At 35.4% G+C, this 121896-nt stretch overlaps 4 protein-coding genes across 10 annotated transcripts; 3 read left to right on the top strand and 1 right to left on the bottom strand.

The window, feature by feature from the left end:
• The first annotated feature begins 292 nt into the window (after positions 1-292).
• LOC149065826 (N-acyl-phosphatidylethanolamine-hydrolyzing phospholipase D-like) lies at positions 293-23253 on the top strand. Its single transcript, XM_089254103.1, has 8 exons — positions 293-343; positions 2178-2690; positions 3170-3471; positions 4685-4871; positions 5640-5788; positions 5898-6012; positions 10822-13133; positions 13176-23253. The coding sequence occupies exons 2-7, from the start codon at positions 2196-2198 to the stop codon at positions 10975-10977; spliced, it is 1404 nt and encodes a 467-aa protein (XP_089110229.1). The 5' UTR covers positions 293-343; positions 2178-2195; the 3' UTR covers positions 10978-13133; positions 13176-23253.
• Positions 23254-25883: 2630 nt separating this feature from the next.
• Positions 25884-40439, top strand: LOC149065825 (DNA polymerase epsilon subunit 3-like). Of its 4 annotated transcripts, none has more exons than XM_089253887.1 (5): positions 25884-26001; positions 30787-30864; positions 36546-36631; positions 37188-37306; positions 38912-40439. In XM_089253887.1, the coding sequence occupies exons 2-5, from the start codon at positions 30799-30801 to the stop codon at positions 39049-39051; spliced, it is 411 nt and encodes a 136-aa protein (XP_089110013.1). In that variant the 5' UTR covers positions 25884-26001; positions 30787-30798; the 3' UTR covers positions 39052-40439. The 4 variants fall into 4 exon arrangements, with proteins under 4 accessions (XP_089110013.1, XP_089110015.1, XP_089110014.1 ...); XM_089253889.1 differs by having other exon boundaries at positions 25938-26057; XM_089253888.1 differs by having other exon boundaries at positions 25938-27099.
• Positions 39582-86827, bottom strand: LOC149065824 (uncharacterized). The gene is made up of 9 exons (XM_089253886.1): positions 86675-86827; positions 76283-76406; positions 73777-74117; positions 71666-71952; positions 69934-70420; positions 65009-65144; positions 60785-60964; positions 58020-58171; positions 39582-39821 (listed from the first exon to the last, which is right to left on the bottom strand). The coding sequence occupies exons 2-9, from the start codon at positions 76294-76296 to the stop codon at positions 39625-39627; spliced, it is 1794 nt and encodes a 597-aa protein (XP_089110012.1). The 5' UTR covers positions 76297-76406; positions 86675-86827; the 3' UTR covers positions 39582-39624.
• A 5151-nt stretch (positions 86828-91978) lies between these two features.
• LOC149065823 (esterase OVCA2) lies at positions 91979-107406 on the top strand. Of its 4 annotated transcripts, XM_089253883.1 has the most exons (9): positions 92045-92272; positions 95532-95554; positions 97470-97648; positions 98413-98479; positions 99386-99448; positions 100569-100684; positions 104545-104623; positions 105784-105924; positions 106087-107406. In XM_089253883.1, the coding sequence occupies exons 3-9, from the start codon at positions 97643-97645 to the stop codon at positions 106227-106229; spliced, it is 615 nt and encodes a 204-aa protein (XP_089110009.1). In that variant the 5' UTR covers positions 92045-92272; positions 95532-95554; positions 97470-97642; the 3' UTR covers positions 106230-107406. The 4 variants fall into 4 exon arrangements, with proteins under 4 accessions (XP_089110011.1, XP_089110008.1, XP_089110009.1 ...); XM_089253885.1 differs by lacking the exon at positions 97470-97648 and having other exon boundaries at positions 91979-92272; positions 98409-98479; positions 106091-106927; XM_089253882.1 differs by lacking the exon at positions 97470-97648 and having other exon boundaries at positions 92007-92272; positions 98409-98479.
• The last annotated feature ends 14490 nt before the right edge of the window (positions 107407-121896 follow it).

Here is a 121896-nt window from a genome sequence, read left to right as displayed (position 1 = left end):
GTGATGTGGCTCTGCCTAGAAAAGGTTTTAGCAATTTTTCCTACAGTTCCAAGATATATTTTCCTGTACGTAATTGACATTCTCGATAATGTATTCCGTATTTTTGTCTCAAAAAATTATGGTCACATCCTATCCTGCAGACTTGGATAGAAAAAGCTGACTGTTGCATTACGGTCATAGTATGGGACACACGCATTCCCACGAATCTGAAAGTTACCCCTCGACTCAGACGGAAAGACTAATTTACATTAAAGGCTCCGAAATATGAATTAGAAGGGGAATGTTTGTGAAAAGTAAGTTCAATTGGCCAAACTTGGAATCGTGTTTTAATGTGGAATTTCGGGTGAGAAAATATAATGAAATCCACCAAAAGTTTTCGTTTGAATTGTTATTGGCTGAGTGAAAATTTAATGCAAAATCTTTTTGTTATGTCTCTCAACATCGATTTCCAAATTACATTTTATATCAGTAGTTGATGTGAAGTCATTCTCAGATTACAGTTTATGAAATTGATTTCTTTATTTTCTGTTAATATTGTCTCATAGTTTGATCCTCTTTCGTATTTGAAGATCATTCTACAAAGTCCATTTACTATTCGTTATTGGTATGTAAATTTTCTCTGATATAGGGTTATTTTTAGAATGTTGTTTGCACTCGTGTTCATGCTAACTTGGGGGAAGTCATCGATATGAGAAAAATTGTGAAATTTTTCCAACATCACACTGCTAAAAGAAATTCTATGTGTGGGATGTAGTTTAGACCCCTTCAGAAAGCCAAAATTGGCATACAGGCTGGAGTGTATCCATGATTTACAATATCAATATAAAATTCTTAAACAATGACTTGAAAATGCTTGAAAGAATGCTCACCGTCCATATGTTTAATATTTCTGTTGAATTATGATATAATTTAAAAATTAACAATGATTTATTATAAAATTTATAGGAGTACAGTCAAACCTTATAGCACCTCCTGATCCAGAACTTTTCAATGAAGAAATCTTTCACATACAGGAGTTACAAGGGTTAAACCGTGATTTAACATCAAACTCATTATAGTGCCAGAATTCTGCTAAATAAATTGTGGCGTTAAATTGATGTCTAACTGTATTTAAAGACTGATGAAGAGCCAGTATAATACTAAATAACACTAAAGACCATCAGATGTATAATTTTTCTCTTTTACTTTCTATCTTATATATTAAACATTTCACTTACAAGAGCAAAGAGTTCGAAGGTGTCATCCTTAAAATTTATGAAAAAATTAAAGTGCATTCACATCTCGCCCAGAAACACTTAAAAACAAAGAATTAGCTGCAGAATGCAATTATTAAAGCCACAAAAAAATTATTAAAAATGACAGCATTTGGCTACTCATCAGCTCTCATGCTTCTTGGCAATATCTAGAAAAAAAACTTATTTTCCCTCTTTCCTCAGAAGTGGCCTTTTGTTCTCCAGCTTTTTTTCCCAGAAACTCGCTAGTTATTTTTCTTTTTTTCCCTTTCGTTCACTGTCTGTGCTCTACTTAATCATGTGTTTGAATATCGTCGCTCTAAGATTAGGGTTTGCTGAGATTTTTTAAAATTCATACCTGGTGTCCATTGGCATTCGAAATATTAATATTTACTTTTTTTAAGTGACCCATGATAATTCCGTCAGATATTTTTACACTTTTCTGGGTATTTTAATGAGTAGAATCAATGGTAATTTTTTCGAAACTTTTTCAAGATGACACCTTTTTATCCTTTTTCTTGTAAGAGTTTCCATTTTTGTTTACGTTTAGCTGTTCGATGGAAATTTTGTTAATGCAATTTTTATATCAAACATACTTCAGTATTGCCATGTTTATTACAGCCAAACTGATCAAAATCAGTGAAATATTTTATTAGGCCAAGCCAAATACAAGGACAAAAATAATCAAGTGACCTATCGCAAAGAACATGCCAAGCAAACTGAATAAAACAAAAAAAAATAATAAAAAGAGTAAGCTAAAAACTAACAAAGTAACCATAGCAACCAAAAATCAAAATTGAGAAGGATAAGACGGTTCTTTGTAAAGGCTTATAGTTCCATACATTGTGCATTATTTTTAACTATTTAGTTTAGTTACTCTTTCATAGTTTGTTTTTCACATGTTTTTCCAAGAATGACATATAATTTTTTTCTTTTCTTTTCCAGAAAATACAGTCTCATATTATGGGAACAAAACAAAAAAGAGTGACAATAAATACTTCACCAAAATTGTTTCACTCAAACACTTTAGCTAGTGATAAAAATGTTAGCAATAATATTAATGCAAATAAACTAGACACTCCTAATAGTCGCAAGCTTATGCGGCGCAGCTCTATGATATGTTCTGAAGGTTTCGACAAATACACTTACGATTGTCATGCAGATGATATTCCTCACAGATCTGCTGGTTTAGAGTTGGATGTTAACAACACATTTTTGCATTCTCGTGATAACTCAATCATCAGTGATAAAGTTTTATTTGCTGAAAATGATGACAATCAGAAATTTTCTTTAATCAAAAGAGACTCTGTAGTTCATCCTGGTAAACTTGATGTGCAAAGATCAGTTTGTGTTAATAATAGATTCCAGAACCCTTGGCCAACGTGGCATCCTCCTACTGTTACAAATATATTGAAGTTTGGACTTAGCAAAGATAAGAGCAATGTTCCTTCCAAGCAGGTAACCTTATGTGTACTTCTTTTAAATTTTTGTAACTAATGTATATTCTTTGTTTTATATCAGAGTAAAAATATCATTCGTGTGATTAAAAAAAAATTATTTGCAGTTTGTCAAATTTTTAAAGTTGACAGGGCTTATGTGATATGATTAATTGAAGGGAAATATAACCAACTTTTTTATCAATTAGTCAAATCAAACTAACATTTTTAATCTATCCAAAAAGATTGATTTTCAAAAGTATTTTTGTGCATGAAATATTTAATGGTGTTCTTATCTGTGTTTAAAAAAACAGTGTATATATTACAAAGTCTTACAGGTCTTACAGCAATGCCATACCTTTAATGTCATTAACATTTGAACGTGAGTCAAAATATAAGCATCATGATTTCATGGAAAATCTGATTATTAATGTTTTTTATTATTCTTTGATTTTTTTTGTCTTGTAAATTCTTGTGAGGTTTTGCTTTGTATATTTTCAGGTATTGGATTTAGCCTTGCCTCTTGTTAAACCAAATTTTCATAAATATGCCAAACCACCTGATGATGGAATTAGAGTAACATGGATTGGCCATTCAACAGTGTTTGTACAGATGCATGGTCTTAATGTTCTGACTGATCCTATATTCAGTGATAGAGCTTCACCTAGTCAAGTTGTTGGGCCAAAACGTTATAGAGATCCACCTTGTTCCATTCATGATCTACCTCATATTGATGCTGTTCTTATAAGTCATTCCCATTATGATCATCTAGACTTCAATACTGTAAGACTCCTTAATGCGCGGTTAGTAAATTTTATTTTATGATATGTATATAATTTATACACTAATTGAAAAAAAATGCTAATGTAAAATAGTCGTTGATATAAGTCCCTTACTTACTGTGATGTTTGCACTAAATTTTGACAATACACCTTCAACTAACTCTTTAAATGTCCCATTGTCTTTTCATAATCAGCATTACAGACAGCTACCATCGTTTGTAATCATGAGGTTTAAGAGGACCCATGCCGTAGTGTTAAATATTGAAAATTTTTAAAAATAATTAAATATATGTGAGTGATTCTCATGAAATTGGCTTAAATTATGTCCCCAGAAGTTTGTATTAAATATGTTTAACACAGAACTATTTTTTTATCACTTTCTACTTATATTCCAGTTCCTATATACAGAGTGATTATAAAAAAACTATCCCAACATATGGGCCCCTAACTATCATACCATTCACAGAAACTGAATGAAATTTTGGCATAAGGTATTTTGGTGTAAGAATGATATGGAAAACAACAGTGTCACTCTAACAGTTACGGTTACAGTGAGAAAATTTTGAAAATATCAAATGGCAACACCAAGTTTTTGTATTGGAATGTGATCTCCATTGTGAAAAACCCCTAAATAGCGTTCGAACGGCAACTGTAGCATGAAAATCACCGGCGGTAGATAGGCTAAAAGTGAGGACAACCAATAAGGACAGAGAAGCAGCATAAAATAAAGCATTTTATTGTGTTTCACAAATTTTCTACATGACCTTGTGGAGGACTAATCAGGCTGGGATCTCAGCCGAAGAAACGGTGTGACGAATGAAACGAACATTAATGCTCTGGTGCACGGCAAAGTCCCTTTTACTTTTTCCTTGCCTAGCTCCAGGGATTTTCGTGCTACAGGTGCCATTCCAACGCTATTTAGTGTTTTTCAGTATGGAGATCGCATTCCAATACAAAAAACTTGGTGTTGCCATTTGATATTTTCGAAATTTTCTCACTGTAACCGTAACTGTTAGAGTGACACTGTTGTTTTCCATATCATTCTTGAGCGCATATCTCAAAATACCTTATGCCAAAATTTCATTCAGTTTCTGTGAATGGTATGATAGTTAGGGGCCCATATGTCGGGATAGTTTTTTTATAATCACCCCGTATATAGTATATTGCTCATATATACTTTATACTGCTCATATAATTTTGATGAATTCAGTGTATGCTGTAATGATTATTTCAGGTTTGATACAGATATACGTTGGTTTGTTCCTTTGGGATTGCTAGATTGGATGCATCAAGTTGGGTGTGAAAATGTTGTGGAACTGGATTGGTGGGAAGAAAATTGTGTACCAGAGCATAGCGACACATTTTTTATTTTCACACCTGCTCAACACTGGAGTAAGCGCACCATTACTGATGATAACAAGGTACACCCACACTCTGAATTTATTTACTTTGTTTCCAATGCATTTATAATTTTTTATTACTAAGGATAATATTAAATTATCAATATATACCACCCAAAAGGTAATTATATAATGTATAAGAAAACATTTTCCAATGAATTATTATATTATTTGCACCAGTCAGTTTATGCGCATAGGTAGGGCTAATTTTTTCTGGGACTTACAGTTTAGGGGCAATTTTTTTAAAAAGCTCCTAATATATGCTTCCACGCTCAAGTTAGAATTTGAACCTAACCCTTCAAACAGAAGGTTGATGTTCTAACCACATGGCTGTTAGTCAGCAAGAATTATCAAAATGTAACAAGTTACCATAATTTCTGGTAAATTATTCGCACCAAAAAAAAAAAAAAAGACTGAAAATGGTTTTTTTTATAGAAACATTTTAGCTTTTTACATGGTACAGCTTCTTATAAGCCACACATAATTTTTATTCGAGAACTGAAAAAAAAATTAAATTAAACGTATATTTTTCTTACGTTCGAGTTTTCTTTGAGAATTTTATATTATGTAACATTGTTCTAGAGTGAAAACATTTTTTTTCATCAAAAAAGATGCAATTAAAAAAAATTTCAACAAATTTCATCAAACTCCCTTATAGTCAGAATGTCAGGAAGAAAGTTATTGGAGAGGCTGCATCTTTTTAAATTAGCTGCTAGAGATAAAAATTAGCTTTAAAAGGTGTACATGCCTGGAATTGTAGTACAATAGGTTTCTTTTTTTATCATGCAGGTGCTGTGGGGAAGTTGGTGTATTGTTGGCTCAAAGTATAGATTCTTTTTTGCTGGTGATACTGGATATTGTGAAGCTTTTAAACAAATTGGAAAAGTTTATGGACCTTTTGATTTATCAGCAATTCCAATTGGAGCTTATGAACCCAGGTAAATGTTAAAATGCATTTTAATGAAATTAAAACTTCATGAATGCAACTTTATTTTTACTTCATCTATATATAATTAAAACATGTTAACATATTTTACATTCTATTAGGTGGTTTATGAAATATCAACATGTAAACCCAGAAGAGTCCGTAAAAATACACATGGATGTTCGAAGCAAATATAGCTTGGCAGTGCATTGGGGAACATTTTGTTTGGCTAATGAGGTAATTAAAAATATTTCCAAATGATCTATATTTTACTTCCCAGGTAATGACAGAGCTGTTAATTCCATTCCCACAAAAGAAACCACAATTTTCAATGATATCTCAAATTACATTATTTTTCAGCACATCCTAAGTACATTTATTACTTTTCATGGTTTGATTCAATGTTTTTCATTAGCAGTTGCCAATTCATGTCCAAATTTTACTGCGCATCATTTCTGAAAGAACTCTGTTTTCCATTTATTTGCTAATTTTTCACTCATGGAATACAGTATAATCTCACTTATCCACCCTCCCTTTTATACATTTCTCTCAGTTATAAAACTATTTTCTGCACTCCTGGCAGAAGATAAATAAGAATGGTATTTCTTATTCATTTATATACAACTTTCTCATTTATGTGACTAATTTTGCGACATACCACTCAGTTATGAGTCTGAGAAAATTTTGATTTTTTTTAATTTTTTTTCCTTTCAAAAAGGTTTTTACAAAGAGTCTAAAATGATTTTCATTGAAATAGCTATTATGGCTAACTATATTTGTTATGTTTGTGTCAAATAATGTATTTTCTTTCCTTGGACTACATCACTGTTTATGGCTGAGATTGATCTGAGCGGGTTATTCTCTTTGGAATCCTTTTTTGGACATTATTTTGTACTCCATGCACCTTTAGGTGAGATTCTGGTATCCATCATCACTTTGTTCACAGTGAGGGTTATTAGTATCAATAAACTATGCCTTCCTCCATGGATGCTCCATGGGAATTCCAACTGATGGGGGTCAGTTGAATTGCTGTGGTGAGCGAATGGTGATAGGAATAAAAAGTTGCTAATGCAAATGGCAAGTTATTTAGAAAGGTGGCACATTTTTATTTTTGTTAAAGACTGTATTTCGAGTTTGTCTAGTCATTCCAGCCTGAATTAGCATTGCTACGTTACAGAATGAGTAAATGAAAGCATGAAAGTTTGATGATAAACAAGTTATGAGAATTACAAGAACTACATACAGGCCCACAACTAGAAACGAAAATTGACTTTGCCACCCACTGCAAGAATTAGGACTGGGCGATGTATCGATTTATTATAAACCACCAATGTAAGGTCCCACATCGATATCCTGATTTCACGATTTTGAACGACGTGACGTATCATTAATTTCAATGTCTAGCATCACAATGTATCAGGTAAATCTGGTATCCGTACATCGAGTTGAAACTAGCGATAATGATTTATGCGAACGTGCCTGCGCGATATATTAGAAAATCCGATGTTACAGTGAGTGGTGTTGCCAATGTTGATTTAGTGAATACGCATGGTGATTTTTGTTATTCAATGTAGATATCAACAGGCATGGTAGAACGGATTTTTAGTGCAAGTACACATTTGTGAATGCCAACATCTCTTTCTGTCAATGAACAAGAAGAAAAATATGATCTATTTATGGATAGCTCCATGGTCAGTGGAGCTGGATAAGCAATTTTCTAGCCACTATTTCGAAAACAGTGACATCACCTGATTCCTCACGTGACCATCTGGCGTTGCATGAAATTTTTTTTTTGCACTATTTTAATCCGCAAAACTTTATCTTTTTTTTCCGAGCAGATATCAGTTACTATTGAAATATTTTTTATTTTTCTGAAATTTATTTAACTTAGGACTAATTTTTTTCTTCAACTCATGTTCCTAACTATCAATGCGCAGTAGCTACACTCAGAAAATATATGGAAAAAGAATTATTAAAAATTTTCCTTTCTGCGGAGGGGAGTGGAATTAGAGAATAAACCCTTCAATGTTTCATGTTCACCAGGTATGAATTAATTTGAAAAAGTTATAATTTCATCCTTTTCTTCATTACTCAACCTCACATTACTTGTTACATGGCTTGTATATCCTAGATCAGGCCGGTAACTAGTCTGGAGCAACTGGGGCACTGCCTCAGGGTCCTAAGTTGTGTGAATGGGGGGCTCCTACAAAAATGTACATTTATTTTGCATAATAACAACAACCCTTTCAGAGGGGGCCAAAGAGAAAAGTCTGCTCTGGGAAGGCCTGCTATTGCCCTGGCATCAATGGATTAAAGAGAGGGGCAGAGGGGTGACTGCTCCCTAAAGCAAAAACATAAAATAAAATATTCTCTTTGGGTATCTGATACCCCCAGGCTTGTTGCATCTTCCAACCAACTGCCCCACCCACAATATTGCATTAATCTGTCGCTGGATCAGGGACCCTAGGTGGGCCTTCAAGCCAGACTTTTCACGGGTCCTCCCATAGTAAATTTATAGCAAAGAAATGGAAAAGCAACATTATGGTAATTGCCCCAGAGCTAGAACCCTGGTGGTCAGTCTCACCTTTGTGGGGGCATGACTTGTTAAACATAGATCAGGCCCTGATTTCTGCATGGGAAAGTGGGAGTGTTTGTCCAGGGCCCCAACATTTAAAAACATATATTCACAGACTGATTTTAGTTGCAACTCCCCTTCAAGTCAAAGTCGCCCCTGACCATAAGCAGGTTTAGAGTAAGTGATCACCCCCATTGCCCATTAAAAAATTTTATGGCCAGGAGAGTGAAGGTTGAAATTATCCCCCATTCACTATACATGCTCAGTGATTTCCCGCCCCCTCCCACACAGGGAACCTTTATTTGCTTATGGTCGAGACAAGATGGCAACTGCAGGGCTCCCACTTGTTCTACTTTTTGGTAAAATGACCTACTTTTATCCTATTTTCTAGGTTTTATTCAACTTTTTACTTAATCTTGTCAACAAAATTCTTGTAACTTTTTTTTTAATGAAAAAGGAATCATTGAAATATTGCCAAATAATACAAATGTAGTAGATTGTAATTAATGATTCTGTCAAAGCAGAAGTTGCATTGTTTTTTCAGGTTGTTCGGGAAGTGTACATGGGCGGTGGTTTATATATATATACTTTTTTGCTTATTTTGAGGGTTCAAAAACTCATTTTGTGTCAATGTTTTGAGTAATTAAAAACTTCTATCTGGATACAAAAAATAATTTTGTATTGAATATTTCGTGGTCTTGGACTATTCATCGGACAGTAACTAACATTCATCATTCAAAATTATGGTGCACATTTTGAGTATAGGTCTTGAGTGTGGTTTTGGACATGCAGAAGCATAAACAATGTTTACAAAGCTCTGCAAAGAGCTACAGATGAAAATGCTTCATTTCGCAAAAATGATGATGCTGGCATTGAACAGCAAAATATAAACACATCCCTTCAAGAAGGGATGGATAGTGCAGTAAAACCATCCAGTTAACCTTGACTTATTTACATTGGACCTTGTAATTTACAAATTTTGCACTATTCTTAAAAAGCCCCATTCTTAAAAAACTTACGTCTTCATAAGACAGACTGGACTTAGAAAAACTCCTTGAAAAAAAGAATGCAATATACAGGTATATTGTGAAGAGACAGAAAAGAATTATCTGTGGTTGTTAGTACACTGTTTTGGTCCACAATTATTTTCCTTGCCAAGTCATTATGCTTTGGTTGGATTCAATCTTATAGGAAACTGAAATAGTGCTATGAAAAAAAAAATTAAAATAATTTTTTTGCATAAGCTATGATTATGTTGTCTTGTGGAAGTACCCTCCACACCTTCCTATTTTTTTCTACTTTTTTGAGTGGGAGCCCTGCATATCGATATATCATATATCAATTTAAGGTTGACAATGTATCACCAAGTAAAATTTTCAATATTTTCCCAATACTAGCAGGAATCTGTTTTGGCAGTCCCTTTCTCATAATTTTTAAAGAGTAAACTTGTGGCCTTCCTGGTCAAGCACCTGGGGCATGAGACATCCTGAGACTGATGAGACCCTTGCCCTTACCTAGTTGCAGACCTGACTACAGAATAATACTCAAAGGAAATGGACGATGACGAGATCGATGCAGAAGATAATTTAAATTTAAATCCCCAAAAAAGCCTTAGATCTGTTGGAAACTGTTTGTAATAACGTACAATTTCAGAAACCTGTGTGACCTTCTTCCAGTTGAACGAATTTGAAAAATGGTTTTTGAGATAGACTCTGTGTCGTCTTAATGCATGGGTCTATCTGGGCCTCAAGAGAAGAGGGCGTCACAAAAATTAAAACTAGTTGGAAATTCTCCAGAGTTTGCCAGGTAGGTCCTGAGAAAAATCAGTTGGCTCGGGGGCCCAAGATATTCTTAAGATGGACCTAGATAGACTAACAAGAGTGGTCTTCGATTTCAAGTTACTTTAAAAACTTAAAACATAATAAACTAATATTTTAATCACATGGCATATCGATTTTGATCTAGAAATTTTATTTTCTTGCTTTTAAGAAAAAAGCCTATACTTCTTCTTTGGTACTTGGATGTATCAATTTTCATGTTATAAATTTTTTAAGTGTGTTTTTTCCTTTTTTTCACTTATATGCCTATCTCACTAAAACTTTTTTTTCTTATTCCCTTGTACTGATGCATAAGTGAGCAATCACTAATTTTTTCCACCTGGCATTTTCAGATGTGAATTTTTGTGTGCTTGCAATCGGTGGCTATTAACATAATTATGTTGAAATGTGCAAATCATGCCATGCAAAAGTTAAAACATTCTTATAATTAAATTGTTTGGCTAAATATTAATCTTAAATTATCTTGATAAAAAGTTCTTACTTAAAGAATATGTATGTGTGTGTAAATAAATCAAATATCGGCATGAAGTAATTTTTGCTTAGTATTTGTGATCTTAATATCCAACGTTAAGTTTATTTCTCATTAAGTTTGCTTGCCTTCACATGGTTTCTTTCTTTCTTTATTTTTTTCAGTATTATCTGGATCCTCCTCTTAAATTAAGGGACAGTCTAGAATATTACAATATCCCAGTTGAACGTTTCTTCACTATGAAACATGGTGAGACTAGGCTTATCAAGAATGATTGCCCCATGAGAGAGAAGGCTACCCCAGTGTTCGGGAAAACATGAGCTAAGTGTTATTGATTGTATTCTGTTGTTGATTTGATGACTCCGTGTTGGATAAGAATGGATTAAGAGTATTTCTCAGTCCATTCAAAAGTGCCATATATTTGTGTGAAAGTGGAAATGTTTTCAATGTCTGATTTTGGAATTCATGGTTGTTTCCATGAGAAATTGTATGAAGGGCTATTTTCAAACACCTTAAAATTCATCCCTGTGATATTTACAACAATTTGAATGTTACTCCCTTCGTGAATTTTTTTTTTTTTTTGCCAAGAGTGCTAAAAAAAGAGAAATTGAGTATTTTGATGAAAACCAAATTTATATATGTACATATATATATATATATTATTTTTGTTGAAAGTACCTGTTCACACATCAACTTCATTGTGTCTTAAAGTTTTATCGCACTAAGAAAAATGTATTTATTTATTTATTTTTTTTTTTTTTGGAAATTCTGAATTTTATCTCCTGACTTGAGTATCCTATTTGTATTATACAGTGAAACCTCACTACAATGATACTAGATATGATAAATTTCTCTTACAAAAATATTTTTTCTTGGTCCACAGAGTATTGTTATATCGAAGTTTCACTGTACATTGTGTGTTGTCATCTAAACGTTAATAGTTGGAGAAAAATTCATACTTACTTTTTGAAAGTGCCTAAAGATCAAAATATTTTTTTAAAAACAAAACGTGAATGCTTACAATGTTTTTACCTGCAAAGCTAAAGATATTTTCTGGTTTTATGTGTTTCTTTAAAGAAATTAAATATTTTTATTTACAAAACTTAAAATTTGTACTTTTAGAGAACTGAAATCAAACATTTTCATCTGAACTTACAAACTAATTTTATTAGAAAATGTTTCTTGCTTCAATAAAATTTTACTTCACAGTACAAGAGACATGAGGAAAAATGAAAAGAGGACCATATGAAAAATATATCTTAATGACATGTTTTTTTAAGCACTATATACAGGGTGCATAGGAAAGTATCTTTATCCTGAAATAATTCATGAACTGTTGATCTTAGACACATACTTTTGAATGGAAAAGTATGCGAACAACATGTCATCCTCAGATACATCATTCATATTTCAAGGAGTTGTATAGTTATTTAAACAAAAAATAAACTTTTTATTTGGTAACCCTGTTCTAGAAAACTTTATTAGAAAGTTGTTGCTGTGTAGTTATTATTTTAAGTGCAATATATATTAACCATTTAAAGGCCAAAATAAGAATAAAGTCACTTATTGTTTTGGAATTTGAGGTCTTTTTACATGCCTATACATAGATCAACTTTGAAATTTGACGAAAAAAAATTTCTTTGTTTTTCACGATGTTCCATAAATATAACATTGGCACTTGGGTAGAGGTGAAAATGGAAACTGGTATCACCTATATTCCGACGATTATTTATTTCTGGAGTGCAGTTATCACACAAAATTTTCTACCACAAATTCACAGCACATGCCGGTTTTTTTATCACAAAATGTGTGCAGAAAATTCAATTTTTTCTCTAATGTCCATGATGAAAGAAGGAAAACATCTTTGATGACCCGTTTGTTGCATTGATAGCATTTATACATAGTGTTTTTTTTTTTTTTTTTTGGCACACTGATTACCATCCTTGCGTTGTAGAAAGATAACCTGGCATCTTTTTTTTCAGTTGACATCATGGACCTGGATGAATGGTTAACCCCTCCTTCATTCATAGAGTGTTCATTGTTACTCCTCGTTGAATTCCAAATGGGAAATACAATCTGCTTCTTGCAACTCTGAATGAATTATCCAACATGTTATAATAGTCATATATGGTCTATAATAGTCACATGGCAAATCGTTTTCCAATGGAATCCACAACTGTGGTTTCGATTGGGTTCTTGAAAGAATTTTTTTTATCCCATGTAATAGGTTTTTTTTTTTTTTGGATTGCTCAAAACCTTCTTTCCTTTTCTTGAAATTTTCAATGGAGTGTTGCACTAATGTTTTGTTCCTGTTTTCTGCCTTAAATCTTTTGTAGAATATGCTTCTGGAATTTCTAATGTCTTATCCTCATTGTTGTGAAATATGTCTACCATTCCCCATCAGTTAGAACTGTTGTCATAACATCATTTTCAACAATATCCTCTTCATCTGTGATGCTCCCAGGTTCATCAGCAGGTAATTGATATATATCTGTGATGCTCCCAGGTTCATCAGCAGGTAATTGATATATATCTAAATCTTCCAATTTGGAATCTGAAAGAGTTTCTAAATATCCTACAGCTTCTTCTAATGTGAGATATCTTTTTGACATGGTTACATACAGCTGAACATTAACAAGACTGTGATTGCCGATCTCAGTTTGATTAGTCTGTGGTTCACAAAAACATGAATTTTTAAGAATGCAAGAATAAAAAAGTACTCACCCAATATAAACAATCTACCCCAGAAAGCGCATTCCTTTCTGTCATATTACCCAGAATTCGCCCCTATATACATGTCGAATGATGACAACTCCCTTTAGTTTGAATGGGAAAATCTGAGCAGCGCACTGCACATTAGATATCTCACTAGAATCCCGCTCTCTTGAAAGGCCAATGTTCCATAAATGAAACATGCATTTTTGAACACACATAGCTCGTTCACATGTAACTGCATAAAGAAACTAATTGATAACAAAAAATTTATTTCCAATTAAAAACACTAATTTTATTTATAATTGTGATGAATTTTTAAGAAAATTTATATTTGGCCGCCGAATATTCGGCATTCTGCCAAAACATTGACCAAATATTCAGTATTCGGCTATATCACCATTCGTCCCATCCCTACTGATAATCTCGTAATGAGAAAAAGAAAGGGAAAATTAATTTACAAATTTGAAAATAATTAGTTTTTGTCTGAACTTCATGGGGATTTCAAGAAACAAAAGTTATAGCAGTGTTTAAATACCTGAATACATTGCCACTTGGCAACTAATATTTACAACTTCACAAGATTGAGTTTGAACCCTTGCATGAATGTATTTTCATAACTGTAAAACTTCAGCATTGTGCAGTTTTTCCCTTTTTTCGACTAAATATATTAAAACTTTCTGTCAGAACAATTCACCAAACATAGAATCTGTTAGCATTAACCACTTCCCTTATGAAAGTGAGATATCCTCTGCTGCAGTAGCTGGGAGAAATACTTTAGCACTCTCTCTCTTTTTCCTCTCATCACCCCAATATTTTGTTCATAACCCAATGAATAAAATTCAATTTTTTTTCTGTCTATCTCAGCATTATTTTTCTTTTTTCCCTCACTGCTCTGTTTAGTGTTAGCAATATGCAAATCAGTTTCCTGAAGAGAAGAAAAGAAATATAGTATTACATACATAGAAGAAGAGTGGCATATACATATATAGTTGATATAAAAAAGAGAAAACCTGCTTCACTCAGTTTTTTTTCCCCTTCATTTCCTAAATGTTAACAAATTTAGCAGTTTCAGAGATAAGGTATTTATTTCCATCCAGCTTAATTTGCTTCATCATTCAAATTTGTTGCCAAAAACCTGTTCTTAAATGGGTTAACGAAAGCATGAAGAAGATTTTAGTTTTAAAAACTTTTTTTTATTGTGACCTGTTTTCATGATTCTAAAAGCTGTCAATCACAAAAGTTATGAAAATTTTTTTCACATAAAAGAAGAGGGATATCTGTGCTTACATATTCACCCTAATATTTTCTTGAACTGTGTGGGCTGAATTTTTTTCCTGGTAGTTTCCTTTATTGAAAATATTTTTCAATATATTATTTCAAAAAACTGAATTGTTTCATTGTAACATCTTATAATGGTCTAACGTTGTAATGTAACTAAATTAACATTTAACGAAATGTCATTTTTAACTGAGACTATCAGGATTCCATATTATATATCTTTCAAAGAAAGATGTGCTGTGTAAGTAAAATAACTCTTGCTGTTCCTGATATCAGTAACATCGAAGTCTGGTTGCTGCAAGGGCTCGAGCAACCGCAATATTTTGTGGCATATACATTTTGAACGAATTCGTAATGGAATATGAAAAACATGTTACAAGTAATATTTGTTTCATGTTAGAAATTGAATATGATTTCTATTCAAGGTATCGCACATAGAAGAGGAGGATGCATATATGTCATGACATTTCTAGTCTTCCTCCAATCAAATTTATTTTAATAAAAATCGTTCTAGACAGAGAGGAGAAAACTAAGTGAACAAGTCCCACCCCACCAATACTATACAAAAGATTCAAAAGGTCAGCACACACATTCCAATATAGACACAGATAGTAATGACAAGTACTTTTTCTTCCATAACCACTTCAGACATATCCTGTACGTCAGCGATCAACCAGTAGATTGCATGTCCTTTTTTAGTTGATCACGAGACTATTTTTTCAAAGGATTTTTATTTGAAAATCCTTACAGTGAAGAGGATAAAAGAAACCAATGAATGATAATTGCAGAAACCACTGCAAATATCTTATAATTAAAATTATGAGATATTTGTAGTGATGTTTGAAATGTTGGTTATATTCTCACAAAAGACAAAATTGTAATTTTTGTGTAGATTTAAGGAAGATGGGTTGACAGGAGCTTGTATTATACATAGGAGTCAATCTTTGGTATGTGAAAAAGGTCATCTTGCTTTCCAGTTGGCAAAAAAAGATAGCTTGTCAGATGAGTTTGGTTGCTGACCCCTGCTATATGTGATGCCACGCTGAAAAGAGTCAATTCTGTTCACACACATTCATATAAATTAAAGCCATAACAGAGTGTACGTGCCAGAACAGTATTCTAATGGCTGTTTAAGATTTTAATACAAGATCATGTGTAAAATTCTTTTTTAGTCTTTTCATGTTTTTTCTGAAATTTGAAGTTTGGTTTGTGAGATTTACGCGACAGTACAAAGATAAATTATCTATAATGAACTCGAAACATTTTTTAAAAAATGCTATAATTTTCTTTTCTTTCACCTCCAAACACATGGTTGGAAACATATGTCTCATAATAGTCTAGTCAAACTAATGTCTCGTATTGTTGTAAAGGAACATTTTTGTTTTCATTTGTGAGTATGAATTTCTTTTCTTGTACTTTTTTTTTGTTTCAATACTCTTTGAAAAATTAACATTTGTGTTGCTTTACATTATTTGATAAATTTCTGAAATTATGTATTCTGATGATAAATCAGTAATTTAAATTAGTTGATACAAACTTTATTCACTTATTATAAAGTCCTTACTCTCTCTTGGTTCTTTGCTATTGTATGTAGGTAACCTTTAGCTGATATTGCTCCATTATTTAAAATGCTGTAATTTCCTGCATATAATCAGCAGTTAATATGTTGCAAAACATTTGATTTTATTTAGTATGGATTACAGTACAATGCATAATTATAAGACTCTTAAATTTTAGTGAAATCACAAGGAGCGAATTAAAAAATATCAAAAATTCAAAGCTGTTTTATGCAAAGTAACTTTATACCAAATATTGGGAAATTGAAAAAAGATTTTCACATTATTTTATGGAAAAACAAAAAAACATAGTATAGATAAAATTATAAGACATCTACTGATTTTTGAGTGAAAAGTAAAATAAAATTCAAACAAATTTATATATAAATGTATGAAAATCAATATTTTGTACAACCATCTCTGTTGGTAATCAAAGCAAAAATGGGATTTGGCATGGATTCAACCAAATCAGTGAGTGCCTTAAGAGACATCATTCTAAGCCTGTGATATGGCAGCTTTTAGATGTTCAGTGAAAGAAAATTACCTCTTATACTTGCATATACTGATGTGCAAAGAATGCTGTTTTCTATTCGCTCAGGGGAATGAGCCGGCCTTGAAAGGACATTAGTTTCTTGCTTCAACCACTGCTTTCTGTGAACAGACACATGAATTGACGCATTATCTTGTAGGAATATGCAATCTTCGCCACAAAAGGACTTCCTTATATATACCAAGTTGCTCCTATAAAAGTTCTACTTAGCTTTTTCAGTTCATCCCTGAAGGTAGAAAAACTACGTCAGTCTTTCCTTGGGCAGAAAATGCTCCCCAAACCATCACTGAACCACCACCCATTTGACGGCTCATTAATTGTGACGTTGCATATCTCAAATCATGCCAATATGAATGAAACCATCTGAACCATCAAGATTGAATTATTTTTTTTCATCTGAGAAAAGAGCAGAATACTAATGATGAGTAAAAGGCCTAGTACGTTTTGTGAGAGTCAAATGATCCTGTTTGTTTTTCAAAGTTAATGAAAGTTTTTTCTTCATTTTTATGACTTTGATGTTACTTGTACAACTTAAAACTCTTGAAGTTGTTCCCTACTAGCACTTCAGTTATAAGGCAGATTTTATATTTCTGGATGACATTTTGCTCCTTACTGTAGGAGCACGAACAGTGCATTTTGATCGGGCAGACAAGCATGAGGTGCACCCATATCGTTGTTTTGCAAAGTCACATATTACATGGCCTAAAAACTTTGTGATAGCTCATTGATAACATCCAATTTTATTTTCTATATACGTTTTAGAAACACTGGTGCCATGCAATAGCCAAATTTCACGAATTTCACTTTCTTGCAGCTTTGTACCCCTTGGCATTTTTTCTACTGATGAGGTAGTTGTAAGACTGGAATATTTTTATTCGTTTGTTATCCAGTGACGTAAAAAAATGATTTGCATAAAGTAATGCAGTGTTACACTACTGTAAAAGGGTGGAAATGAAAATGTCTTTTATATCTGTCCTTCTAATTTTTTACTGGAATTCCCAAAAATATTAAAATATCAAAAACTATTTCTCGGCTGACCTTGTAATTTCATTCACAATTGTAAATAAAACATGACCGATACATATATTTAAGTTTCGTTATTGTGAAAATATTCTTTGTTTTTTTTCGTGAATATTTGTGGTGTCTTATAATTATGTCTTGCAAAACTGTATAAACAGCTTTGTACTATATGCAAGGTTGGAATGAAAATGTTTTGAAAAAAATCCAAAAAAAGTTTTTTAAAGATAATAGGTGGCTTACGGGGTCCCATTGAAGGATAAACATTTGTTCTAAAGAAACATGGCCAACAATCCCTTTTATTCCTTGAACTATAATTCATGGTGACACACACACAGATCGTTACCTGAAATTTGTGCATGATTATGGGATGAAAGTTTTTCCCTCTACATAACAAAAATTCTTGTGTGGATTATATGTTGCTGTGGATATTGGCAGGAAATTATGGTAATTGGAATGTTCTAAGCTATGTATTTTCTCAATGTGAAATTTATGTTTAATTTTTGGATTTTATTGGTGTCATTTATGTTTAATAATATAGAATTTCAACCCAAAAAATGCTCATTGGCAATATTATAACTTTGTAATACAGATCCCACTTAGAATGTTTTCCAGCTTATTACAACATATTTTCAAGTTCAAATTTTTGCTATTTCTTTCTTACAAAATTTGGAAAATTCAGCTCAGGCTTTTGTTCCTCCTTGAAATCAGCACACATTTTCACTTTTTCTCCTGCACAGAAACTGAAATGATTACTTATGCTCTAGTGATTTACAATTATGTGAGAACTAGAGATGGGGCAGGGGTGCAAGAGCTGCGGCAATTGCGCCGAAACGGTTCTCTTGCTACATGGTGCGCCAAGACGCCAAATCCCTGCGCATTTGCGCCAATTCTTGTTTCTGGTTCGTGTAGGTACCGCTAATGCACTGTAGTGCGTCGAGTACCGGGAATTTAGGAAAAAGAAGCATGAAAATTTTGTTCACGGGACGTGTTCTTTCCGAGACACAGAAAAAAATACGGAGGGAGAAACTTTAATTTTTTTTTCACTTCCCACCATCTACCACAATCGCGTTATGTCGTGACCTTGGAAAGTAGTTCTACTACCTTGAAGTATAAAGTCCTATACTGTTATTGGTTAACCGGCGGGCTATCAAAGTCCCTGAATGAATATGCCGAATTTTCCGATTTCGGAGACCGTTTTTTCTCCTGCAGGTTATATACTGAAAATTACGGTAATTTCGCGGCTGCCAACATGCGTTCTAAGACCGCATACATCGAAAAGAGGATTAGTTTACTCGTTAATTTACCGACATTTTTCGAAGATCATTGGAAAAAAATAGGATCTGTTAAAACTCCAGCTAAAATATTCATAGTTTTGTCATCTAGTCACTATGCGGTCGTGTGATTATCGTCAGCAGTTGCCGATCGTGGCAATTTCACATTGCAAAAATCCGGATTTGGTGAACACAGGGGCAGCTCGAGGAAAACAATTTCTACCCATGTGGAATCTGTTTTTGGCGCTACTGACGGCGGTTTTTTTTTTGGTAAACAAAGCTTTTTTCACCCTTTCAATTCCATTCAGCACCCCTCCTAGAGCGGCGCCCAATATGGCCGCACGGTCCGCCACTGCATTGGTGGGGGAGGGGCATGCTCTTAACAATAGTCAAAGGAAGGAATTTGTACTAGGAGCATGTGCTCATTTTACATAACTTCTGTGAGATACCTTTTTTATATTAATGTCCTACCTTTCCCAAACATATTGTTGGAGAGAATGAAACGTTTGCACTCCCTCTCGTGCATTGCTGGGATGGTACATTACTCCCTCACGTATTGCTGGGATGTTGCTCAACATTGTATCACCAACTGAACTATTAATTATGTGTGATGAATGGGTTGCACTACAATGCAAATAATTACAGGAAGTGAAATCAGTTCAGAGAATAGATAGATATTGGGCAGACATATTCAAACTTTATAACCTAGAAAGCAGCCCAAAGTTCAAAATTTTGCCAGTTTTGGTGAAGGCTTTTTTATCTTTAGCACATGGTAACGCAGACAGTGAAAGAGAGTTCATTGTTAACAAATAAATAAAAGTCTGTTGTAACATTGAAATATCTGTCCATCTAATGCTTTAATGGAATAAGACATAAAATCTTATGTTCAAGTGCATGAAAAATTTGAAAAAAATTGTCATTGAGATGCTGAACTTCTGAAAGCAACTCGTGATTCGTAATCTATTAACATGCTATTAGGTTGAGAAATTGTTTAAGTAAATAAGGTATTTATATTTTTCTCGTTTTTTGCATTTTGCTTTTAAATTTAATAATTTCTTTAAATTTTGTGAGAAGCTAATTTTTTTTTCACGAAAACCCTTATTATATTCTGCACGCACTTTTTTTGCTATATCAGGATGAATAAGATTTTGGTGTTCAAGCAGCAGAAATTCTTGTTGCCTAGGTTTTTAGTATGCATGTTGCTTAATTTGAAAAGAGTCTCATAATTTTTATTCGTCATTACAGTAATGCATGTTTTAGTAATGACAGATAAGATAATTCAGAAAAAATTTAAATGGATTTTAATTTGTGAAGGAAATTTATTTAGAATTATTTGTTTCAACCATTTTTGGCAAAACTTTTTTGGCATTTCACAGAAAAATTACTCCTTATATTGCAGATATAGTTTGTTTTTAGTTCTGCTCCATTTTCAAAATTTCTGCTCCAAAAATGAAATTTGCTGCTCCGAAATAGATGAGGGGCACTTGCACCCCTGATGGGGCTTTCCTTTGATGGCCAGTATTTTTCTGAAAGACTGAACAGAAAACTGGATTACTTTTTTTATAGGTCAGACACTAGAATAATGTGAACATTTTTTTTACTTGTTTAATTTTGTCCAATAATTGTGTGCAGAGATTTATCTTTTCCCCTATCCAGTCAGCTTTCTTTTTTTTAATTTAATTTTTTTCCTGTATAAAAATACACATAAGAGCATAGAAAAATGTGTAATTTTGAAATCATTGAAACAAAGAATTCAATTGTGAAAATACAAATACTATGCCACAACAGGCAAAATGCCCAACAAGGTGGCTGAGAAATAAAGCAGTACCTGCATTCGATTTTGCTGAGAAAAATTTAAGGCAAAATGACAGAACCAATGGAAAAGAAAAACTCTACATTTAGAAGAAAAATAAAAACTCTCCCAAATTTGTGGACAGAAATCCTTAGTTTTCAAGAGTAGCAGCAACTAAATATTTCAACTTGCCGTAAGCTCTTCAAACACCATCATTTCAAAGCGAGATGCCATGCTCAGAGTTCCAAATTGCAAAAGTATTTTGATTTTCTGATCAAGAAACCTCAGTTCAAAGATGCAAATATGAAAGGAATCATAAAAAAAACTTATTTCTTTTAATTTTTTCTTGTATAAAACTTATAGGATATAAATAATTCCTTCTTAGTAAATCTATATGTCATAATGTGTTTGTAAATAATTTCCAAGATTTCCCATTTAAAGCGTTTTCTTGCTTAGGTTTTGAAATGATGATTTGTAAAAACATTATAAGTGGTATCCACTGTATTGCTGTAAATTTTGATGTGATGAAAATCAAAGCTGCTGTATCAAGAAAAGTAGATGTAGTCTAAATATAAAAATCTCTGAATACAATTCTATTTTTCTCACCAGTTTAGTTATGTTACCTCAATTTGGATTCAGAAGTCTTGCTCCTAGAATAAAATGAATGTTGAAGAAATCTTTCTCTTTTTTTGAAATAGGTTGACCACGTCTATTTAGAAAAACAGGAAATTTCAGTAATGAAAAAGGATGGATTTTCAGCATTCATCCAATTGTGCACTTTATAGTTGGCCATCTTTATGAACTTAGTAGAAGGAACAGTTCATTTTAATACACAATCAGCCAATTTACTAGTGTTCTTTCTAAGCTGTGCATACATGAAAAATCTAAAAATTTACCTTTGATGAATATGACAGAATATGCCTTGCTGCACATAGAAAAATCAGGTCTGCCCATGTTAAAAATAAATTAAAGATAATGTTGCATTATACCGTTATAGAGAATTTCACTTAAGAATGAATATAGCATCTACAATGAATGTACTACCTCCTGTCACGACTAAAATGCATATAAGAAATTTTAAACTTAAATATAACATTAGCACATGTGCTAACAAATTTGGCATTTTTGACATCAAATACAATGATTACTGATATTTTTTAGAAGCATTATATTGCCACTGGCCAATCAGAAACTAACACTGATATGCAAGTAAAAAGTTCTAATTCAAAGACTAATGCCTAATTGTGAGATGGGGGGTTTTTCCTTTTGTTTTTAAATGAAACTTTATCAGTTGGACAAAAAAAGTCATTTTCAGTCACTAATTTGAACCTTATGACGACAGAGAGAGGAGATCATATCTTTTTTCAGAATCATCTGAATATGCTTACTGTACAATTATCGCTCTGGCGCTCTTCTCTAAAAAAACAATTCTCTATTGCTCTGAAAAAATAAGGCTATATAGATTAGTTTTGACTGCCCAAATTTTTAAATTTCCATGTACTGCAATTTCCTGTAATGAAGATTTTTATAAAACTTTTAAAGTTAATTTTCAGTTCTCTGATTCAAAGCTGTGACCTGTCCAATAACGTTTTTCCTGGCATTTCATATCTGAGGGGATTATAATTAATTTTTATGAATATATTTACTCCAAGGATGATGTTTAATCATTAATATTATAAAATTCTGAAAGAAAATAAGTTTAGTTGAGTTATATTCAAATTTTTGGTATTTTTCTTGTTGAATGAAAATAATGTGCAGCTTATACAAAACTTTGGCATTTCTACAAAAATGGTTTTTTCTGTGGTAATTTTTCTGGATGTGGCTGCTGATGTCCTATGTAAAATGAAATAGAAAATGAAACTTTTTAAAATGGCAGAAAAATTATAAATTTTTGTTCACATTGAAAGATTGTGATCGGCACTGTGCATGAACATGTTAATTTCTTTGAATTTTTTTTTTTTTTTCACAATAAATTGATTGGTTTTACATAAACTGGATGGTTGTCCACAAATTAGAACAGTACTGCAAAGAAATTGTTTCGCATGCTTTTTATCATTAAAGAAGTGAATGTTTGTGTTTGAAGATAATATTGTATTTATTAATAAATATTTTGGTGGTTTTTTAAGCAGGCTTAACTGAATGCTCATAATATGTATGTGTGTGATGTAGTATATGAAGTACTAAATATACCATGTAATGTACTTTTGTGTAATCAGACGTGACTACATTTTTTTAACATCTCATTACGTGATACACAAACATAATCCTGCTGGACTTTTTTTGGGTTGATAAAAATTTTTATTTGTGAACCAAAGAAGTCTGATATTTCTTGTAACCATTAACTGCTAGTCACTGAAATCATGTTTTTGTTTTTTTTTCTGGAATATCATCCAAGTTTGAATAAATTGAGTACAAAAGAATTACTAGTATTGCATTTTATTGGTCTCAATTTCTTTATTATTAGGATAAGAAACGTTGTTGAATTAAAATATTTGACTTTTCTTTTTGAAAGCTGTGTTCTTCAATAATATCAGTTTTGCTGAAGTTATGTTTATTAAACATAGGTATTCTCTCTCGATTATACTGAACCCAGTAGAAAAAGACTGACAAATGTTAAATTGAATTTTTTTTCCCAACTCGGTATACTGAGGGACGGACTTGAGCAGGTGAAGCCGTTTTTTACATTATGTGTCCAATGATATAACGGAAATTGTAGAAGCTTAAGCCAAAAATTTGGTCGTAAGAACACGAAATCGTGTAACCAAACAACCGGAGACAACATCTGAAGGCGATGAAAATCTCCGGAATTTCAGATGTCACTTGGTATTGTAAAAAAGTCGACAAGAAACCGTTGAAAATAGGGATTGAGGCTTGTGTAACCATTGATCACATATTCTTTTCTTGTACTGGTTAAATTATACACCCTGAAGTTCAATTGAATTAGAGACAGCTGGCGATATGTAAAAAACAGCGTTGCGGGCTGCCTGTGACCGACACGGACATGAAGCAGCGCTCTGGGAGTGCTGCTCACGGTAAAGTCATAGTTGAACGCATTATGGGCAAGACAAAAGATCTAATTGCATTTGATCATGGACAAATTGTTGGGGACCGACGCACAGTGGTGCGTTTTGCGAAAATCTCGTGGCCAAAACCCCAAAAAAAAGTTTTGCCGTTCGACCCCGATTTTTTCACAGATGAAGAGTGAATAACCCCCGGCTTCTCGACGTACGTTTTTTTTTCTTTCATCACCTCTTGGTTTTCGCTCAGAAGGAGCTCCAATGTGGTGATTCAAGTAGCAGTATACCGCTCATCAATATAAACCTTTTACAAAGCCGCTCTCGTTAATTATTATTAGCAACGCTACGTTTGCTACTAATGAATAGCATTATAGTTGCTATACTACTTATAGTAGTAAAGTTATTTGACGTGAATAGCATTCGATTTAAATTAGATTAATCGATTAAAATTTTTTGATTTACCGGTTAAAAATTGTAATCGATTCCCAGCTTACTTATTATGATGCTGGAATCACTTATAATGTTCTTTAATTTCCTTAACGTTCATTGATTTCATTAACCCCCTTCTAAGGGGTTCATAAGGGAGTTCAAAGGTTGTATGGAGAACCGCTGAAGCTATAAATATGAAATTTATTTAGTCGTTTTATTTCATGACGTAAAGACTCACTAAGAAGGGTTTTTTCGAAATTCGACCCCTAAGGGGGGGGGGGTCATGTGGAGGTTCAAAGGTTATATAGAGAAATCATGCCGAGATGAAACCGCTGAAAATATAAATATGAAATTTATTTAGTAGTTTTATTTCATGTCGTAAAAACTTACTAAGAAGGAGGTTTCTGAAAACTCGACCCATGGGGGGGGGGGGGGGTTCAAACGCTATAGGAGGAAATCATTGCTGAGCCGAAACCGCAGATAGCTATAAATATGAAATTGGTGTGAATAGTTTCATTTTATCATGTAAAGACTCCGTAAGAGGGTTTTTTTTTAATCCTACTCCCAAGGGTGTCATGGGAGATGGGGTGGGCAAAAGTTATAAAGTGAAAATTATAAAGTCAAAAGTTAAAGATACTTTATCCCGGCCTGGCGAATATGATTCGTCACACGGGGAGTATGGAGAAATCATGACTAGCCGAAACCACTGAAGCTAAAAAATATGAAATTTGTCAGTCATATATTTTATAATATAGAGGCTCACTAAGACGGGATTTCTGGAAATTCAACTCCCAAAGGGCACATGAGGGGTTCAAATGTTATATGGATAAATATCGTCGAGCAATTTTCAGATTACGAAATCCACTCGACCGAAGCCGCGGGTAACAGTTAGTATGAATATATGACATGAATGTCGCTCTCCACTTGTTAATACAAGATATACGGAAGACTGGATGTTGTGAAGATATTTATTATTTCAGATGTTAATTTTTTAAGGAAGGAAAAAAGCGCTATCTCCTCTGTAGCTTAGTGGTCAGAGCACTCGTCCGGCAATCGAGGGACCCGGGTTCGACTCCCGGTAGAGGCAGAGATGAGTTTTTTCCTTCCTTAAAAAATTAACCTCCTGAAATAATAAATATCTTCACAACATCCAGTCTTCCGTATATCTTGTAGTATGAATATATTTTTGCTACAGAAAAAATTTTTCCTCCGGTGAATTCAATTCAGGTCTAAAAGGGATAGTAAGTAATTCCAAAATGATTTGGATTCCGTAATCATTATATGTGATTCTAGTATCATTATAAGTGATTTCAGAATATCAATACAAGTGATTTCAGAATATCAATACAAGTGATTTCAGAATATCAATACAAGTGATTTCAGAATATCAATACAAGTGATTTCAGAATATCAATACAAGTGATTTCAGAATATCAATCCAAGTGATTTCAGAATATCAATACAAGTGGACGTCAAAAACATTCAACTTGCTAAGAAAAGCGATTACTTGTATTTTCCCAAGATAAAATATGGTCAGAAAATCTTTTTTTGTATTTTTTGCTTGAACAAATATAGTCATAGAAGAGAACTAGAACTGGAAAAAACGGGCTGTGTCCAGTCGGTATAAAGGCATCTTGTACTGAACGCGCGCGCTGATTTTATTGTAATTTATTGTATTAAAATCAGCGCTGAAAACTGTTTGTTGCTGAAAGCCCTGTATGATTATTATTGTATTGTGTTGTAAATGTAATTCTTGTGTTGCGAGTACGATGGTAAAATCACATTATTGCATTGTGTTGTGAATCTGCTGTTGAGTCCACTCGATTTTTGTAAATTTCTTTTCAAAGGAACCTTTTCTTAACTACTTCCACACAACACATCGGCGACGGAACCTAGGGGCTAAAGCAATTCGAGCCCCCACCCCGAATAAATTTTGTAATTCAATAATTTCTGAAAAAAAAAAATCGCACACAATGCGCCCTTCATCTCTTGCGTGCGTACGTGCTTGAGTCCCGTATATGCGAGATGACCAGCAACTTTCAGCCCCTCCTCCAATGTTTTCTTCATGTTGGCGCCTCTGCCTTCACACCATGCATTCACTGTTTGGATTTGGTTTTACGTAATGGCAATACGGTAAATGTCCGTTATAACCAGGGTCGCAACTAGATGCTTGGTCAGCCGGGGCAAGCAAGCATTTTGGCACCCCTTTGTAATGTTGGAGAGATAAAAGGATGAAATTTTCGCCCCCTCTGGTCCGGGGCACAAGACCCGCCTGCTCCCCCCTAGTTGCGGCCCTGGTTATAACGAGTTCGGCTTGTACGAGAATCTTGCTATTACAAGTAATTCACAAGTGTTAAAGAGGAAGGTTTATGAGCTTCAACTGCATTATTTTTTCTAGCATGTCTAGCTTCTGCAAGTGTTGGAGTAGGGTAGGGACCTTTGTTGTTTTCTGACCATTTTTGTCCTCTTTATGAAAAGATTCATCATGACTTGTCCTTAAAGTTAACAAGCGTATGAGCTTTGGTTAGACGGCGAAAATGTTGCAAAGCTACATGGATATTCAAAAATAAACAATTGTGTTAGAGATACATGAATTTCTCCAACACATTTTACCAGACAACTGATTAGTGTTTCAGCTTTCCAGCTTTTAAACATTCTCTCTGTGTGGAGGTTGTCACTCACACACTCAAACTTTCGTATTTCCTGAATAGCAGCACTTGCATCTGCTCTTGGTGCATGCTCTAATAAAGTCATGAAAGAACTGATAAAACTCAAGTTGCCCTCTGAAAGACAAAAGCTAGCATGTTGTAACTGGTAACAAAACATTACTTCTTATTGCTTAGAGCTATAACAGAAATTTAAATTTTGTGGATTGTAAATTTTTTTCAATGTTGGCTACATGTTATATTCTGGGAAACACTAAACCACAGAATAAAAAAAAGGATGACCAAAATGTAACCTTAAAATCAGAGAAAATAGACATTTTGCAAATGACATATATCTGAATTGAATTTCGAATCATCCAAACATGTGAAAAAGATTAAATTATACAGAAATTTGAATTAACCAAGTTCACCTGTATATGTGAAGACTGGCAACACTTTCAGCCCTTCAATATTTCATGTCAGTACCTCTGCATAGAAATATAGTAGAATTTCTCTTATTCTGGAGTCAGTCTGTAAAGCGATAATCCAGATAAATGAAGACTTGAACCAGTATGAAATTAATTTTGTATGTATTGTCTATTGAATCTTTTATGTACTTTGTAAGAAAAGATCTGGGTAAAGGAAAGGTTTTATTGAAATGACTACAAAAGGATTATTAATTTAACATTATTACAGTGACAATTGGTTACAGGTTCGTAACCGAAAATTTATTTTAGAGAGGGACAACTTCTGGGGGAAGGGGGAAACCAAAGTGATAGAAAAATAGACTTAACCAAGTTCCATATGTATCAGCCCTTTTCTCACATTCTTTGGGGGGGGGGGGGGACCCGATCCTACTTAGCTCAAAAGATGTTATCTACTCTATAATTTTTCTGAAGTTGATATAAACTTTACTCTCATATTTATTTTTCTATGTAATTTGTCTATCATTTTCTAATTCAAAAGGATGATACACAGATGCGATTTTCAAAGTTTTAGTAATGGCATTTAAACAATCATCATTTATGGTTAAATCCTAATTAATATTAATTTTTCAATACAATAAAACCATTTTTTTTATTTTTATTCATTAAATAATCTTTATGCCTTAAATAACACTGTAGAACATTCTCATATTGGGTGGTTTAAAACGGGGTTGGCAGGTTTTTGACACATGGCAGTTTTTAACGGTTTAAACCGCAGTTTAAACTGTCACATCAAAAACCTTTGTCAAAAACTGTCAAAAACCTCAAATATTGCTTTTCAGTATAAAAATTCCCATTGGAAATGCACACATTAACTGCATGTAATGTTTAAAGTGACTATGTTATACAAAGAATAAATATTTAATATTATTCTAAAATAATTTTCTCTCGACAGAATTATTTTGGACAATAAATTTTTTTTCTTATAAAATTTGAATAAACCATAACATGAACATTGAAGGGAAAACTGTGGAACGATTTGACATTCTTTGATTCAAGATGATTCTTGACCTCCAAAATTTCTTCAACTGCTTAGGCCTATATATGTTTGTATTGATATAAAGTGTCTGCTGTCCTCATATTACAACAGATAAGTGTTTAAAAAAGTTTATTACATCATATATGTAATGATGATTTCTGTTATTAATAAATTATCTAGATAACCACTAATACTTAAAATGATACTCTCATTGCACATAACATTGAAATATATCTAGCGATCAAAATACTAAATTGTAGGACTAAAATGCCATTTAATTTGGCAACGCTAGCTTGTATGTCGAACTTAGTTATTCTTACTTTTGCACTATGATATGGTACATTTACTAATTTAGTAAGAAATTTTTAGGTGAAAATAAATGAGTTTAATTAGTGCATTAACAGATGCTGCGTGAGAATTTTTATATGGAATAAAATTTTGGGCGGATCAGAAAATTTAAAATATCAAAATAGATATTTTTCCTCAGTAATTGTCATTCATAATATAATACCCTCTAATCTAAATAAAAGTAAGTGTTTTGTTATTTAACATATCTATCAAGTTAACAAAAATTATTTGACATCATTGACAGTAAGATTTTGATAGTTTTAATACAGAGTTAGTTTCTGGGCTCAAAAACCTAACCCTGATGCCCTATCATACATATTTTGAATAAGCAGCTTTATTCCACTTAGCAAATTGAACACAGGTAATGAGTAGCTTAGATAAATAAACCATAAAATTATATTTTATATGTTCTAGGCTCTTATGTTGAAGAATTCAAAATTGCAAATTATAATTAATATTTTGTTTTAATTATTGTAATAATTAATGTTTAAAAATAAAACATTGTAATATGCAAAAAAGTAAGTTTTTCATCATGTTGTGTACCTATTGTGTTCAAAACATTATCAAAAGGCATTCATTTAGGTTTTGACAGTTTAAACCAGTTTTTGACAGTTAAACCAGTTTTTGACGCCTGTCAAAAACCCAACCTTGGTTTAAAACCATCCTAAATATCTTAAAGCTATCATAAGTCATTAGAATTTAAAAAATACAAGTTTTTTTCATGTAATTTTTGAAGAAAAAGTCATTTAAATTTTTGTAGGGCTAGTCTAATTAATTGATCAATTGTTAGTCACAGTTAAAAATTTTGGTTGAGTTAATGAATTTGATCAAATCTGATTAGAATTTGATAAAAAAATTTTATTAACAGTTTGTAAATTAACTTGATTCATTTAACAGAACCGATTAGATATCATAAAAAATTATGTTCCCATACACATAGCATTTTAGATAACTGACCATATTTGAATCAATAATATTTATATTTCAATTAATAATTTGGTATTTGTACATGCAATGAAACTGGTGATTACTTCAGTTTCAAATTGAGTTTGATAAGAGTTTTAAAAGACAAGACTAAGGCTCTATTTATGGTCTGCAAACAACAGTTTTTGTATTCCAGAAGCAACAGCTTCATCCCAGTACCATTTAGGAACGAAACCCACTATTAAATATTTCTTAAAATTTCTAAGGGAAACAAGCAACAGTTTTGAAATCAGTGGCTAACATAAAATAACTGATTTTTTGAAGGGGAAAAAAAAACCCAACAAGACCCAAGGTCAAAAATTTCAGTATTTGAGATATACGTGCCAGAACCTAGGAGGCTGAGGCTATTTGAACCCCCCCCCCCCAATTGAGGGGGGGCTTTCCTTCAAACTGAGCACAACTAAGGTCTATCGCTATGGGCAATTTACTACCGAGTGAGTTGTGTTGGAAGTGTAAATGTGTGTACCTAACAGTTTGAGTGTGTATCTAGTGTTGGCTGATTTTTCAGTGCTGCCATCTATATTTTGGGAGTGAAGTGTAATGATTCAATATTTGTACTATTTGAAGGCCTGTTGCTCCCTGTGCCAAGACTTTTTAAAGAGGATATCAGTTGGGCCTCGAAGTTGGGAACCACAGGAAACCAACTTCAGCCAACCACCCTGTGGCAACGGTGAGGTTCAAGCCCCCCCCCCCTCTCAATAATTAATGAATATACACTGCACCACGCTCTTCCTCCTCCTGAGTACGCATTTGAATCTTGTATATACAGGATGACTGGCAACTTTCAGAGGTTCTCCCCAATGTTTCAATGTTTTTTTTCATGTCAGCGCCTCTGGTTCAGCATATTAGATTGCTTCAAGTGCTTCGATTTCTTAATCTACTTTTATATTTGTTTACATCTAGTGAATATGTGTGTGAAATGAATGAAAATATTTTTATAGTTAAATACTACACATTTGTTGTAGATGGTAGCATTTAAGATATTCGATTGATCAGTCTGTTAATCAGTTCAAAATTTTAATAGATTCCTAGTCCTAATTTTTTTTTCATGTCCATTCAGATTTAACATACAATGACTGAGAAGCATGATGATTTCAATTTGCCTAATGCCATCATAATGAGACTTTTGAAAGAATCTGTAAGTATTCAAAGAGAACTTAAAATTTCTGTATTTTTTATGGTGATGACATTCATTATTTAAAAGTAATTGTAGAGATTCCACAATACCCAACGTTATGGAATGGGTAAAGCAGATAACTGTGTAAATCGGGGATATGATTTTCCATACCTGCATAAAAATATTAGTTAATTGGTATCAAAATTTGGCCAAAACATGTCTCTTTTTTAACAATATATTTCATTTTTCAAGAAAACAATATTATGAAAGAAACGGGGAAAAATTGCCAAGTTTTGACTTGGCTCATACTGACGATCACAGCATTATAGAGTCGATATTTTCAGAAAATTCAGTACAATTTAACAAATAATGATATATATAATAAATGAAAGAGGAGTGCAGAACAGAAACTACTGTGCATATAGTTGATGTTGGCAGTTGTGGTGGGAGCAATATCTCAATGGATTATATGAATTCTTAATATAAATTTTTACAAGAATGAAAAAGAAGGTAATTTTAAATATAAATTATAACAAAAGCTTAAAGAATTAAAAATGAATTTGTTACAAAGGTGATTAGAATTAACTTGACAAGAAGGGCCTGTGAATTTCGGACAAAGAAAAAAAAAATTCAAATGAGGGGAGTAATGAGGTGAATCATGGGCAGAGATACTGGGGTGCCCCCTCCCCTCAAGCATCAAAGGTGAAGCCCACTGATCTAATGTATATGCATATATATGAACTGACATCATCCTGTCCCCCCAGACTTTCCAGTCTATCTCTGCCTATTAGGTAAATATTCTGATAGAATTGTTCTATATCAGTGATATTAAAGAGGTATTTTTTAAAGATTTTCTTAAAGGTCGGTATAGAAGCAGAGTTCTAATTAATGTCATTGGGTAAATTATTATAGAAATTTTCAACGAGATTGGTGAAGTGTTTTTTCGATTGTTTCATTAATTTTTGGAATTGGGTAAATGTTATATCTTGGGGATGATCCGAAGGTGTTAATAGGTAAGTATTTTTTTTTTTTCAAAATTAGGATATACTTGAAAAAGTAAAGGTGTCATAAGGGAAGGATATTTAGTGAACGATAAAGCTCATGAATTGATTATCTAGTCATAAGCGATTAATCGGATTACTTTTTTTTTGAAGGTAAATCAATGGGTATAAATTTAATATAGTCGGAACCCTAAAATGGTAATCCATATAGCAGATGAGAATGAAAAAATTAGTAATACAAGACCAATAGAAACGATGAGCTGATGATAAGGTTTGAGAAGTCTGTAAATTATATATTGGAGTTTAGAATGAATATGGTTTATGTGTGATTTCCATTTTAGATTCGAATCAATGAAAACTCCTAGGTATTTGATGGTATTAACCTCTTTGAGATGAGCACAGTTACAGGGAGTGCCGGTACAGTCAAAATTATGAAAGATAATATTAATACTTCGTTGGAGATCAGATTGCCAGAAAAAATTAATGTATTTAGTTTTAGTAACATTTAGTTCAACACAGTTGGCAGAAAACCAATTTCTAATTTTTATTAAATCATTGTTAATAATATTAATCAGTGATTGGTAATCTTTTGCTGAATAAATTAAAAACACATCAACAAAGATTATAATTTTACCAGCAAAATTCAGCTTATAGAGATAATTGATGAATATAATGAAAATTAAAGGACCAAGAATCGATCCCTAAGGAACACCTTTATTAATTTTCATTAGGTTACTGATTTTATCACCACATTTTACAATCTGCTAATTGTTAGGCAAGCTTTTTAAAGGTTGAGAGGAGTTCCTTTCACTCCACTGAAGTTAAGTTTTTGAAGAGTATATTATGGGACCAACTGTCAAAAGCTTTTCTGATGTCAAGAAAAATAGTTTTTGTTTTATAAGTATTATCAATATTTTTAAAAACTGTAGAGGAGAATTACAAAAGGACCGATTCTGTATTTTTGATAGGAGGAAATCCATATTGATTATCTGAGAAAAAGTTGAATTGATGAAGGAAAGAATAAAGTCTACTTTTGATTAATGTTTCAAAGATTTTAGAAACAGAGTTCAAAACTGAAATAGGTCTATAATTATTGAAGTTATCAGGGTCACCCGACTTGTAAACAACAATGGTTTCTGCCGAATGCATAGCGATAGAATCAAGTTATGTGAATTGATGAATTTGTTTTGTGTAGGCAAATATACCCCTCCTGAATTTTTATATAATATCCACAACACAAAAAAACAGATCGAAACCAGGAGTTTTATAATAGTCTATTTCATCATCATAAGTCCAAACCTCAGAAAGAGTACATCAATCATGTTAATAGAAGAATTCAAATAGGTTAAAAGGGTATCGAAGTTTGATCATGCTCTACGGATATTAAAATGAGCGATGTTAATTTTCGTCGAATTCTGCATGTGGCCACAACAATTTCGAGAATGCAAAAATTTATCAAAATTCTCTAGGGTGTTGAAAAAACTGGTTTGTATTAGTATATAGGCATTGCTTGAGAGTTTTATTTAATATTGAGAAGTACACCCCAGAGGATTGAATAAAAAGCAGTGTGGGAAAATTTACAAATATGATTAAAACAGTCATTACTGGCTGTTTTAGATTAATGGTTCTATCTCAAAACTTACGCAATATGTGATATCGTATAGTGGTAAATATAATATATATATTAAGTTCGGAAAAATGCATTGCGTGTGGATCGAAATCGTAAATAATAACAGAAATAAAATACAAATGTATTAAATAGTAAAAGCCATCAATTTGAGTTATACTAATAATAGTGATGAATATATAATGCCTAATAACATTAATTATAGCATTTTTATACGATCAGAATAAAATTTAAAGCATGCATACAGTGTGCCAATAAAGTGTGAACCAGATTTAAAATATTTAATATCGACTAAGAATCGAGAATGAGTGTTGAATTTAGTTAGCAAAACAGTTGATACTGAGAGAGGGAGATAACTTAAGTATATAAATTGTAAATTTTCCAGGGTACAGATTTTTATTAGCTTTCAAATTAACTAGATAAATAATTCAAATCGCCTATATGTCCAATTCTATGAACCCTAAAATCTTTATATTTTCGTAAATATTCTTGCCCCTCTGGAGTCTAACAGAAACTAGTCATTCTCTGTCTTAAATTTTTTGCAATGGAAAAATACCTGTTTAGTGTAGGGAGTGAGATGTTCATTGATGAAGAATATTTTGCTTGACTGCAGGCAGGAGTCTGTATCTGTCAAATTGAGTCTTGCTTTCCTCACTTTAACTAGAAAGGTGTCACGATTTTGTTTTGTATTGAAATGAACTATAACTGGTTTTATTTTGTTGCGTCAAGTGGTTGGAACATGATGCATGACAGTAATGGCACTTGAAAGATCATCCAGTTTCATGTTAGTTAGAAAGAGTTCTCTATAACATCCATGCTCTCATTTTCTGTTTCAGGGAGGCCACTTGAATTTCAATGTTGCACCACCTTGTGTATTGTTGGAGGTCAGTTACCTCACAACGTATATAGGTGATTGATCTCCGGCCTCAATACATTGTTTTTTTCACACAATTGCATCTGTTTTTCTTTTGACTCGTTGAGTGCAATCCGTTGTTGATCTAGCATCAATTTCATCAAAGCCAGGTTGATGGAGTATGCTGTAAACTGTTGAGTTATGAATGACATTAAGGACTTCATATGATTATTGATCATTGAAGCTATAGGCAACACTACTTTGGCTGATTCTGGTTGAAGTGCGTTAGCCCATTCAGTTATCATATTTAAGAGATCGTTGTCACTTGATAGAGAACTCTGATTAATTGACATAGGATCAGGTGGATTAGCGTTAGAAACTCTGCTTAAAGGCATGGTTGGAGCTGAAACACTTTTTTTTCTAGTGTTAGTATTGGCGCTGCACTTGACGCAATTCCAGTTGTCTTTACGAGATTGTATTCTTAAGGTTCTTTCGGTAGTGGATAATTTACTTGCGTTCATTAAGATGAATGGTAATTCACAAAATTTAAATCAACATTTCACTTATAGAAGTACTTAAAAACCATAAAACCTAGATATGAATTAAAAAAAGAAAAACCAAGCTTTTCAGGAGCATAATAAATGCATCCCTCTCTGCCACAGATTTTTTCCTTATTATGGTGAGTGTCCCAACGTGGTACTTTCCTATGACTTCATAAAATTTAACTAGCCCTGTGAGAATCCTTAAGAAAGGCTGCATTCCCTAAAAACTGTTAATATGAAAGTCACATGTTAAATGCTTTGAATAATTTGCAGAGATGCCGCTCCACTCTGATTTATTGGCAAAATCTGAGTCCTTTTTGAATGAAAGTGGCTCCCTCTTGAAGGATAAAGTTGGGTTTCTCTTCCCCCACCCCCATCATTTACAGGTACCCCTGTGTATCAAACAAATAATTTATTTTAAAAAAATGCTCAATCTAAAGATTCACTAACGAAAAAATTGAATGTACTAGTATAACTAGGTTTAGCTATATTCATCCCTCTAAGTATGCTATTGGTAAAGTAAAGTTGTAAAGAACCCAATTGATACTGAAAATTAATGTGTAATAAATTTAAAACAAATATAAGTTAGGCACATTATATAGTTACTAATAAATCAGTCTATAAATTCTCTTCTGATTAATTTTTTATTTCAGAAACCGTAGCTTTTTCAATAATATCTTCTGCATAAAGTTAAAGCAAATGATTCTGATTGTCTTCCGATTCATATAAATCTTTTTTGAGCAATTTAAGCTGGAATGATCGATATCCTGATTTCTTGATCTTTAACACAATGTTCAAAATCATGCACTGTCGTTAATTCTGATGTCTAACATTGAAATGCTGATTTATTGAACATGCTTGCATAATGTTTAGTATCGGTGGAACCTGATGTGATAACATCAGAGTAGAAATGACGATGCCGATATAGCGAATGTGCTTGTGCGATGTTACATTGGATTTTGCTTAGTCAATGCACTTGCACAATGCTGTTACATCAGATTCTGTCGATATAGTGAATTCACTTGTGCGATGCTGTCACATCAGATTTCACCGATATTAAGCATTGGAGTTGAAATGACCATGTCGGTTTAGTGAATACACAAGCATAGTATGTATTGCTTTTTCATTGAAAAATAGAGTTGACAGACTGGACTTAGGAAGAATGCAATATACAAGTACAGTAAAACCCCTCTTAATGGACACCCCTCAGATACGGAGTCATGCTAGAGTCACACAGTACTCTAGTTTCTGTAATTTTGTTTGGTGAAGTTTCCCACAACATGCCGTCACTGACTTGCAAAGACTACTAACTTTAACCGCAAAGCGTTAAAGTGTTACAAAACTGATAAATGCTGCTACAAAAATCAAATTTCAATTTTCCACCCTTGCTGATGTCAGTTAGGCTATGTGTGTTCTGTCTTCCATATTGGAAATGAAAGTGGCAGATACCTGAATTTTTGTGCCCATGTAAGTATTGTGTTGAAGATATGCCTATACTTTTTGTGGAGAAGAGTGACTACAATGAAGAACATTTTCAGACTGCAAATCACGATAAATATGTATCTTTAATTTTTCATGTACTATATATACATGATACCTTTTTGCAATTTATTTCAAATTTTTGTGACTAAATGTTCTAAACTTGTGTGATTTTAATAAGGAAAAAAATTCTCATGTAGATTCCTGATGGAATAAATGTTTCCAAAGAAGCTAGATCAGCATTTTCAAAAGCTGCTGCAATATTCGCTGTATTTTTAGCATCAAGGTAAGTCAGCAGATTCTTTGAGGATAATAGTTTTATTTTTAACATAACTGGAAATATAAAATGATCCTAAGAAGTCAAACATTACCAACTGTCATAAAAAGTCATTTCCTAAAAAAAATATGTATGGTACATAGGTTTGCAGTGGAAACCCTTTGTATTACAGGATTGTCCCTATTTTCAGATTCTAAATTGAACTCTTGTACCTCAACTCATATTTCACTCATGTCTAATTTGGAAGTAGTATGATCAAAATTATCACAGAAAACATCATTAATTTGAAGACGGTACAGATAACTAGAGATACCTGATGTACATGATAAAAATTTTAGTATTTCATATTATTTTATGTTTGTCTCAGTGATTTTTTTCTTTGGTTAGACAAAGCTTATCAGGTGATTATGAAAAACTGAATATACTTTCTCATCTATTAAAATTTCTTTTAAATATTGAAATGGCCCTAATTTTTTCTTGAATTAATGATTAATTTCATTATTGCTAATGCATTATGTGTTTATATGCATATTAAAATCATTTTTAAGGGCTTTTTCTTTTCTAGTGCAAATTTTCATGCCATGAGTGCAAAACGTAAAACATTAACTGCATCTGATATTTTTGAAGCACTTTCTGATATTGAGTTGGAAGGATTTGTTGAGCCACTTAAAAAAACATTTGAAAGTAATTATGATTTATAGTTATTAAAAAATTTTCATTATAACTGTCTATGGTTTTTTTCCATATTTTTCATACGCTACTTACCCATTCTAATAAATTTTCATGTATTATGTATACATTCATAGTTGATACTTAATGTTTTTCTGTTGCAATTGCTCTTATACTTATTGAGAGATAAACAAATCAGACTTTTGGCTCTTAAATTAAAAAATGAATATTAAATTTTCAAGTTCTAATTCAAAAGTTCCCCCCTAAAAAGCCAATATAAGCATAAAAAGTTGAGTATTCATGATTTTAGATCTGGTAGTGTTTGTATGTGGTAATCCTGCTAATAATTTTACAGGCTCTAGTCAAAAACTACCATGAATATATACTATACGTAAGGTGAGAAAAAGTTTAAGGACAGCCAAAAAATTATATCTTGAAAACTTGCGGATTCAAATATATGAACATTTTAGAGCGATAATTATAACTGGAACTAAACATTTTTCAGTGAAAATAATTTTGAGTGCTTCACTGCTCCAGAAAAAAAATTGTTGAAATTATAGTAAAGGTCAAAACCTGGAAAAAGTGTAAGGAGAATTGAAAATTATTGTGCAAAAATTTTGTTTCAGCAAGAGAAAGACACTTTTTTTTCTTCATCTTTATCATTCAGAATGTCATTGATAGAGATTTAAGCTATAAATAACTAGTTGTGTAACAGTCTTTAAAGCTTGTTTCATAACTGCAATAATATGTTTTTGTACTGTGTACCATTTCCATACCCTTCATGAATCAAAATGCACCATAAGTGCTCAACAGGATTAAGAAAAGGGCCTCTCAATGACTAGAGAGGTTCCATTTGAATTGGCTTCAAACCAACACCTTTTAGACTTTGAAATGTGCAGTAGTATTGTCTTGTTGGAACAAAAACTGTCAAAGTTATGAAACCTTCAAGGTGTTTCAGAAAATAGAAATTCTCTGCTGAAACACTTAATATGCCTATATTTCAAAAATGTGGCTCTGCCATTGCATAGCCACAGCATTGGCATATGCAAAGGGGGGTTTTGGGGTTCTAACCCCCTCTTGAGCCAAGATTATAGTGTTATTTTGCAGGGAAAAAAAGTAAACTCCTCAGAAGGAAAAACATTTGAACTCCCCCCCCCCCCTGAGAAAATTCTGCGTTCGGCCATGTAGGTTAGTAATATATAAAACCTTCGAGTGTCCATCTAAATTGCTTCTCATCAGAGAAAACATCCTCTTCCCACCTGGCACCAAAAGAAAGATACATACTGTTTGGTACTTTGTTTTGCATACCAGACATTTGAATTTTTTAATCACATTAGGCAGAGTTACTGATGGGATAAAAAAAATTCAATTGTCTGGTATGTAAAACCAGTGATTGCAAAAATGTTATGTGAAGATTAAATCCTTTGTTGAAACTTTGGCCAAATTAACACCTAGAATCAGTATAAATGTAATTTCAGTAACAAAATTTTTGCTTTGAAAATAGAATACATAAGTGAAAATAATTAATTCTATCATAGGAATTCATTAATTCACTTGGTGGGCTTTAGTTATGAGTAAATCATGATTATTCCTATTTAATTGGTTCATTTTCTTTTCCAGTTTACCAACTTGGAAAAACTCGTAAAGAATTTGGTAGTGGAAAGAATAAAAAGCGGAAAATAGATATGTTCAAGTTGAATCAACAAGTAAATGTCAGAAACTTATTGGTTCAAAATAACTCTGCTACAAAATTTCTTTAATTTTGGCTATGATATTAATTTTGGTTTTTTAAGGAATTTCAAAAATTCTCCCCATCCCTTTATTATAATGCATACATATTGTATGGAATGTCTTACAATAGACATGGTGTCATGGTAGTTTCATTCAGAGTTGACTTTGTACTGCAAGTATGGATTTGAGTGTATAATAAAACTGTAGGGACACCAATGAAAAGGAGACACATTATAACTTCAAACACGAATAACTATGATTAGCACAATATGCTCCTTAATAATGAAGGAAACCTTAAAGATATGTTTTTTTGCTTTATTGTACTGCTCATGCACCATTTATGAACTTTTTAGTTGCTCACGTAATCTCGCTCAGACAAAGTCTGTGATTGGATTATTATGAAGTCCAGATGTTCACTCAAAATTACACAATATTCACAGTTTGTGGAGGAGAAATGAGTGCAGTGATATTCTTTTTTAATGCATAACTCATTGTTTCGTTGGGCTGTGGTAAGAAAAAAACTAGTATAACACGTTAATCATTTAGAAATGATTCAGCTTATTTATATATTTGCTTTTATTTACATAACGTACTGACATCGTTCAGTTGCTACTTCTGCTTGTGTAAGGAAGTATTGTAAGGCAAAAGCTTGCTTTTGAAGATAGCAGAGCATTCAATTCAGTTATTTCTATACCTTCTACAGATTTTCCATCCATTTGTACTATTTCATCTCCAATTTCAATAAGTCCAGAAAGAATAGAACGTATCTTTGTATTTGACATGCGGCATACAAATAAACCTGCAAAGAATCCAGTGAGTGTGAAAGATATGAAAACATTAATCCATGCCATGTTTCTGATTTTTTCTTTCATAAAAATATACAAATACAAAGGCTGAAACAGGCAAAACGTCCACCAAGGTGACAATGAATGCCAGAACTTTGCCACTGGACTTATCCTGTTGCCGAGACCTCTTCCAGCCCAGCTTTGTGGCAGAGTCCAGAACACTTTAACCACAGAGGTGACTGAAAAAAGATTCCCACAAAAAATATAGATGTCTAATATAACCAAAATACAGCAACCTTAAATAAGAGCAGTTATCATGAAGAACTATGATAATATATAATGCACTACCCATAAAAAATTATGGTTATGTTATTTAAGTATGGATAGCTTCTCGACTCATCCCAATATGAATATTCGATTTATTTTTAAACATGTCAATTGTGGTAGAATTCCCAGGGTATAGAAATGAATTACCTTTTGGGTTTGATAATACAATGGAATAATCAACGTTAGATTAACCCAAAATTCCAAAAAAGAACCCAGGGTATACCATTCCGGAGGTAAGCTATTCCATTTATTCACAACCCTGTTAGAGAAAAAATTCTCTGCGACACCACAACCTGGGGGGGGGGGGGGAGGAGGAGAAAGTTGTTCCTTATTAATCTATACTGCTGTCCCCTTGTCGAAGTACTGAATTGATGGTGTATTAATAAAATGTAAATATATATATATTGTGTATGAAATGTAAATACAAAATTCATGCATTTTTGTTCATATTAAATACAATATACTGTGTATCACCCAGGTTAACAAAAAAATTTTTATGGTGTAAAATATTTATATTTTTACTATTTGAAACCAGAAGATTTTTAAAATATGTTATATTGCTATAATCTATTTTTTGTCTTTTTGTGTGAACTCATTGAGTACATCAAACACTAATTCATTTACTGTGAGAAACACCCATAAAAATAAACTTGTATATTCAAATAAAATAGGGTTTTTTTTTTTTGGTTTCATGATTGAAATGGTTTCAATGATTTCATCATTGATGGTTGACATCAATGTCAACACATTATATACAAAAAAACATTCACAAAAAAAATGGACATGAATTATAATTTTAGTTTCACTTTTATACAATAAAGTTCAGTGATGATATCTGCCAGTTAGATTTGTTCTAATGTTGACTACTTTAGAATGTGCAGACTTTTCTAACCTGTTCCCTGCCTCTGACAAAATTTCTTTCCTTGCCTTTCACAAGAGCCTTTAAACCAGTGTTTCACCAAAATGTGCAATATCACCCCCTGGTGGGTGATGGAATGGTCCATAGGGTGATAAAAGCTAATGGTTTAACATAGGATCCTATAGGTTCACTTGAGTAAGAGGCGATGAGAGAAAAAAATTTCTGGAGAAGGGGCGAGGGAACAAAAAGTTTGGAAACTGCTCTAAACACACGCATATTCCCCAGCTAGGTCATCTTTGAATATTGCTGTCTGAATAATAGATAGTAAAAGCCAGGCTTTGGGGCTGCAGAAGTCTTCTCCCCCACTTTGTAAATAATGCATGAAAACTTTTTTTAATCATTTGATTTTATATCAATGTACAGGTATGTGTCTAAAGCTACACATTGAATACAAATATTATAGAAGGATGCAAAATTTTTAATCCTTATATGCACGCACAGAGGCCACAACAGGCAAATTGCCCAATGAGGTGGCCCATAAAAAATATGGATGCTAAATATAACTAAAATACAGTAACCCCCAATATTAGAGCATATATATCATTAAAAAAAGTAATATATAATACACTGCCCAAAAAAATAAGGTTGTAAGTATGAATAGCTTCTCAATTTATTGTTATACTGTAAAGAAATTAGCAAAGTTAAATAATCGTATCGGTCGAGGAATAATGGTATGAAAGGATGGACTTTGAAATTATGTATTTCAAAGCCATACCAGCCAGGTGTTATCCAGGTGTTAGGAGTTAGAGTCCCAAAGAATATGGATCATGAAAGAAACCTATAAATTTGGCGCTTAGCACGTAAGGAATACAGAATCGAAGAAGTAGTATAAAAAGTAGCGATAAGCAGATCTATAAATATGGGGACTGAAATGAATCGCATAAAGGGTGCAGGACACTATGAAAGAAATCGGTATAAGTTGTATAAAAAGAATATGGTAATAAAATTCAGCGGCCGCGCTCATATTTCAATGATATTTGCAGCTGGTCAGAATTTTGTATACATGTAAAAGCGTGAGAAAGTCCAGGGTTAGAGCAGATGGTATTAGGTGAAAGGAGATTTGCGAATTCCGGGAATAGTTCCCACAGGAACGTCAACCGAACCAAAGGGATAGCAGTAGCCAATGAAACGCATGTCCATAGGAAAATGTTATCCAATAATGTAAAGTGAAGAGAAGTTCGGTAAAGAAAATTTAGAAAAGAAAATCGGAATTAGCGAATGAAATGAAGTTTATGGAATATAGGTAGGAGTAGGCGGATAGCCAAAGAAAAATATATATATGAAGTTTGAGGGACATAAACGGGGGAGATACTAAAAGAGAGATTGAGAGAGACTGAGTGAGTGAGATAGAGAGAGGTTGTGGAAGTCCACAAGATAAGTGTGAGATGGGCAGCTACGCCGTAGTGAAGTTGATCTTCACCGGATTTGGGGTAAGTCACACTTTATCACTCTCCATGTAAATTGAAATTATGTAATGCACTATCCTAGCTTCTATTTGTAAATCGTATATTTAATGCCCTTATTTATAGTAGCCTAATAATTAAAGATTAATTAACTGTTATCTTTGTTTCCTTGGACTTGTCATTTACACGGGCCTGTGGTTATTGACTTAGATTCACTGCGCAATGAATATCTATGGAGCACAAAATTCGTAAGATTATGAATAAAATTCGATCACGGCATTTTGGGATGTTTACATTAGTGGGATGATTAGAATCAATGTTGCAGTAGGGTCACACCCGTTACAATATAAACAAGGCCACTCGTTGACAATGGTGCCTCAGACCAGTACCGTGTCAATGTGAGTCCAAGGTTGCATTAATATATAACGTAATTTCATATTAATATTCAATAACTTTTCGTAAGCGGTATATTACAATGCCTAATCACGGTGGAAGTAGTGTGGTGCATTCATCGGGTGAAGCACCCCAAGTAAAGGTTAACACAATCACTGGCTATTTAGGGCTAATCGCAAATTTTTCCGGTTCAGAACCGTCGTTTTCGGCCGAATATTTCATTGAATCCCTAGAGGATACGGCAAAATTAGCAGACTGGCAGGATAATGAAAAATTAATTGTCCTGAAATCAAAATTGAAAGGGCGCGCTGCCGAATTTGTTGCCACCAGTCCGGAACTGAGATCCGGCAAATTATGAATGTTTCAAAACTGAATTTGTGAAGTTTTTCCACAACGAATTTCCCTTAACATATCATTTGCAAAATTTCACGGGTTGTAAACAGAAGGCAAATGAGAACGTCAAAGAATTCGCTTCACGAATCAAGAATGCGGCTTTCGGTTTCCTTGAGGGGGCAAATTTTTCTAGCCCGGAAGTGGAGCGTCTCGCCGACCGCACAAAATTATCCCAATTTCTAGCGGGACTTAATCCCCGAATTCAAAAAAGTGTGTTAAACCAGGATCCCCAAGATCTAGCAACGGCGATTAAAATCGCCACGTTAATAGAAAACAATGAAGGTCTTTGCCGTTCATTCGGGACAGTTAATGTAGCCTCGAGTCAACAGCCGCAGTCAAATTTCGATTTCGCATCTTTGCAATCAATGATGGCCGAAATTATGAATGAGTCGGTACAACAGCGTACTAAACTTGAGGAACTCTCCAAGGAGATGAGAGAGGTAAAAGGGTCTCACAATAGGAGCAGTTTCGCTCCCATTCATAATCAACAATCCCACACTCGTAACTTTCCCCAACGATACAATAACCCACCACGGCCTTTAGCTAGAGCGCCCCAACAAGGCAACCGCGCCTGTTTTCAATGTGGATCAAGCGCACACTTCATTCGACATTGTCCGAATGTCAGCGTTTTTCCGAGGAGGCCTACTCCAATGAATAGAGCAAACTTTTCCTCCCGAAGAGGGAATTATAGAAGTCAGAGCAGGAACGGTCAGCAAACGGAGAGGCAGTGACAATTTTTGGGTAGGGGAGGCCAACTACACAAAAACTGCGTATCCTTCCTTAACCAACCGGAAATTTTAGGCCATAACCTACCTATTATAATAGTACGAGTGGGTTCACTCGAATTCCCCGCTCTCGTGGATTCCGGGGCTTGTATAAGTGTCATTGATCCCATTCTCATGCAAAGAATTGTAAATAATGCGCAATGTCAAGAGATACTAAATGATAAGATTGAAATTCGTGGTGTCACGGGACAAACACTGCCCCATAATTCATGTTTTAGTGTACCTATAGAAGTTGGATCTTTTACAATTAATCAGAAAGTATATGTTTCCGACTATGAGCTCAGTAAAGAGTATAAGGTCATTTTAGGTTTTCACTTTATAAAATCGGGAAAGTTTATTTTGGATGTAGGAAGTGGATGTTTGCGTAATCAGTCTACGAATATCCCCTTATTAGTAGGTACACCAGGTGCGACTCCTAATGGCAGTAGTAGTGTAAATATCACATTGAGCGAAAAACTGTGGTTACCGGCGCGATCGTCTAAAATTATATCAGTGAAGGTTCCACAACTTCAATGTGGAAATGAGGTAGAAGTTTCACCAAGAAATAGGAATATGACAAATTCAGTATGGGTGGCCCATTCAGTGGGAAAGGTCGATGAGCATGGGAAAATTAATGTGTTAATTGCCAATGTGTCACAACATCATAAACATGTAAGTAAAGGTACGAAGCTGGGAAGAGTTTCAGTAATCGATTGTGACGAAATAGGTGAACCTCCAATACCATTGGAGAATAAGAAATTAAATAAATTAACAGAACAGGACTTTGACTTAGGTGACTTGCCACCAGGGATCAAAAGGAAACTAACCCTTTTGCTTTTGAGCTATGCCCATGTTTTCGCCCGCGATATCAGTGAAATTGGGCGCACGTCTCTTGGCAAATATAAAATCTCGTGGTCAGATCAGGAAATAAAAAAGTCACCGATATATCGGACACCTTATCACTTACGAGGAGAGATGAGGAAACAAATTAACGACATGTTGCAGAGTAAAATAATTGAGCCTTGTGTCAGTTCTCACCCCGCACCGACAATCATGGTGAGAAAACGAGAACAAAATACCTACCGCATGGTTGTCGATCTTAGACGGACAAATGAAGCAATCAAATCGGATGAGTATGCATTACCTTTAATCCAGGACATTTTGGCACAACTAAAGGGAGCCAAATATTTTAGCAGCCTGGATCTTTGTAGTGCATATTATCAGCTTGAACTCGCCGAAGAGGATAGACCCCTAGTTTCCTTCCGTAATGAGGAGGGTTGTTTCCAATTCAATTGTTTGCCGATGGGGATGAAGAATAGTGCTGTGGCTTTCCAAAAATTGGCTAATAGTCTTCTATCAGAATTAAATGATGATTATATACATTGTTTCATTGACGATATATTAATTGCTAGTCCGGATCTTGAGTCACATTTACAGAAACTGGTCAGAGTATTTAAATTACTCGAGAAGTACAATTTAAAGCTTGCACCGAAGAAATGTAAATTCTTTCAAACCGAGATTAAATATTTAGGTCATATAATTTCGCAAAATGGAATTCGTCCCCACACGGATAATGTTAAAGCTATCGACGAATTTCCACAACCACGGACGGTAAAGGAAGTTCGACGTTTCCTGGGCATGTGTAATTTTTTTAAGAAGTTCATACCATTTTACTCTGACATTGCCAAACCCCTTACTGAATTAACTAAGAAAAATGTAAATTTTATATGGGGCCAAAGGCAGCAAGAAGCTTTTAAATATCTTCAGCAAGCGCTACGAAACCCACCCGTACTGGCATTTCCCGACTTTACCAAGGAATTTATTATGTCCGCGGATGCCAGCAAAATAGGAATTGGGTGTTGTTTGTATCAAGAGTATGATGGAGGTAATCACCCCATAGCGTACATGTCCCGTAAATTTAAACCCGCGGAACAAAATTATCCAGCAGTGGAGCAAGAATTACTTGCTATCATGGAGGGGATAAACTATTTTAGGCCCTATTTAATTGGGAGACGATTTCGGGTAAAGAGCGATCATCGACCACTCCAATACCTAATTTCGCTTAAGACAAAAAACCCTCGGCTGACCAGGTGGTGTTTGAATTTGGCCGAATATGATTTTCAAGTCGAGCACGTTGCTGGACAGTCGAATCAAGCACCAGATTGTTTGAGCCGTGCTATAAATACTGTAACGACCGACCATTCATCATTAGAACAACGAATCCGTGAACAGCAAAGACGCGATGCTCAATTAAAACCTATTATTGACATGTTAACTGGGCAAAACGAGGAACCAGTTAAAAAGATGGGTGACGCTTATTTCATGAAAAATGGTCTTTTATGTCATTATGCATCTAAAGATATCCGTCCCATCAGGGATGATTATATCGAACAGGTGGTAATACCCCTAGTTTTGCGTAATGAAATATTAACGGAAATACACGACAATTTAAGCAGTCACATGGGATTTGACAAAACTTTTCAGCGCCTCAGGAGTCAGTATTTTTGGCCCGGCTATTACAGAGACTGTCAAATTCATGTCAATACTTGTCGTATTTGTTTAGAAAGGCGTAGTCATGACCCGCGTAAAAAGGCTTCATTACAACGTAATTTTATCCCTACGGAGCCATTTCAATTAGTGTCGGTTGATATAATGGGTCCTTTTCATATAACTTCGCACGGTAATAGATACATATTGGTGATGATGGATAATTTTAGTAAATTTATTGAAGCAGTAGCGTTACCTGACATCAAGTCCGAGACCTTAGCACGGACATTTTATTCGGAAATAATTGCGCGTTATGGCCGACCGCAATTTTGTCTCACTGATAGGGGATCCAACTTACATAAGTCAGTTTTCCGAGCAATGCTGGAAAAGCTTAAAATAAAACCACTTTCAACATCCGCGTTACATCCGCAAACAAATAGTTCTAATGAGAGGTGTCACGCTACCTTAACGCATACCTTATCATGCCTTTTAGACGAATCAAATGAATGGGATGATCTTTTACCCCATGTTCTCATGTCCTACCGGAGCGCTGTACATGCGGTACTGAAAGAAAGTCCATATTTTGTCCTTTTTGGGAAAGACATGAATACAGCGGAGGAGTTATTGAAAGAACCCCAAACTTTTAATTACTATACGCATGAAGATTATGTTCTTCAATTGCTACCAAAGTTGCAAAAAGCGCACGAATTTGTGCGGACAAGTATGCTTGCAGCGGCTGAGCAGCAAGAGCAATATCGGGAGAAAACCGCATTCGATAAAAAGTTGAAATTAGGTGATATGGTTTATTTATATAATCCGGGTTTACTTAAGAAAGGAGTTAATCGTAAATTATGCAGATTATCTTCAGGTCCTTACCGTATTGTTGAACAAAAATCACCAGTACTATTTTGTATAAAACATATTTATAAACCAGAGAAACCTAGTCAATGCGTACATAGTGACAGATTAACGAAAATTCAATTAGAAAGACCCTATGAACCTTACCCGGAAATAATAGAGGATGAGAATTCCGCAGACGAAGGACAAGAAACGACTCAGGACGAAAATACGGAAATACCGCAAGCTACAGAAAGCAACAATGACGACAGTGCCTTTTTGGATCTCCCCGAGTTTCTCTATTCATACCAATACCCAAAAAATAACACAATACCAGTTACAGATGACCAGGGGGACAACACAGGCGCCGAACCGAATGTCTCCCCACAGAATTTTTCTATTGCTTGGGATGACCTTCCTTTTATAGACGAAAATGAAATGGGGGGTGAGCAAGAATCGATTGAAAGGGAAAGTTCCGGAAATATAAGAGAAGAGTCCCATTATAATCTTCGACCGCGGGATGAATATGGTCGAGTACAGAAGTTAAATATTATTGATCAAAGGACGGACAGTAATTCGGTAGAAAATTCTAATGCGTCCAATAGCGGTAACAGTCATGTAGAAAATGATGCAACCATGGCTGAAAAATTCATTTCTTGGATATCACAACCAAGTGATTACCAAGAATCCGAAAAGACTGTTCTGGACCGAATCGCAGATTCGCTAGCTCAGAAACTATTGAATGTCATTACTATTAATTAATAAGCAAATAGTAAATGGTAACATTTTGTTGCCATTTTAACTTTAATATATTCATGGAGAGAGATATCTAATATAATCTGGTTTGTATATAGGAAGGTGACTTTCCTTACTCACTAAGAATCAGTACAAAAAAAAAACAAAAAAAAAAAAAACACACACACACCGCAACTTTTCTCTTTCTAGATCTTATTCCTAGTGTGCACAAGTGCCATCGCCGCGCTTTGTTAGATCAAGAAGAAGCCATTTTTAATCATAACGGACAATTTATCGAATTTCATGACCCTGTAGTCAGAGTTTCTACATCGGGTGTTTTAATAGTAAGGAAGGAAGGACTAGAAGAAATTGTTCACTTCAATAATTCCGTTAAGCAAGCAGTGGTGCCCGAGAATTTCCTCAGATTTCCGGGACTCCTTCAATTTATATTTGTGGCTGAACAGGGTGGATTAACGATGAGAGAAGAATTACGTATCAATGGTAGAACCATTTGCCGGAAATTGCCATGTCTTTTCTGTGTAGCGGCCTTTGAACATTTACGATGTTTACCTCCGACCATACAATATACTGTGTATGCGTTGTGTATACTAATGACTTCTATTATGGTCATATATCTCAAAACAGCATTGACGACTGTTCTCACAATTATCAAATCGGTTTTCAGCGTGGTGTACCACACCTATAGCATAATTAGAGGTACAGCGAGATTAACAATGATTGGAGGGGTCCATGTCGGTCGCCGGTTGCGTCACTCCGTTGATCAAACGCAACAATTTTTAAACGGGATTGGAATGCCTAACCAAACAGCGACCCTGCTGGTGCTGTTCGCTTTATTATCGGTAGTATGCTCGCTAGACACCACATGCAATAACCATTTAATAGTGACTTCAACGATTACCGAATGTGAAAATGTGCATGACAAAGACACTTGTAAACTTACCACACACGCCACGATTACCCTCGAGAATTTGAAATTCACTCAGTGTTTGTGGTTCCAAGATGAAAACAAAAATAATATATTTTCTCTAAGTATAAAATTGAACAAGGTCAGGTGTAATTGGAATACCCAGAGACAATACTTCACGTTTCCTACCGAACTGAAAACCGTCGCCCAAGTAGCGTGTCCTCAAAACACTATGTGTGGATGGGGCGAGCATTGTGTTCCAGCTAAAAGTTTTGTTGCGGAAACGACTGAGTCTAAACAATACCCAGGAATAAACAGATGTATAGCGATGGATTCGGGTTCCTCAACATGCACAATCATTGACTCCCAAGGTTGTTTGTTTTATAGAGCCTTCCTAGTCCCTGATCATTTAAGGACTTATGAAGTACGGGCCGTCACGGGATACTCGTGTTTTTATGATTTGGAAATTACAGAGAGCATGAACGCGTCATCTCAAGCGACGGTCACAAATCATGTCATGTCCACGACAAAAGGTGTTAAAATTCATATTCTTGGCGCGTACGATCAACCAACCCAGTTAATGCAAAATTCACTCATAATGCGAGTAGGAAAACAAAGGGAGGCGTATATCGAACATGCAGCTCCAGCAGGAGTACCTCAAGGCAACGCTATTGGACAAATTCAAGCTAACAGTTCGCTAACGAATTCTTTCATCTTCGATGAGAACAGTATACAGTGTAGCGCTTATGAAGAAGTGCTACATTGTCACATGGTGACGTCGGCTCTCCACAGAATGATCGAGAATAAAGTCTCAGCATTACCACGCACTATCGGTTACCACTATTTTTATATTGACGAAAATGAACAGCTAATGTCTGAATTGTTGTTCAGCAAACCTGTCAATGTGCATCTGTCATTCGAAGATTACCACATCGTGATGGAACGGCGTACAGTGTGCCCGAAATTCCATACGGAAGAAATTACAGCAGAAGGTTGTTACTCGTGCAACCCTTTAGCACGATTGACCTTTGTCGCCTATAGTTCGTGTGCCGAAGGGACAGTGTCAGTGAGTTTTCAACGCATCACGGTGGCGACAAGTACTCTACATTTGGGAACTACGCCAGAAAAACAAGTGGTGCAGTTCAAAGCAGAAACCAGGTGCATATCGGATAAACTGTGTTTATATGGAAGGACAGTTCATACATGTCAACCCCTAACTTTCTGTTTGGAGAATCCCAACCTCGAAATTCTCCACCCGAACTTATCAACTTTGGCCTTTTATGCGAACCATGTATCGCCGAGTCATTGGTTTGCACCATGGACAAATATTACTGCATCTTTTATATCGCAAGGGATGCGATTCCTATTACTCATTATGTTAACTATCTTCCTATTTGTATTCACTTGTTCCACTATGTTATCATTTTGTAAACGATGATATGGTTATACTCATGGAAACAAACACGTGCTATATTTTATATTTATATATTTCAGGAGAATGCTGATATTTTCACCAAATGATTTTCAGATGATGAAAAAAAAAAAATGTCAATATGTCCCTATTTTATGCAGGTGATGGAGAAATATTTTTGATAATTTTATTTATGTGAGATTGTCTATTTTCTACAAAGTCCAAAAGTTCTCTTTGCAGCTGAATAAGTATAGTGTTTGCGGTTGGACTGTCATAGAGTGGCTCTAATGCATAGAAGATTTTATGCCATGTACCATACCTCATCTTCTATTAAGTTGATGGTGAAATTGATATCATTGCTTGAGTTCATGTTTATTATATATAGGAAATTTTATACAATGTTTATGTTCGATAACTATTCATATTTCTTCGTGTTTCAATATATTGTAAAAAAAAAAAAAAAAAAAGTGGTGACTTACCCCAACAGTTTTTGGCAGAGCCCAAGTAATAGTGTAGTACAGTGAGTAACTATAGTCCTCTTTACAACCCCATATTCTCATAAGTTGATTGAAGCTTTAAAATTTGCTGTAAGCAAATTTTAGCGTCAGGGGGAGGAATGTTATACTGTAAAGAAATTAGCAAAGTTAAATAATCGTATCGGTCGAGGAATAATGGTATGAAAGGATGGACTTTGAAATTATGTATTTCAAAGCCATACCAGCCAGGTGTTATCCAGGTGTTAGGAGTTAGAGTCCCAAAGAATATGGATCATGAAAGAAACCTATAAATTTGGCGCGTAGCACGTAAGGAATACAGAATCGAAGAAGTAGTATAAAAAGTAGCGATAAACAGATCTATAAATATGGGGACTGAAATGAATCGCATAAAGGGTGCAGGACACTATGAAAGAAATCGGTATAAGTTGTATAAGAAGAATATGGTAATAAAATTCAGCGGCCGCGCTCATATTTCAATGATATTTGCAGCTGGTCAGAATTTTGTATACATGTAAAAGCGTGAGAAAGTCCAGGGTTAGAGCAGATGGTATTAGGTGAAAGGAGATTTGCGAATTCCGGGAATAGTTCCCACAGGAACGTCAACCGAACCAAAGGGATAGCAGTAGCCAATGAAACGCATGTCCATAGGAAAATGTTATCCAATAATGTAAAGTGAAGAGAAGTTCGGTAAAGAAAATTTAGAAAAGAAAATCGGAATTAGCGAATGAAATGAAGTTTATGGAATATAGGTAGGAGTAGGCGGATAGCCAAAGAAAAATATATATATGAAGTTTGAGGGACACAAACGGGGGAGATACTAAAAGAGAGATTGAGAGAGACTGAGTGAGTGAGATAGAGAGAGGTTGTGGAAGTCCACAAGATAAGTGTGAGATGGGCAGCTACGCCGTAGTGAAGTTGATCTTCACCGGATTTGGGGTAAGTCACACTTCCGACTTTACGAACCATTTATCACTCTCCATGTAAATTGAAATTATGTAATGCACTATCCTAGCTTCTATTTGTAAATCGTATATTTAATGCCCTTATTTATAGTAGCCTAATAATTAAAGATTAATTAACTGTTATCTTTGTTTCCTTGGACTTGTCATTTACACGGGCCTGTGGTTATTGACTTAGATTCACTGCGCAATGAATATCTATGGAGCACAAAATTCGTAAGATTATGAATAAAATTCGATCACGGCATTTTGGGATGTTTACATTAGTGGGATGATTAGAATCAATGTTGCAGTAGGGTCACACTCGATATACAATAAAAACATGAGACCGTTAACATTATCATACTTACATATTTCAGACTCCTATCCTTCGCAGCGCTCCTATTTTTTAGAAATGTCCTTCCTACTTTCGCCCCGCAATAGTCCTTTTTTTACCCCAATTCTCTCCTACTATTCCTATTTTATCCCTCCCTTCTTTTGTTTACAGCCAATATCTCACTACGAAACTCCGAGAAACCGCAAAATGTCACTGCTTTATCTTCCTTTTTGATGCGTTTTATTCACATCACTCGCTACTGAAAAAGAAGAGAAAAAAGAAAAAAAAAAATTCAGTTCCACACTAAAGTAAGGGGACGACGACAAGCGTATCTTTTCGCCCCTGCGACTTTAGTGCTAAAACTGAGTGTAAAAACTGAAGTCCAGTGGGGAAAGCGAATCCGTTTCCGAGATTGGTTGCCGTAAATAAGAAGGCAAAAAAAAGCGGGGGGGGGGGGGGAACAGGCTCACAAGAGATATTCCATGAGAGAAAAAAATTTTTAAGTATAGGTTTCTCTCCCGGGATCCCGTAAGAAGCGTTCGTCCCAAAAGCCGGGTTTTCCTAGGAGTAGGCTTTCTGCGCCGCGTGAACCGAACTGGATCATTTCGCTTCGGCAGAAATGTGTTGCATAATCACGCTACGCATTTGTGTTTTGCAAGCGTGGCGCATCAACTCAGGACGGCTATATATTATATGACCCTGGCGTCAGCTACTCTATCGGCTGCATGCCCCGGTTTGAAGGGAAGGGAAAGAGAACACAAAAAATGAGAAGATCGCTGAAAAACGCGCAGCACACGACGCATTTAACTCCTCTAGAAGCAGTCCGCCAATCACGCCCTACGTAAAGCGCTGTCGTGAGCCGCATTGCGCTCTGTAGGAAAACAGTCGTACTGCTTTTCTTATTAGTGAGTGGACGGCGTTTCGCGCTGGGTGATTCACGTTGCGCGCGGCACAGAAAACCTGCTCCTAGGAAAACCTGGTTTTACAGGAGGGGGTGGGGAGAGACGAGCCGATTAGCCTCCAGCTGAACCCAGTTTTTTTTAACCTTCAGAAAATAACTTTCAGGTGTCTTTATGTTCGGGGTCATCCAAGTATTACGTCAGCATCGGTGGGGGTTTCGATTTGCTGACTTTTGATGGCGGGGGGGGGGGGGGGAATTGGATACTCTTACGTCATCAACCACCCTTTAGAAAAATATTAAATATTCTTAATGGCATCTTACTCGGTGCGCCAAAAACGAGTAAAACTTTTCTAGTTCAGGTGCCCACAAACTAGTGAATTCTCCCTAATGAGTCCCCTGCAGAGCCACTTTAGTGATTTCTAAATACTTAGCGGATCTAAGTGATCTGAAAATGTGTCGCGAGCCGCTTAAGTGCTCTGAACCTGTGCCGTGCGTCATACAAGTGATCCGTGATTATGCCGCGGATCACTCGAGTAATCTGGGAATGTGCCGCGGATAACTTGAGTGATGTAGAACCGCACTGGTGACCGCACCAATGCTCTAAAACTGTGTCACATGTTACTCAACGGATCTCTAAATGTGCCACGGATCGCTTAAATGGTCTGGAATGTGCCGCTTGGTTCATTTTTACAAAATTAGGTTTGAGAGGGACAGGCCGCAACTGAACCCCCAGGGCCACATTTGGTCCACACAGGCTAAGTGTTTACCGCGGGTCAAGGGTTACCTATGTGGCTTACAGGTATCACTCAAGTGGTTCGCGGCACATTTACAGATCACACTTATAACCTGCGACGCTGTTCTAGGTCACTTAATTAAGTGGCCCGCGACACGTTTTCAAATTAATGAAGTAGCCCCACACACTTCAAAAGGTTGAGTTAAGTTGAAATGTACCGTGAGTCATTCAGGTGGTCTGAAAGTGTGCCGCGAGCCGTTTGTGTCATCTGGAAATGTACCGCGAGCCGTTTGTGTCATCTGGAAATGTACCGGAAGTCACTTGGATGATCTGCAAGTGCGCAGCGGGCCACTTGAATGGCCTGGAAAAGTGTGAAGAGCGCCACTAAAATAATCTAAGAAATGCATTGAACCACTTAGTATTAATGTATCGTAGACCATTAGGTGATCTGTGTGCTGTGAGCCACTCAAGTGATCTCGAAGCTTGCCATGTGCCAAATGTGCCTCCAGTCACTTACAGTAATCTGCAACTGAACTACATGCCACTTAAGTGAACTGGGGGTTTGCTGCAGGCCGCTCAAGTGATTTGGAAATGTGCTTGGGGTCACTTAGCTGATCTGGAATGGATATATACTGTTGGTAGCTTGAATGATCTGCAAATGTGCCGCAAGCCACTGTAGTAACCTGGAAATGTGTCCCACTTAAATGATTTGATGGTCGTTCGTGGGCCACTTGTGTGGTTTTGTTATTTGTCCTGGGCCACGTGAGATGACTCCGAGGGTCATGGGTTAGCATGTTTGTTTCAAGGCATACTAGGTTCGTGCGTATGCTATTGACGATATGTTCATTCATGAACATATGCGGGCCATTCTAATCATTGTATCCTTCGGATGTAATGTAACTCCAGGAGTGGTTACATCAAGGGTGTTCAACATTCAGTAGAGTGTGGGCCATTTCATTGATTTTGAAATGTGTCGCGGGTCACTTAAGCTGACCTGTAAATATGTTTGGGTCAATTGAGTACTCTGGAACTGTGCCGCGGTGATCAGTAAATTTTCCGCGGGTCACCTAAATGATCCGGGAATGTGCCGCAGCACACTGAAAGAATGTGGAACTGCGGCGCTGGTCATTGAGTGATCTTTAAAAGTTTCATGGGTCAATTGAGTGTTCTGGAACTGTGCCACGGTGATCTCTAAATATGCTGCAAAATATTTAATGATCAGAAATTGTGCTGCGGGGTCACTTGAATGACGTGTAAATGTGCCATGGGTCACTTGAATAACATGAAAATGTACCTCGGGTCACTTGAGTGGTCTGGAACTCTGCCGTGAGTCACTTAAGTGTTGGGGAACAGTGTCGCATGTCACTCAAGTGATCTAGGAATGTGGCACAGCTCACTTAAGTGAAGTGGAACAAAAGCTCGGGTAACTTGAGCAATCAAACTGTGCCGTGGTGATCTGTAAATGTGATGCCAGCCACTTGAATGACCTGAAACTGCCGCAGGGTCTCTTGAACGATCTGGAAGTGTATCGCTTAGTTCATTTTTACAAAATTAGGTTTGAAAATGTGGGCCACAACAGATGACTCTGGGGCCACATTTAGCCCGTGGGCAATGGGTCAAGCATGCATGCTCTACATTTCTATGGCACCTAGACAGTTTTTCAAAATTTCAAAACCGGGGGGGGGGGGAATGGATCAAAAGATCATCATTAAGTGGACTTTTCAAGGAACAGTAGAAATTTGATTAATTTCTTTTTAGTTCTTCCATTTGCATTGTTTTTGATCCCACATTCTGTGGAAATGAAAGATTTTCAAGTTTGTTAGAGAGAGAGAGTGTGTGTGATTGGGTTTCTTGAAATATCAATAGAGAGATAATACTATAATTAAAATATATAAGGTATGAATCTTAATGACACAACATTTTTAAATGCCACGATAATTTCGGAATTACATTTTTTCCTTCCTATTTTTTTCCTATTTTTTGTCGGTGGTGTTCCTATTTTTCCTACTTTTTTTTTTCAAATTTTCACTTCTAGGCCTGATATTTAAACGTGTTGATTGTGTTAGAATTCACACTCCCCAGAGGTAAGCTGTTCCATTTATTGACAACCCTATTAGAGAGACTCCCTGCAATACCTCAACCTGGAGTTAGTGCCCAGGAGTTATTCCTTACTAAATGGTACTGGTGTCCCCCCTTGTCGAAGCAGTTGATAAGTGGTGTATTAATAACTCGTGATTATTTCATCCTATACACCCCATTGAAAATTTTAAACACTTCCATCATATCTTCTTCCCCAGCAGCTGCATTCTTTCAATTAGAGATAGGACAAATATATATATATATATTCGGTTACAATCTGGTATTTGGCCTTCCCGAATGTCTAAACTTAAGTACATCAAAATAATTAAAAAAAATTATATTAATTGGAATTTTTTGCATAAATTTAAAATTTACTGATTATATTTCATAGTGGGGTGTATATCTCCTTCGTGAGGTTATGTCAGGGTGAATTTCTAGGATAGGGAAAATAGAATCCTACAGAAATAAGGTGAAAGTGAGCACAAGTTCACTACTGAAGGATGTATCTAGACAAGATAATGTAATACCTCGTGCTTCTTACTGTTTTATGAAAGTTGCTTTGAAATTTGGGCAGTTCCTAAAACAAGTTAAATTATTATCTACTAAACTAAAAAGGGAAAAGAAAACATCTTAAGAGGAAAAACAAAATGAGCCATAAATTTTATGTTGCATTACTAGTTAAGACTAAATAATGGTTAACATTTTTCTTAATTAAATGTGAAATCGTAAGGTCCTTAAAAAAATTGACTTTAAAATACAATATTAATATATCATTGTTAAATTTGATCGCCAGTATCACGGAAATAGGAATCTTTCAATTGCATAGTTATAATTCAACTTCAATCATTTGAAATTTTCAATAATTTTATTGTCAATTAAAAACACATTTTATTTATAATTGTAACGAATTTTAAGAAAATTGATATTCCATCAAAACATTGAGTATGCAGTAAAATCACTATTTGTCTCATCCCTAATTCCAATCTAAACATATTCAAGAAATCAAGTCTTTCTATAGCTCAAACTTTGTGTACCAACAAGAGCATGTGTGTGTGTGTGTGTGTAGCTTCGTCTCTACATTCCCTCCCTAACCAAGCCTATGTTCTTAAATGCATGATTTTTTTTTGTAACGACACATAGAAAGCTGAAAAAAAAAATCATTTTAAAAAAATCTATTTCAAATTTTACTGCTTATACAGAGCCTCAAAAGTCACATGGGCAATAAATGTATTGAAGTAATATATTACTTTCCAAATATTTAACTACCTTTGGGTTTCAAATTATAGCAAGAAAAAAATTTGGTTTGTAAACTTCAAGGTAAAAAAAAATGCACAAACAAAACATGTTAACAAAATTACAGCCACATATTCTCTGCAACAGTTATTGACATTAGACATCTACCAGCAAATTCAAAATGTAAAGAATATAGCCTCGCCTTATATGCAAAGGTGATTCTGAAATTTTATCTTCAAACTAGCTGCAGTAATGAACATTTGAAAAGGACCAAAGAAACAGTTATTTTCCGGATATTATGCTGAGATGAACTCTGAAAGAAAAGTCATCATATCTCCGCCGGGACTCGAACCCAGGCCCTCTTGTATACTGGGCAAGCATGCTACCATCTACACCACTGGAGACATGACCCTGCCTTCCTTATTTCACGCATTGTGGCGTGCGTCGCTGAAGTAGAGGCAGTAGTAGCCTCTCTTAACTTCAGGAAATGGCCCCCGGGTGGGACGGTTTAGAGAGACATAGATGGCTTTTTCTCACCCCGAGATATCAAGGAAACAATTATTTTCCGGATATTATGCTGTCCCACCCGGGCGCCTGGGTTCGAGTCCCGGCGGAGACGTGATGACTTTTTTTTCCGAGTTCACCTCAGCGTAATATCCGGAAAATAACTGTTTCCTTGATATCTCGGGCTGAGAAAAGCCGTCTATTTAAAGGACCCTTTGCAAACATGCAAAGCTATGCATTTAAGGATTAAGCCCTGCGGCATTCAACTCTAAATGAGAATTTTTTTTTTACTCGCCATCTGTAACATTTTATACTTTTTATGCTGTACAGTATAGATGTAACTACCAAAATAAGGTGTCAAGCATATTTTCTCAGTGTTTGAATAGTTGACTTTACCTTTATGGTTTTTTAGTTTTCCGTGTGCCACATGAAATCCTATTTGCCCTTCGCTTTTGTTGATTTCTACAAGGAGAGAACCATCTTCATGTACCTTCAGCAATTGACCCGATACACTTACTTTTGTTTCATCTATTTTCCGTTTGCTTTTCCTGCAAAAAATTTAGAGAAAAGTTTTATTAGAATGCATGCACTCATTATATTCAGGTAATATACTATTTATATACTTTGTTTTATTTGAATAGTACTATACTGTAAATTCATGTTCTTCACATAACACAAAACCATCAAGGTGAAAATATTGCATGGTTTCATCACTAATTATTCGCTTGCTACATTTTGACCAAAGTATTGCGATTTAAAAAAAACTTTTTATTGGGAGTGTTTTAGACCCCTGGGGATGCCTGGCTTGAGCACCATTTGAAATTTATGTAAGAAATTTTTATTTCTGAACTTATTCTGGGATTGTTTGACCCTGTGCTATGAAATATTGTGGGCCAGATGAGACCCTGATTGTGAGACACTGTATGATTATGATTTTTTTAGAGGTGTTTTTAATTTATACAACTTTTAATGTATAAAATTGCGCATAGACTTTTAAAATAAATCAGTAACAGTTTTCACGTTTAAAGTCAGAACAGGTAAAAGTTAACAAATTCTGACTATTAAAGTGCTCGATAATTAATATGATATTCGTTGGAAATTGTTGGGTAATTTTTGTGATTGTGAAATTGACAACACACGGAGTCTAATGAATGAAAGTGTTCTTTGATATTTAGTGCGCTTGGGGCGAAAAAATTGCGGAGCCTTGATATAATTCTGAGCAGGGTTGGCACAGAATTTACCATTGGCGTTTTTACTGGTATTTACCATGGTTTTCCCACAATTTTTACCACCTTGGGAAAAATCCATGTTTTTTACCACTTTCAGAGAACAAAATCACTGTTTCTGTCATTATTTAAAAAATTTATCTACACATTTTTCGTTTCATTTTGAACAATGCATAGTTAAGCCACTGCAAACGCAGAAAATAAAAATTATTATATTCTTACTAGCATGCCTATTAAGCCCCGTTCACATGTGCAAGATTGGGGGTCGCTTTGGTGATAATTACCGGCATGACAACTTATTTCCCCTCGTAGGGAAGAAAAAGGTGGGAGAGAAGCTCATCAAAAAAGCCCATCTTTCTTGGGGTGGATTGGAGCTCGACACCGACCTTCTCTCCCATAATCCTTTGCGCCGCGAAAACTGCTATAAGCTCCTTCGTCAACCATCTTGAATCAATCACTTCCGTTCAACCTACGTAACCAATGACGACTTCCGGAAAGAAGAGGGGGGGATTACCGGCATAAACTTAACGTCATGTGAACGGTTTGTAGCGAAAATCCCCGTTACCGGGAACTTCCCGGGATGTTTTATTGTACATGTGAACAGTGATTTAAAGTACCTATATATGCTCATTTCATCATATTATAAATTCTCTCGGCATAAAGATTATATTGTTATCATATGTTGTTATGGATAGAAGTAAAAACAGGTATAGGCTATAAATTCTGCTCAAAAAAATATCTGTTTATAAATAGAGTTCTTAGTGGAGGTAATAAAAAATTGGGGGAAAAAATCGAGCATCAACTGTGTATTAACCAAAATTAAAATATGCGTGTGAATTGATAATTGAATGGATTTCTGTCGAAGTCTCAGTTGCTGATGATGCTGATGATTTGGGTGACCATACGTCCCGTATTTGCTGGGACAGTCCCAGTTTTTTCTGTTTTTCTGGCTGTCCTCCGACGTTTTTGCAAAAATGTCTTGGTATTTCACGCATTTTCAACGAATCCAACTTGACTTTGATTTTTAAAAAATCACGATTAAAATTACCTTCTCAACTCAGAAATTACATTACGATAGTTACGACTATAAATAAGAATATTTGTTTCACATATTTGTCATATTTTTTTTAATTCACCGCAATTTGAAGTGGCGCTTCATATACCTCGATTGGCGACTTTTCTGTGATTTTAGCATGAGTTGCCAACTTTGCTTTTTGGCATCATTTTTTGGCGGTAATTGGCGATGTTCAGCATTTTCCTATATTTCGAAGCCCAATTTCACGTATATTTCTCGAACAAATATGGTCAGTATACTGATGATTCTATTTTTGAATTAACATGGTTAAAGTTCTCCAGTTAGGTGAAATTCAAATGGCATGAATCATTCGATATTTCAATATGATTTCAATGAGTAAAATAATGGGGTTTTTTTTATAAATTTTCAACCGCATTATACGTCTCGGCAGGATCTGACGAAGTTATATATTTGTATTCTATATCTATATGATGACCTCGAATTTTGTCAGTTTGAACACTGATCTGCGTTCTATACCGTGTGCAGTTATCCACTTACAAGACGATTTTAATTGTTGTTGTTGCTGGTTTTTTTTTCATATCTAGTTTAAAGTTTGTCTCTTAATGACGCAGTGATTAGCAGATTAATTAGCTTACAGTTCATTGGATACATTTTCTCAATCTCCACACTTCTGTATTCCTCTATATACATATAAAAACTTCATATATTTAAAGACTTTTGAAAATAAATTTATGGCTATATTCTAAATAAGATATAAAGGAATTTATAGTTGTAAAGGATATTACCGTAGCACAAATCAAGGAGAGTTTAACAGTTAGATATAAAAATATCATTATCGAGAAGTCTATCAAATACTGCTGTAGCAAGAGTTTACCATATTTATACAATATATATCTTACCTACGAATTGACATTCTTTGTGCTTTCGATATCCCATCTGAAAATTTCATTTTTATGTTATCTTGACTGAAAGCCCGCCGTAACGTTTGTTTCATGAAACTAGCTGCTGAACAAGCTTTCTGAAGTAGAGACTTCTTCTTATTTGCTGGAGCAACGTTTGTAAGATGTATCGCAGAGTCACTAGTAAGGTAGAAATAAAAGAAACGATATTTATATATACAATTTTTAAGAATTCATAAAGTTTTATTACCGAAATAGCAATCCCCGTATTGTGAACCTATTCAGTAAGAGAGAAATTGGATTGTGCTATAATACAGTAGAACCTCCATCAACCAAGTCCAAGTGCGACTAGTTACGAATACTTTTCAAATACAAATACAAGACCACAACAGGCAAAATGCCCAACGAGGTGGCTGAGAAAAAGATGCCCATAACAAGTATGGATGTCACATATTACTAAAATACAGCAACCCAATTAAAAATGCAATCACAAAAATTATAAACAATATATATACATCACAAAATACTATATAATGCCCATAAAATGTATTTATGGTTGTCTTATTCTAAGTATGGATAGCTTCTCGATTTACCCCAACATGCTTATCGTATTTATTTTTAAACATGTCAATTGTTTTAAAATTTACTACCCCCGGGGTAAGTTATTCCATTTATTAACAACACTATTGGAGAAAACTTCCAAGCGACACCATAACCTAGAATTGTCCTTTGCCAAACTATATTGGTATCCCCCTTGTAAAAGCAGTTGATTGACGGTGAATTAATAAATCACGGTCCATTTTATCCATACCGTTGAAAATTTTGAACACTTCGATCATATCTCCTCGACATCTGCGTTCATCCAATGTAAACATATTCAAAAAATGAAGTGTCTCTGCATAACTCTCGCGTAGGTCTTCTCTGCACCCCTTCAACCAAGACTATGTCCCTCCGATTCCCAGCAGGGATATTTGAATTTTCTCTCTTTCCAAAATATATCTTCGCAACAGCCAGCTATTAAATAAAAACACACGACGATTAAATTAATATTGATCCCTAGCTGAAAGTTTCTCCTAATCTATACTCGGGTAATTGAAATCCCCTAGTATTACAACCCTCTTACGCTTACACATGTAGAAAATTTCATCATCAAGTTTGGAGATGTAGTCTGGATCTCTATTCGGTTAACAAACCCCGACAGTAAGTTTATGACGTCTTTTGTTTTCAAGCTCAACCCATATAGTTTCAATATCACTTCTCTACACGTTACACTCTCTAGCCTTCAAACATGATTTCATGTATATCAACACTCCACCCCCTCTCCTATCCGATCTATTTCTTAAAAATTATCGTATCCTGAGATGTGTAAGAAAGATTCATCTCCATCCTTTGCCCAAGATTCTGTAATACAAATACAAATACAACGCCACAACAGGCAAAATGCCCAACGAGGTGGCTGATAAAAAGATGCCCATAAAAATATGGATGTCATATATTTAAAAAAAAAACAGCAACCCAATTAAAAATGCAATTAACACAAATTATAAACAATATATACACATGATAAAATATTATACAATGCCCATAAAGAATACTTATGGTTGTCTTATTCTAAGAATGGATAGCTTCTCGATTTACTTCAACATGTTTATGTTACTTCTTTTTAAACGTGTCCATTGTGTTACAATTTACTACCTCCAGCGGTAAGCTATTCCATTTATTAACAACCCTATTAGAGAAAAATTCCCTGCGACACCATAACCTTGCATTGTCCCTCACCAATCGATACTGGTGTCCCCTTGTAAAAGCAGTCGATTGGCAGTGTACTAAAAGTTCATGGTCCATCCTATCCATCCCATTGAAAATTTTGAACACCTCGATCATATCTCCTCGACACCTGCGTTCATCCAATGTAAACATATTTAATCACTGCCACATCTGAACCCCCCTCCCTAGCGGATAATAGTAAATCCCGGTACTCTGACAGAGACTCACTAATATTTGCTCCTACCTGATTTGTTCCCACCCACAGAATCACCCGCAAGGGCAACTTTCGCCGATGGAAAACGTCTCGAACGTTGTCAATCTTCCCCCCAGGAAGACAACAGCGCTCGAAACCCCGAAAATCCCTACACACTCGGTTCCCAAGTTCGCTAACCATAGAATCGCCCATGATTAAACCCCTATCACTGTCTCCCTGTACCTCATCCACGACCACCCATTCACCCTGTAAACTGTCGTGTTCGTGGAGATTGGTTCTTCATCAACAGGTGGCTCGACGACCAGAGGCTCCGTTATAACCGGGCCCTCTAGCATCCTAACTTTTTCCCGTAAAGCTTCGACCTCGAGTTCCAGCCTTTTGCTATCCAAGCACCCTTTACAGTTGAAACTATCAGCTACTATAACCCCTAGAGCAGAGAAACCTCCCGTCGCAAGCTCTACACAACACTAGTCGAGGTCGAGGCATACTAACACTATTGTATGGCTATAAGATATGGCACACTAATGGCTATAAGATCCAGGCTTTCGACACAGATATCATAGTTTCTAAAAAATCTTTCTTATTACCCAAGCTCCTTACATTTATTAGCACACATTTTTATTTGCCCTGTGATTTAGTATCATTCGAGAAGCCATCCAAGTCAGAGGTGGGTAATTCCCCGTTAATACTGTTGTTATTATCATTAACTAACTCGCATTCCTGACTACGTGGTCTGAGAGTAAAAACCTGACCTAAGCCTATCGTAAACCTCCCAGAGCCCCCCCCCCCTTATTCAGATGAATCCCATCCCAACGAGAACACCTATCGGTAAATGCGGGAAGCTGCAAGAACGTGACTCCAAGTGAGCAAATTTCTTTCAGGCCTAAATTGAATTGGTGAATCCTACTCCCATACCCCCTGCTACCCCTTGGCAGTACCAGAATCACTGCCACGTCTGAAACCCCCCCCCTCCCTAATGGATAATAGTAAAAATCCCGGTACTCTGACAGAAACTCACTAATATCCTCTCTTACCTGATTCGTTCCCAACCACAGGATTACCTGCAAGGGCAACTTTCGGCGATTAAAATGTCTCGAGCGTTGCTAATCTTCCCCCCCCCCCAGGAAGACAACAGCGCTCGAAACCCCAAAAATCCCTACACACTCTGTTCTCTGGTTACCTAACCATAGAATCGCCGATGATTAAACCCCTATCACTATTCCCCCTACCTCATCCACGACCACCCATTCACCCTCTAAACTGTCGTTGTTCGTGGAGATTGATTTTTCATGGACAGGTGGCTCGACGACAGGTAGCTCCGTAATAACCGGGCCCTCTAAAACCCTAACTCTCTCCCGTAACACTTCGACTTCGAGTTCCAACTTTGCCCTATCCGAACACTCGAAACTATCAGCTATTATCCTCCCAGATCAGGGAGCCTCCCATCGCAAGTCCTACACAGCACTAATCGAGGTCGAGGCATACTAACTCTATTGCTAAAAACTAGATAATAGCACTTAAAAAAATAGGAAAATGAGAAATGTTAACAGGAAATTAAAATAACGTAAATTACATTACTATGCAAAATATACGTAAAAGATTTTAACAAAAAAATTAAGTAAAATAAAATGTTCAACACTAAATCACGAGGATATATGTATATAAAGAATGCAACACACACCTAAAAAGTATTAAGATACAAAGTAAAATTTATAATTATTATTAGTATTAGCTAACTATCTATTCACTAACACTAAAACAATAGAACTGAACAATACAACTGAAACAAAAATTACTGAGAATACCCAGGAAAAAGTTTACACTGTTAGGCTAACACTAATGCCCAAAAATCTCACGAAATTATATCAAAGGAACGGGAAAAACACGAAAAATGGCGGGAAACAAAGAACCAATTATTCCCCCCCCCCCATACGAGCACGTGAGCAAAGAAATTTATTATCGACAAAAAAGCAACGGTCGCAGAGCAAACGACAAGTCAAACTGATGATTCGAAATATTTTTGCACAATTTTTACATCTACTATCATGTCTCGAAATATTATTTTTAGTTGTTTGTTAACAAATTTTTACCTTGATCGGCAGAATTTTACTTCAAACGTTTTCAAGAATCGCCTCTATTTACCGAGGATCTCCTTATCCGAGGTGACTCCAGACCCATAATCCGTGGTTAAGCCAAATGCGGCTGTAGCGAGCATGAAAGAAAAAAGGACTCAAAATATTTACCTAGTGTACACAATTCTCTCTCCGTGTCCTGGTCTTTGGTTATTAGCCCGATGTTCACGTCGTCCCAGAACAGGATCAGGAGAAACTGGATCCTCATTTAATGTTGAAGAAGAGCAGGTGCTACCGCTATCATCATCTGTAATGAAAAAAATTGTATACTTCGGCTACGAGAATGGGAAACAGAAACTCACCATGATACTGTACTTATATGACTTCATATAATTGCAGTGGAAATTTTTATTTACTCAGAGAGAGAGTACAAGTATTTCCCATTTCCCAACTAATTTTTCTATTTTGTATCTGGTTCCAATCAAAACCAGTACAATGTTTTCCAAAAGTAATCCTAATCAGAATTAGTTCATATTTTCACAAAGAAAATTAGATATTAAAAAGAATATAAGTTATATGACATCAGGTTGAAAATGTTTTCAAAGTACCCCATTGCATTTAGATTCAAATGATGTATCACAAACTAGAAAGCAGTTCAAAAATTCACAATTCTTTAACCTTTCGTCTACGAATGCTTTAAAGCTTTTTTAAGTTTGCAACCTTTTTTTTTTACCCATGGACTCTTTTTTCAACCATTTCTCATTCTTGTGGCCTGCCCTTGCGACTATGATTAATTTAATACCCCTCCCGCCTTTAGATAATTATTCAAATATTGTTTGAAGTATAAAGATGTTTGAATTTAATTAATTTTTCATTTATGAAAATAAGGAAAAAGCAAAATATAAACATAATACAATACAGTAAAAAATAGAATAAATTTAAGATTTAAATAAAATTTGAAATTCACATCATTGTGAAAAATCTGATATGTCATGTTCAGGGCCAGATCTTGAATCCTATGTACTACGCGGCTGCAGAAGGCACCAACCGAAGGAGGGGGGGGGGTGATTTTTTAGGGCTCCAATGGGCGATTTTTTATGTTGGATGACAAACTTCCTCCAAGTGGCTTTTTGGTTCATAATGTGTCCTCTCTCACAGGCGAACGAAGCAACGTCTCAGTTGGCTCAAACCAGTGGCGTCGGAGCCGGGGGTGCTCGAGCACCCACGGAAGTTTGTAGAAAGGGTCCGAGCACCCACAGAATTGATTCAAAAATCGAAATTTCCTACATGAATCTCAAGACGGGCACCCACAGGTTCGAAACACTTCCGACGCCCCTGGCTCAAACACAACACAATATTTCACATAACACATTAAAAGTCCGTATTATATTTAATATATACAGGCATACACATAAAAAAATAATTTGAGATCAAATATATTCCAAAAAGAAAATTGACATTTTTGCGCTAAAGTAGTGGAACTTCAAACAATTTAATGTGAAAACAGTCCTTTTTATAACTTCAGCAAGGAAATAAAAGAAAGAAGAGTAGAAAAAAAGAAAGAAAGAGAGTAGAAAAAAAGAAAGAAAGAGAGTAGAAAAAAAGAAAGAAAGAGAGTAGAAAAAAAGAAAGAAAGAGAGTAGAAAAAAAGAAAGAAAGAGAGTAGAAAAAAAGAAAGAAAGAGAGTAGAAAAAAAGAAAGAAAGAGAGTAGGAAAAAAGAAAGAGGAATGGCCAAGAGGGGCTCGATTGTGCATAAATGCCTCCAAATTTCGACTTGTGCGCAAGGGCATCCTCGCCTGCCTCCCAGTTATATGACTTTCACATTTATGAGACGTTTGATTTCGGTCACGATTCATCGCTGTATCTTTCAACGTTAAAATATTGCGTTTATGCGACACAACTTCAATTATTTGACATTTTCACTTCGACTCGAACTCTAAATCTTTGAAATCTATGGACATCATTTCGAACTATCGAATCCGCGCAATTTTTGCAGATTGTGAAAACTCTTTCTTAAGTTATACAGCAATATAGTTTTAAATAATTAAATGGGTATAAAATTATATTAAATGGGTCGTGATTGTTTTTTTTTTCATGCATGGTTTAACATGTTAATCATTTTTTTAAACATTTATCACGGTTTAACATGTAATTAAAACAATTAGATTTTTGGGATATTTTCATTCAGATACAGTGCATCCCTATTATAACGTTTTTCCAAAAACCGTCATGAAAACGTTGTAACCGGGAAAACGCTTCAAACGGGAAATCTTAATGATAATTAGTTGGAGTTGGGACCATGAAAATAAGTCGCACTATGCACGAAAACATTCTAAGTGGGAACGTTATAAGCGGGACCGACTGTATATGGGTAGGGGCTAATTTTCAAAGAAGTTTCAGAAATGCAATTTTCGCACTTGTTCAAAGTTTAGACGCGAATTCATGAACGGCATATAAACGAAGATACATTGCATTAAGTATAACTGATCACTAACAAGCAAACACTGAGTGTGTTTGAATATTGAATGATACAAATACGCATAATGCTACAAATGTCAACCAGTATTTTATGGTCTCAAAGTTTACGTTTTGAACTTGGATGTACTACAGATATGTAATGATATAAATATTTCACGTAGCTAAGCACTTGACGTTAAGTTGGAGATGAATAGAGTCCCCACGCGAATCTAGCTCTACATTCCACACTAACTTTTTAAGGCTCTGAACGAACACATAGTACTAATTTACCATTGCTATTCAGAAAAATAAAGCGCTCAACTTTTTTGTCGAAATTTTTTCCTGCGGTAGCCAAATAAGTTTTCGACTTATTTCTGTTAAAGCACTTTTTTGATATTTTCTATTAAAATTGGAAAAAAAGCAATACAAAAAAGTCTAACCTTCTTTTAGATTGTTTGTCAGATTCAATAAAGTATATTCAACTGTATACAGGGTGATTCGAAAAGATGGGAAAAACTTTAAGAGGTGATAGTACACACCAATACAAACAATTGTCATCAAAGAATACATGGTCTCACATGAAACGCAAACGCGCTAGCGCGTTTCGAAACGGCCGCTCCGCAAACGTTAAAACGGCATTCCTGTTGAAATTTATCGGGGAAAAAAGAACACCATGCATGCAAATGTAACCTGGGTAAGAAGAAACCGTATGCAAATCTGCGTCGCAGTGAAAAAAAGGCGCGGACGACAGCCCTGTGAAGTTATTCCAGCGTGAAGTTATTCCGCGCGCGCGCGTTCTAACAGTTGTAACGTACGGGATAAAGGCGAACTTTATTAATACTGAAAAAAGCAGACATGCATTTCATTTGCGGAGCTGCAAACGGAAGTACCACAGATGCAGCATGAATGTACGGCGAGCGTTTACCCCACAGGTGGTTGCCCACTCCGAAAACATTTGCGCGCCTGCGTCGGCAGCTGCGCGAAATGGGATCCTTTCGTGCTTCCCGGTCTGATGCAGGTTGTACAACAACTGCCACAACAGCCGGTGTGGAAGACAAGATTTTGGAGATGGTTGCATATCAGCCAGCTACAAGCACACGAGCTGTCGGCCGTAGCCTTGGTGGGCCACAATCCACGACATGTTGTGCGCCCTGTAGCACGTTTGCATTTCATTTTAGACCATGCATTCTTTGATGAAAATTGTTTGTTTTTGTGTGTACTACCACCCCTAAAGTTTTTCCCATCATTTCTGAATTACCCTGCGTACAGGGTACATAGGTAACAATTGCCATATAAGAACGACATTTTATTGGTGAACCGTTTATTCTAGAGGCATACTTCCAATTAGGAAAAGTATCCAAATAACATGTAAAACTCAGATGCGCCATTTATGTTGCAAGGGGTTGTATAGTTATTAAAATAAAAAAATAAACTTTTTATACGGACACCCTGTGCTAAAGAACCCAATTAGAAAGTTTTTGTCGTGTCTCTTCTAATGCCAACAAAAAAAAATTTCACGTTTCTTAGGAGAGACAGGGCAACAACTTTCTAATTGGATTTTTGAGCACAGGGTGTTCGTGTAAAAAGTCAAGTTTTTATTTTAATGACTGTGCAACCCCTTGCAACATGAATGATGTATCCGAGTACTACACATTATTTGGATATTTTTACTAATGGGAAGTATGCATTTAAGATCAACGATTCGCCAGTAAAATGTCATTTTCCCTGTTACCTATGCACCCTGTATATACATTAGTCTCGAAACCATATAATGATGTAACAAAATCTTATGACAAATTGGATAAACCCACGAAAAACTCACTATACGCTTGTTTTCGTGAAACTCAAAATTTTTGACACTTCAAGTGCTAAATTTCATCTTTTAACACAATCGGATTCTAAAATACTACAACCAGCACTCAAAAGAATGTTAATGAATGGTCAACAAATCTTTGTCTGCTTTTTTTAATGGCAGTCTCTTTGTGTGAAAAGTCTTGGAACGCACACAATTTCCGGTCTTTGCAGTTACTACAATTTTGCTGAAGCCTCTCCTATAGTTTGTGTCATGGCCTACTGTCAGCCGCACACCGTATGTCATAAAACCGCCCAGATTACATGCAACATTTTTCTTTTTTTCTCTCCCTCATGTTAATGTTACTCAAAGGGGGAAAATGTTAGTATCACCATTTAGAGACGTACACAGGGTGGGGTTTGGGATGATTCACAATATTTTTGGTTTTCACATCATACATTTTCTATAGAGGGGCCCGTAAAAATTCTGGTTTAGGGGCCCTGCTTCAAGATGTGGGGGCATGATTTTCACCGGTCCGCAGTTGTAAAAACGTTGAAGAACGCTGCTTTAAAGCACCAGTTTCATTAATTCATTATGTACAAACTTATAATTTTTGTACATAACGAAAAATTTTGAAAACTTTTTTTTCTTTTTAGGCTTTAATTAGAACCAAAATGACCTACCGAAAAATGGGCATGGTAATTATTTGATTTTTTCATAATGTGGTAGATAGTTTTAAATTTTGTTGGCCAAATCAGAATCTCTTGGAAATCGACAGAAATTTCAGTTTACAATAAGAGAAGAATAAATGAAGCAGAATTATAATTAAAAAAATTTATTACATACCACCAAATGCATGATCTTGATGCATTGTTGTTGTTTTGTAAACTGATTTATCTAAATTCGATTTGGAGTGTTGACTTTTTGTCTTTTCGCCGTTCTTTTCTGCAGCAGAAAACGTTGTAACTTTCGATGACTGACTGACATCACCTTCTGAAGCTGTTCTCGAACTTTTCTTCGATCTCATAGTAACGTAAGCGTAAGGATTGTACGAGGTATCTTCACGTTTCTTATTCATACATGCATATAAAGCGTCTGTAGATTGAGGGAATACACCTGGTTCTTTCGACGACATTGAGGTTAGAAGCATGTGGCCATAAGCAGGCATAGTTGCTGAGGTATGTTTTTGAGTAGGAGCAAGTAATATTCCATCGGGATTGTTACTTGAGCATTTCTTATTCCCATTAGAAATATGGCCACATTTTTCAGGATCCAAGAAATGAAATGAGTCATTGCTGTTGCAAATATTACATTTTTTCTCCATAGGAAAGCCCTTTAACATAAAAGAGACCATATAAAAGAATATAAATGCCAGCGCAATCTCACACATACACACAACAACCAATCGGAATTAAGAAACGGAAATTCGGTATACACACCATGTACAGCATACATGCTCAACGCATGGCTTACGGGCCAAATGTAGCCTTTTGAGTCATCTGATGTGGCTCGCGACCTCAAACCTGATTTCGTAAAAATGAACTAACAGAACATTCTCAAATCACTTAAGTGACCAGCGGCGCATTTACATTTAACTTAAAAGATCCTGCAACGCTGTTCCAGGTAACTTAAGTGACTTGCGGTATATTCTCACTTCAATTAAGTGACCTGCGGCACATTCACATTTCAATTAAGTGGGCCGCGGCACATTTAAAGATCACTTAATAGACTTGGGCACATCTACAGTTACTTTAAAGGACCTGGGGGTGCCATTCCATATATTTAAAGTGATCCGCCGCACATTCCCAGACAGTCAAATAACCCGCAGCACATTCGCAGATCAGTCAAATAACAAGCAGCACATTTACAGATCGGTCAAGTGACCTGGGACTAATTTACAGATCACTTAATTGACACGCGCTGCAGTTTCCCCATCACTTGAATATATTTCAATTGCAAAAATATAAATATTTATATAAATCAGAAATTATATGCAAAAAGGAATGGGACTTGGCTCATTTTTGATGCATAATCATAAAACACAAATATACATTAAAAATAAATATTATGTAGTGAAGTCGCACGGAAACAACTGAAAACAAAAAATCAAAAAATAAGAAAACTGGAACTAAATTGCAAAGAGTACACAGACCCTTGTTATGGGTTCAAGTACTCTGTGCAATTAATTTCACTTTTCGTTTTCTTTATGTAGAGCGATAACAGATGATATTCTTAAATTTTAGACGAATCTGTAACAGAGTGATCACAAAATATTTTTATTATTCAGTCCACTTCATGAGTGAATTTCAATATTACTGCGCTTAACATTGGATAGTGATTTCGAACAATTCGGAGGCCATTGCATAGAATAGATCATAGTTCCCCAAACTTTTCATTCCATCGCCCCCTTCTTCTGAAACTTTTTTCTCTCATCGCCTCCCATCTCAAGTATACCCATAGGATGCTATGTTAAATCCGTAGCTTCTATCGCCCCCCCCCCCGAAACATTCCATTGCCCCCACTTTGGTAAACACTGCTTGATCTTTGTATAAAAGATGTATTTTAAAAATTGAATTACCTTTAGTGTGTGATACGGTGGCCAAAAGTATCCACGATTATGAGCGTTTGCCATTTCTGTGGAATAGAACATAGATTCTAAAGAAGGCAGATGACCACTGAGGGTTCTTCTACGGATTTTGTCTCGCCGGTTGTAGTCTTTGGTAGATGTTACTACAGCCTGACGGCATCTATCTATTTCTTCCAGTTGACCACTGGCTAATGAACAGAAACTACTTCGACGAGATAAACTCAGTCTCTGTAGTGCTTGAAAAGGAAGGCACTCTTTTGAACCACAACAGCATAAACCTATTTCAGATTAAATAAATAATGGTTAATGTGAAAGCGGAATCATAAAATCTTGGGTGCATCTCACAAAAATTCCTCGTGGGGGAAAAAAATTCCCAAGTTTCCAAAATGAGAAAAACATATAATACCAATATATTGGGTCTGACCAAATTAAATGCTATGAAATATTTTAAAAATTAAACAGGCTTATACCCATCTATTTTCAATAACTGTCAAGTTTCTGGCATTTAATTTTTTTTCATACCCTTTGACACTAGATTTAAAGTTGACACTGTTAACAAACAATATGTAAAAAAAATATTTTGCTTTTGTCTGATATGAAGAACATTTTTAAAAAAAATAGTAACTTTATTAATGTACCATGTCATTAGTCATTTTATGTACCATGGTTACTTTCTTCTTACGAGGGCTAGAAGTGTGAAACTAGTCCTGAAGAGATACAGAGACGTCCAGGGCAGCAACTCGGGGGAAGCAGGCGGGTCTGGTGCACCAGACTTTAACCCTTCCTTTAACACAACAAGAGAGCGCCAAAATGCGTGTTTGCCCGGCTGACCAAGCATCTAGTTGCAGCTCTAGAGACGTCGAAACTACAGTCGAACATATCGCCGATTGAATCTGTAGTTCATTCAGTTTAAGGACGATGGTCCGTATGAAAGCCAAATATTTGTCTATTTCATTCCAGATCCCTCCAAAAACGCACGGAAAGTAATAAATCCTGATTTTGGAAATGGCTTTCAAGAAGAAAGATTAGAATGTCCCATTACATACGTATAACCTACTCGTGCATATTTCTTTAATAAAAATAATAAAATGTGGATACACAAGCAACGTGCGCATGTTTCACCCTCACTTATGCATTCGCCATTGATGATATCTTGCGAGTGATAGAAACGCACTATTGTGAAAATTTTCAACGGCGGAAGTGATCACTGACCCGTTTTTATGAACGTGTCAACTAACTGAGAGAAAACAATTGCAAGAGATCAGCCTTGCAGTGCCACTTATTTTCCTTGAATCAGTCTTCAGACATTTCGTTGCAGATACGTATAGCCGAGTTCGTGACTTACACCCATCATTTGTATGCTTCAACTTACGTTCTAGGTTGGAAGCTTTGAACATGTTAGGCAAAAACCCGCCTTCAAATAAAATCTGAAGAAAAAAAATTATCACCTTTATCTTTATTGGCCTTGACTTATACAATGAAATCGATTGTGTACACGCGTATTTTATTCGTGAGCTGCGATACTCTCAAATTGCTTGATGGAACAATGTTAGAAAAGCCTTGAATCTGCGAATGCTTCATCTTATGTTGTATGACATAACTTCGGTTTATTGTCATCATCTCGTATTTCATATACGATCATGCACCATTGGACGTTATTTTTTTTTTGAAATTTTGACCATATGCGATTCGTATTTAACATTCCTGATCATTTTTGTCGCACCACGGTCATTTTCTACACACGAGGGCCAATTAGACCGGGACCTACAATTTATTGCAGATTCCGAACGGCAGCCTTTTTTTATACTCACCGAGAGATTGGTGCACTAACCTCTCGATGTGGGACTCCCTGCGGTAGTAATCTCTTTCTTTGGTCATGTCACCGTTTTCCGTTGTACCCATGTGTCAGGAAAGTTTCTGGCAAGGGCGAACCGGGTACCGAACTCGCAACACCTCTAAACATCCTTTGGTACATTAGGCGAGTATCTTATCTACTTTGGCTACCACGCTCTAGCATTCTTGAATAAGCCTAAATGGTTTTATTAAACTTGTAGCAATGTAATAAATCAAATAAATCTCATATAGAGATAAGTGGTACTTACATGAGCGTGAAGGAGCATATCTCAGACTGCCACCAAGGCTAAGTTCAGAAGCACACAAACGCGATGAAGCACTTAGTTTTCTGTTTGGTTCTTGAACGCTTTCTTTTTGTGGATAGACTGGCACAAATTCCATTCCTGGTGGTCTAGACCTACTTTTTCCATCAGGTGGTAGATTGAAATATGCACGACGCAAAGCTCCGTTCTCTAGGAAACTTCCCGATTTTCGCCGAAAAGGATCAAACCAGTGTCCATAAAGTCGTCGACAAGACCTCCTTATACTGTGTTCTGAAAATGGAAGGTCTTCATCGAAATGCACTCTTTGGCTTTCACCTTGAAGCATTCTACAAGGAAGCATGAAATGTATAAATGTTCTGCAATAATAATGGAAACTATTTTATAGCGCAATGTTTTCAGTTGAATAAATATTTTGAAATCTTTTCACAATGCACTGAATTTCGGAACAACTTCGGTATAAGGGACACGCTAACTTGACGACTTTTTTCTGACGATAAGTTGCCAGCGCCGGGGCACTGTGGTGTGGTTGCCTGCTGGGTTGTCGTTGTTCTAGAATGTTCTTTGTTAAAAAATACAGCAAGATGGTGCTGGTGGTTGTTTTCTATTGTTTCTACCGCGTCTTTTGAAACTTCCAACTGCCATTTTCAAACGTGTCTTCATTCTCTCTCTCTCTCTTTTCTTCCAAATGACGTCACCTTATAGCCGCGGCGTTTTGAATGATTTGAAAAATCGTTGGAGATTAGTTCATTTTCTCTTCCTTCCGTATATATAATGTAGTGTGTGGGTCGGATTAATTATTGTATATCTCATCCCTCAGGTTTTACCTTTAATATTTTCCAATATTTATTCTTTTCTACATACAGGATGCCCCTGTATCTTTTTTATTTATTTTTCTTATTTATTTTATTTAAAAGAACCTGGATTCCCGGAAAGAGAGTCCTGGTTTTAATTAGTAATACATAGAATATATTTATTTATACAACATGCAGGACCGTTGTTTATTTAAAAGAATCTGGATTCCCGAAAAGAGAGTCCGGGTTTTAATTTATAATTATTTTTATTATTATAATTATGGTTGTTGGTTTTAGTATGTTTATGCTTGCGTGAGCGTCAATAGTGTTCCACAGCCTCATATATTTATTAACCCAGAAATCATATTTATAATCCAGATCATATTTATGTCTTCATTTCTCTTGTGTTTCATGATATTTTTCATATCGTTTTCATTATTTTCTATGCTGGCGATTTTTTTTTCGGCGCCCGTAATGTGTCTAACGGCCTTTGGCGACATCTGACGGGGTCGTCGGACATGTTTGGCGCCGAAAAAAAAAGTCGCCGAAAATCGCCAACCTGTCCCTTATACCGAAGCTGTTCCTTTGTTGAATAGAAGTTTAATGTTTCAAAACATTGTTTCGACCGTAGTTTACTTTTGAAATTTTCTCATCCTTTTTTTATGATACGCCTGATTTCTCAAACACATTGTGATCATTCCGTTAAGTGTAAAACGTATATTAGTTTGACTTCAAAACGCTGAAAAAGTGATGTCTAACAATTCATTATTTGACCTTTTAAGTCCTGATTAGTTAAGTCCTATTGTGACCTGCAAATATGCGCGGCCTGTGTGATACCATGCCGGTCACGAAGTTTCTATTTTTCAAACGATAAAATATTATTTTTTCCCCTTCTTACTTTCCTTCTTAAGCTTGAAGACCCTGAAGCGAAACAGCTTCTAGCATAACTATATTTATCTGATTTGCTTTGTTTCCCTCAAAATTTTGTCATCTAAAGATCATGCTAGCATTCTTAGTATGGGGAGGAAGGGAGTTCTTCGAACCATTTCAATGCATCTAAAAGCTCATCTTCAAAAAGACTATTTGAAGCTCGTCGCATGATCCACGGATGGATGGTTCTCATAGGTGAGCTGTTTTCCTTGAGGGTGGAAACACTATGCATATTATCACGTAGCCATGCTTTGCGAAGTGGAGTATTTCCGTTTGGTGGTTCGTTTTGCAGCAATAGTCACTAAAAAGACTCTTCCTCTACGAAACAAAAATCCAGTGGATGATGACGGAAAGTTGAATCGATATGTTTTTTCTTTTCCTTTTGAACCTGAAAACAAAATCTGTTGTATCAGTTATAAAATCTGTTGTGTACATAAGCTTATATATTTCGTTCTTCCAGCTTTATTTTGAAAAATCAATTTATTCATCTTCTTTTTCCTATCTCTGATCGCAAAGTTAAGTAAAAAAAAATTCATCTATTGATCTGTTCATGACTGTAAGCTGAAAGATAACACGAACAGAAACTATTATATTTTTAGTGCATAAAACCCACTGGCCATTATGCAGATAAAGAAGAAATTATAGATATGGCATTTAAAACATTGAAATCCAAAGGAAATAAAATCAATAGCTCAAATATAGAAAATTACGAGTTTGTACGATATGACAGTCTGTGCATGTAAATAGCTTGAATAAAAAAGGTCAAATACCTATTTGTAGACATTTGACTCTCCTTAACCCTTTGAACAGCACAGCAGAAATGAGCAAACTCCTTCAAAATGCCATTTTTTTTTTAATGAAATGGGTTTTCTTGCGATTTTCAGTAGATGTGAACTGGGGGGGTATAGGGAAAAATACAAAATATTAATAAATCAACTTTACAAAATATCTGAGCGTGTCAATGCTAAAAAAATATTTTAAGAAAGCGAGATATCTTGTCAATGTCGCTTAATGGGCTAATACTACACCACTGAATGCGTCACAATGCAGCCAATAGTGTACGCGTTACTCGTTACGGGGTACGGGGGGGGGGTGTAAAAACTTATTTTGTACCCTGTACATTTTATGTTATGTGTAACAGAATTTTCTGTATTCTCATATCATTCCTTCTAGCCTAGTTTTGGCTCAAAAATACTGTTCTTTTGATTAGCACCGTCTCAACGCATTGGCCAATCCGTGCACGGCTCCAGACCCTCAAGTGCAGAGGGAGACTCATAAAAATTAGCTACTTTAAAACTTTCGACAGTAAGCATGAAAATTGGTAGATAGGCATTTCTATCCCGGTAAAAGCCTCAGAAAAATCACTTTACCCAAGGCCTATGATTCTCTTGAGATGGCTTTGCTTTTGATATGAAATCTAGTTACACCAATTTTTGAATTCCATTAGACAAAGATTCCATATCTGACTTGTACAAATACAAACACAAAGGCCGCAACAGGCAAATTGCCCAACAAGGTGGCTAATAAGATATGCCCATAAAAAATATGGATCTCAAATATAACCAAAATACAGCAACCCCATATAAAAACGTATATCACAAAATAAAAAAATAACGAATGATTAATACTATATAATGCACTGCCTCATAAAAAAGATTATGGTTGTCTTAAATCTGAGTATGGGCAGCTTCTCGATTTATCCCACAACGTTTATCATACATCTTTTTAAACATGTCAACTGTGTTAGAATTCACGACCCTATTAGAGAAAAACTCCTTGTGACACCACAACTTGGAGTTGTCCCTTACTAATTGATACTTGTGTTCCCTTGATATATATTAATAGCTTGTGGTCCCTTCTATACATCCCGTTGAAAATTTTAAGCACTTCGATTATATCCTCCCAACTCCTGCGTTCTTCCAATGTCAGCATATTTAAAAAATCAAGCCTCTTCATAACTCAACTAAGTGATAAAAAAACTCTTACAAGCTAAATAAAAATCCAAATACAAAGGCCACAACAGACAAAATGGCCAACGATGTGGCTGAAAAAAAATGCCGATAAAAATAGGGATGTCGAATGCATATCTAAACTATATCAAAAATACAGAAACCCAATAAGAGCAATAAAAAACCAATAATTATGATACAATATAAATATACTGCCCATAAAAAATTATAGTTGTCTCATCCAAGTATGGAAAGCTTCTCGATTTATCCCAATATGTTTATCGTGTTTCTTTTTAAACGTGTCAATTGTGTTAGAATTCCCGACACCCGGAGGTAAGCTATTCCATTTATTGACAACCCTATTAGAGAAAAACTCCCTCCGACACCGCAACCTAGAATTATCCCTTACAATCGATACTGGTGTCCCCCTTGTCGAAGCAGTTAATTGACGATGTATTAATAATTCATGGTTCATTTTATCCATCCCGTTGAAAATTTTAAACACTTCAATCATATTCCCCGACATCTATGCTCTTCCAATGTAGAGCTTTCCAAAAAATCAAGGCTATGAAGGGCATGTGTAGCTCTTCTCTGCACCCCTTCAACCAAGTCTATGTCCCTGTGTGTAGGTATGGTCTCCAAACCCGTACGGCATACTCCAGTCCAGGACGAACTAAGCCTCGGAAAATCGGAAGAATGACTTTAGGAGAACGCGAACAGACCTTTTTAAGCATAAAACCGAGCATTCTATTCGATTTTTTGACAACCGCTGAACAATGTTCAGAAAACATAAGCCGTTCGTCAATGAGAATTCCCAAATCGGTGACCCTAGTTGCATCCGGATGGTACTATTCAACTCGTACGTGAAAAATTGGTTGTTCGAACCAAAATGAGCGATCATGCATTTATCAACACTAAATATCATGCTCTATTCATTACCTCATGGTGCAATCATATTCAAGTTTGTCTGAAGCATCTCCCTATCGATTGGGTGGATTCCGCACGACCACCATTAGTTTCACCTCCATTAGACTTTCCTAGAGCTAATTTAAAAATTGGTCACAAACAATTCTATCCGAAATCCTATTCCCTCACGATAATCGCAAAATACTCATTCAAACAGTTAGTCATTACTTCATTGTTCACATTCGTCTCTCTTCGTTTATCCGAATCAACATTCCATTCGGATATTTTTCACTTGAATCGCGAGTTATGCATAGGAAATAACTATATTATTTAGTAAAAGTGTTACATATTGTCTTCTCTTGCCCGCTTCTTTATTCTCACATATCTGCAGATTACTGTCAGTTGACGCTTCTCTCGTGTAATTCGACTTAATCCGAAAAGCGTGAGATCGTACATGATAATTATGAGATCATATTTGCTTATCAAATCCCGGTTTAGTATCCGTACATTGATGCCGGTTCCGTCCGATAAAGACATTTTTTTCCGCCAATTTATCTTTGGACTATGAATGGAACAAAAGAAACTCTTGTGTAAAACCACGACGTACCGCGATCCTGCTGGGCTGCTTTGCACCTAGAGGGGTAACATTGCAATAGTCCTGAAAAAAGATTCATCATTGCCTAGCGGCTATTCTAATGAAAATTTTCAAACAGTTCGGTACAGAAGAGATTATCGGTCAACTCATCTATTTGAGTTAATGATACATCCACTATTTTGGATATCATTTGCTAAGCATATCTGTGCTAGTTGATTTCACCTGGAATTTTTGGCAAAAAACTAATCAATTTGAAAGTAAACGCTGTTTATTTATATGTAGAAAACTAATTGTTTTTTAAATCATAACTATAAAGTTGCAATTCACTGATTATTATATGATCGATAGTAATTAGATGGTAATGTTCTGAGCAAAGTTCTGGGACTACTTTGCATCAAAAGGTCGTGTAAAAACAACCCCAAAAAATAGTTTTTTTTACTTCGTTTTAGGCTTAATTCAGCTTCGAATCTATCCTATTACCTTCAAAATGAATGTTACTTGCATCTTGTTTTTTGATTAAATAATACAAATCTCATTGATATTGGTTGCTTTTTTTTACGTGTTAAATGAGATGAGTTACACTTTGTGAATTTTGATATTTTTTTTTTCATTCAAGGAAAAAAATCCACTTCCTGTCATCTTCCCGATCTAGTAGTACTATGTGGTGACACAGTAAATTTTAAGTGGGTCGACAGTGCTCTAAAACATGGTCTGGCTAAGAAATGATCAATGTGTATGAGGTGCAAAGTAACCTGCTCCTATGGGTTACTTTATACCAAACAAATTCAACAAAAAAATCATAAAAATTTAAAAAAATAATTGTGATGACTTTTTATGGCAACAGACCTGTTCTTACATCATCTTAAAATATATCAACATCATTTTCAAAAATCATTTTACATATTTACTATGACTAGCATGAGTTTTTCCTGATAAACTATCAAAAACTGTGGAAAGTAGGTCTATTCACGAGAGGCCAACTATAAGGCAAAATTATATTATATGCAAAAATCTAACGGCTTCATAATACTGTACTAATATTTTCTGCACAGTGTCCCCAATTCTGATTGCCATATCTCGATCAGAAAAAAAGTAAATATATTTTTCAATGATAAATATTTTTGACCAACTCATGAAATTCAAAACAGTCGCATAAACTCTCAAATGCATATCTAATTCTTTCTTATATACACACGTGCACCATTTTCTTTATGTATGTCAATTAAACTTTGCATATTTCTTCACGTATCAAAAGATGATATAATAGTGGTAGTAGTAAGTATTATATAGAATGTCATAATGTGAGCTACCAGATTTTTTTTCGTTCATGCATGCCCGAAGATAAGTTCCAAAAAAAAAAAAGAAGAAAGGGGAAAGAGATGGGTGAGTTACGCAAGTGAAGCATATGATTTGAGGTTGTTATTCCTTGCATACAGTCATTTTGTTGAATGACACTAGCATAATAAATACATGGTTACCCACAAAAATGCTGCGATGAAAAAGCAAGAGTGATTTCTGAGGAAAATGAGAGACTATTTCGGGTTTTCTTTTTCTCGTGTGAGTGTTGCACGATATTGCATAAATATCATGACACAAAGTGCGAGATGACTATATGTATCCACATCTCTTTCTAATTCTTACAATACCATTGTCCCTCAACCTCAATTGTCCAACCACATCCGTTCTCAGAACGACACACATTTTTTAAGAACGATATCACCCATTTCGAAAACTCTGATCGACAGGATGCTCCAATGTTCGATTCAACACACTGAAACTAAAGAAAGACATTACCGAGATCTATCCTTGCATTCGTTTATCAATTATCCTTAGGGAAATTATTATGAGTACGTATTTATACAGGGTGCCTACCCTTATCATTGTCAAATGCATTGGTTCTCAAATTTTTGTAACTCACGACTCCCTTGCGCTGTATATGGTTCATCTGCGACTCCACAGAATAGTTTGGAATCTATAGGAGAACCGCATCAGAGCATATATATGCACACACATCAATATTTCCAGCTCGTCGCGACGCCTCCTAGAAGCAGCGACGCGCACTTTGAGAAACACTGATCTAATGGCTAAGTTATAAACCGAAGGAAACTTCTATCAGAAAAAAATGTTTTAAATGTAGTCACCGATCCCACTATAGAATCCGTTCAAGATAAAAACATTATTTCCTAAAAACGTTACGAAATTTATACTTTTATTTGGTTCGGTGATAAGTCATGTTAAAACATTCGCCATATTCTGACATGTTAAACAAAAAATAAAGTTTGTTCTCTTACGACAAAAATTGACTGAGTTATGAAACTTTTAATTTTGTAAATTTGAGCGTATTCAGAAAACGCATGATTCCAGTCAAGTTTCAAGAAGCCGTATAAAAATTTATATTTTATGAAAACAATTTTTTTTTTGAGATTTCATTCAGTGACATAATATTAGGAGTTGTTATGATGCTCCTAATGAATGGTGAATAAATTTAAATTGATCAAAATTATTTGTCTCTGAGATAATTTTGTGTATAAACCACATTTATCAGGAGAAAAGATGCTTCAACTCTAATTGAAGCATCTTTTTAGCATCATAATAAAAAAAGCTATTCAATGTACGGGTGTTGCTTGGGGTGATAAAATCCTCAACGATATTCAAGTGGAAGACGTGGAGGTCCTAAATCTTCTAAAAAATGTATGTACAAACAAAGCACCAGGAGCAGATGATATCTATCCCAGGGTCCTCGGGGAATGTGCTAATGAATTGTTGGGGTCAGTCGCACAGATTTACAGGAGTAGTGTTGCTGAGGGTATCGTCCCAAGAGATTGGAAGCTTGCTAATCTTGTTCCGATATTTAAAAAGGGTAGTGGAGAAGCTGTGTCCAATTATCGTCCAGTGAGTTTGACGAGCTCCCTCTCGAACATTTTGGAAATTATTATCAAAAGGCAATTGGTGAAGTGGATAGACGAGAATAATGTATTGTCGGATGATCGGCATGGGTTCAGCAAGGGGAAGTCATGTGTAACTAACTTCCTTTGCTTCTATGATCACGTGACTAAGGGCAAAAATGTAGACTTTTTTTACCTTGATTTCCAGAAAGCATTTGATCGAGTCCAACTCGGACCCGTAAACTCTTGAGGCGTTTTTACATGAGATTGAGATTGGAGACAACTTACTGAATTCGATAGAATCGTGCTTAAGAGATAGGTCACAACGAGATATGGTGAACGGGGAATTCTCTAATTGGACAGGCATCACAAGTGGAATCCCTCAAGGAAGTGTCCTGGGCCCCATGCTTTTTTCATTTTTTATCGATAAACTCGATCAGGGTATCGATGGGATTGTTAGCAAATTCGCAGATGACGTGAAGCTAATGGGGTAGTCGGGAATCAAAGCGATAGGGAGTTGCTCCAGACCCACTTGAACAGGATTGCAGCATGGGCAAATGAATGGAGCATGACGTCTAGCCTTGGCAAGTGCATGATCGCTCATTTTGGTTCGAATAGCCCACGGTTCTCTTACGAGTTGAATGGTGTCACTATCCCGGATGCAACTAGGTTGATCGATTTGGGAATTCTCGTTGACGAGCGGCTCAGGTTTTTTGAACATTGTTCAGCGGTGGTTAAAAAAGCGACGCAGGTTTCAGGGAGACATAATCTAAGTGTTAAAATTTTTTAACGGGATGGATAGGATGGACCATGAATTATTGTTACACCGTTAATCGACTGTTTTTACAAGGGGACACCGGTATCGATTGGTAAGGGACAATTCTAGGTTATGGTGTGTGTCGTAGGGAGTTTTTTCTAATACGGTTATTAATAAATGGAATAACTTACCCCCAAAGGTAGTAAATTCTAACACAATTTACACGCTTAAAACGTGTAACGCTTAACGATTAAACGATTAACACGCTTAATTTTAACGATAAGCATGTTGGGGTAAATCGAGAAGCTATCCATACTTAGAATAAGACAAGAATGAGTACTCTTTATGGGCATTGTATAATATTTTATTATGTATATATACTGTTTCTAGTTTTTGTAATTGTCTTTTTATTAAGGTTGCTGTAATTTTGAAGTATATGGCATCCATATTTGTTATGGGCAACTTTTTCTCAGCCACCTCGTTGGGCATTTTGCCTGTTGTGGTGTATTTGTATTAGCTATAACCAATACCTCCTAGATTCTTCGTGACCTTTCTAGGGCCGCGATTTCCAAAGTGTGTGCGGTGAGCTCGGTTAGGGTTGTCGCGAGATGTTTGAGATTCTTAAGGGTGCCGTGAGATGTTTTTGAGATTTTTGGAATACTTGCTCTAGGCGGTAATGCTATAATTCTGTCAGATTCGGTCTTTAGAAGAACGGATTTTTTTTCTGTTTAACATGTCAGTGCAGAAAAAATTATACTATAAATACGACTTATAGGACCAGAGGCATATCCACGGGGAGTGGGTAGAGGCATACGGTGCTCGTGTGTGTGCCCCCCTTCCAAGATGATCAAAAATTAAAAATATTTTTATGTACATTTTTTAGTAAAATAAAATGTAGAAAGAAAATTGATGCCTTTATATATATAAAATTATCTTTATATGGTATTTTAATCAATTTCTGTTAATTTAAATACTTTTTGTGAGGATTAATGTGACTCTAAATTTCTCTCAAAGGAATTCCAGAATGCCTCCCCAAAAACCTTTGAGCCCCCTTTAAAAGTCGATTCTGTGTATTCCGCTGTATATGACCGATGACCCATGAACCGCATAAAAAACCGAATTTCGCAACTTTTCAGAAATTATTTTTTTTTTACTTGAACGGATTCTAGGATAATTTGTGACAACATTTGAAACATTTCTTTAAGATTCAGTTTTCTCCCTAGACTAACGGTTTGTGTTTGTAGGCTTACAGTGATTGTTACTTCATGTGAGTTGTCGTGAAACTTTCGTCAAAATTTCTTTGCAATTGCCACGAAACCTCGATATAACGATACTTTGCGGATCAAGAAAAATATCGTTGAAGAGGAATTATCGTCGCATTAAGAGAACATTGTCATCACGTGCACCAAATGTGTGCTGTTGTTGACATCTCTTCTAAATCTGCGCGTTGTTAGTACAATCAGAAAATGCACTTTAAAGTATTAATTCCCTGCGAAATGTATTATTTGATCAATAAAACACTAATTTGAATGCATTGCCCCTGTATAGGAGTTTACCGTATTGCACTTGTTGTATTACACAGAAAATGGCAATAGCAACAGCTTCAGAGAGAGATAGATGGCTTTTTCTCAGCCCAAGATATCAAGGAAACATTTATTTTCTGGATATTATGCTGAGGTGAACTCGGAAAGAAAAGTCATCTTGTCCCCGCCGGGACACGAACCCTTGCCCGGTATGCAAGAGGGCCTGCGTTCGTGTCCCGGTGGATACAAGATGACTTTTCTTTCCGAGTTCACCTCAGCATGATATCCAGAAAATTAATGTTTCCTTGGGCAACAGCTTCGTCAACACTTTCGGTGACCATGTGGTGCAAACACTGATCTTATCAGACGCCCCCCTCTACCCTGGAAGAACGAAAGCAATTTACGATGTAAACATTAAATTCAAGACGATTTTGAGCTAAATACAAAAGAAAATATTGTTGTTAGTTTCAAAATCTCAATAAAAATATCGTTATGGAGCGATTTATCGTAGTAGAGGATATCGTTGTATCGAGAGGAGTTCAGCATTAGACTATAGGCAGTTCTAAACAAGATTTGAAACAAAAAATATTGCTGTAGAGGGATTTTTTTCGTTCTATCGAGTATAGTTGTAGCGACATGAACGGCTCAAGTATTTTGCCACTCGGTGCAAGAACAGCTTTGCAACCCCCTTAAACGGGATTTCCCAATTTCTTAGTGTCCATGAACACCCACCAGATTTTATTGGCACCCGAGAATGAATATCGAACTATTATTTCATGGTCATAAAAAAAAACCACTAGACAATAAATTTGGACGATGGTATCCTCTGCCTAGCAAAAATATTGCAAATGGACCCCCAGTCACTTGAATGTTGGGGGAGGGGAGGGGGGGGGTTAGAGATCCGATTATCTGCCCCAGGACCACAACTAGATATTCATTCAACCGAACAAACATGCATTATGCCTCGTATAATTTTAAAATATGAATTTAGCGCCTCCACTGGTTCATCGCCCGGGGCACTAGATCCACCTTGATCCTTCTCGGGGCTTGGGGGCTGGGGAACAGATTCTGTGAAAACTCTAGGCCAGAGGGCTCGATGTCTGGATTTTAGAGGTCTGGGACAAATTTTAAGCTATTTGCCTTGATAACGTTAGGTTGGTCTTAACGGGTTGGTGCACGATCTTGGTTTCCCGTGCTTCCCTATGGAAAAAATCTTCTTCCTTTAAGGAGCATTTAAAAATTTTCTATTCACTTTAGGCACTCAATTTGTTTCCCAAATACTATGATATTTTCACGTAATTTAATAAGAGATTTTAGAATTTTTATTGGTTGTTATTTTTTTTTTCGAATTTTAACTTCAATAACATGCAGCTTTTTCAGAAATCAATGAAATTTACTCCTACTTTGTGCCACATAAAATTTCTTTAAATCATTTTTAATAAGAAATCTTTCTTTTAAAGTATGCAGCAGCACTTTAGTGTTGAGGGACGCAAAGTTTCAAGACATTTGAACAAGTACTGTTTGAAAAAATACCATATCTGATAAAAAAAACTCAGTTTCGAGAAAAGAGCATTTCAGTGGAAAACGTTAGCATATACTGTATAATGCCTGCAGCAGTTTATATTAAAATATGGTGAAAATATTTTGGTGCAGGTAAAACAAAAACTCGAACACAGTTAAATGCAGAAAATTTTATAGTATTTGAAAATTGAAAAATTTTATAAAATGTGTTTTTTAGAAAATTTGCGAGCATCAAACCTCTTAATACGTCAAACGTTAGAACGTTAAAGTCTTAACGTTAAGAAAACATCAAAGAGTATTTTTATCCCGTTTAGTGACACCTAAAATTTAGTAGGCCGGGTGCGGCACCACCCTTCGCGTCTGTCAAAGTCCGGCCCTGTGTAGCGAGGTTCCCCTGTTTTTTAATGTTGCCACCTTCATAATTTGTGTATACACTGACGTACGTAAAGGAGGTTTGGGGTTCAACCCCCTCCCCCCCCCCATTTCACTGAGCCGAGATTATAATGTTTTTGTAGCCAAAACTAGTTGGAATTCAAAAAGTTCCTTTGGAGGCTTCACGATGTTGATGTGTTTCGTGTATGTTTCATGTTTATATACAGTTAGCAGAATTAGTAAAATTGACCTCAAGCTATATGATTTGATAAATTCTGTAATTTCAATTATGATTAGAAACTTCGATTACAAACACGTGTTCTGCCAAACTATTTTAGTTAATCAAAATTATATATATATATATATATATATATATATATGCAATGTGTGATTTTTCACCACAGGATGGTATGTTTTTTTCTGTTTGTTTTGTTCTTTGCAATTATGAAAATAAAAACTCTGATTTAAAAAAAAATATAATCGGCGTTACAATATATTTTTCAACTGCAAATTAAATTTAGGAGTGAACATTAAATGCTTACATTGCTAATTGTTTGGAAAAGAATTAACTGTGTGAAATCAAGAATCCCGTAAATGTTCAGTTCTCGTTAAAATAGTTTTAAGAAAGAAAAACAAAAGTCGAGTATCTCTTACCTGTTGGTTGTCTCGAATATGTATCCTATATTGTATGGATTTCAGCAGAAGAGCAGAAATTAAGCTCTGAAAGGTTTTAACGATTGCGACTGAGTCGCATTCCTTGTGGCAATGCCTTTACGGGTGCGCTACCACTTTGCTGATCTGCTGAACGTGAAGTCAAGCAGATCGAAACCACGCAGATTGGCCATTTCTTGCTTATCTCGATCCGAGATCTTCTTGTAAGACCTCACTAAAGAAAAGAAAAAGAGAGAGAGAGTAAGCACACGAAATTCTGCATATAGTCAACAAATCATCGAAGCACGACTCTTTGAGCATGATATGCATTCTCTGCAGTAGTGACTGCTCAGAATTTTGATACATGAATGTTGGTCAAGAAAGTGAAACGTCTCGTGCACGGATGACAGCTTATTTCCATTGAAAAGAAAAATAACAATTTATTTTCTGCTTTTTGGTATAAAAAAAAAAATTTTAACTTCCAAAAGTTATCTTCCATTTTCATTTTTCGTTATTCTCATTATTAGTAATTGCGAAAAATAAAATTTTTGATTTGTGAAATTTTAGTTTTAATCTGAAATTTTTTTTAAGAGATGTCTATTCGAAATTTTAGAATTTGTGTTCAACATTTCTGGACGTTTAATGCGGAATATACTTTGGGTTAATGCGCAGTTTTTCAAAAACGTCCACTACAGTACAGCACTGTTAAGAAAAGTAATAGAAAATTCCTCGTGCTCATGAAGTAACTGCTAATACTAGAAAGGAACCAAAAGTCATCTTGGCTTAAATCCATGAAATTGCAACAAAGCAAATTCGCGAAATGTATAAATTTCTGAAATATTATAAAAAAATATCATTTAAATTTATATTTTACTTTCCCCCGTATAAACACTCCAATATCATAGGCGGATACAGGCTCTTCTAACGGGGGGACGGGACGATTTTCCATCTCCAACCTCCCGCTTATGATAATACTGTCGACGTTCGTTATAACGACCTCTTCCGTTCCACTGAAAACGGACGTTATATTGGGCGGTCGTTACGTCGGAAGGAAACCATATAGCAAAGTCGTTGTATGAAGACACACCATTCCATTACAACAACCTACCAGTTGTTGTAATGGAATGGTCGTTATAACGTGAGGTGTCTTTATATCAAGTGTCGACTGTACAATTTTTTTCCGGGAACGGGGGCGCGTCTGTCTAATACCCTACGGCTGAATTCCCCGTCTTTACTACAATCGAATCTAATCCGTGCAGAGCGAAAGCTCACCAGGTCAGACCAAAAATCGGACATATCGCTTCTTTCACACGCTACGGATTCGTCCGTATGGAGGATCAGACGTAATGAGACATTCCATTAGTGACGTGAGCAATTGGGTGGTAGTTTTCACATGATATGGACGAGCCGCCGTCGTGCTGCCGTCCACTGCCACTACAACACATGGCTGTCATGCCGTTTCCAAGAACACAGTGATCTACGTGACTAAATTCATGCATGCTTTCACATGCTACGGACATTCAGCTTTTCTGAGTGGTTTCATTATGAAGTTTTCCTACACTTTATTTTATCTGAATAATAATAATAATTTATTCGTTTAGGCCGGAGCCCCGAATTTGTACAGAAAATTGCCTTGCAAATAAGTACATAGTTTTAAGGCAACGTCGAAAGAGAGAGAGAAAGCAAGAGAAAACAAAATTGCAAACGTGAATACAAGGAGAAAAATGAATAATTAAACCAAGTGTTGCAAAGATCGTAGGGGGGTATTTTGTACAATAAATAATTGACTGTAAAGAATTAAAAAAAAAGAACTGTTACATAATAATGACAAATGTGTATTCACAAAAAAAAAAAAAAAACACATACAGAAGGTATGAAAAAAAAAAACCCTTATATATACTGTATATTGGCCTATATATATATATATATATATATCAACATTTAGAAAAGTCAGAGGTATTCAAATTTACAAAAAAAAATTATAGATCACTTATTCTCTTTACTATTAGCTATATACAGTTTTATAGTATTGGCTCATACAGGGTGATCAGCGAATAAGCCCTTATTTCAAAATTAAATATCTCTACAACAAAGATCAATAGAATTATGCGGTAAACGGTACGTTTATTAGCAAAACTGTAAGAATGTTGTACAGAAATTTTGGAAATTTAGTTTTTTTTTAATTTTTTAAAATTAAAAAAAAAACAAACTGGAGATTTTGGGGTTCCGAAAATCCTCATTTGTGTGAAGAGAAACCACTTAAAGTTACTGCATGGGCTGCGGTATGCGCCATGTGTGCTGACAAATTGTTCCAAAATTGTATCGTAACGTTCAGTAGTAATCGTTTCTCGCACGAAGAAGGGGCCGATAATGTCTCTGGCGCATACCGCAGCCCATGCAGTAACTTTAGGCGAATGCAGTGGTTTCTCTTCACACAAATGAGGTTTTTCGGAACCCCAAAATCTCCAGTTTTGTTTTTTTTTTAAATTTTAAAAAATTTAAAAAAAAAACTAAATTTTCGAAATTTCTGTACAACATTCTTGCAGTTTTGCTAATAAACGTACCGTTTACCGCATAATTCTATTGATCTTTGTTGTAGAGATATTTAATTTTGAAATAAGGGCTTATACGCTGATCACCCTGTAGCTGTATACTCAGCTTATGAGAGAAAAATCAAGGTTTCAAAGTTGTCATCGCGTCGAGAAGATCTAAAAATCTAATGATCTTATGTGGCTCATTTTAAATCAAATATTTTCCGCCTCTGAAATCGAAATATATTGAGCATTGATAGACGACAACCTTATTCCATGTAATGATTCACAACAGCAAAAAACATGTAAAAAATCGAATACTACGTGTTTACAACAAAAAATACAGGAATCTCTAAAGCGATTAAAGTTGTAGATCAAATTCAGTCTTGCGTGTAGTAAATTTCTAATATAGCGAAAACTATATCCAGAATTCAAGTAAAACTTTGGGGAAAAAAGTAGTATCCAGATATTTAAAATAAGGGTTGAATTTACTGTTTTTTATTTTTAGGTAAAAAATACAAGTGAATTTCCAAAACGACAAACTCCGGTTGCAAGCGAAGTACAAATGACTGGATACCAAGCGGAGATAATTGGAAAGAAAAGTCACATTCCTCTGTGGGAAATCGAACCACCAAGTCGCACTTTCCGGGCGCGTGTTCTACCATTAAACTACAATGGAAACTGCTAGGTTGGTGGTTCAATTCCCCACAGAGGAATGTGACTTTTCTTTCCAATTATCTTCGCTTGGTATCCAGTCATCTGTACTTTGTATAATTAGAGGAGAGGTTCATGGTTTCGTTCTATAGTTGCAAGATCGGGGCGAGATATACTCAAGATTCATTTTATTTTATTAAAAAAATTGAGTTCTTAGTTCAGTTTATTTTCGCTCCAGATTTTACTTTTAAAATTGGCAAGAATAGCTATTGATATATTAATGTTCTTATTACATTGGTCGAAGCTAGACCTGTACTTTGGGATAAGACTATGGATAATTACAAGGACAGAAACTTGACAAGAAACGTATGGAATGAAGTTTGTATTGAACTTAATCGTGAATTTGAGGAACTGGGAGATAAATAAAAAAAATGCATTTGCTGCAATTTATTCATGTAACGCTACAAACAAAAACTATGTTAAACTTTGAAAAGCAGGCCAATGAGAGAAAAAAATTGTTTATCACCAAAATATATACAAAAGTTACAACCCCCCTATATTTTTTATAATGTAATTAAACCTTTTTTTCCATCAACATGTCTTATAACTATTCAAGGTGATAGATTTCTCTATTTGTATATAGAGAATAAAGAAAGCAATAATTTGATTTCGCTCCATAATTTCACACACACAAAACAGCCTACTGCAGATTGAGTACGGCGACCGTCACGTCTCGTGTGAAAGGAGAACAATTATTTCCGTGCGGAGGATCTTCCGTATGTTAAATCCTCAGTACAGACGAATCCGTAGCGTGTGAAAGGAGCGTATGGCCAATACAATTCCTATCATATACCATAGACCTATTTGTTTTGGAAAAAGTGATAAGCTTGTCAACTAATCAGCTTGTCAATTCAATTTTTTTAATGATTTTTTTTTCGAAAGAAATTTCCTAATCACGCCATTCATGGCCATATATCAGTGCTTTTCAGCAATTGGCCGAGAACCCCCTTGATTGGTCACCTAGGCCATAGTTTCTTAAAATTTTCATCCCATCGCCCTCTTCTTTCCAGAAGATTTTCTACGGTCCAGACACCGTAAGACGGTGATTGGCTGAAGCACATGACAGACATTACGTCACACTGTCAGCTGTAAATAGAGAATAAAAAGAAAAATAGAGAAAATATATAAATAATAGTGGAGGGGTATATTATTTAATATATAAATAATATACCCCTCCACCTTTTTTAATATATAAATTATTTGAAAATTGCACACATTAGAATAATCATTCATTGCAAGTTTTGTCTATAGAAGACAGATTGCAGCATCTGAACACAGACATGCATGAAATTTACATATATCCATAAGGTTCCACAAAACAGTAAGTATAATTCCGACATAGCCACCTCTCTCTTCGGAAGTTAAATGGTACTAGATTGCCTCTGTGGTGATAAGACCGGGGCTGTGTACGGTTGGTTAAATAAAGTCTGGTTGCCAGGACCGTCTTAAGAGTATTATGGGCCCCGGGCCAAGTGGTTTTTCTGAGTCCCTACCTGGCAAATTCTTGAAAATTTCAAACAGATCTCACTTTTGTGAGGCCCCTCTTCTCTTGAGGCTCCCGGGCCGTGCCCGGGTGGGCCCATGCGTTAAGACGGCACTGCTGGTCGCCCCTTCTTGCTACGACTTTGTTTTGGAATACATCCCGCCGATCCCCTCACTGACCTCCAGTGGTCCGCGCAGGGTCGCACACTTTGTGAGCTAGGGCAAGCATGCATTTTGGTGCCCCCGAATAATGTAGAAGGAGCAATTGAAAGGTGAACTCGGCTCCCGGGACACCAGACCCACCTGCTTTCCCCTAGTTTCGGCCCTGGATCCACGGACCACCTTTTGAAATCGATTGCTACAGATCATAGAGAAAAAAAATATATATACATTTCTTTTTTTTCAAAACTCATTAAAAAATTTTTATGAGTTAATTAAAACAGCATATATAAAATTGTTTTATTTCAATTTGCTCCTTATGCTATCCACCCGCCCCATCGCATCCGACTTAAAGGCTTCCGACTGCGTTTGATTCTTTTTGAAACACCCTGTATATAGATTTCTTTCTTCCATGATAGATGGCGCCAAGTTGTACCTATCTGCACGTGCTATGGTCCACGCTGTCCCAACTCTGTGTTTACGACTCGCTCGTTGTTGATTGCCGTCGAACCGATCAGCTGATATATGGATGGCTCTTATGGGGTTAAACCGTGATTTAAATTGTCCACGGAATAATTAACAAAATATGAGTGTCATAGGAAAGAAGCGAAACGTGATTTTGTTTTGTATTGAAGTTTTTGAAGGAAACTAGAACTCCATCTTTTATTTGGAGAAATGAAATTAACCATTGGACATGGAAGATAGAAAACTAAAAGTATGCAGTTTAAATTTTTGTATAGATTTTTTATTCAATGAACAGTTGTACTAATTTTAATTTCATGCCGAAAGCATGCATATACCGGCATTTCAAGCATGCCGGTAATAGAAGATCGAAATTGTGTCAGTTTGTTGAATTGGCTCTTTCAAGTTAGTCAATACTCAATAGTTAAATACAAATGCCACAACATGTAAGCGCTGAGCAGTGCCGTCTTAATGGCCCACCTGGGCATCTGAAGAGGGGGGGGGGGCACCACAAAATGAGATCTGATTGAAATTTTCGAGAATTTGCCTAGTAGGGCCTCAGAAAAATCACTTGGTCTGGGGGCCCATGATACTCTTAAGAGAGGCCTGACGCTGGGGCCATTTGAGCCCATCCCAATAATTTAGGAAAAACTATGCAATGTACCCTCCCCTCTTCTGTATATTCGTTTAAGTCCCGTACGGCCTGTATACAGGACGATTAGCAACTTTCAACCCTCTCAATGTTTTCTTCATATTGCACCTCTGCCACAGCAGCCAAAATGCCCTAGGAGGTAGCTGAAAAAAAGATGCCCATAAAAAATATGGATGTCAAATACATAAAAAATACAGCAACCCCAAATAAAAGCAATTATTGCGAAAGAAACAAATAATTATATGATATAATAATGCATCACCCATAAAAAAAGTTGTGTAGGAGCCTACAGTAAAGCCTTGTTAAGTTGTCACCCTTAATAAGTTGTCATTCCGGTTAAGTCATCATTTTTCTTCGGTCGTTTTTCTCCTGTTCAGCTTTCGTAGGTAACAATGTTATTAAACCCTCATTTACTTGTCGCTAACTTAAGGAGGGTGTCACTAAGGCGTAGGAGGGCAATATACCAGTGTATTTTACCATAATAAGTTAAATACTAAAAGCTTGAAAAAAAGTTAGAATTTTGTTTGTTTTTTCTTTTGTAATCAATAAATTTTGTTGATCTTGTAATTTTAATTCATATTTTAATAAATGTTATAATGCTTTAAATTTATACAATTTTCACAATACAGTAGAACCTCCATTATCCGAACACATTGGGACCAAAGGATGTTCGGAAAATCGATTTCAAAACTAATTTGATAACGCAAAGGAAAAAGTTGAAATTCATCAACAAATTATAACCCACCCCCCATAACAACTGTTTTGTTGTCAAGAAGACGCACACCTCCCTCTCATTTAAGGCACATCCATAGGATTAAGATGAATTCAAAAGATAGCAGATGAATCTGCTTCTATTCACGCGTTTGTTTGCTTGTCAATCAATTATAACTACATAAACTATACCCACAAATCTGCCCATACTTACATCTATAGCTCACACAGGTACAATATGTACAATAGTTTGGAAATGGATTATTGTACAATAGAAGGAAGCTATCGAGTTGGGAGATAAGAGATTCAAGTTCCAAGAAAATACCAACTGTTGAGCATTATTAACTGTAGAAAACTAAAAATGAGTTAGGTTGAAAAGGTGTTAGGTTGACCGAGTTGTTCAGAAAAAAATTGATGTTTGGATTAATGAGATTCTACTGTATTGCACATTGAAACTGGTGGCACTTTGCTTAAGTTGTAATTTCACTTAAGTCGTCATAATTTTTCAATAGCATGAGTGATGACTTATCAAGGTTTTATTGTATTTGTCTTAAGTATGAACAGTTGACTCATCCCTTTACAAGCATCATATTTCTCTTGACATTTGTTCTTGTGACACCACAAGCTGGAGTTGTCCTTTACTAATTAATGCTTGTGTCCCCTTGTTGCAGCACTCAAATGACATATATTACTAACTTGTGGTTCATTCTATACCCTGTTGAAAATTTTAAACACTTCGATCATATCCTCCCAACACCTGCGTTCTTCCAATGTAAACATATTTAAAAAATCAAGTCTCATCATAGCTCAAGCCCAGTGTGCCAACAAGAGCACATGTAGCTCTCTTCTCTGCATCCCCGACATCTCAGAGATGTAGAGTTAGTATTCTAGGGTTAAATGCTTTAAAATTCGAAATAGGCCTAATGATAATATGCACTCACCTTAGAAATGGATGAGTTCGTAATGTGATAACTGGTAACTGAGTGTAAACAGAAAAATAAGTGTTGATGCAATGGCACACCACCTTTATATAGAGGGAAAACCATAGCAGTCACTGCAAAACTGGTCTGACTGGTCTGACAGTTGAAAGAGTCAAGGCTTTGGTTTGTGGCGATATATGACCGGAGTTGGTGTACAATAAAGTAGGCTTTGGTTTTAGGTGACATTGTATGGAAATGGAAGAAACGACCTCTAGCGCCGAAACAGGAAAGGTCAAGGCTGTTGGGACCAACTCATGAAGTCATGTAGGAATAGCAACGATCCTTGAAATTTGGATAATTCTGGTTGTTAGGATTACTGGAAACAGGAATGAAAAACAAAAGCAGGAGTGTCTGCAGCCACCCACACCTTAACACAAATACATCTAAATAGCACATTTCCTTACATAAATAATGATGTCAGTTTATATATATATATTAGATCAGGCCACTCTGTCTTGTACCCTGGGTTGGGGGCTGCTTCCCCCCCTCCCCCCCCCCCCGGTATCACTGGAAGGATCACTTTAGGAGAATGTGAAGAGACTTTTTAAGAATGAAAGTATTACACAATGGTTTTAAATCCTCTGTGCATATTCATGAATTATTGGGATGCCTCATTGTGACCCGAATCCCCAGGTTCCTGTGCCTATGTACAGAGACAAATTTATGGTTTTGCTGCCTGTGGGCTATATGAATTTGGTCACCCTTTACCTAAGTCTGTCTAATCTCTACTTTTTCTTGACTCCTGATTTCTTAAAGTGCTTAGTAAAAATTTTTTTGATGAATAAATAATTGAGGTAAACAAATGAAACATAAAAAAACATAAAATAAATGAAACAAAAAAAACATAAAACAAGTGAAACAAAAAAAACATAAAACAAATGAAACAAAAAAAACATAATTGAGGTAGAAATACATGGTACATAAAAGATTAAAAACAGATAATTGGGCTGTTAAATATCCTCTAGCCCAATTTTTCACCCCTTTCTTAGGATCTGTGTAGTCTAGTCCCATATACTTATGAAAAGTGAGCTGCAGCTGCATTAATTTGTTGATTATCAAATAGAAATTTTTTTCCAGAGATTCATATATGTGTATTGCACTGAATGTTTTTAATTATTTTTTAAATCACATGATATAAAAATAAATTGAATTTTTATTTCATTTCTCAGATTCTCTGTCTGCATGGATACAGGTAGGATTTCATTATTGTGATTTATTTTGTGAAGCAAATTTTCTTAGTTAAGGGTACCAGATTCAGAAACTGAGAAAGGAGGACACATGCACTCTTGGTGACATCACTTTTCCTAATTTTATAATAGATGGCACACCACTATAGTGGCAATAAAAAGAAAATCCTTGAGAACTTGAGACCACTATTTCCTATGTTTCTGAATGCAAGAGGTATAAGGTGGCCACCAAAAGATGCTCTCTGGCCTTATGGGACCTTCATCATGAAAAGAGAGAGTTCATTCTTCAGCTGAGAGAAATGTGGGGGGGGGGGCGAAAATAAACATCCACCAGGGTTTCTGCTGGAGTTTCTTTCCCCCTATTTCTCCCTATATTGAAGAATGAACCTTTTCTTCTCGGAGATGAAGGCCATTCAATGTCAGAGGCCATCTTTCCGCGGTCAGACTATAACACCCCTCTCTCAAGGGCATCTTAATGGCATCAGAGGACCACTGGGCAAAGTGATTTTTTCTGGGGGGGGGGGGCCTACCTGGCCAGAAATATGTGCTACCCAATTTACGTACCCACCGTCAAAAATTTGACCAGATCTAATTTTCATGAGTCCCTTTCTGCCCATGAGGCACCCTGGCACAGCCTGGGGAGGAGAGCATGCATTTAAGATGGCACTGACCTCCCTCCCCACTTTTGTTTCTCGCTTTAGCTGTTGGTGAGCAAATTGGTATTCTCAAAATGAATGTTGCAGATTTCTTCTTTCAGAGCTGTTTTTCGGACAGTCTTTTTCATATTGTCCTGGAACAAGCTGGGTTGTGGTTAGAGTAGCATCTACCCTGCTTAAATGCAACTGGCATACTTGTATTCCAGATATTTCTATGGGTGAGTTGTAAAAGTGTGTGAACATTTGGAAAAAAACATACAAACACCCGTGTCAAGGAAGAGATAAATGTTTCAGAGTAAAAAAAAAAATTCCCCCAACTCAAAAAGAAAAGAAAATTCCAGAATCCGAAAAAGGAGGGCAAATTTTCTAAAATGTAGGAAGATACTTAAAATGACATCAAAATGGAGGACATATCCTCCTACAAGAGGACATTTGGTAACCCTACTTAAAGTACAGGTCAATACTACAACTAGATAACTTGAAAATTCATGATTTCTTTTTAAGCATAAACATGGGCATGCACAAGGGAAGAGTTGGGGTTTTACCTCCCTTACCCCAGCCAAGATTATAGTAGTGTTATTTTGCAGTAAAAAACAAATGCCAACCCCACCAGAAGAAAAAAAGAATCCCCCACCTTGGGAAAATCCTATGTATGCCTATGAGTACAAAAAAAAATAAAGCACCTTGACGCAGTCTTTTTGATGAGCTACAATCAGGAAATCCATAATGCAAGTCCAAGTAGATGTATATTTTTTGTTTCTTCCAATTGTAGGTAATGTTAAAAATCACTTCTTTCTGTGTTCCAATGCATTTTTCGCAAAACATCTGAATTTAGTTATACTTTGTTGTATTCACCCAATGACATATAAAGCGATTGAAAATTTTTTAAATCTAATAATTCATTAAATAATGGTGTTAGAAAAATCTAGTTTCACACAAAAATGATTGGAATGAAGCTGGATTTTGTGTGAATGAAATTAAATTTTATTGCTTGACTAACAGCAATAGCATTGTAAGGTGGATACTGAAAACCACAACTATAGTATTTTTAGTTTTGGTTCAACTTAAACCAAACTTTTTTCAATCTTCAGATCTTTCCTATCTAACAGAAGAAGCATCCCTTCTTCTGTTAGACTCGCTAACCCCTACACGTATAGACATGTTTTGCTTGTTTACTCTCTATATTTTCCTTTCATGTGTCTTTATATTTACATTTCATTTAATCATTTAATGTTTGCTGAATTTTTTAAATAAATATGTGTAGGAAAACAGCATCCAGTCCAGGAATGAAGTTATTCCTACAGTGTCAATCCGCACATTTTTTGTATTCGCATCCACCAGATGGCATCGGTATAAATTTTTAGCTTGTGCCTTATGTGAACTGCCTACTCTACACAACATAATGCAACCAAATTTGATGCTATCTGTTGGCCGGAAATGCAAGTATTTTGACAATAAAATTTTCTAAATCACTTTTCATCCCAGTTATTTTTGGGAAAACTGTTTCTTTCTAACATCATTATTTGATGGATAATGAAATTTAAAAATGTTTTTACTTTTCGATCGCCCATTATATACTGTTGTAAAATCATTTTTCATTGCTGTGGCTTCTAAATGTGTCATAGCAAATAATTCAAAATTATTTTTTTTAATAATTTACAATTTAAACATTTTTACAAAGATGACAATGCTATAGGTTGAATAATATTTTACTTTATAATTATACGTGACTGCTCTGAAATTCAGTGTGTACTAAAAAAATAAAAAATTTAATTGCGTGGTAGGCCAGGTCGATAAGATACTTGCCTAAATTACCAAAGGATGTTTAGGGGTGTCACAAGTTCGATATCTAGATCATCCTTGTCAGAAACTTTCCTGACACATTGGTACAACAGAAACGGCGACATGACCACAGAAAAAGATTGCTACTGCAGGGAGTCCCACACCATGGGGGTTGGGTTAGAGGTTGGGGTTAGCATACCAACCTCTCAGTGAGTATAAAAAAACCCGTTCAGAATCATCAATAAGTTGTAGGTCCTAATCTAATTAGCCCTCGTGTGCAGAAAATGACAGTGATGTGACAAAAAGGATCAATGATAAAAAAATTGCAAACGTGAACATGACAGATTTTGACTGAATTTTTTTAAGCAATGTATAATCATTTCCCATTCAGTTTAAATTCAAAATAATATTCTCAATACAGGCAGGACAGTGAAATGTTTCGAAGTAAGCTTGGAGCTTTCCAAAAAGGCATGAAAAAAATTGCAGATCTTGGTAAGATATATATATTTTTTGAATATTTTTGAAATGCAACTAGATTGTTTCTCTAAATGAAGAGACGTGTTAACACTAGAAGGACAAAACCTATTATTTTCACTGTTTTTAATCCTCTAGCTCCATTTCGATAATGGAGCTAGATTGTTTATAATGTTGAAATTTCACTACTTTTCCTGAAAATACAGAAACATTATGCTGTCCAACTATCGTTAGTTTATAAATTTTATTTTTCGTCAGTTATAAATATACTAAGTATTTTTTAGTTTTACATAACAGTCAAAGCTGAATCTTCTATTTCTCTGTTTCATGTCTTTTTCATCTTTAATATTATGCATATCTTTCATATAGTTACTTTAATGTAAATTTCTCTAAATAATCATTTTCTTTTTTTCCCTCTAAGTTTTCACATTTATGCAGTTCTTCAGATTAACCAGTCATCTGATTATTTAGATTCTCAGTGTCACTAGGTATTTAAAGTGGTAAGAATCATGGTTTTTTCCTTTTTTCTTTAAAAAGTGAGCTTTTGAAATTTGTTTTTGAATCACTTTTTTTAATTAATACAACATTGCATTCCCATATGGCCCACTGCTCTATATTAATCACCTATAAAACATTTAGGTCTACAGGCTACTTGCATCTTGATTCAACAAAGTTCCAATATGTTCAGGCATACCAGAGTGTAGAATATCCAAAGACAAAATTTGCATGATGGCTTTATTATAAGTCACCATGCAAATTTTACCCACCATCAGAGTGAACCACCATGATATGCACGCATGTCATGTCTAGATGACTGGTTAATCCAAGAAAATGAAGAATTAGGGAGTTTATAGTGTTAAATGTGTAATGTTTTCTGTTTAAAAAAAAATTTCTGATATTTTTGACCGAAAGTTTTCATTCTAGTTTTTGTTGATGCTCCTCATGTTATTATTGATGAAGAACCCGGACCTATGGAATCAAAATCTGGTAAATTTTTCTTCATTTCATTTTTTGTGGGGAAATTATTCTTCATTGAATAACAATGTATGGTATGGCTATGTTTCCTTACTTATTTTTGAAGGAAAAATATGAAGAAAAAACAAAAAGCCATTTATCAAGTGATTGACAAGAACCTAAAAACCAATGTTGGTGTCTTGGGTTAATGCAAAGGCTCTGAAACAGTAAGCCAATTCACCCTATGGGGCGTTGATCAGCTATTGAGGGGAAAGCAATGGCATGTGCCATTGAGTAGATTTACAAATGGTATGATAGTTTATTAAAACATGTACTTATTCCCTATATTATATATAAGTTGTTTAATAATTTAGATTATTACTGTTCTTGACACCCTGTTGTTAACATTCATGAAGATTATAGGTGATATATGTTTGTTTTTTGTTGCCAATGTTTCTTTGTGGCTGATTTGTGCAAGTGAAAGGATACTTTTCTTATGGCCTTTTGTACTTTCCTTACCAAATGCATGACAAACATTAAACACATGTTTGAAAAAAAATATTATACACTGTACACTTTCGTTTGTAAAACCAGCATGGAACTTCAAAATATAGATTCTTAAGAATAAAATTAGTTACCATGATTTATGTCTTGGCTCACTCATATTTGAGCATGTATATAAGTCTACATGCACAATACATAAGCTTACACATCCTAGATCAGCGGTTCTCAACCGGTGCTCCATGTGCACTTCCCAGGGGCTCTGCGGCCACTTGAGGATAATAAAATAAATCAATAAATTTGATAAACAAACAAAAAAAGGCCTAAAGGGTACTGCCATATAAATAGTATACTAAAAAGGGCTCCACCATAGAAATTATACACTGAAAAGGGCTCCGCAAGTCAGAAAATGTTGAGAACCACTGCCCTAGATTATCAAGAATTCTTCATTATTTTTACAACACTGGTTTATAGTTATCACCAAAACTGTAGAATTCAGTATTAATATCAATAAACATGTTACAAATGTACTTAAATGTATGTTATTCATCTGTGATGGCAAAAAATATGTATTGTCAGTGAATCTAAAAAAGCCAAATGATTAATAAAAGTGAATACATTAAAACAATTGTAATGAAAAATCTATTTTAAGGTCGTAGTTGGTGGTTCACAACGATGAATGGACAATTTGATTCTTCCAAGCCCTCAGCAATTGCAAATGGTATTAATGAATCAATAGAGAAAGTCAGGAGTTTTCTTAAATCTGAGGTACATTTGATTTTATTGTTTTATTATTTTCCTTTTTTTTAATATATTCTAAAATTTTCATTTTTCTCTTTAGATTTTCAATTAAAAAGTGATTTAGTTTGACACAAAAAAACGATCAAAATGATGTATTAACTGGATAAACTCTCAAATTCATTAGAGGTATATTAACATTACAAATTGTAAAATTAGAGAGAAAAAAAGTATAAACTATAAAATCAGATTTGATGAGTAAATAACATTAATGATGTGTAAGTAAACATTGCCATTGTGACAATAGCAATTTGCATGACGTATAATTATTTTAGAAAATGCTAATAAAGACTTATACCACAGACATAGATCTTGAACATAGAAAGTGAAAATATTAATATTTGCAATTTTTTGATATAATACAGTAACTATTTTTAAAAACTGCTGGCTCTGTTTCATTATTAACTCAGGTTTATTACATCAGAATTAATCTCAAAATATTTCCAGCAATTGTGTTAAAGTTACTGAATCAAACATTAAAAGTTGTATGATAAATCTTTAATTGATACTTTAGTTGGTGAAAATTCTACTTGACCCTCTAGGGTCAGGTAATTTTTTTTTATATTTTTCTGTTTAAAAGATGCAGTAAATTGTATTTGTTATTTCGAATCAAAATATAAATTTTACAGAGAAAATATGAAAAGAAAAGAAGGCAGTAAATTTATCGTTTACAAATACAACAAGTATTTGTATTTGTAATCTTTATTTATGTATTTCCTTATTCTTGCATGTTGTGTGGTTATCAATAAAAATATCATGCATGAATATAAGTGTTACATGATATACAGATTCTTAAAAATCAGGTACAGAATGATAATTGTTAAGATGAAAGGAATGTGATTGAATAAAGATAAAGAGTTTTAGGGAAGATCAGTGTGATGATCAGTGTTTCTCAAACTTATTCCGTCTGGTAAAACCTTCTGATCTAAAGTATTTGCTATATATGAATTGACATCATCATCATGCCCCCAGACTTTCAAGTCTATCTCCGCCTATGATTGCACCTTTCTTTTTTAAAAAAATTCTCATCACGCCTCCCCTCCCTGGAAGTGACTTTAAAAATCCATTCCACATAAAAAATTAAAAGTTGCAGTGATGAATTTCAATTTTTTTGCATAAAGGTTACAGTAAACTTCATTAAAAATTTAAAAAATTAAATTTGAATTATAAAATCATAATTCACACGTGCACATATTCACATTGATTGCAGTCAAAGTAATATTCGCATCAGACTTAAAAAATATCTATTAATAATAAAATTATTTTTAAAAAAGCACACACAAGTAGCACACTACAAATAGCAATCCTAATGGGAAAGGTGCATGTGATCTGCCATCATTATTTATTAATGCTGGACTATATTTTACTAAGCCGCATTCTCGAATTTCCACTATCTAATATTTATAGTTGATTTTAATTTTTGTCAAAAGATTTGTGACTACATTGAAACATCTCTCACCTGAAAAATTTTGTTCTGCATTAAAACCTCTCAATAACAGACCCTCATGGCAATATAATTTTCTCCGCTAACAATGAGTGTCTATTAATGGATAGTAAAATTTTATTTTACACACATGGTGGATCCCAACGCATGGTCGATTTAACTGTTCTTTTTTGACATGAAGCATAGAGTAAGGTGTTGATGAGTTGAGTTAATGGATACCTTCATTGATGATAAAATTCGGCTAATCCTCATTACTCAAGTTCAAGCAAAGCCACTTGCACCTGGTTCAGTTTGAAATATTTTTTAAATGGAATTCTGTGATGCAAACTACTCAGTGATTTTGATTTGATAATAGCCCACCTAGAAATATGCACTATCCAATTCACAATATACTATACAACTATAATTAGTGTTGTTGTAATGTACTAGATATGCAATCATGTATAGATATACTCTCTGATGCATGGATCATCAACCGAATCTGCTGCTTTATGACTTTTTCCCCTGATCAGAGATCAACTCCGATCGGACATGAATCCCAGCTTTTTTGTGGCTTTTTGTTTTTTTTAATCACTAGAATACTGCCAAAAATTATTTTAGTTTTGTCTGGATTGTCAATTGGATTTTTACCAATACTGTACGTTCACAATTTACAATCCCTACCCTGTTAAAGAAGGAACCAACAATAAAGGCAAATAAGGAGGAAAGTCATGCCTTTGTAAAGTATTCCTACACGCTATGGATGTCATCTTCAAAGGATGAATATAACCACTCTCAATGCTGACTGGGGACCCCACTTGGCTTGATTACCAAATTTAAGCATATTGGAAAAAATACATCACTTCAAGTAAGACGCCGTGGTCAGAATAAAGTCTTTCATGTAGTCACTCTGACCATGGCCTACTTTTCTCATATAAGCAAAATTGGTCATTAGGTACATAATAATTCATTTTGATTAGTAATAAGAAATAACACTAATAAATGATTTGAACTTGAAATGTTCAACAATAAAGTTTGTGAAAAAAATCAAGATTTAATCATTAAAATAAAATTATTATTTGAAATTATCAAACAAGCTGCTTGTAAGACATTCATTGTTCTTTTGAGTAAATTCTGAAAAAAATTTGAATGTAAGTATTTTCTTATTATATTATCGTATTTTCTGTTGTTATTTCGGATGTGAACGGTTCCACAGAAGAAAATGGAGTTTTGCCAAGATATATAACAAGATAATGAACAAATAAAAAAAAGAAAACATCTGATATTTTATTTTCTTAATTTCCTGTCCAAAACATTATCCAAGTATTTCGCGCTGGATAGCCAAAACATTTGGACTCAAGTCACAGAGGTTCTAATTCCTGTCTTGCCCAGGACCTCCTCGTATCTAGGTCGGGCTCTGGCTATCTGTCATTTATCTTTCAAATCACCAGTGTTACTTCGATATTATTTAGGTCCATATTTTAAGAAAATGTAATTTTGCATAATTTCAAACACAGGACTCTCACTTATTTCTTGATTAAAACTGGCAAGCATCAATGGGGGGGATCATAGCAATTGATTATTTTCTTTTACATATAATTCTGAATGAATCTCATTGAATATTTACCATTGTTTTATTAACATATCAGAAGTCTCATTAAATTGCAACAAATTTAAACTTTCAGCTCAAACATTAAAAGAAAAAATTCAGATGAAACCATGCTAATTAAACGTCAAAAAACAATCAAAAAATCTTTTGAGAGAGATATTGATTGATAATATAATTACAGTCGAATCTGATTATAACAAACTCCAAGAGACCGGAGAAATCGCTTCATTATAACGCAATTTTGTTGTAAAGGAATTCCAGTTTTTGTATTGTTCCAGTGTAAATTTATCTGGGGGATTAGAAAAGTTTTCGTTAAAACGAGATTTTTGCTATAACGTTATTTGTTAAAGCGGGATTCAACTTTATACCATTGAGTAATACTATTAATGTACTGCGTACTTAAAAATGAGTCAATTTTGAATTGAGTTGAATCAATCTTAAAAGGTTGTGCGAAAAAATTCCCTTTTTGAAGGAAAAATACTACATAAATCACCGTAAAAAATTTTCAAGTCAAAAAAATAAATTTTTTACTAAACTGACACCATCGCGAGAAGAAATGCATATACAATACAATACAATACAAATAATATGATGTGGAAGGAGTGTGTATCCCCTATCTGTATATTCCTCAGAATATTTGGGGGAAGAAATGATGCGTGTTTTCAGAGATAGGGCCAAAATTTCACTTTTATCCTTATATTGTCATAATCAGTGCACATATGGATAGCGTTCTTTATAATTGCGTGACTAAATGATCAGATTTTTTTTTTAATGTAATCTGTTTCTTTCTAATGAAAGGGTCCTTTTGATGGACTGCTGGGTTTCAGTCAAGGAGCTGCATTTGTTGCCCTTCTCTGCTGTCTCAAAGAACAAGAAGGTAGGATAATGTCAAATAATTTTCATAATAGAGTCTTGCTCCCATGAAATAATAACTAATATAACTGATACAAGAATTTTCTGTTTGTCCACTTAATAAATACAGTAAAACCTACTCAAGACAGACACATTGTGAAAGAGGAAAAGCTATCAAATAAGATTAAAAATAGTCATGTCAATGATAAGTGCTTTTTAACTTTAAACTATGGGGAAACCTCTTTAAGATGAACACTGTCTAATACAGAAACTGAGGTCATATATTTGCTGTGTGTTAGTTGTATGGTTTGCGTGCTAGTCTTTGGCTGTGCAGGTCTGGGTTTGAATTCTAGTTTGGGCATGAATGTGCTTATAACTGATTCTAACATTTTCTTTGGGCATGTCCCACAGATCTCTTGGAAGACCATAAAAAATTACATTTGTAGCAGCGCAAATAAAGCAGTGGAGACCATGGTTTGAATAGAGATCCACAAAATACATTTCTAAGACACTATGGTTCTTTTTTAAAATCCCACTTCTTCACTTATTCAAAATATAATGCAATGGAGATGCACAAACATAATAATCTAAAAAAAAACAAAAAAAACTTGGATTACGTAAAACCTGGTACTTTATTTTGCATGGATCAAATTTTTTAAAAGTGGAACAAGAGATCAGTTTGGAAATATTTATGAAACCAAAATTATTGTTTAAATTATTCATCAGTATGCAATCTATCATTTTGATTTCAAGAAAATCTGAGTGTGACACAATTTGATTCCATAAATTTTAATTTTTGTTATATCGCTAATGCACAATGCAAAAAATTGGAAAAAATAATAATATAACATTAAAATAAACACAACCAAATTTTTCAGTTATTTTAATTATGGTTGATAAACTAGTTCACATATATATTCTGGTCAAATGATCACATATCCACTCAAAAAGACAATAATTAAAAAAAATTCTTCAGTTTTTTGGGTAATGAGGGTTTTGCAGTAATCATTTACTTATTATTCTAATGCTGTGCTATTAGTATACTGTTCTGGTATTTAGGCTAAATTAAAAATTTCCTTAACACACTTACTGTAACTATTTTTACATTTTTTCTTTTATAGACATGCATTTCCTGTTTGAAAAACGACAATTTTACTATGTTACATTTTTCTCTCCTTCAATTAGATTTTCAAGAATACTTCAAATTTGTAATCCTCATAGCAGGATTTAGGAGCCCATCAATCAGCCATCAAAAAATCTATTCTGTATGTTCAAAATTGCCTTCTTTACATATTATAGGTGAAGAAGATAAAGTTATTTCTAAAGGTGAAATCTTAAAACTTATTTTATCATGCATAGCACAGAGTGAAACAATAGTAGTTTAGTAGGCATTTGACATGCCTACTAAAAGATTTCTTTATTTTCTATGGTTTACTTAGGTTATTCTTCGAGTTTCTATGGTTATTCACTCACACATTTATTTTCCAGATAGAAGTCAGGAGCTATTGAAGAATTTCGAAGATCCATTATGCATCTATCATGGTGGTGGTCATTTTCTTCCTTCAAAAGCAGATGTGAAGCAAAAATGCCAAGAATTTCTTCAGAATATGCAATCTAGATTGAAATATTAATTTTTATTTCGTCATGTTTTGTATATGCATTTTACTGGTACATTATTGTGATAGTGTTTCACATTTTTAAAATTAATGTTTTCAAAATTTCAGGGAGTAAGAATGAGCACTCATAAGTCATTCATAACACACAGTGTGTATCTGAAAAATTTAAAGTTGTGACCTACCACTAAGTCTAAAGCAGTGAACTCATTTAAAAAAATCAAATATGGAAGTTTTCCTCCTTCCTTAAATGTACGAAATGAAAAAGACAGATAAATACGTAATTTTAACATTAAAAAAAAATTGAAAGATTGAATATATTAGTATTAGTGCTTTTATTATATATTTATATTTTTCCCCATGTTAAATTTGTATGATTTTACCTTGAAAATGAGAAAATGAACATGATTCACAATAAATTATGTAAGCCTATACATGGCTTCTAATACAGCATCCCACCATAAGAGTTACCTTGCTTATTCTTCCTCTCTAGAAGCTGAAATTTTTTTTTAGATTTTAAAATTTTCTGCCTGTATTCAGAACAAGTGGCCACCATAAGCCATAAAGTCAATCAATTTACAGAAATCCTATAAAAGCATAATTACATATTATATTTTTAAAGTTTTTTAAAAAGTGTTTTTTATAATCTATTTTCTAATAAATAAAAAAAATTGTTTGCCTTTGCATTATCAATACATTTTTTGTTCTTTCTTGTTTCCATGTTTAAAATTTATTATGACATAAAAGATTTATTGTTATAGATTTCAATTTGCTCTAATCAGCATGTGCCATTTAATTAACTGCTTTAGTATTTGCTGAAATAATTACTGTACTCAGAAAAACTTTTTTTCATCACATATTATTTATATGAATAGTGAATTTTAATGTCTGTTTTGTTCCACACACAAAAACAAATATGTTCAAAAATACTTGCTTATGATCCGGATACTTAAAATGTAATTCACTGAACTGAGAAAGTTATAAGAAAAGAAAAACAGTTTTTATATTTCTCTTTTGTCAAAGTTCTAAATTGCCTTTTTGAAAATATTGAAAATAAAACCTTAAATAATCATTACATCAACTTGAGCCCCACAAGCGCAGATTCTCAAAATGTATTACAAACCCACTGTCATGTATTAATCATATGATTGCTTGACTTGAATATCATTAAAGCTTGGCATTTTAGTTGCAGAAATATTCTTCTGTTAAAAACATGTTTATAAGATTTAGGGGAGGGAACAAACTGGTTATTGAATACTTAATCCTAGAATATTAACTAAAAAAAGCTGATAAAACTGCATGTTAACTGCCTATGCGTCTACGTCTTAGTTAGTATTCTAGGATTAAAAATGACTTGCAAGGAAAGGGTCCAAAGGTGTCATCCTCAAAAAATTATGAAAAAATTAAAGTGCATTTTCATCTCACCCAGAAACACACAAAAAAACAAAAAAATTAAAGTCAGAGTTCAATTATTAAAGTCGCAAAAGTTATTAACAATTACAATAGTTGGCTACAAATCGCTTCTTGGCGATATCTATAAAAAAAGGGGGTGGAAATAAACTGAGGGGGAGAAAATAATAAAAAAAAGCGATGGGAGACAAAATAGCAATGCATATAAGCAAAAAATAATCTTTTTTAAAATTTAGCAGTTTTGTGCACGTTTCCTTTTTCCCTTTCCAGCTTCTCTCTTCTAGAAACCAGTTATTTCTCTTTTTTTTCTCCCTCTTTCTTTATGTATACTGTACCTGATCATGTGTTGTTTGAATGAAGTCACTAACACTAGAGCTGTGGGATTTTTTGTCATTCTTGGCCTCTATTTTGGCATTTAAATATTAATAACATTTTTTTTGAGTGACAATAATTCTGCCAAATATTTTTATATTTTTGTGCATATTTTAATGAGTATAATTAGTGGTAATTTTTTCAAACTTTTTGAAGATGACAGCTGTGGACCCTTTCCTTGTTAGTGTATCCCAGCGGTTCTCAACCGAAGCCCCACTAAAACAGTGAATTTAAAAAATATAATTATAAGTATTTTTGTTTAATAATAAAAATAAATCTATAACATTGATGAATAAATAAAAAATGGGTCTACAGGGATCCGCCACAGAAATTATATATCAGAAAGGGCTCCTCTAGTCAAAAAAAGGTTGAGAATCGCTGGTGTAGCCCATACAGGCCATCTCAAATTGTTTGCACGGCAGATATCTCTGTAACCGTTGACTTTCGAAATATACTTTCAATTACAAAAAGTTTTCAAATGATGTGCAGTTACTTAACATCTGAAAATTTGTTTGTGTCCACAGAAGTTGCAATGTTGGTTACCTGGAATATGGTTTGTATGTCTCTCGGAAACCTTTGCTGAAGTGGGGAAAATATCACGTTATTCAAAAACCCTCATTGTGCCAATTTGGTACTGTTCGACCTCCGGAGAGACCAGATGTGTGTGGGTGAAACCTAACCTCTTGCATGCGGGAGTTCAGTCTGTGCTATCTACTTTCCAAATAAGAAAAAACAATTGGTATTTTGGTGGATGTGTGTTCTTTTTCTCATGGGTGCGTATTGATAGACTTTGACTTATATATGAGTCGTTCAGTTGCAAAACTTGTTAAGCGCCAACCAGATTTTCTTACAGAAAGTGAAAAGAAATTTTTTTGTAGAGTATTTTTCGACCTGACTGCTTGAAATTTAAAATTTTAATGTCATAACATTAACATTTTAACAAGCATCAGCACGAAAAAAAAAACCTCTCTACAAAAGTTTCTACAAAAGTTTTTGTAGAGAAAAGAAAATGTATCTTCTCTCAGTGACATATTGCAACCAAGAGCTTTACAGTTCTGAAGTAATTCCTCCACAAGGTCTTTATATTTGTCCGCCTTGTTATTTCCAAGGAAGTTCTGGACTACTTTCTTAAATGACTCCAACTGTTTCTTGCTCATTTAGAGTGGCATCGAACTCAGAATTCATTAATTCTCGAATTCGAGGGCCAACGAATATATGCCTTCCTTGATTTTAGCCACTGACCCATGGGAAATGTTTTTTAAAAAGCTAAAACCGTCGCCGTTTCTATCCATTCCTTTAACATTTTTTTATCAATCCCAGTTTAATGTGTAGAGGTGGTAGGTAGACCTTCTGGGGTTCCACCAGGGGCTGATTGACAACATTTTTAGTTCCTGGAACGAGTTGTCTTCTTGGTGGCCATTGTGTTTTTACATAATGATTTTGTCTATCTCTCTTGTCCCACAAGCACAAGAAACAGCAAAATTTGGTATATCCTAGTTGAAAACCGAGTACAAGGGCAATGACTTTCAAATCTCCACAAAGGTGTCAGGCATGTCTCATTCTGAAAATTATTATGAACCACATCTATAATAAAATGTTCATATGTCTCGACGTGGGCCCTGTAAGCGATAGGAATGGGGGGTTTTCAATACCATTGTTCAAAAGGACTGCTTTCAAGCTGGTTTTAGAGGATTCAATGAATAACTCCACTCTAGGGGGATTATACTGATGTCCCAATGGAACGTAACGAGTGTCGACATGTTCAAATTCTTGTTGTCACCGTTGGAATGAACAGATTCTGGTTTTTTCTCCCAACAAGTTCCAGCCTTTAAGCCTTGATACTAGAAGTTCTGATTGAGATTTTCATAGGTTCAGGTAACAAATTAAATTGTTAAGGTCAGCCTGGCTCAATATGTGTCATGGGTTGAGATACAGAGGGGGGGGGGAGCATTTCCCCCAGTGTCAAAGGTGAAGTCGACTGATCTAATGTATATATGCATAATGAATTGGCATAATCATCATCGTGCCCCCCCCCCCAGACTTCCAAGTCTATCTCTGCCTATGATATGTGTGTTTCAGAGGAACTTTCTTATCAGCAGTGCTGGGTTGTTCTCATCATCGAACATATTCTCTGCCTCAACATGAAAATGGCTTTCCTCCACCGTATCCAGCAAACTCCATGTTTCCCAGGGGTACTGGAATGGGTAGTTCTTCACTGTGAGGGACCGGCCTAATGACTGCGGGTATGTTGGGATACTGTACAGAATTCTTCACCTTACTTGAAATTCTAGTGATTTTGATAATACAGAAATAGCAGTTGGACAAATGATCTTTGGCTCTCCATACCATGGGAACGTAGGCCATGTAGCAAGGCTTCTTTCTTAACCGACTTGCAAGCGAAGTAGCACAGGACTTGCCCAGGTCTCCGATTTTGCAACCAAAATATAGTTCGTAACTTTTGCAAATCAATGGTGTTAATTTTTTCCATGATCAGAGGTACCTCAAAAGAATCGATGTACTATTCCAGTGGTTCTCAACCAGTGCTCTGTGGAGCCCCAAGGGCTCCGCAGAAACTCGAGGAAAATAAATCAGTAAATTTGATAAATAAATAAAAGAGGCCTACAAGGTTCTCCCATAAAAATTATGTACAGTAAAGGGCTCATCGAGTCAAACAGGGCTCCACCATAGAAATTATGTACTGAAAGAGGCTCCGCGAGTCAAACAAGGTTGTGAGAACCGCTGTACTATTCCATGATAATTAGTCAGATAAGGCAAGTTTTAATGGTTATAATATCCATTATTGGGCTAAAAATGTTGATCTTTCAAGTATAGAGTATTAAGGCTGGTTAGGCTAACCCGCAGGAATGGAAAATGCAATTGCAGGAAACTGGTGCCTGATGGACGTTTTCTGAATACGCATTCAGAATCAGCATCGAAAAATACGTAAGAAACAGTATACTCAGCGTCCAAGAAACAAAAACTTTGTTTATCAGTGTTATCGTACAACTTCGAAACGAAACGACGTAAAAATGAGAGTAAAACTATTTCAGAGAGAAAAAAGATATTTTGGTGTTTATATATATATACGGGGTGATTATAAAAAAACTATCCCGACATATGGGCCCCTAACTATCATACCATTCACAGAAACTGAATGAAATTTTGGCATAAGGTATTTTGATGTATGCGCTCAAGAATGATATGGAAAACAACAGTGTCACTCTAACAGTTACGGTTACAGTGAGAAAATTTCGAAAATATCAAATGGCAACACCAAGTTTCTTGTATTGGAATGTGATCTCCATTGTGAAAAACCCTAAATAGCGTTCGAACGGCAACTGTAGCATGAAAATCACCGGCGGTAGATAGGCTAAAAGTGAGGACAACCAATAAGGACAGAGAAGCAGCATAAAATAAAGCATTTTATTGTGTTTCACAAATTTTCCACATGACCTTGTGGAGGACTAATCAGGCTGGGATCGAAGAAACGGTGTGACGAATGAAACGAACATTAATGCTCTGGTGCACGGCAAAGTCCTTTTTACTTTTTCCTTGCCTAGCTCCGGGGATTTTCGTGCTACAGGTGCCATTCCAACGCTATTTAGTGTTTTTCAGTATGGAGATCGCATTCCAATACAAAAAACTTGGTGTTGCCATTTGATATTTTCGAAATTTTCTCACTGTAACCGTAACTGTTAGAGTGACACTGTTGTTTTCCATATCATTCTTGAGCGCATACCTCAATATACCTTATGCCAAAATTTCATTCAGTTTCTGTGAATGGTATGATAGTTAGGGGCCCATATGTCGGGATAGTTTTTTTATAATCACCCCGTATATTGAGGAATACATTTTTACTATATCGGACACGTAAAAATTTCCGACCTGTTTCCGACGTCGGACCGGTATCGGTACGATATATAACGATATCGTTGTGCTACTGGGGGTAGAGAGGGGTCCTGGACAGGGCCATCTCAAGAGCAACACGGGACCCCGCAGACCAACTGATTTTCCTGAAGCCCAGCTTGGCAAATCTTGGAAATTTCAACCAGTTGTCATTTTTGTGAGGCTCTCCCTCTTCTCTTGAGGCCCCTGGGCCGTACCCGGGTGGACCGATGCATAGCCATATTCTCCCATATGAAGGCCCTAATCACGCAGATGATTTCTGTGCCCCCCTCCCCCCCGTTTACTTTTAACCTTTGCATGACCCGGCACCTCATGACAATTAGATCTGTTTACAATTTTCAAGAATAAGTGTAAATTGTGGTAAGCAATTTTTTTTATTTTTTTAGGGGGGGGGGGGAATTCAGGAAAATCATTTCAATCAAGGCCTATGGAGTCCCAAGGCTCAGGAGCATCGATTGCCGGGTGGCCTCATGACAATTTGATCTGGTTAAAATTTTGGAATGATAGTAAGGATGCAAATTGGTAGGCAGGTATTTATAGCTAAATGGGGAGGGGCCTCAGAAAAATATGTTTTACCCGGAGGCCTATTATGCTGCTGAGACAGCTCTGGTCTTACGGTACTTTATGGAAATAGAGCAATAGCTTAAAATGCAGTCCAAGATAGAGAACCTCTAAGGTTGAGGGCCTGAGTAGATAATCGGTTTTCCAACCCTGACAGAACTAAAAATTTAAGCATCTGAACTGAGTGCGCACTCACAGTTTTTTCACTGGACAGCAGACACTTTGCCCATATTTATTACCGGATGACTTTTTTTTATCACCATAAAGTAGTAGTGGTTTTAACAGTCGTTCTCAGGTGCCCATGTGAACCTGGTGGGCACCAAGGTACCCATAGACACCCTCGGGTATTGGGAAACCCGTTCAGAGGGGCCGCAAAATACTTGCCTGAAAAAAAAACTTTACAAAGCCCGTCCCTGAGTACTCATCTTAATTTCTGCACAGGATGTTTCACGGATGTCCATCAATATACAATAATATTTGACATTATATAAATTCCATTTTTAAAACAATGAGTATAAAATTCTTTTCCGGGAAGGTTATGCAACCTTATAAAACATTTTAATCTAACACCAGCTAGAATTAGTTTTCTCCTCTGATAGGTGGCGACACTTGCTAATTTTAAATTGTTGCGAATAATAATTTTTCTCCATAATTTAATCACGCTCACGTGATTCAAAACTGCCATACCGTGATGGAATCATCAGAACTAAATGGGAATTATTACACTTAATTACAATATAATGATATAAACAAATGATTCTATCAAATAAATAAAATATTATTAAAGATAAAAATCAGCATTATCGGGGTGGCTCGAGCTTAGCCGCCCGGTAACAAAGCCTCATATGCCGCCCCTAAAGAGGACTCTTGCGGGAGGCTGACAGTGCTTTGCACGGACTCTGATAAAGCCACTGAGAGAAAAAAAACCCACACAATGGTTTACCTTTATTAAATATAATTTGCGTAACCATATTTCCCGCTTTTAAAAAGATTGTACATACTGTTTTTTGGTCCAGAGTCATTTTACCGGTTTTAATTATTTCTTTCCTCTTGCCTCATCCACCACAAAACTTTGTTGTAACCAAAGCCTCCTATATATAGATACTACTTAGTACTTCTAGGAGGCTTTGGTTGCAACCCTATGAAAAAAGTAGTTCTTTTCATCAGTGATGAGGAGGTTAAAAGCTTCTGCCACCAGGGCCGGATCATGAATCCTTTGGTGGGGGCACCAAAATATATTATTCGCTTACACTTGAAAAATGTCCAGAACCGGCCCAATGTACCACGGGTCCGAGTATCAAAGGCCGTATATATAGCCATGTATCACACGTTGGAGATGAAAAAAATCAATTTGGCACTTAGGCCTGTAACCATAAATTTCGTTCGGGGGGGGGGGGGACCAAAGTGATGGAACAATAGATTTGTCCACTTTTTTTCCCTTTTTTCGGTCATTTTCTCACATTTCAGGGAGGCGAGTCCCAAGTCCTTCTGAAATATAGATGGCAGCACTGAAAAATCAAACAACACTACATGCGCACTCAGACTGTTAGGTACACGCACAGCTACATTTCCGGCGCAACTCACTAGGTAGTGAATCGCCCATAGATGGTGATAGACCTGAGTTGTGCTCGGTTTGAAAGAAAGAAAGAAAGAAAGACCCCAAAGTCCCCTCTCTCACTACGGCCTTGTTGGCACCTACCGGACCGTCTTATATCAGCACATCGAACTCTGACCAAGGATCTCTGGTGACTTCGCGAATTGTCTGGCCAAAGCCCGAATCATTTTTAAAAATCGGATTTTGACCAAAACTTTCGGACGATTCGCGAATTGGGGTTTTGGCAGTAATATATACAAATCATGGTATGATTATTCGTTAGATCTTGGGGTTAGAACGTAAATCGGCTATCACAGAGGTCTTCAACCTTTTTCCGGTCGCGAGCACTGCCTGTATCTATCCTCAAAAGAAGAGCACCCTTTTCGGCAAGTTTGACATACAAATGCATGAAATCAGGATGATTTCAATCCTAAAACGCAATTTGTGCAAGGAAATTTAATTTGAACGTTGATCAAGTGATCGCGAGCACGAAATCGGTCACAAGCATCGAGCACTCTGGGTGCTTCGGAGAGCACCGTGCTGCTCGTGAGCAACGGGTTGAAGATGCCTGGGCTATGATTTCATGAGCGAAGTGAAAAGTAACTTTTCAACTACGTTTCAAACACCAACAGCGAGGAAAATTATAATTGACTTACCTTAGATTTTCAATTAGAGAAACCCCAAATCAATTTTATGAGGATCACCATCGATAACACAAAAATTTATGTTTTTGGGATTATATTTGTGGCAAGATTGCAATCTCAATATTTGAATATTCGAATTCGGAATTCAAAATGGCACCCTGGTATAGGCTGTCGAATATTAACAACACCAGTTGCAATCAGCCTAAACTCATGGGTGGAGATACGGGGGAAGGGCATGGTGGAGTCATGCTCCTCCCCAGCGCCAATGACGGAGCCTACTGAACTAATGTATATGCATATATATGAATTGGTAGCATCATCATCATCATCATCATCATCACGCCTCCCCCCCCCCCAGCCGTCCACGTCTATCTCCGCCTATGCCTAAACCTCAGATATAATTTATTTAATAGTAGGCAAACACATTGCCTCATAAGAAAATGAACTATCGGGGCTGCAAGCAACGTAGTCTACATCCCAAATTTTCGAACCTTTGTGCTCTTAAATGTTTCTATGCATGAAAACTCTCTATTCATGAAACAAAATATCTCTTATGTTGATACTAGGTGAATAATTAGATTGAGGGAAAAAACCAGAAAGAAACGTCTTACCTTTTTTTTCGGAAGTTCAGTAGTAAAAATTGTCAAAACTTAGAATTCACACATTGTATATCCGTATATCGGAATAGATGAAAGAATGATTCAGATGGTGGTGTTTATAACTGAAAAGTACTCATGCCTTCCTAGGGAAACATGACAGTTCAGAGGTTCCCAGGAAGGCATGCAATTAATACTCCGGAGGACAGTCGAAGTTACCTCTCTCCAGGGCAGCAATCATCTAGAGATATCCATGCTACAGACCAGATGGTAACTCCAACGAGAGGGAAGGTTTTCAAAGGGAAAAAAGTACTAGATTTCTTTTGTGGTGCCCCTTTTCGTTCGATACCCTAAGCATGTTTTCTTTTCTTGGTTAAAATAGCCCTGTTATTTTTTAATGGCAGAAAGAAAGGCCAGACATTTTTTCAGGGTAAAGAATGCGACCACCTGCATACATTCTTTTCCTTTCTGAAATAAGCTACTGCCATACCTAATAAACACTAAAAACGATATTATAGAGGCTTTAAACTGAAAAGCCTTCTTTCAAAATCAATAGTAGTTTAATGGGAAAAAAAATTAAATTTTAATTATAAATTTCTAAAACATCTGCTGAGAAAAAAAAGCTTTTCGTTTGGAAAAATTGCGGCCCGGTGCGACCGCACATTTCGCAGTCCTGTTGGGGGGGGGGGTTAAATCTGCTGACGTGATGCTTGAACGGCTCCATAGAAAAAAAAAAATCTGACAAGAGCAGGTAAGAAAAATAACATTGGGAAACACTGGTGGTTTGCATCACATCAATAGTCACAGCAGTAGTGATAAAGCAGATTCAGATGATCGTTTATATTAAAGACTTTTTTTTTTGAAAAGGACTATATGAATAACTATTACATGAGGTAATTTTGTGAAATATTTTTAACAATGAAAAATGATTTTATATCCAGTTATTTAGTGGTTATTCGGGCATGTGAATTTTTTGAGATTTGCGCACAGCCTTGCACGATATAGTGGAATACTTTATCTATTTTTTAAAGCATGTTTCTATAAACAACGGTTGAGAAAAAAAAAAGAAACAAAAAATCTTTAAAAAAAAAATAGATAACAACTGTAAAAAACAACAAAAAGAAAAAAAATGTAATGACAAATTGGTTAAAGCTGAAAGAAAGACGACGTATGCAAAAAAACGATAAGCAGAAATGAGAAAAAAACAAAATTAGCCCGTGTAAAAAAAAGGCTAATGTTGCCACCGAATTAGAACAAATATCAATTTTTAATATATAGTAGCTGTTGTAAAATTTTTGCAGCACGTTCATTGGTCAAACTATGAGTATCTCATAGTAGCTTATCGCTACTCTCGACAGACAGGTTTTTAGTTTCGCGACTCGTCACGTGATCGTACGTAAGGGCAACGGTAAGCATACATTAGCGCGCCGATCTTGCAACGTACGACCCCGTGCAGCGGTTCTAATCCGTTCGTGGGTACGCAAACTTCCTTTGCGTTCATTTTCTTTGCTTTGTGTTCGTTGAAAAAACAGATTCCAGGTGGGTCCAGTTCAAACATCTCAAGAGTCGTCCCCAACACCGTATAAATTACCGAACAACCAATTACGAATGCTTTCATTGCTTGATCCTCACGCTAACGTATACGCCTTTTTAGGCGCGTACGGCGCTGTACGTAAAACGGCTCTAAATGCGGAAAAAACCGTTTTACTCGCATTTAACGCTGTTTTTTTCCTAAATTTCCTCCGTTTTTCTAATATGCTTTTCTATTGCACTTGGAAACATGGAACTTTTTTATTGGCATCAAGAGAGACTGGGCAAGAACTTCCTAAGTGAGTTTTGGGGCATAATTTGGGGGCATTCTACAAAAAGTTACTTTTTTTATTTTAATAACTACACAACCCCTCTGAACATGAATGACATACCTGAGAGTACTAAACGTTATTTTTATACTTTTTCTAACTGCAGGTATACCTCTAGGATCAACGGTTCGCTAATAAAATACCGTACCCCCCCCCCCCCCGTTTGCTATGCACCCTATGTATTAGATTTCTTTTTACAATCTCTAAATTTCTTAGGATACGGTTTTAAGCTCTGACTTGAAATCGACGTGACGCTTTAGCTAAAATGGCATCCTACGTTTATTTCTTTTCATCACAATTTAGCCGAAACATGACAAGTGCAGGTGGCTTTTTATCAGTTTGAGTGATGTGTGGCCTCGAACTGATGACGGATGGAAAATTTGTAGGAATAGTTATGAAGACAGTGTTAAAGTTTGATAATGTAAATAATAAGAAACAGTTGTTATATAAGTCATGATGAAATACACAAAAGGATTGCTGGTTTCGTGTCCAGGAATCATTCGTAACGTGGTTATATACTTACTCATAGCAGAAAATCGAGAGATATAGTCAAATACAGGGTGATTATAAGTTTCCATACTCTGAGTAGTTTTTCTCAAAAACTACCCATCCGAATACAGCCAAATTTTCTGGATATCTTAATGAGACCATGAGAAAGAGATTTATGCAATAAAAAATACTTCAATTTTCGAACAACAGGTGAATAAGCCGCGCTTTTTTATTGAATTTTTCTTTTTTCCATGGTCCATATAGTTTATATATACCAAGTTTATGCAAAAAATGCCACGTTTTCAAGACAAATAAATTCAATTGGTCGAATGGTCGACGCGTTTCGGCTCTTCAATGGAGGACGTCATCAGGACCTCGTGGTCAGAATTCACACGAATCAGTCATGGAGGGGTGATGTTTATGTCTGGTCGTCTCATAAATTAAAACCAGGCAAAGTTTCTAATTTTTGTGATAATACCAAGTTTCACTGGAATACCTATATCAGAACGGGCGCTTCATAGTGTCAGCATACTGACACTATTCAGACCTATATAGCTCCCGTTCTGGTGGACGTATTCCATCGAAACCTGATATATAAGCTATATGGACTATGGAAAAAAGAAAAATTCAGTAAAAAAAGTGCCACTTATTCACTTGGTGGTAAAAATTCAATTATTTTTTTATATCGCATAAATCTCTCTCCCATGGTTTTCATTAAGATACCCTGAAAATTTGGCTGTATTCGGATGAGTAAGTTTTGAGAAAAACGGCTCAGAGTATAAGGAACTTCAATTATAATCACCCTGTATAATCAGAATTGTTTTCTTAACTGAATACAGCCAAACCCCAGAGTTATCTGATAGATGGAACCAGAGACTTACGCACGGGGGCGGAGGTCATTGGTGGTTTATGGTCTCTTATTTGTTTAAAAATTGCTGTTTTAACCACTTCACGTACAAGGTTTTGGCAAGAAATTTTGAATATCTCTATTCAATAAATCGGCGTTAAATCTGGTAACCTTGTCCTAAACTAACCGCACGTTAGAAAAAGGAAGAAGTGGAAAAGAAAAAATATATAAAAATTAAAAGTATAATAGATAAGGTAGATAAGAGAGTTTTTTCCGAGTCCTCGTTTCACCCTCATCCTACGTGTTTTCTTTTTCTCTTACATGCATATAGTAGAAAGCTACATTATAAAGAAAGGAGGGGAAAAACCAACTGCCGTAGATAATAGGGCTATTATAAAGCTTCGCGATGGTGAAGAGAGAAGAAAGAAAGCACAGAGAACTTGTTTGAATTTATTCAATCGGTGTTTGGACGTATATTACCAACACCACCTATAGAAGAAGGCCTCTGCACGAAGCTTGTGATGTCACTGAAGAAGGCCATCTTCCTTATAGCCATTGGATATAGCAGCGCCATCTTTACTCTTTTTTGTAGTACTATATCCAATGGTTATAGGTGATATGGCCTTCTTCAGTGGCGTCATAAGCTTCATATCTGGAGACCTTCTTCTATAAGTATGGATGGTGTTAATATTACGCCCGTGATCGTAAAGAGATTAATCAATTTCTGTTAATTCAAATGCTTTTTGAATGTTTGTAACTCAAAATTTCCATGGAAGAAATTTCTTGTCCCCACCCCCAAGCTTTTTGTGCCCTCTCCAAAGGCCGATCCTGCTTATAGCCCTGGATGGGATCGATGATAACCGCCAAGTCGAATTCGTGTAAGTCAGGGAGCAATTTTGCATACAAATACAGTGAAACCTCGATATAACCATATTTTGCGAACCACGGGAAATATCGTTGTAGAGGGATTATTGTTATATCGAGGGGCAATATTATCATCACGTGCCATCAAATTTATGCTGCTGTTGCCATCTTTTCAAATCGGTATTACCGAAAAATATGCAGCAATAGTCGATTCGCTGATGAACAAAATTCAGTTAGAGATGTACTTGCTTTTCTGTAACGAGGTTTATGGCAATATAACTTGGTGTATTACACAAAAAAGTAGCGACACCGAAAATCTTTCGGTGATCACAGGTGGTACTAAATACTGATATTATGAGACGTCCTCGGAAGAACTAATATGTGACGAGTTTAAAAATATATTGAAGGATATTTCGAGCGAATATATAAAAAATATCGTTTTGTAGTGGTTTCAAAATCTTCTAAAAAAATATCGTTATCGAGGGGTTCATCGTTGCAAAGGATATTGTTGTATCGAGAGGAGTTTAAAATTTACCTATAGGTGACTCTAAACAAGATTTGAAAAAATATGTCGTGGAGGGATTTATCGTAAAATTGAGTATTGTTGTAGCGAGGTTTCACTGTACACATAAATCAAGCGCGGATCCAGAGAGGGGCGATGGGGGGGGGGGGCAAACGCCCTTCCCAAGAGCCGAATAATATGGGGAAATTCGTCTATCCCGTAAAATACGGGATGATCCAATGCACCTATAAGTCGCTTCTCCGACACATCACCCTGGATTCGCCTGCCTTCGCTCCATTCGCAGCTGAAGATGTCTGCTTCGGCTTCCTTCGCAGCTGAAGGTATCTACCTCAGCTCCATTCGAATCTGAAAATGCCTGGCTCCACTCCTGACTTCGCTCGGGAGAGGATTCGGAGTTGAGGGTGGGTCGATAGGAACGATCACCCCTCCCAAGTGCCAAATAATATGAAAAGATTTGTCTATCCCGTAAAATACGGGACGATCCAACGAATTTACACCATTCGCCCCTTCTGATACATCGTCTTGGATCCGTGACTAATATAAATATTAGTTAACTGGAACCAAAGAATTTAGGGAAAAAAAAACGATTCTCTTTCGTTCTTTACTGTAGGTATAAAGTACTTATAGTACATGTCTATGATTTCATAAAATTTTACTTGGATTGTGACTGAAAATCCGGTTTCGTAAAAAAGAAAAAAGAAATAGTATTTCCCTAAAATATGTGCAAATGAAATGTCATGTGTTTTGAATGTTGTGATAACATCTTGGCGCATCAAAAGAAAAAGGTGCCTGTGCTTCGAATCAACAAAACAAATTTCACCCGTGGGTTTCAATTAATTGAGAGTTGTAGACCAGGTGCATTGTCATCAAAGAGCACGGCATAAAACGATATTTTTTTAAATATTAGATTTCAGGTATGAAATTGTCTCTTCTTTGTAAAAATGGCCTTGGATTCCGTTTCTAAAAGCAGCACAGCGAAGTTTAAATATTATTATTTTTATACAGAATGCATAGGTAACAGGGCGTATGGTTATTTACTGGCGAACCGTTGATCCTAGACCCATACTTTCAATTAGAGAAAGTTTCCAAATAACGTTTAGTAATCAAATATGTCATTCTTGTTGCAAGGGGTTGTACACTTATTAAAATAAAAACGTCAACTTTTTATACGGATACCCTGTGCACAAGAACCTAATTACTAAGTTGTCGCCCTGTCTCTCCTGATGCCAACCGAAAAAAAAATCCACGTTTTTAAATGCAATATTCACTGAGATATTCGAATTCGAAAAACGGTGGAAAGTTGGAAAAAATATCGGTAAATACGGATTAACCATTTTACCCGCGTTTTTAACACTGTTTTTCCCCAACTTTCTTCCGTTTTACGAATTTAAATATCTCAATGAATATTGTACTCAGAAGCGAGAATTTTTTTGTTGGTATCAGGAGAGACAGGGCAATAACTTTGTAATTGGGTTTTTGAGCGCAGGATGTCCGTATAAAAAGTTAACTTTTTTTTAATAACTATACAAAACCCCCTTGCAACATGAATCACATGTCTGAGTACAACACGTTATTTGTATACTTTTTCTAATTGCAAGTATGCCTATAGGATCAACTGTTCGTCAATAAAATACCATACGTCCTGTTACCTATGCACCCTATATATGGTACACTATGAAAACTCTGAATGAGTTTCATTAAATATGATATTCTGATCGAATAAAACAAGTCTTTGTTTGATTATCACTAAATAATCTTTACCATTTCCGCAAAAAATCTCGTAATTATAGTTGGATTTCAAAAATGTATATTTTTCTAAGAAATTCGTGCAACTCTTGAGTTAACGAAAGTCGAGATACTGTGAATGACCGTACAGTAAAAGTTCGTTGTAACAAGAGCTCACGATCACGGGAAAAAGTGCCGTTATAGCCGACTTCTCGTTCTGAGAGGTCTTGAAGTTCTAACTAGGCATTTTGCCGATTGTGACCATGGTATTTGTTATTTGTGAAAGCGAAATTTC

This window comes from Pholcus phalangioides, unplaced genomic scaffold, assembly GCF_987345545.1.
Source record: "Pholcus phalangioides strain wild (caught in Gottingen) unplaced genomic scaffold, Ppha-v1.0 ptg000039l_1, whole genome shotgun sequence".
NCBI lineage: Eukaryota > Metazoa > Arthropoda > Arachnida > Araneae > Pholcidae > Pholcus > Pholcus phalangioides.
Note: the sequence above shows the minus strand (reverse complement) of the source record. Positions and strands in the feature narration are given on the sequence as shown.

Bases quoted from the DNA above. Each gene is read 5' to 3' on its own strand.
- LOC149065826 (XM_089254103.1), top strand. From the start codon at position 2,196: ATGGGAACAAAACAAAAAAGAGTGACAATAAATACTTCACCAAAATTG. The intron at 2,691-3,169 runs GTAACCTTATGT...GTATATTTTCAG, and splicing joins GCAATGTTCCTTCCAAGCAG to GTATTGGATTTAGCCTTGCC. The intron at 4,872-5,639 runs GTACACCCACAC...TTTATCATGCAG, and splicing joins CCATTACTGATGATAACAAG to GTGCTGTGGGGAAGTTGGTG.
- LOC149065825 (XM_089253887.1), top strand. From the start codon at position 30,799: ATGACTGAGAAGCATGATGATTTCAATTTGCCTAATGCCATCATAATG. The intron at 36,632-37,187 runs GTAAGTCAGCAG...TTTCTTTTCTAG, and splicing joins GCTGTATTTTTAGCATCAAG to TGCAAATTTTCATGCCATGA. The intron at 37,307-38,911 runs GTAATTATGATT...TTTCTTTTCCAG, and splicing joins ACTTAAAAAAACATTTGAAA to TTTACCAACTTGGAAAAACT.
- LOC149065824 (XM_089253886.1), bottom strand. The intron at 71,953-73,776 runs GTAAGTACCACT...AATCTGAAATAG, and splicing joins ATATGCTCCTTCACGCTCAT to GTTTATGCTGTTGTGGTTCA. The intron at 70,421-71,665 runs GTAATTCAATTT...TTTATGTTAAAG, and splicing joins CACCGTATCACACACTAAAG to GGCTTTCCTATGGAGAAAAA.
- LOC149065823 (XM_089253882.1), top strand. From the start codon at position 92,252: ATGGAAGATAGAAAACTAAAA. The intron at 92,273-95,531 runs GTATGCAGTTTA...TTCATTTCTCAG, and splicing joins TGGAAGATAGAAAACTAAAA to ATTCTCTGTCTGCATGGATA. The intron at 98,480-99,385 runs GTAAGATATATA...TTTTCATTCTAG, and splicing joins GAAAAAAATTGCAGATCTTG to TTTTTGTTGATGCTCCTCAT.